The 144,179-nt window shown below is 47.2% G+C and overlaps 1 protein-coding gene and 1 long non-coding RNA gene across 2 annotated transcripts; both read left to right on the top strand.

Annotated features, from left to right (window-relative positions):
• Positions 1–77,647: 77,647 nt before the first annotated feature.
• Positions 77,648–141,129, top strand: LOC308578084 (inositol polyphosphate 5-phosphatase OCRL-like; the record flags this gene model as incomplete). The annotated part of the gene is given in 17 exon segments (XM_081178363.1): positions 77,648–77,767; positions 82,965–83,092; positions 83,175–83,212; positions 83,215–83,279; positions 88,370–88,468; positions 89,972–90,154; positions 90,882–90,977; positions 91,112–91,339; positions 92,770–92,823; positions 95,384–95,487; positions 96,924–97,059; positions 105,575–105,685; positions 106,083–106,276; positions 140,241–140,326; positions 140,458–140,495; positions 140,642–140,758; positions 140,992–141,129. Coding segments are annotated over 17 exon segments (1,935 nt in total).
• A 494-nt stretch (positions 141,130–141,623) lies between these two features.
• LOC308578295 lies at positions 141,624–142,282 on the top strand. Its single transcript, XR_014003865.1, has 3 exons — positions 141,624–141,669; positions 141,810–141,893; positions 142,207–142,282. It is a non-coding gene; the product is annotated as an uncharacterized lncRNA (long non-coding RNA).
• Positions 142,283–144,179: the final 1,897 nt, after the last annotated feature.

Below are 144,179 nucleotides of genomic sequence, written 5' to 3'. Positions count from 1 at the left end.
TGATTCTGTGAGAGGCGCCCAGCGCTTGGTCTTACTAGCTGCAGCTCAACTTTAACTATGTTTACAGCAGAGGAGCAAGTCCTGGAGGGCTGGCTTCCTATTCTGCCTATATGGGTGAGTTGGCATTGATGAGGAAAATTCCGGGGTGTGAGGCTACTATATTTTTTCAAAATATAGTCCGGCCCACCACATGCTCTTGTGGGATGTGAAACACAAGAGCAGTCAAGTACAACATTCCTAGAGTGCACATATTTACACATGGGGAGGAATGTTTGTCCAGCCAGCAGGTAAACTTCCTGTTTCCTTCTGAGCTGGGACAAACTTCCTCTACATGTGACTAAAGGTGGGTGTGGCCTCACCTGTGCAGGTAACGACAAAAGCACAGGGCAGGGCAGCCATCTCTCTCTCTTTCACCACATGCATCAAAGAAGCAACATCTGCTTAGCCAAAGATGCCCTCTTGGCCTCCAGCCAAGAGAGGAAAAAGGGACTGTGTTCTTATGGAATAGTTTTCAGGTGTATGTTACTTTTCTAAGCTAAGTCTGCCTTCTGGGATCCGATTGTGAACAGAATGTGAGTAAACTCTTTTTATACTTTTATAGAAGACTGTGTCATGTCTTATCTTTTATGATGGAATAAGGGGAAAATACCAGAACAGTTATTATAGAGGCTTTAGCGAGCCTGAGCAAACGCATCTGCTGCCAATTTTAGAAGAGGGGAATGTTACTCTGCTAAATTGTGGAACTTGTTAAGACAAGTTGGATAAGGATATAATCAGACAATATATCCTCTCCTGCATCCCTGAACATTCCCACAGGTCTGAGGGACGGTGGACAGGCCATAGGCAAACATGTCCAGGCACCTCTTAAGTAAAGCTAAAGGGAGCCCTGACCATTAGGTCCAGTCGTGACCGACTCTGGGGTTGCAGCGCTCATCTCACCTTATTGGCCAAGGGAGCCGGCGTGCAGCTTCTGGGTCATGTGGCCAGCATGACTAAGCCGCTTCTGGCGAACCAGAGCTGCGCACAGAATCATAGAATCATAGAATCATAGAATCATAGAATCATAGAATCATAGAATCATAGAATCATAGAATCATAGAATCATAGAATCATAGAATCATAGAATCATAGAATCATAGAGTTGGAAGAGACCACAAGGGCCATCGAGTCCAACCCCCTGCCAAGCAGGAAACACCATCAGAGCACTCCTGACATATGGTTGTCAAGCCTCTGCTTAAAGACCTCCAAAGTAGGAGACTCCACCACACTCCTTGGCAGCAAATTCCACTGTCGAACAGCTCTTACTGTCAGGAAGTTCTTCCTAATGTTTAGGTGGAATCTTCTTTCTTGTAGTTTGGATCCATTGCTCCGTGTCCGCTTCTCTGGAGCAGCAGAAAACAACCTTTCTCCCTCCTCTATGTGACATCCTTTTATATATTTGAACATGGCTATCATATCACCCCTTAACCTCCTCTTCTCCAGGCTAAACATGCCCAGCTCCCTTAGCCGTTCCTCATAAGGCATCGTTTCCAGGCCTTTGACCATTTTGGTTGCCCTCCTCTGGACACGTTCCAGTTTGTCAGTGTCCTTCTTGAATTGTGGTGCCCAGAACTGGACACAGTACTCCAGGTGTGGTCTGACCAGAGCAGAATACAGTGGCACTATTACTTCCCTTGATCTAGATGCTATACTCCTATTGATGCAGCCCAGAATTGCATTGGCTTTTTTAGCTGCCGCGTCACACTGTTGGCTCATGTCAAGTTTGTGGTCAACCAAGACTCCTAGATCCTTTTCACATGTACTGCTCTCAAGCCAGGTGTCACCCATCTTGTATTTGTGCCTCTCATTTTTTTTGCCCAAGTGCAATACTTTACATTTCTCCCTGTTAAAATTCATCTTGTTTATTTTTGCCCAGTTCTCTAATCTGTCAAGGTCATTTTGAAGTGTGATCCTGTCCTCTGGGGTGTTAGCCACCCCTCCCAGTTTGGTGTCATCTGCAAATTTGATCAGGATGCCCTTGAGTCCATCATCCAAGTCGTTGATAAAGATGTTGAATAAGACCGGGCCCAAGACAGAACCCTGTGGCACCCCACTAGTCACTCTTCTCCAGGATGAAGAGGAACCATTGATGAGCACCCTTTGGGTTCGGTCAGTCAGCCAGTTACAAATCCACTGAGTGGTAGCATAGTCAAGACCGCATTTTACCAGCTTCTTTACAAGAATATCATGGGGCACCTTGTCAAATGCCTTGCTGAAATCAAGGTAGGCTACATCCACTGCGTTCCCTTCATCTACCAGGCTTGTAATTCTGTCAAAAAACGAGATCAGGTTAGTCTGACATGACTTATTTTTCAGAAATCCATGCTGACTATTGGTGATCACAGCATTCCTTTCTAGGTGCTCACAGACTGTTTGCTTAATGATCTGCTCCAGAATCTTCCCTGCTATTGATGTCAGACTGACTGGGCGGTAATTATTTGGGTCCTCTCTTTTCCCCTTTTTGAAAATAGGGACAACATTTGCCCTCCTCCAGTCTGCCGGGACTTCGCCTGTTCTCCAGGAATTCTCAAAGATGACTGCCAGTGGTTCTGAGATCACATCTGCCAGTTCTTTTAATACTCTTGGATGCAGTTCATCTGGCCCCGGAGACTTGAATACATCTAAACTGGCCAAGTATTCTTGTACTATCTCCTTAGTTATTCTGGGCTGTGTTTCCTTTGCTGAATCATTTGCTCCAAATTCTTCAGGTCGGGTATTGTTTTCCTTATCGGAGAAGACTGAGGCAAAGAAGGCATTGAGGAGTTCAGCCCTTTCTGTGTCCCCTGTTTGCATTTCACCATCTTCTCCTCTGAGTGACCCCACTGTTTCTTTGTTCTTCCTTTTGCTACGAACATACCCGTAGAAGCCTTTTTTGTTGCTTTTAACCTCTCTAGCATTAAACACCGTTTACCTTCCCGCCGGAACGGCACCTATTGATCTACTTGCACTTGGACGTGCTTTCGAACTGCTAGGTTGGCAGGAGCAGGGACCGAGCAATGGGAGCTCAGCCCGTCGCGGGGATTCAAACTGCCGACCTTCTGATCGGCAAGCCCTAGGCTCTATGTTTTAGACCACAGCACCACCCGCGTCCCTCCTGCACAACCATAACCTGGGGCAAGTCTGGTGATGGGCTCTTGGTTTCTTTGGCCAACTACTGTAACTACTCAGTAATTGTCACCTTTGGACACTTCCCTGGGTGGGGTGGAGGGGCGGGGTGTACACATGTTCGCACGCTCGAGGGATTATGGAGATAAAGGGGGAAAGAGTCATTTCCTTAAGGGCAAGAATGGCGTTGGGATGGAGGAAATTGATGCAGGGGGTGGATTTTCTGAAGTGAGGGGCTTTTCCTAAGCCGGCAGTCCATCAGGGAAGTGGCTTGACAGATTTCTTGCAACAAAGGATCACTTTTGGCAATAGAAACCAGTTAATGGGCTTTTGATGGACTGAGTCCATTGTTCTCTCAGCAGGCGGCCACTCAGGAGCTCAGTCAAGCTGGCGAAGCTCGCTCCGCTGCTCTGCAGAACGGAAACAGGCAGCGGCACAAGAAAGATTCTGTCCACTAGAGGCCGCTAAGCGCTATTGGCTAGCTGTCCAAATCCGATGCTTTTGATTGGTCTATACGCAGTAGTATGTAAATACAGAGTTCATTCCCAAGTCCCCGTTCATATTGATACGCTTTCATACCAGAAAGAGGGAAGCAGGGTCTTTTATTCATAAAAAAAGATGTGGTGCTTGGTGCGACAGGGGAAGGAAAGGGCTTTCTCGAACTCATTGTCTCGCGCCCTAGGTATGTGGAGGGGTTTCTGGGGAAGGCGAGATCCCTAGTGAATTTCCCCCTCGGAAATTCCGTATTCTTAAAAAAGGGGGGGGGAAGGAGGGGGAGAGAAAAGACTGAAAGGGAAGAAAGGTTTCCTCTGTTCCCCTCCACTCTTCCAAAAGAATTCCGAGCTGAGGTGCAGAGCTCTTTCCTCCCTTGTGACCTCCCCACCCTCCTCCTCCTCCCTTCCACATAACTGGCTGTGTCACATTGCCTGCCAATCATACCTCCCTTTGAACTGAAGCAGAGTTCCATCCCTGTTTGTGCCAGTTCTGGAGTCTAAAAGCCGAGGACCTAAATCAGCCAAAGGAAAATGACACCCTTCCTACCCACGCAAAAATGCAACTTTCATTGGTCTGTTTGCTACTGGACGTGGTCGCCAAGCTTGGCAAAAGGGGTTTGTTTTTTTCTTTTGGTTTAAGAAGTGAAGCAATTGCTCATTTGCTTGCGAGTGTGGGAGTCTGCAATTCTTGGTGTTCCAGGGCTTTTTGCAAGTTGGAGTTGCCTCCAGTCCAGCCCGGATGTAAGGACAGTCCTTCTGGATTAGACCAATGGATGATCTCGTCCAGTACCTTGTTCCCCACAGGGTCTGGGTAAAAGGCGGATCTACACGGATCCTCATGGATCCTCCACTTTTTTAAAAAATAACTCCAACAAATGCAGTGTCAAATCACACCTAGAAGGCACGCCTACAAACTGGACTATAAAAAACGTGGATCCAACACTTTACCATGCTGCAGCACCACAAAAACATGGATCTGAGGCACGGATCCTCATGAATTCATATGATTTTTATATTGAAACAAAATAAAAACACCATGATACTGTAGACCACATCTTAGTCTGTAGGCAGAACCAAAAAAGTCACGCATCCACGGTTTCGTGGTGCCGCAGTGGTGCAAAAACATGGTTAAAAAAACGGATCCTCATGAATCCTCATGATTTTTGCACTAGATCAGCCCAAACTCACCGTCAAATTACATATCATAGCCAGGGGCACAGCCAACACCACAAAAAACTCGGATCCATGGCTTCCTGGCCATACCGTGGCCCAAAAACGTGGTTCCGAACCACGGATCCTCGCGGATCTTCACGCTTTTTGCATTGGGCCACCACAAACTCACTGTCAAATCACACACCATGTCCATGGGCACAGCCTGCACCACAAAAAACTCGGCTCTATGGCTTCCTGGCCATATCGTGTCCCAAAAATGTGGTTTCGAAGCACGGATCCTCATGGATCCTCACGCTTTTTGCATTAGGCCACACCTAAATCACTGTCAAATCACACATCATGGCCAGGGGCACAGCATCCACCACAAAAAACTGAGATCCACAACTTCCTGGCCACTCCATGGCCCAAAAACGTGGTTTTGAATCACAGATCCTCACGGATCCTCAAGGATCCTCACGCTTTTTGCATTGGGCCAACCCAAACTCACTGTCAAATCACACTTCATTTCCAGGGGCACAGCCTGCACCACAAAAAACTCAGATCCACGGCTTCCTGGCAACACCATGGACCAAAAACGTGGTTTTGAAGGTCGGATCCTCACGGATCCTAACGCTTTTTGCATTAGCCCAACCAAAACTCAACGGCAAATCACATATCATACCCAGGGGAACAGACTACACAACAAAAAACTCGGATCCACGGTTATCTGGCAATGCCATGGCCCAAAAACGTGGTTTCGAAGCACGGATCCTCATGGATTAAAGGGAAGTCTTCTTTCTGCACATAACTGTTAGTCTCTTTCTGCACAAAACTGCTCCATTTTGGGGAAGCCTTGCTCCTCTTTTCTCTTGCTTTCTGAGAAGTCTTGCTCGTAGGTTTTTCCCTGCTTTTGCACACACTGTACGAACCTGCTCTTCACGCCTAGCTGACCACAACTACAGAACCTGATTGTTACATTGTTACATGCTATGATCAATCATTAGTAACAGACATCCTAAGCTCATGGAAAACAAACTGTACCTGCTCTCCATGCCTAGCTGACCACATCTACAGAACCTGATTGTTATATTGTTTCGTGCCATATTAATCCCTAGTTACAATTTAATTAGGAGGCTTCATGCCTGTCTAGTTATAGCTCCGATTCTCAGCCTTTACTCCATCAACTTGAGAGCAGTACATGTGAAAAGGATCTAGGAGTCTTGGTTGACCACAAACTTGACATGAGCCAACAGTGTGACGCGGCAGCTAAAAAAGCCAATGCAATTCTGGGCTGCATCAATAGGAGTATAGCATCTAGATCAAGGGAAGTAATACTGCCACTGTATTCTGCTCTGGTCAGACCTCACCTGGAGTACTGTGTCCAGTTCTGGGCACCACAGTTCAAGAAGGACACTGACAAACTGGAACGTGTCCAGAGGAGGGCAACCAAAATGGTCAAAGGCCTGGAAACGATGCCTTATGAGGAACGGCTAAGGGAGCTGGGCATGTTTAGCCTGGAGAAGAGGAGGTTAAGGGGTGATATGATAGCCATGTTCAAATATATAAAAGGATGTCACATAGAGGAGGGAGAAAGGTTGTTTTCTGCTGCTCAAGAGAAGCGGACACGGAGCAATGGATTCAAACTACAAGAAAGAAGATTCCACCTAAACATTCGGAAGAACTTCCTGACAGTAAGAGCTGTTCGACAGTGGAATTTGCTGCCAAGGAGTGTGGTGGAGCCAGACTTCCGGGTTGGCGCGATCTGGAAATGGCGGATTCCCTCCGAGCTCCGGAGGGAATCGGCTCAGCGGTGGATGGGTCTTTGCCGTGCCGGCGACACGGGGACCCTTAAAAACCGCAGGCGCGGAAGCCTGCGGACTGAAGACTCGGCGGGTGCCTTAAGCGCCCCCCCTGATTCGCAATGAGCCTTTTTAAAGGCTACGGAGGGGATACGGGGGACGGCGCGGCACTGAGAGTCGACCGCTACCGCCGCTGAGCGAAGCCGCGAGCCATAACTGGAGAGCGCTGACTTCCTTCCTTGAAATTTGGAATGAAAAAGGAACCCGTGAGTAATTTGGAACCGATTTTTAAAAACTTTTACCCTTTGAATTTGAGACGACCGGGGGGTGTGCCAAAAGGAAGTCCCCATCCCCCCCCTTGCAGACGATCCAGAGCAAAGATATAAGAGCTAAGCTGGAGTGCCTACCCTGTAAAGGGTGAGTTTTAATAAAGACAGTAACTTCCAGGATTTGGAAAAGCAAATTTAAGCAGGAGAGTGGAGTGTTGGAAGAGTTTCTGTTTTGTGGCAAACAACCCTCCCTCCCGAGCCCGGGAGCGACCTGCTTTGGAGCCTGTATAGAGGAGCAGAATTTGACAGCTGTCAAAGCTGTCAAATGGACTGTTAATAGTAAAAAATTGCTACTTAAAACCTCTCCGGATAAAAAGGTGTTACAATTGAACTAAAATTCTGGGAAACAAAGAAACAATAACAGGACAGAGGATTGTTGGAGAAAAGACCATCCAGTAACCAGATTCCCTCTAGGGGGAATTCTGTGGAATTACAATGGCTGTGGGTGGAAAGATACTGAGAGAAATCGAAAGGATGTTTTCACTGGTGGGAACCTTACAGGAGCAGACTACAGCTATGAGTAAACAATTGACGGCCTTGGATTTGGAAACAAGTAGTTCTGCTGAATGTAATGAGGACCTGAATGAGAAAGAACCCACAGCTGAATTTGAAATAATAAACAAAGAAGAGGAGAAGACAAAACAAGAAAGAGAACAAGTTATGTGGGAAAATACAAACCAGAAGCCGACATCTGGAGAACACAAGCAAGGAGACTATTGGATGAAATTCATTTTAAGCCTACGAAAGATACAGAAGACGAAAGTGGAGGCCCTGGGAGTTTATGGAACTCAGGAACTAGAAATAAAGAAGTACAATTGGGGCCTCCACATAGACTTTGACTCTGACTATCACCAAGACTCAGGCCTTGTGGAAATTCTTCAGCAGTTGCTTCTAAATATGGGAAGAGACTATGGACTGATTGGATTGATTGCTAAGGAAATCTTTCGAGACTCAATGACAGACAAAGAGGACTACCAACAAAACCGGCGGAGAGGGACTGAAATAGATTTGAGAGCCTCGGATGTGCGGAATCCAGGCTAAAAACTGTTACTTTGGACATGTCTTGGGAAAGGACGCAAAGCGGGGATGGGAGGGAGGGAAGTAAATTTAAACAACACTCAAGACCAGGGGGTTTAGTAATAAGGAAATTATTCAAGAAAAAATGAGAAATCGAGGGAAGAGAATTGGGGTCCAACTTAGGGAAAATTTATTTTTGTTTTTATAAAAGGACTAATATTAAGACGGAAGAAATGCCAATTTGCTGACATAAACTTGGGAATAGGGATGCAAGGGAGGGGGTGGGGGGAAGTCAAGGACTAGGGTTAGAAAATAAGATTTTCTGGAACTATTCATGTTTGCTGTCTTTTATGTTTGTTTTGGTGTTATGTGTTTTGTTTTTGTCTATAAAAAATGTGAAAACCCAATAAAAATTATTAAAAAAAAAAAAAAGGAGTGTGGTGGAGTCTCCTACTTTGGAGGTCTTTAAGCAGAGGCTTGACAACCATATGTCAGGAGTGCTCTGATGGTGTTTCCTGCTTGGCAGGGGGTTGGACTCGATGGCCCTTGTGGTCTCTTCCAACTCTATGATTCTATGATTCTATGATTCTATGATTCTATGATAAATGATCACATGTAATCCCCACCTCTCACATGTAATTCCCGCCTTAGTACTTATGTTAACCAATCACAAGTTTCTGTGTGTATGTATCAACCAATCAGCCACAGGCCCACCTGTTAGCAATGCTTGTAATATTCAATAAAAGAGGCTCTCAGGGGTCCGCCCAGACAGACGCCTCATGTTACACCTGCCTCTCTCGTCTCCTGTGATTTTTCATTCCTACATCTGGTGACCCCGACGTGCCAGATCCCTTGCGCAGCCGAGCAGTCAGCCAGCCTCATACTTCACTCGACTGCAGAAGTCTTAGCCGGCTACACCGTGAGTATGGGGGGGGGGAGCTTACAAAGTCCCAGAAAGTGCATGCTACTGAACTGCTTCATTTAGTCAGACAGAGAGGTGCAGGTGCTCATGTTTCTTTAAAGGAAATTGAACGTTTGTTATGTGAGATTGCATTTCAATGTCCCTGGTACCCTGAGGCGGGCTCCTTGGGGGTAGAGGCTTGGCAAAAGATTGGAAAGACCCTTTTTGCAGAACCCAGGGCCCCTATTCATTGTCTTCTTACTTGGCAGAAATGTGCAGATGCCGTGGCAAACTTAGGGCCCCTGGCCTCTCAGGCGTCTCCCACGGCTCCTGCACTTCTAACTATTGCAGACAATCCCCCTCCCTACCCCAAGCTTTTGCCTCCTGCACAATCCTGCCAATCCCTCCCTCCTTTGCCTGCTTCCACCGCTTCCACCCCCCTTCCCCCCTTCCTGCATCTGCTCATACAGGAGCTATGCCTCAGCCCACACCCATTCCCCCTTCCCCCCTCCTGCATCTGCTCATACAGGAGCTATGCCTCAGCCCACCCCCATCCCCCCTTCCCTCCCTCCTGTGTTTCCTTTGCCTGCATCCGCTTCTTCAGAAGCTGTGTCTCAGCCAACATCCACTTCCCCCCTCTTTCTCCCCCCCCACTTTCTTCCCTCCCTCCTTCCACCCCTCCCTTGCCTGCCTCAGCTCCTGCCTGTTTCACGGGAGCTGTCCGTGTTGCACTTTCTCAAGCTAGGCAGAAAGGTCTCCTATCCTTAGAGGAAGAGTCTGAGTGGGCTGGGGTGTTGCCATCTGCTTTCCCTATTTCTTATGCAAACCCAGGCACAGCGCAACAACAGGTGCTATATGAAACCCTTTCTTATTCTGTAATGCGAGAATTAAGAAGGGCCATTGTTGATTCCTGTTTAAAATCCTCCTATGTAACAGGAATGCGTGCTGATATGATTAAAGCCTGTGCAGATGTTGGAAGCCAGAGTCATGCGATGTCCTTGCTTGCTGGCGCGATCCAAGCTTCCAATAGGCCTACAGGTAATTGCTCTAGCTGCAAGTGCCCTGGCCATTTTGCTAAACAATGCAGAGCCCCTGACGGGGGGGGGGGGCTAGCAAGGATGGCGCTGCCAACAAGGCTAGACCTTCCAAAAAATGCCCGAAATGTGGAATTGACTAATGATTGTGATGCTTTTGTCTCCTTTTTCAGTAGGTCTGAATATATCTCTTTAGTTGTTTCTCTCCTAGGAGTCCCTGGATTGGCTGTACAGAATCGTATGAACATTAATTCTTTAGCTTTTTCTGCAGAAGAAGCCCTGAATTTTACTTCACAAGCTTCTCACCTTTTGAATAAAGAACAGAGTGAATTTCACTATGGACTTTTACAATATCGTTCTGCTATCACTATTTGCTGATGCTTCATCATTATGGATGTGAATCATTATGGATTGCAAAATCTTACACACCACATTACACAAGACGTTGGATTCTCTGGCCTCTGGGATTCTTTCACCCAGTGGCTTACTGCTTGGCTACCTAATCTTACTTGGCTTCGTAATCTCTTTCAATATGCCCTTGTCATTATATGCATCTTAATTTTGTTATGTTGCTTCCTCCAATGCATTCCTGGCCTCATAAGTCTTTTCTCCCGGCTTCTCTCTCCCCCTCAACCACCTAATAAACTCCTTGCTGCCTACTTTGCGAAATGGCAACACCAACAGTAAACCTATGGTGAGATGTGGACGGATTTATTTTGGGCATGCGTTGGCAAACCACGTATCCCGAAATATTCTTGTCCCATCGATCCTGGACGAATTTATTTTGGGCATGCGTTGGCAAACCACGTATCCTGAAATATTTTTGTCCCATCGACCCTGGCGAACTTATTTTGGGCATTTGTTGGCACACCACTAATCCTGAAATATTTTTGCCTTATTTACCCAGAATGCCTCGCAAACAAGAAAAGAAAGGGGGAGATAAAGGGAAGTCTTCTTTCTGCACATAACTGTTAGTCTCTTTCTGCACAAAACTGCTCCATTTTGGGGAAGCCTTGCTCCTCTTTTCTCTTGCTTTCTGAGAAGTCTTGCTCGTAGGTTTTTCCCTGCTTTTGCACACACTGTACGAACCTGCTCTTCACGCCTAGCTGACCACAACTACAGAACCTGATTGTTACATTGTTACATGCTATGATCAATCATTAGTAACAGACATCCTAAGCTCATGGAAAACAAACTGTACCTGCTCTCCATGCCTAGCTGACCACATCTACAGAACCTGATTGTTATATTGTTTCGTGCCATATTAATCCCTAGTTACAATTTAATTAGGAGGCTTCATGCCTGTCTAGTTATAGCTCCGATTCTCAGCCTTTAATGTATCGGTGATAAATGATAATATGTAAATCCCACCTCTCACATGTAATTCCCACCTTATGCTTATGTATCAACCAATCAGCGACAAGCACACCTGTTAGCAATGCTTGTAATATTCAATAAAAGAGGCTCTCAGGGGTCCGCCCAGACAGACGCCTCATGTTACACCTGCCTCTCTCGTCTCCCGTGATTTTTCATTCCTACAATGGATCCTCATTATTTTTGCACTAGATCAGCCCAAAGTCACCATCAGATCGAACATCATGGCCATGGGCACAGCATCCACCACAAAAAACTAGGATCCACAGCTTTCTGGTCATAATATGGCCCAAAAACGTGGTTTTGAAGCACGGATCCTCATGGATCCTCACGCTTTTCGCATCGGGCCAACCCAAACTCACCGTCAGATCACACGTCATAGCCAGGGGCACAGTCTGCACCACAAAAATAACGAATCCACGGCTTCCCGGTCATACCGTGGCCCAAAAACGTGGTTTTGAAGCACGGATCCTCATGGATCATCACGCTTTTTGCATTGGGCCAACCCAAACTCACCGTCAAATCACATATCATGTGCAGGGGCACAGCCTGCACCACAAAAAACTAGGATCCACGGCTTCCTGGTCATACCACAGCTCAAAAACGTGGTTTTGAAGCACGGATCCTCATGGATCCTCACACTTTTCGCATTGGGCCAACCCAAACGCACCGTTAAATCACACATCATGTCCAGGAATACAACTTGCACCACAAAAAACTAGGATCCACAGCTTTCTGGTCATAACACGGCCCAAAAATGTGGTTTTGAAGCACGGATCCTCATGGATCATCACGCTTTTTGCATTGGGCCAATCCAAACTCACCATCAAATCACACATCATGTCCAGTGGCACATCCTGCAGCACAAAAAACTAGGATCCACGGCTTCCTGGCCACTCCATGGCCCCAAAACATGGTTTTGAAGCATGGATCCTCATGGATCATCACACTTTTTGCATTGGGGAACCCCGAATTCACCCTTTATTCAGATATCTTTTACATAACCCCAGATCTGACCACAAACATCATGGATCTACTGCTTCATGGCCCTGGCCAGATGCTACCCTGGATATATTGGCCAATTTTTAGGTGGGTGTGCTGGGATGGAGGAAATGGAGTCGGCTGAATCTCTATCCATTAAAGATGGGCGCCCAATGGCTGGGCCAGAATGATTTCAGTTCGGTTTGCCAGCTCCCAGCTCTTCATGGGGCGCAATAGTCACCTGTAGCTGCCATCAGGAGTCCCTTTGTGATCCTGGATGCTTCTGTCTCTATGGAGGCATTGGTCACAAATGTAGCCAAACTGGCATTTTTGAATCTATGTCAGCTTAGGCAATCGGTACTGTACCTGTCCCTTTCCAACCTAGCCATGGTGATCCATGCAGTAGTCACCTGCAGACTAGACTACTTTAACTTGCTGTACACCTGAGCCGGGGAGTGCAGGGTATAAATGTGATAGAGAGTGAGAGAGAGAGAGATGCAGGGCTACCCTTGAGACTGCTCCAGAAACTCCAAATGGTCTAAAATGCAGATGCATGAGTTCTTACTTGGACTTTGTGGAGAGCCCACATTCAGTTGGTTGTTCATCAGCTGGATTGGCTCCAGGTGGAGTATTGAATCAGGTTCAATGTTTTGGTGCTAATCTTTAAAGCCCTAAACAGGCTGTGACCTTTCTTATCTGTGGGAATTATCTTCCAATACACCCCCCATGAGTGTGACGCTCATCTAACAGCAACCTACTGGTGGTCCCTGGCCCAAAACCTATCCAGCTGTCCTCAACCAGAGCCAGAGCCTTTTTGGTGGAACGCTTTGTCTAATGAGACCAGGGCTCAGTGCAATCTATCTCAGTTCTCTCACATGTCATGGTGAGTAGGCTTTCACATTCCCATGACCCTTGTGAGCGAAGCCGTTGGGAATCTCGTACTCCCAGCAGGGTCACCCAAGGCGGTAAGGTCAAAGAAAATTAAATATGCTCAGAGTCCTGTAGTGATTTCATGCTTTTTATTGCAGCTTGTAAAACAGTGACTGAATTTTCCCCCAAACCTCAGGCTTTTATATACATTATTTACACAATGAGTCCCGTCTGACTGGCTGATTCTGCTTCCCTCCTGGAGCCTGATTGGTCTTCTCCTGCAAGCCAATCAGTTCTTGCATTCTAGGATCCTACTTGCCTATTCTTCTAGGATCCAAGCTTAGTACATAACAGGGAAGGAGCTAGACAAAGAATGATCCAAGAAGTCCTCAACAGCAGAACAGGCGGGTGATAACAAGCGGTATGTTACAACGCCTGTGAAGGCGGGTGAAGGCTGCAGCAGATAGGATCCACCAGTTTGTCGTGACTACTCATGCCATCAGAACAGAGCCCTACTGCGAAGACTGTGCGTTGGTCAGCGTGCACTGATCTACACACATAAAACAAATTCATGCACAGGCGTTGTCAGGGAACTGCCATCAGAGGCACGGGAGAAGGAGAGGGTCTCTGATTCTGCAGGGGAAGGTGCAAGCGCTAGAGGGAGACTTAGCCGGGAAGAAGGGGAAGAGAATGAGTGTAACACCAGGGATCCAGGAGAGCAACGGGACAGGGAGGTGCAGGGGCTCCAGGACTCTTCGTTGGAAGTTAGCGAGGAGAGCCCAAGCACCCCGCTGCCCACGCCCACCCTGCGCAGGAGACTCCCGCGCAGTGAGAGGCGGAAACGATTGGGCGTCAAACAACTCTTATGTTGGCAACGCTTTAAGAAACGCCCACAGACAGATTCTACAAGTGACTAAGGGCAGCCACGCTAATATGGGCTGCGTAGTCCGGAGGGTTTAACCAGGCAATCCGATGCTCAAACGGAGCAGGATTACGCACAAGTAACTCCCAACCACTACAGCAATCTGTCTGTCTCTGAAAGTTGCTCGTGCGCAACAAGCAGAAGGGGGCATCATGAGTAAGACCGGAGGAGCTGGAGCCACGGGAGGGGCGGCTGGAGGCCAATCGCTGGAGGAGAGAAACCGCGATTTGGAAGAGCACATAGCCATCCTGACGGCGAGGCTGGAAGAACGACGGTCGCTGGATGCTCAGGGGAAACCCACCCCCATAGCAAGGAAGGTACCAGGACTGGTGCACAAGTTTGGGGGAAAGCCCCAAGAGTATGGGGCGTTTAGGACAGAAATAGAATATGCCTTGAAGCTGCAGAAAGATGATTTTGAAAATGACACAGCCAAAGTTGCTTATATTGTGGGGCACTTGCAGGACGGGGCGAGAGAGTGGATTCGACCGCTCATGGCGACGCAGAATGACGCCATGAAGGATCTATCGAAATTCTTTCAGGCGATGGACCCTATGTTCAGTAGCGATGTGCAACAGAGTGTGACCAAACGGGAACTGCTGAACTGTAAGCAGGGAGAAGGGTCAGTTAGAGACTATTGGTCACGTTTTGCAATGATTGTTCATCGTCTGGGGTGGCAGCTGGACTCGGAACCCATACAAATGCTATTTGAGGAGGGGTTGTCACCAACGGTCAAAGATGAGCTTTCGCGCGCACCCCGCCCACAGTCTATGGACCATCTGACCAAGGCAGCCCTTGCGATTGGAGTAAGACAGGAAGCGCGGGCTCAGGAGAGGCGGGAAGGGAGAGAGCAGCGTTGTCATGACTACCGCATTCCTAGAATGCCTAGGCAGCCTTCCCCGCCGGCGGAGCCAATGGAAATAGGCGGTGCGCGCGCCCAGGAAGTTTCAAACGCCAGTGAGAGTCGCAAAAAGGAGGGAAAGGATGTAAAAACGACCAAGAAATGTTTCCTTTGCCAAAAGCCAGGACATTTTGCCAGAGTCTGCCCACAAAGAAAGGCCTGGCAAGGAATGGTGGGGGCAGTGGGGGGCGAGGAGGAGGAACCCCAAGCTCCAGAGCAGGGAAACGGAAACGCTTGGCTGCCAATCAGTGGGCACAGCAGCCGAGTGCACAACCAATAAATGTGCCCAAACCAGATTCTCCAAGAGCAGCAATTGCCATTGAGGTGGTGCTTGAACTCCCAAATGGGCACCCAGTGAAGGTTCAAGGTATGCTGGACTCAGGAAGCTCATGCAGTTTTTTTAGCAGGGACTTTGCCTTAGAGCACCAACTTCACCTGCTACCTCTGGATGCACCTCTGCAAGTCACCACCATTGATGGGAGGGAACTGATTGGGGGGGGGAAGTTACGCACCAGACCCCACCTATGAGAATGAGAGTGTCCAGGCACTCAGAGACAATCGCCTTCCACGTTGCCTCATTAGCGGGTCCCCCGATAATATTAGGGATGAGCTGGTTAGCGCAACATGATCCGGTGGTGGCGTGGCATCAGAGGACCATCAGCTTTGGGTCTGACTACTGCCTGCAGCACTGCCTAGGAGGGGAAACGCCAAGGATGAGCGTGGCCCGAGTGGCAAGCACTGCAGTGGAGGGTAAAGGGAAGGTGCCACCGCAATACGCTGATCTGAAGGAGGTTTTTAGTGAGAAGGAGGCAGATAGACTGCCACCCCACAGGCCGTTCGATTGCCAGATCAATTTGCTCCCTGGGGCGCAGCTGCCAGTGGGTAAGCTGTATGCCATGTCAGACAGAGAGATGAAGGAGTTACGGGACTTTATCGACAAGAACCTAAAGAGAGGGTTTATAAGAGAGTCAAAAGCAGTGGGGGGCAGTCCAGTATTTTTTGTGGACAAAAAGGACACTGATAAACCGAGGCTGGTCGTGGACTTCAGGGGGGTAAATTTGGTGTCAGAACCTGTGACTTTCCCGATGCCCAGAATCGATGACATTCTGACAAGAGTGAGGAAGGGAAAGATTTTCACCAAGCTAGATCTGAGGGGGGCTTACAACTTAATCCGGATGAGAGAGGGGGATGAATGGAAGACCACCATGTTCACACCCCTGGGGGCCTTTGAATATCTCGTTATGCCTTTCGGATTACAGTCAGGCTCCGCCTGTTTTCAAGCGTTCATGCACCACGTGTTGGGGTCTCTGCTTTACAAGAACTGTGTAGCATTCCTGGACGACGTCTTGATTTATTCAGAAAATGAGGAGCAACATGTGAGAGATGTCAGGGAAGTGCTACAATGTTTGCAGAAACACCAGTTGTGGGTCAAGCTAGAGAAATGTCAGTTTCATGCCCGAGAGGTGGAGTTCCTGGGGTACATGCTATCTGACAAAGGCTTAGCGATGGACCCAAGCAAGGTGCAAGCAGTATTGGAGTGGAAGACCACAAAGACACGAAAGGATGTGCAGAGGTTCCTAGGTTTTGGCAATTTCTACCGGAAGTTCATCAAGAACTTCGCACACTTGACGGCCCCAATCACGGACTGTTTCAGTAGTAAAAGAAAGTTTGTGTGGACGGAGGAAGCCCAGCAATCCTTTGAAAGATTGAAGAAGGCGACTTCCTGGTTTGGGATCGCAAGCAGCAGGGAGCGTGGAAAGGCTGCTGTGAGCTTTTCTGAGCTTCACGGGGGCTCGGGGGCAACGCAAAGGCACTGCAACCCCCCAAAATCTCAAGGGGGGGGGGCCTTGAGGGATAAGCTACCAAGCAGCGTTGGAGGAGTCCCAAAGTTTTTTCGAGGTTTTTTTTTTTTTAAGACTCGAAGACGACTGGACTGAGAAGCTCTGCGGACCCCGTGAAGCGATGCCTCTAGCTCCTACTGGGAAAGCGACAAACCTCCGTAAACTTAAGAGCTGAATCTCCAGCGTGTAAGGAGAAAAGTAATTATTTTAAAAACTTAAACTAACTCTAAGGGGGATTCAGGAAGCAAGAGAAGTTAAGTGAGGAACCCGACCTGCCTTTCAGAGCAAAATGGCGCAGGATACTTAGTCGCAAGAGCAAAGAGAGGAAATGATTAATTACCTGCTGTAGAGAAGAGAAAAGTGAAAGCCCTCGGTAAGTTTTTAAGTGAGGCAAAGGAAAGCCAAATAATAGAAAGTACTTTACAGACCTTTAGAAACTTTGCATCCTCTTTTGGGGGAAAAAGACTTTGAGAACAAGGAAATAATCGGGACTGAGTGGAGACAAGAAAAAACATTCTGAAGCTTTAAGTAACAACACTGGAACGCAAAGGGGGGAAGGAGAACAAGGGAAAAAGACGATATAAAAATAGAGACTTATATATCAGCAATAACTCTTAATTAACTGTCTCTTTTGGTTGAAAGTTTGAAAGGGGTAACCTTAGGAAGCTTAACATGGTGGGAGCGGTTTGATTATTTAGTAGATTGGAATGTGAGTCTCCCCCCCCCTCTTTGGGAAGTCTCTGGAGCTTCAGCCCCTCTCTCTCCCTCCTCCCCTGAACTAAGAGAGACTGAGCTATGGATTGAATCTACAAAGACAAGGACAAACCGGAAGTCTGCCTACATATCTACTTTTCCTTTCTGACTGTTTGGTTTAAGACTCAAGTATACCAGACCCTTAAAGACTTTATTAGACGGTCTGAACCTGACTTTTGGAGGTCGGGGCTTTTGGACTCTTTCTTCCTCCCTCCTTAACTGCAATTTAATATTGGATTGAGCCAGCAAGTGGCTGAAGAATAAAGAAATCAGAAGGTGAAGTAAATAAAGTTTTCTTAGTGTGGGGTGCCAGTGGAATTTAATAAACTGCATATTAGAGTTGGGACTTACTTACCTCCCACCCAACACGGATCACTTTGATAACCACACCCTCCTTTGGTTATTGAGAATTTGTCTATGGGTATTAACTTTTAAATTTTGGTCTACTCTCCTGGTGAAATTTTGAAATTGGACTAAGTTAACTAAGCTAATTACCTTGTCACCTGTTTGTTGCATTGTTTCTTATGATTTATTCTTTTATGTTTTGTGTTTTTTGTTAACATTGGAAGATTAGTGAGGTAACGTAGAATTTAGAATACAACTTGCAGCAGAAGTTGAGAAGGTGGGTTAAAATACTTTGGGCGAATTGAAAATTAGTAGGGCAAGGCCTAGATTGTGCGCCCCCTAGGGGAGAGAAAAAGTATAGCAAAAGACTTAACTTATCACCATAAAAAGACAAAATGTCGGGGGAAATGGGGGAAAAATAGGAGGAACACCATCGGAGAGGAAAGTATCCCGGCAAGAAGAGATTAAAGATTTAGATATTCTTTTGTTAAAAATAAAAGAAGAATTCAAACAAAGTGAGATACATATGGGGAAAAAACTAGGAGAGATAAATGAATCAATAGATAAAAAAATAGGAGTGGTAGGAGAACTGTCAAACAAAATCAAGGACCTGTCAATTCGGTCGAAAACTTTGGAAGAAACAAATAAAAGAATGCAGAAAGAAATGAAAGAACATAGAAAGGAGACAGAAAGGATAAAAGACGAGATAGGAGAACTGAACAGAAATCAAGACCAAGTCTTGGATAATCTAGCAATGATTGAAATGAATCAAAAACAGTTAAATTTGAAGTTTAGGGGAGTAGGAGAGGAAATAAATGAAAATATTAAAGAAAAAATGATAATGGAAATTGCGAGATGGCTAGGATTGAAGGAAGAAGAAGTCGCATACACGGTTGAAAATGCTTTTAGAATCAAAACAAAGACCAAACAATTCAGAATAAAGAAAGTGACAGGAGACTGTCTAGTCATCTTTAACTCGATAGAGATGAAAAACATGATATTAATAACAAGTTATCAAAAAAGATTAATTATTGATGGTAAACCAATTATCATCTTTAAAGAAATTCCTACCAGATTTCTGCGCAAAAGGGAAGGGTACAAACAGTTGGCAAGTGCCCTAAAAAAGAATAATATACAATACAGGTGGGAGTTCCCAGAAGGGATCTCCTTTTTTTTATAAAGATAAAAGATTTAGGATTGCAGAGATGCAAGAAATGAAGAAATTTTTGCGTAGATATGAAAAAGAACTAGGAAAAGTAGAAGAGAGGTACGAAGGTCCAGAAGAGAAAAGAAAGGAAAATGATCTAGGGGAAAAGAAAGAAGATAAAACTAGAGAAGGAGAGCTAGATGAAGAAGAAGAGGAGGAGTTAGTAGAGGAGGAGGACGAAGAAGAAGGGGAAGGGAACGGAGAAAACAAAACCACTCGAATCTAAAATATTAGTTGCTGATAAACGAAAAAGTAGTCAATATTATGAACCTGAAAGTTTTGTCGTGGAATGTGAATGGTCTGAATGAAAAAACCAAAAGGAATAAAATGGTAAATGAGTTGAAAAGAAAGAACTTAGATCTAATCTGTCTACAGGAGACACACGTAACTAAAAAACATAAACATATCCTGGCACAAAACAAATTAGGGGTTGAGTTTACGAACTGTATAACTGAAAAGAAAAGAGGGGTAGTGATATACGTGAAAGAAAAATGGGAACCTAAACTGATTTGCAAGTATGAGGAAGGAAGGATCCTGGGAGTACAAATTAACTTTCAGGGAGAAAAACTCAATGTGATAAATATATATGCTCCGAATTTGAATAAATTGGAATTTTTTAAAAAATTAGAACAAACCCTATTAGAGCTAGAATGTAACAAGATGATATTATTAGGAGATTTTAATGGGGTAATGAAACCAGAATTAGATAGACAACCAGAAAGTAAAAAAAAATAATCAAGGGAAACTGCCAAGATCATTTAATAAATTGGAAGAATGCTTAGATTTAATAGACATCTGGAGACACAAACATGCTTTAGAGAAACAATTCACCTTTTTCTCAGAGCCACATAAGAGCTGGGGCAGAATTGATCAAATCTGGGTTTCAAGGGAGCTCTCATTGAGAACTATAAAATGTGAAATTCAACCTAGAACATTCTCAGATCACAATGCGATGGTCTTGGTAATAAAAGGCAAGTCACAAGGTGAGTTTAGGTGGAGATTGAACGAATACCTGTTGGAAAATGATGAAGTGGTTGAAAAAGCTAAATCCACTTTAAAAGATTATTTTGATTTGAACCTTAACACAGAAACAGGTATAGATATAGTCTGGGATGCCAGTAAGGCGGTGTTAAGAGGGTTCTTTATCCAACAAAACAGTTATAGGAGGAAGGTAAGAGAACAAAAGAAAGAAGAAATTCTAACACAGATAGGAGAGTGCGAGAAAAAACTAATAAGAAACCCAAAAGATGAACAAAATATACAAATAATAAAAATGTTGCAATCCCAATACTCAATGTTGACAAACCAGGAAATCGAATGGAAAATTAAATTAATGAAACAGAAATATTTCGAATCAGCTAACAAAACGGGCAAACTATTAGCTTGGCAACTGCGTAAAAGACAAAAACAAAATGTGATAAATAAAATAAAAATAGAGGAGCAGTTAATAGAAGACCCAAAAGAAATAAAGGAAAATTTCCTTAAATTTTATGAGAAGCTGTACAAAAAAGAGAAGGAAGAAATAACCCAAATAGAAAAATATTTAGAAGACTACAGCGGGAGAAGCATAACAGAGGAGGAAAGAATTCAATTAAATAATCCTATAAGAATAGAGGAGATCCAAGGTGCAATAAGGAAGATGAAAATAGGAAAAGCCCCAGGACCGGATGGATTGTCAGCCAAATATTACAAAGTATTAGAAAACCAACTAACACCAGTGCTATGTGACATCATGAATAACATCCTAAGAGGAGGAAGGGTACCAGAGACATGGAAAGAGGCCCACATCACAATGATTCCTAAACCAGACACGGATAAATTGAACATTAAGAACTATAGACCTATATCACTCTTAAATAATGATTACAAAATCTTTGCGGAGGTGATGGCAAGCAGGCTTAAAAAATGTTTAATAAATATAATACATAAAGATCAGGCAGGATTTCTTCCAAACAGGTTTTTGAAAGATAATATAAGGCATACGGTAAACATTATTGAATATTTGGAGTGTAAGAATGAAATACCCGCAGTGCTAATTTTTATAGACGCCGAAAAGGCATTTGATAACGTGTCTTGGAGGTTTCTACTGAAGAGTATGGAGAAAGCAGGGTTAGTGGGTGAGTTCATGGATGGAATAAAAGCAATATACTCGAATCAATCCGCAAAATTGATTATAAATAATAACCTAACAAACTCCTTTAAGATTGAAAAAGGAACAAGACAGGGATGCCCCCTGTCACCGCTTTTATTTATCATGGCACTAGAGGTAATCATAAATAAAATAAGAGTAACACCAGAGATCCGAGGGATTAAAATAGGAACGAAAGAATTTAAAGTAAAAGCGTATGCGGATGACCTAATGCTATCCCTGGAAAACCCGCAAAGAAGTGTTGGTATAGCTTTGGAGATGCTAGAGGAATTTGGCAAATTATCCGGTTTTAAATTAAACAAATTAAAGACAAAAATGCTGACCAAGAATGGGGGAAAGGAGGAAAGTGAAAAATTGGAAAGGGAGTATGGAATTAAAGTGGCAAAAAAAGTAAGATATCTGGGAGTTTGGTTAACTACAAAAAATATAAATTTAATCCAGGACAATTATTTTACAACATGGAAGGAGATTAAGAAAGACCTAGAAATATGGAACAGAGTGAAGCTTTCGTGGAGAGGAAGAATGGCAGCGATAAAAATGAACTTACTTCCGAGAATGTTATTTTTGTTCCAAAACATCCCAGTAATTAGAGGTTCCAAAATATTCAAGGAGTGGCAAAGAACCCTTTCGAAATTTATATGGCAAGGTAAAAGGCCAAGAATTAGTTTTAAAATTCTTACAGATAGGAAAGAGAGAGGGGGTTTCTCGGTACCAAATTTGAAACTTTATTATGAAGCCGCCAGCCTCTGTTGCATCAAGGATTGGATTACCTTGGAAAATACTGACTTGCTGGACCTGGAGGGGTTCAATAATAGGTTTGGCTGGCACTCTTATCTATGGCAAAATAAAGAAAAGGTGCATAGAGGATTTTCAAATCATATCATCAGGGGGCACCTCTATGAAGTGTGGGAGAGGAATAAAAAACTTTTAGAATGGAAAACACCTTGGTGGTTATCCCCAATGGATAAACTAATAATAAAAAAGGTTAATATGGAGGGAGAAAGGTTAACATATGAAGACCTATTGACAAGATCAGAAACAGGATGGAAGATGAAAACGTATGAGGAGCTGAAAGATAAATTATCTGGCTGGCTACAATTCCATCAAATAAATGCGATATGGACAGCCGATAAAAAAATAGGGATGAATGAAAAAAAATCTAAGTTCCAGATAGAGATAATTGAAGGCAAATATAAACTACTATCTAAAATGTACAATATATTATTAGAGTGGGACACCAAGGATGAAGAAATAAAGGGGGTAATGACAAGATGGGCAATGGACCTGGGTTATAATATAGAGTACGATAAATGGCTGAAATTATGGACTAGTGGAATGAAGTTCACGGCACGTGTAACACTCAGGGAAAATTTAGAAAAGATGATGTATAGGTGGTACATCACTCCAGCAAAGTTGGGGAAAATGTACAAAACAGGAAATAAGAACTGCTGGAAGTGTAAGACCAAAGAGGGTAATTTTTTCCACATGTGGTGGACATGTGACAAAATGAAGAAATATTGGGAACTTATCTATAACGAGTTAAAAAATATATTTAAATATACATTCCCTAAAAGACCGGAAGCATTCCTACTAGGAATAGTCGGGGACGAAATTAAAAAAGAGGATAAAGTACTATTTCAGTATGCCATGGCCGCTGCCAGATTGTTAATTGCCCAAAACTGGAAGAATCAAAATACCCCATCAATTAGAGAATGGCAAACAAAATTATTTGAATTTGTTAATTTAGCAAAAATGACACAAAAAATTAGAAACCAAAAGAATGCAAAGTTTATGAATGACTGGAACAAATTTATGACCTACATTGAAGGGAAACATAGAAACTTAAAGACTATAGCAGGTTTGATATAAATCTTACGATGTGTAAATCAGTAACAAGTATAAGCTGCAGGAGAAATTAATTATGGATATTAAGAAGCCTGAAAGCGGGAGGGATGGAGGGCGGGAGGGGGAAGAAGAGGGATCTAAGTTTTTAAAGTTGTAAAGAAACAAATGTGAAGATTCATAATTGGAATGGAAATGGATAAGATTATTATGTTATATTTGGACATTTGCAACCTATTTATTCATTTATCCACTTTCTTTTACTTATATTTTCTTTATTTATTTCTATTTTTTGTAATGGTTGATTTGGTGTTTTTTTTATTTCTTTCTTTGGGTATATATATGAAACTTAATAAAAAGAAATTAAAAAAAAGAAAGATTGAAGAAGGCATTCGCGTCGGAGGAACAATTACTACATGTGGATTTGGAGAAACCAATGAGGGTGGAGACGGACGCGTCAGACAGAGCCATCGGGGCAGTTCTGTTGCAGCCAGGACGGAACCAGCAAGAATGGAAACCGTGCGCCTTCTTCTCGAGGAAGCTGAGCAAGTCGGAACAAAACTACACCGTGTACGACCGAGAACGGCTAGCAATTTACGCCGCCTTTCGTCGGTGGCGCCATTTGCTGATAGGGGCGCAGCATAAGATCCAGGTCTGCACAGATCACAAGAACTTGGAATATTGGCGGACAGCACGGGTGCTCAACCAGAGACAGATTCGCTGGGCGCAGGAGTTTTCCAAGTTTTCTTTCGAAATCCAGTATGTGCCCGGCGAGCAAAACGTGAGAGCAGACGCTCTTTCGCGGAAACCAGAGTACTTCGAAGGAGAAGGGCCGCCGGAGACCCGCCACGTCATACCTGAGGACCGATGGGTGTGTGGGGGTACTCTAGTGGGCATGAGAGAACTGGCAGGACTCACCAGGGACGATGAATTCGCCCGGACCAAAATCAGGGAACTCCAAGAGGGGAGGGGAGCACCAGAGGGGTTTGAAGAGAAGGACGGGGTGTTGTATTACAGGGGGGCGATGTATGTACCGGGGGAGGCTCTAAGAAGAAGGGTACTCAAACAACTACATGACACCCCCACAGCGGGACATTTTGGGCAACACAAAACCATGATGCTGGTGACCCGACAATTTTGGTGGCCACGGGTGAGGGAAGATGTACGTGAATATGTAAGAGGGTGTGACCGCTGCCAGAGGGCCAAAGGGAAACGCACGATGCCAGCAGGTTTGCTGGAACCCTTACCCACGCCAAACAAACCCTGGGAGGTGGTGTCAATTGATTTCATGACGGATTTGCCCAAATCGAGGGGAAAAACAGCAGTGATGGTAGTAGTAGACTTGCTAACCAAAATGTGCCACTTTATCGCCTGCTCCCATGCGGTGACGGCGGAAGAAACGGCACGGTTGTTTGTAGAACACATTTTTAGGCTGCATGGCGCCCCCTTGAGGGTTTTATCTGACCGCGGAAAACAATTTACTTCCCGGTTCTGGAGGAAGCTCATGAGCCTACTGCAAGTAGAGGTCAGCTTCTCGACAGCGAGACACCCAGAAACCAATGGGCAGGCAGAAAGGGCCAACAGTATACTCCAGCAATACCTACGCTGCTACGTTAGCGAAAGGCAGAATGATTGGGTAGAGAAACTAGCGCTAGCAGAATTTGCGTATGTCAGAGGCTGCCTCAGGTCTCAGCTCACAAAAGACCAACACCAAGCTCTTCTTATATACAAGGATGTTTATTGCAGTTCATTATTGGTTCCACAACCGAGGCGCGCAGCCCCGCGTCTCTAACGTCAGACATTTGAAGTCCCCTCTGAGTCGGTCCCGCCTCTACACCAACTTAAGAGGCTTGTGCTAGACCACCTCTTCCTGTCTTTCCTTTTCCACAGGGTCTTTCTGCCCCCCTGGGTTCCTTCCCTCCTGCTCTCTCCTGAAGCGGATTCCTCAGATGCCTGTTCCCCCCTCCTTCGTGCTTTGGGGCTAGGCTCCTCCTCCGAGCTTTCTCCATTTCCGCGCGCCTCCACATTTGAACTTGGCGCGCGTTCGCTACCCCTGACCTTCCTCTTGACACTTACACTACTCCCTGTACTACTCTCCGCCTCTTCCGGCAGGACGTCCTGCCCCGATCTCCTTCCCCTGTCTCTTTCCTGCTCCGCTCCGTGTGTCACACTGGGAACTCCCCTCTCTTCCCTCCGTTCCTGCTGGGAAGCCGGCCCCGATCTCCCACTCCCACTCGGGATTTCCCTGCTGCTTCCCTGCTCCTGGCAGGTCCCCCCTGTGACCCCCCTTGTCCTGACTAGGGGCGCCCCCTCCTGAGAATCCTCCGATTCACTTGAGAGACTCATGGAAGATCTCAAGTCATTGTCATCCTCTTCCTCACTGTCCTGGGATTCTTCCTCGTCGCTCTCCGTCTCCTCCCTCACCTGTGCCTCTGTCTCTGAACCCCTGACATCCATCCCCCCCTCGAAGCCCCCCTTCCCCCCTCCCGCTGCTCGGGCACAGGTTCCGGGGGCTCCGTCGTTGCGGAGGTCGCTGCCGGACACAGGTCGTCGACGTCGATCTCCTCTGCTTCCAGTTCATTGTTTGTGTACTCGAACCCATTGTCCTCTCCCAACATGTTCACGTCCTCCCCTCCCCCTGTTGCCTGGGTGGGGTCTGCTTGCCAAGGACCGATCCGCCACCTCGTGCGCCAGTCCTCTTCTGGTTGGTCGTCCCACCAGTAAGAAGGGTCGGTGTCCACCCCCGAACACGATCCCCTTGGAGGGCTTGACTCTGGCGTCGTCTCCTCTGCGGAGGAGAACCCTCGGAAGGTGCTGGCGGAAAGTGTGGGCGTAAAAAGCCAATCGTCGAAAAACTGTGCTGGCATGGGCCTGTGTGGGAAAAGGGCATGGAACTCGTCCTTGAGGAGGGGTTCGTCCAAAGCGTAGTCCGGCACCCAACTGTTGGCGCTGGCTGGGGCGCCCTCCCTGGCGAGAAAATATTCTACTCCCTCTTCCCCCCATCTTGAGTCCAGAATCTCTGTGACCTCGTTGACTGGTTCGTCCTTAGGTGACCTCCCCCTCTTGGGCGACTCCCTGCTTGGTTCTGGTGCCGTCCCTGACTCCTGAAATCTGTGTGGGGCCTTGTAGGGGGTGAGCACCGACCTATGAAAGACCGGGTGCATTCTGGAACCCTCAGGGAGGGCCAATCGAAACGCTACGGGATTGATCCTGGCCTCAACTTGGTACGGCCCTAGTTGCCTGTGTCCTAGCTTCTTTTTAGCTAACGACTTGGCCGGCACCGCTTGGGCCGCTAACCATACCCAGTCTCCCACCTGGATGTCTTCCCCCTCCCTCCTGTGTTTGTCCGCCTGCACCTTATAGGCTTGTTTAGCTAGCTCTAAATGTCTCCGTAGCTCGTCGTGCACTTCTTGCAATTCTGCTGCGAAATGGTCGGCTTCCTGTGGCGCCCCCTCCCCCGTCGTTACGAGCCCCGGGAAGGTTCTGGGATGCCTTCCATTGTTAGCGAAGAACGGCGTCACCCCCGTCGACGCGTGCTTCGTGTTGTTGTAGGCAAACTCAGCCATCGGCAGGTAATCCACCCAAGCCGCGGGTCGCTGATTGGCGTAACATCTCAGGTACTGCTGCATGATCGCGTTGACCCTCTCTGCTTGGCCGTTGGTCTGCGGATGTCTCGCCGACGACAGGTTGATTTTGACGTGCAGGATCCCTAGGAGCTTCTGCCAGAAGCTGGACACAAACTGGCGCCCCCTGTCGGACAGAATGGACCGTGGCAACCCATGCACCTTGAACATGTGGTCGATGAACAGTTTGGCTGTTTGCTCCGCTGTCGCCACCTTCGCGCAAGGAATGAAATGCGCCATCTTGGTGAACAGGTCTACAACCACAAGCACCGCCGTCTTGCCTCGCGAACTGGGCAGATCAGTGACAAAGTCCAGCGCCACCCTCTCCCACGGTTGCAGTGGCGTTTCCAGCGGTTCCAGCAGTCCCGCTGGCTTCTGGTGCACTGGCTTGGACCTTTGGCACGTGTCACACCTGGCAACGTACTCCGCGACCTCCCCTCGCATCTGGGGCCACCAAAAGTCTCTGGCCACTAATTCCGTCGTCTTTTCCTTGCCGAAGTGGCCAGCGCTGGGTGCGTCGTGCAACTGCTGCAGAACCTTCGCGCGGAGATCGTCTCCCGGAACGTAGAGAGCACCTTTACGGGTCAGCAGGCCGTCGCGTATCTGGAACTCGTCGTCCTTCGCTGTGCCCCTCCGCACCTCTTCCATCTTGGACTGTGCGAACGGATCCGCCTGCAACGCGCGACGCACCACCTCCAGGTCCACGGCAGCTGAAGCGCACGCCCACGCCTGCGGTGCAAAAATGTGCTTGGCTGCCACCGGTGCCGCTGCCTCGAGATACTGCGGTTTCCTGGAGAGCGCATCTGCTATGACATTGTTGTCGCCTGGGATGTACTCTATCCTGAAATCGAAATCCGCAAAGAACTCCGCCCAGCGTATATGCCTCTGGCTCTGTAGCTTCGCCGTGCGCCAGTACTCTAGGTTCTTGTGGTCCGTGCGGACCTGCACGGTGTGCTTGGCTCCGATGAGAAAGTGCCTCCACGCCTTGAAAGCTGCGTGGATGGCCAGCAACTCCGTGTCCCAGATGGTGTAGTTCTGCTCCGACTTGCTGAGCTTCCGGGAGTAGAAAGCACAGGGCCTCCAGTTCCCCTGCGGGTCTTCCTGTAAGAGGACGGCCCCCACCGCTCTGTCAGATGCGTCAGTCTCAACCCTCATGGGCCTGCCAGGATTCACGTGTAGCAGCTGTTCTTCGGACGCGAAGAGACTCTTAAGTCTCCTGAAGGACTGCTCCGCTTGGTCCGTCCAGGTGAACTTCTTCTTCTTGGAGCTGAGAGTGTCCGTGATAGCTGCCGTCTCCCTGGCGAAACCCCTGATGAACTTGCGGTAAAAGTTGGCGAAGCCGACGAACCTCTGGACCTCTTTCCGATTTCGCGGGCTCTTCCAGTCCAACACCGCGCGGACCTTGGCGCTGTCCATGGCTAGTCCCCTGTCGGACAGCCTATAGCCCAGAAAATCCACCTCCGTCACGTCGAATTGGCACTTCTCCAGCTTGGCGTAGAGCCTGTGCTCCCGTAGCCTCTGCAGGACCTCCTTCACGTCGCTCTCGTGAGCCTCCGGCGATTCTGAGAAGATCAGAATGTCGTCGAGGAAACATACGCACTTCTTGTAGAGGAGTCCCGCTAGCACGTGATGCATAAAAGCTTGGAAAAAGTGGGAGCCATTTTGGAGACCAAACGTCATAACTCTGTATTCGTAGGTGCCCAACGGCGTGAACATGGCCGTCTTCCACTCATCACCCTCTCGCACGCGTATGAGATTGTAAGCTCCGCGGAGATCCAACTTGGTGAAGATCTTCCCTTTCCGCACCGTCGCGAGCAGGTCGTCAATCTTGGGCATGGGAAAGGCCGCGGGCTTTGTCTTCGAGTTTATGAATCTGAAGTCTACGATCAGCCTCTTTTGGGGCGTGTCTTTCTTCTTCACAAAAAACACAGGACTGCCCCCTACAGCCTTCGATTCTCAGATGAATCCCCGCTGCAGGTTGTGATCTATGAACTCCCTGAGCTCCTGCAGCTCCTCCTCGGACATGGAATACAGCTTCACAGGCGGCAGCGTTGTCCCTGGCAAGAGGTCAATAGCGCAATCGTAGGGCCGGTGAGGTGGCAACTGGTCAGCCTCCTTTTCGCAGAAAACCTCCAAAAACCCCTTGTACTTGAGGGGTACTGCTTGCGCCATGCTGAGACGTAGCTGCTGCCCCTCCTCTTGGCCCTCCTCCTCCTGACCGGTCTGGATGCAATGCTGCGCGCAATAGGACGAGCCGAAGGTGAGCTGCCGCTGGTACCACGCCATGGTCGGGCTGTGCCTATCCAGCCAACTCATGCCTAACACTATAGGCGTGTCTGACAGGCGGGTTACGTTGAAACTGATGACTTCTCGGTGATTGCCAATCTGCATCACCATGGGCGGCGTCTGTTGTACCACTTGCCCCCCCAGCAGCTTCCTGCCATCCACTGTGACGACGTTCAATGGCAGCGTGGCTGGCAGAAGCTCTATGCGATGCTGCTTGACGAACTGCACCCCCACGAAGTCTGCGTTGCTCCCACTGTCAATTGTGATGGGGACCTCCAGGGTGCGTCCATTAGGTAGCTGGAGAGTTGCAGTGAGCTGCACTACAGGTTTGGGTGGCAGGGGGTCTGTAGGCTGCAAAAGCGCTGGGGACTGCTCTACTGACTCGCCTGGCTGTGCCCCAACATTGCTGATTCCAGCCAGGCATTGTCGTTTCCCTGAAACTGCTCTTCATGCTGTGCTGCTGCAGTTACTGTTGCCAAGGCTGCAGTGTGCTGCCGGAGCCTCTGGGGACACTCTTTCGCCATGTGCGTTGCACTGTCACAGATGTAACACTTCCTGTTCCCTCTAGGAGGCTTCTTCTTGACTGTTCCGGACGCTGGGGCTCCGGCCACTGACTGAGCCTTTGCACTCCCCAGTTCCATAGGCTCCTCCCCTGGCTGCAGCTGAGGGGAGAGACGCGGACGTCCTGGATCTCTGGGAAACAAAGGAGGCACTCTAGACGGTGCGTGAAGCTGGCTACCCCCCTCATTGCGCCAAGGGCGTTCTTCCTGGCGCACTCCAATGGCAAGCGCTCGCTGCACCACGTCTGCCAGGGTTTTAGGTCTGTCCCCCCTTGCCAGCTCGTCTTTCACAGGGCCAGAGAGCCCCTCCCAAAATAAGTCTCTGACAGCCAGAGAATCTTTCTCCCATCGCAGCACATTCAGCAAGGCGAAAAAGCGAGCATGGTACTGACGTACTGAAGCCTTGCCTTGCCTTAAACCATGGATCTGCTGGCGTGCTACATCCACATCCACGCTAGACTGAAAGCAAGCGTCCATGCATTTGATAAATTCATCAGAGTCCCTTCGAGCAGGGCAATCCTCGCGCCACAGATTGCGCAGCCAAGCCCTCGCTTCCCCATGCAAGTGGGACACAATGAAACCCACCTTCTCCTCCTCATCTTTAAAGTCGTCGCGAAGCAAATGCAACGCATATTCTACGTCTGCTTTAAAACTGGGGTATTGCTGCAGGTTCCCATCGAAGTGGGCTACCAAGTTGCCCCCTCTTCTGCCCAGTGCTACTCCAGCAGCTTTGGTCCCCGGGAACCCCACTTGGCATGCATGATCCCACCTGGCTTGCAGATCTTGGCACCGCTTTTCCGCCTCTTCCCCCTTCTTCTGGGAGACCACTACCTCAGTGGTAAGCCGGGAGACTGCGTTGCGTAGCTCAGCTATCTGCTGCTCCATACTCATGGCTGCCAAACTTCGTGAGCTTTGCAAAAAAAAAATTTGCGTATTTTTGGAGGGGACTTACTGTCAGAGGCTGCCTCAGGTCTCAGCTCACAAAAGACCAACGCCAAGCTCTTCTTATATACAAGGATGTTTATTGCAGTTCATTATTGGTTCCACAACCGAGGCGCGCAGCCCCGCGTCTCTAACGTCAGACATTTGAAGTCCCCTCTGAGTCGGTCCCGCCTCTACACCAACTTAAGAGGCTTGTGCTAGACCACCTCTTCCTGTCTTTCCTTTTCCGCAGGGTCTTTCTGCCCCCCTGGGTTCCTTCCCTCCTGCTCTCTCCTGAAGCGGATTCCTCAGATGCCTGTTCCCCCCTCCTTCGTGCTTTGGGGCTAGGCTCCTCCTCCGGGCTTTCTCCATTTCCGCGCGCCTCCACATTTGAACTTGGCGCGCGTTCGCTACCCCTGACCTTCCTCTTGACACTTACACTACTCCCTGTACTACTCTCCGCCTCTTCCGGCAGGACGTCCTGCCCCGATCTCCTTCCCCTGTCTCTTTCCTGCTCCACTCCGTGTGTCACACTGGGAACTCCCCTCTCTTCCCTCCGTTCCTGCTGGGAAGCCGGCCCCGATCTCCCACTCCCACTCGGGATTTCCCTGCTGCTTCCCTGCTCCTGGCAGGTCCCCCCTGTGACCCCCTTGTCCTGACTAGGGGCGCCCCCTCCTGAGAATCCTCCGATTCACTTGAGAGACTCATGGAAGATCTCAAGTCATTGTCATCCTCTTCCTCATTGTCCTGGGATTCTTCCTCGTCGCTCTCCGTCTCCTCCCTCACCTGTGCCTCTGTCTCTGAACCCCTGACAGTGTACAATAATGCTGAACATGTGTCCACCGGTATGAGCCCCTTCTTGGCCAATTATGGGTGTCATCCCAGGGCATTCCCGGGCAATGAGGAACAGAGCTGGAGTGTGCCTGCGGCAGAACAGTTTGTGGAAGAAATGGAAGCGTTACATCAACAGCTCAAGATGAACCTGGAAAGGGCTAAAGCCAGTTACAAGAAGCAAGCAGATAAACACCGGAGGGAAGGGGAAACCATTAGGGTGGGGGATCGCGTGTGGTTGTCCACTCAAGGGTTACCCTTTAAGGGAGGGTGCAAGAAGTTGCAGCCCAGAAGATTGGGCCCGTTTGAAGTTATACAACAGATAAACCCAGTGGCGTTCAAGCTCAGGTTGCCCAACAACATGAAAATACATCCCGTGTTCCACAGATCCTTGCTCTCACCACACAGAGAGGGGCGGGAATTCGAGGGGCGGGAGGTAGAAGTCTTGCCACAACCACAGGTAGAAGAGAGGGAACACCAGAGCTCGGCCGCAGAGATAGTGGATTCAAGGTGGCGAGGGCGGCAGGTGCAGTACTTGGTGGCGTGGGAAGGAGAGCCCTGGTCGGAAAACACGTGGGTGCCGGCAGAGGCAGTTGGCGACGAGCATATTGTGGAAGTGTTCCACCGACGGTTCCCAGATAAACCCAAGCCCTTAGAGCGATTCTGGGAAGAACAGTTTGGCACCACGGAGGAGGAAGAGAGTTTCGAAGGGTTTTCAGAATCCGAAGAAGAATCGGATTGGGAGAGTCATTCCTTGGGTGGGAACCTTAGCCGGTGGGAAGAGGTGTTCACACCCACAGATGAGGAGGAGAGCTCTTTCAGGGGTTTCCTTGGCTCGCCGACCAGAGAAGAGGCCGCAACAGAGCACCCGGGTCGGAGGGGGAGTGAAGGGGGCCCTGGGAGGGAGGTGGATGTCAGGGAACTTCCATCAGAGGCACGGGAGAAGGAGAGGGTCTCTGATTCTGCAGGGGAAGGTCCAAGCGCTAGAGGGAGACTTAGCCAGGATGAAGGGGAAGAGAATGAGTGTAACACCAGGGATCCAGGAGAGCAACGGGACAGGGAGGTGCAGGGGCTCCAGGACTCTTCATTGGAAGTCAGTGAGGAGAGCCCAAGCACCCCGCTGCCCACGCCCACCCTGCGCAGGAGACTCCCGCGCAGTGAGAGGCGGAAACGATTGGGCGTCAAACAACTCTTATGTTGGCAACGCTTTAAGAAACGCCCACAGACAGATTCTACAAGTGACTAAGGGCAGCCACGCTAATATGGGCTGCGTAGTCCGGAGGGTTTAACCAGGCAATCCGATGCTCAAACGGAGCAGGATTACGCACGAGTAACTCCCAACCACTACAGGCGTCTTCCAAAAACCCAACCCACCCACCCCAAACCCTCACCCCATGGCGATCACTAAATGGCTACGGGGGCAAGAATGTGAAGCCCCTAGTCATGAACCGACACATGGGCGGTCAGTCGTTCTGACTCAAGGAATGAGGCAGTTGAGCAGCTCAGCAGCTGTATCCATGACTGAGCAGCCCTTTTTAGGATCCACTATGCTCACCCCGAAAAGGGGAAGAGGCTGGAAACGGTGCCCTAAACATAGTATGCCTCCCTTTTTCCCTGACTGGATTACCGCGCCCAGGTGGAATCTATTTTCCCATAGTTTGAATCCATTATTCTGCATCCTAGTCTCTAGAACAGCAGAAAACAAGCTTGCTCCCTCTTCAACATGACATCCCTTCAAATATTTAAACATGGCTATCATGTCACTCCTTAATCTTCTCTTCTCTAGATTAAACAAATCCAGCTCCCTAAGTCTCTCCTCATAGGGCTTGGATTCCAGACCTTTTACATTTTGGTCACCCTCCTCTGGACATGCTCCAGCTTGACAATATCCTTCTTCAACTGTGGTGCCCAGAACTGGACACAATATTTCAGGTGTGGTATGACCAACCAGAATAGTGTGGTAGCATTCCTTCGCTTGATCTAGACACTATACTCCTATTGATGCAGCCCAGAATTGCATTGGCCTTCTTAGCTGTCACATCACACTGTTGACTCATATTCAGCTTGTGGTCGACTAAGACTCCCAGATCCCTTTCACAGGTACTGTTGTCAAGCCAAGTGTCCCCCACCTGTGCATTTCATTTTTTCTATCCAGGTGTAGTACCTTACATTTCTCCCTATTGAACTCCATATTGTTGGTTTTGGCCCAGCTCTCTAGGCTCTTCAGGTCATTTTGAATTCTGACCCTGCCCTCCGGTGTATTAGCAACCCCTCCCAGTTTGCAGTCATTTGCAAATTTGATTAACACACCCTCTATTCCATCATTCAAATCATTTATAAAAATATTGAATAGCACCAGGCCCAGGACAGAACCTTGTGGAACCCCAATAGTCATTTTTTTCCAGGATGAAGGTGAGACACTGATGAGCACTCTTTGGGTTCAGCCCGTCAACCAATTACAAATCCACCTAACAGTAGCTTTGTCTAGCCCACATTTTACTAGTTGTTTTGCAATAATATCATGGGGGACCTTTTCAAAGGCCTTCCTGAAGTCAAGGTAAGCTGGTACAAGGGAAAGCAGGATTGTAATTACCGTAAAAATTACTGATCACTTTGGATCAGCAGTCTCAACCTAACCCGCTATGTGGGGAGAGCCACGTGTTGCTTTGGAAGGCAGGTGGAATACAGTGTGATATACTGACAGCTATTTTAAAAGATATAACTGTAACTTAAAATTCAGTAGCAGGATAAAAGAAAAAAGATGGTCCCTGTGTGGATAGTCAAGTCTGCATGATGGGGCCACCTCCAGTGACCATGTGGCCTGATATAAGAGGGTTCTAAAATCAGTCCTGAAAGTAGACTGGTTGAGAATGACACACACATAGCTTTTGCTCTGCCATTAACAAGGTGAGCTGAAGCAAATTCTTGCCTCCCTTTGGGCTTAGCAATATTTCCTACAGCATTCTTGTTGAAGGGCATTGGAGAGTTAGGTGAGGGTCACTTTTCTGTTTTTCCATCAAGCCCCCAGACAAGAATGCTACAGCATCAGCCCCAAACACTCAGTCTCATAACAAAAAATACTCAACGGAGTTAGGGCTGAGGGTAGGGGAAGTACAATCATGATCTTTCCAGTCCTCTAGAAGCTGACCCTTTTGGTCATTTTGGTCATGGAGCCAAATATCTGTTTCCAAGTTTAAAGAGTCTAAACAAGTAAAGAACAAGCTTGCCCTTTACATGCAAAAGCCCTGAAATTCAGCCCATTGGGCAACTGATCATGGGGCTGGGAGGAGGGAGGTAAGGACTAGCACCTTCTCTGCCCTCCACCTCCAACAGCTACACCTGAAAGTTTCATGATGGGGTTCGATTTGAGAAGCTGAATGTTTATAAAGGCACTTAGACAATTTCTGCCACGGAAATTCTGAACAGAAACACTCTGCAGGTTCAGCCCCCAAAAGAAACTGTTCTGTGGTCTCTGTGTTGGGAAATGGGAACAGATCTTGCTCATCACCAACCTTCCCTCCGCAAATCAGTATCACTATGAGGCTGAACTGAACAGCTTGCTCCAGAGTTTTAAGAGATACGTTTCTGTGGTGTAGTGGTTAAGAGCGGTGGACTCTAATCTGGTGAGCTGGGTTCGCTTCCCCGCTCCTCCACATGCAAGCTGCTGGGTGACCTTGGGCCAGTCACACTTCTCTCTGAACTCTCTCAGCCCCACCTACCTCACAAGGTGTCTGTTGTGGGGGTGGAAGGGAAAGGAGATTTTTAGCCACTTTGAGACTCCTTCAAGTAGAGAAAAGCAGGATGTAAAAACTAACTACATAAATAATAATTCTATGGAAAAGGACCATCCCTGTCATGATGATGAAAACTATATGTTTTGATTTTGCTGTATTATACCAACCTGTGGAATATGACAGTTCACAGTTTCAAAATCTATTTGGCCACAGTGGATTGACAGTCTGGACACACGAAAACCTCTGGAATCAACCTCTTTTGAATCAATGCCTATGCGAAAGCAGTGGTACCAGTCCTTGCAGTTTCCTTCACAGTAAACCATAGTTAGGTCATCACTGGGCCTCCTGCACCCTTCCTTCAAGAAACATAGTGACCAGCAGCCTTCAAACAAGGAAGGTAAAATATCTGAGCAATAGGTTAGTGTATCCTTACATCCCTCTGGGCATGATTGAGACACAGTAATGTAACTCTCGTTCAAGATTTGTCTCTTCTTGGGAGGAACAGCATCAATTTCCACTTGAAAATATTTGTCTTGTCCTTCAGAATAGGTTTTACCACAGTGCTGTATTATTTCTTTTGCACGCCAGGGTCTAGTGGCAGCCATATCCTTTTGTATGAACTGTAAATGGGCAGCAGAAGCAATCAGATGTGCAATGGTACATGTGAAAGGACCGTAGTCACTGGAATTACCTTGCCTGGGTATATCAGTTGGTGCAAAAAATGACCAACCGCAAAACTGTAGGGATATTTTGAATCCATCTCATACAGACATGCTAAGAAGGATGTTATTGCATCAATCACAGGGTGGTTCAATCCATCTAGTTGGTTTGATAATTTACATTCACAGGTAAGATCATCACAATCTCTGCCTTGGATATTCTTGAGGTTTAGCAGCGTCAAAAATTTCCAGGTGCAGTTCTTCACAGTGGAAGCTATGAATATGAATGTCATTTTAATACAATGTTCTTGCTAACGCAGAACCATTTCAGATAGCGTTTGTATTTCGGTCATTCCATGGACATTGGTGTGATCTTACAATATAATTTGGTGGATTCCATTTAACAATCATGCCGATCCATGAGGATTAAAGTATTTAATATAGTGTTTGTTCCTTGGTTGTGCTCTGTGGTTTCTGTGGTTCATTCTGTGGTCATATACATCATGTGTGATTTGATAGTGATTTCAGGGTGACCAAACATAAAAAACCTAAGGATCCATGGGGATCTGTGCTTCATGAGAATCTTTTTACAGCATGGCAGTGCCCCAAAGTGATCTGGCCATGAGCAGCATAGGTGGTTGGGTAATGAATATGGGGCGACCCAGAAAACTGTGGAGCCGTAAATTTTAAAAATATATATATATTCAATTTTATAAGGATAGGGAAGTACAGAAAGGGAAGGAGATAGATAGATAGATAGATAGATAGATAGATAGATAGATAGATAGATAGATAGATAGAGATAGATAGATAGATAGATAGATAGATAGATAGATGATAGATAGATAGATTAGAAATTTAAAAGACCTATAAAGATTATCAAATCCTACAAAGTACTACTACTACTACTACTACTACTACTACTACTACTACTATATTTGTACCCTGCCCATCTGGCTAGGTTTCCCCAGCCACTCTGGGTGGCTTCCAAAAAAATGAAATAAAACTACATTAAAAAGTCACACATTAAAAACATCCCTAAACAGGGCTGCCGTCAGATGTCTTCTAAATGTCAGGGAGTTGTTTATCTCTTGTGACATCTAATGGGAGGACATTCCACAGGGCGGGCGCCACTACCAAGAAGGCCCTCTGCCTGGTTCCTTGTCGCTTTGCTTCTCGCAGTGCGGGAACCACCAGAAGGCCCTTGGTGCTGGACATCAGTGTCTGGGCAGAATGATGGGCGTGGAGATGCTCCTTTAGGTTTACTGGGCCAAGGCCATTTAGGGCTTTAAAGGTCAGCACCAAAACTTTGAATTGTGCTCAGAAATGTACTGGGAGCCAATGTAAGTCTTTCAGGACATGTGTTATATGGTCTTGGTGGCCACTCCCAGTCACCAGACTAGCTGCCGCGTTCTGGATTAGTTGTAGTTTCCGGCTCACCTTCAAAGGTAGCCCCACGTAGAGCACATTGCAGTAGTCCAAGCGGGAGATAACAAGAGCATGCACCACTCTAGTAAGACAGTCTCCGGGCAGGTAGGGTCTCAGCCTGCGTACCAGATGGAGCTGGTAGACAGCTGCCCTGGATACAGAATTGACCTGTGTGTCCATGGACAGCTGTGAGTCCAAAATGACTCCCAGGCTGCGCACCTGGTCCTTCAGGGGCACAGTTACCCCATTCAGGACCAGGGAGTCCTTCACACCAGCCCACCCCGTCCCACAAGAACAGAACTTCCATATTGTCAGGATTCAACCTCAATCCATTAGCTGCCATCCATCCTCCAACCGCCGCCAAGCACTCACACAGGACCTTCACCGCCTTCACTGGTTCTGAGTTGAAAGAGAGGTAGAGCTAGGTATCATCCGCATATTGATGGACACCAAGCCCAAACCCCCTGATGATCTCTCCCAGCAGCTTCATGTAGATATTAAAAAGCATGGAGGGGAGGACGGAACCCCGAGGCACCCCACAAGTAAGTCTGAACACTCATCCCCCACCACCACTTTCTGGACACAGTCCAGGAGGAAGGAGAGAAAGGAGAGAAACCACTGTATAACAGTGCCCTCAGCTCCCAGCTCCTCTAGATGGTCCAGAAGGATGTTATGATCGATTGTATCAAAAGCCGCTGAGAGATCCAGCAGAACTAGGAAACAGCTCTCACCTTTGTCCCTAGCCCACCGGAGATCATCAACCAGCGCGACCAAGGCAGTTTCAGTCCCATGATGAGACCTGAATCCCATTTGGAAGGGATCCAAATTGTCTGCATCCACCAGGCATGCCTGGAGTTGTTCAGCAACCACCCACTCAATCACCTTGCCCAAGAATGGAAGATTTGAGGCTGGGCGATAGTTGGCCATACTGGCCGGGTCTGAATATGTTTTTTTAAGAAGCGGTTTAATGACCGCCTCTTTCAGCAGGTCTGGGAATGCCCCCTCACAGAGGGAAGCATTCACCACCCTGCAGAGCCCATCACCCAGCCCTTCCCGGCTTGCTTTTATTAGCCAGGATGGGCAAGGATCAAGGAGACAGGTGGTTGGTTTCACGCGTCCAAGCAGCCTGTCCACATTCTCGGGGGTAATGGATTGAAATTGATTCCATGCAACTTGACCAGACAGGGCTCTAGCACTCTCCCGCCCCGGCCCTGCTCCCACGGTGGTGACTACTTCCTTCCAAATATTAGCAACTTTATCTGCATAAAAATTTGAAAAATCGTTGCAGGAGATCTTGGGGTCTTTACAAGGCCCAGTGGTAAATGTGGTTCCATTAAATTGCAAACCACCTGAAAGAGTCTCCTGCTACTATTTTCTGCAGATGCAATAGAGGCGGTGAAGAAAGTCTTCTTTGCCATTGCTATCGCCACTTGGTAGGCTCGACATAGAGCTCTAACCTATGTCCGGTCCAATTCAGAATGAGTTTTCTGCCACCGGCACTCTAGCCGTCTCAGCGTTTGTTTCCTCACCCTCAGCTCTAAAGAAAACCACGGTGCTGTCCGGGCTCCATGCAATCGGAAAGGGCACTTCGGAGCCAGACAGTCGATAGCCCTGGTTAACTCCGCATTCCAGCGAGCCACCAGGGAATCAGCTGAAAGGCCATCAACATGGGCTAAAGCATCCCCTACCACTCTCTGGAAACCATTTGGATCCATTAAGTGGCGGGGGCGGACCATCCGAATTGGTCCCACCTCCCTGCAGAGGGGAAGGGTTGCGGAGAAGTCCAGTTGCACCAGGAAGTGATCTGTCCAGTTGCACCACGATCAAGTCATGGATGGCAGTGGTCTTATGAATCATTGACCTAGCATTGCACAGCAACACCTTCAGGTCATGTGGGTTTCCTCTGTTGAGCGCAAATATAACATTGAATCACAATCGTACAAAATAACTCAGCAAGCTGACATTTATCAAGAGTTAAACAAAGGTTAGTGTACTAAATATTATTTCCAATTCTAGGTAGTTTGCTATTGGAGAAATACCATAAATGATTATAAAAATCTAAAGCAAGAATTATTTTAAAATATGATTTCATTTCTAGATCAGACAGACAAGATTTCTTCTACTATATATTTCTTTCTTTATCATATACACACAAAGCTTCTATTTTTAAACAGGAAATATTTTTGTAACTAAGGTCTATTATACAAATCCTTACAGATGTTCATTTTGTTACAGTTCTGTTAAGTTGTATACAAATTATAAAGATGAGTCAATTATTTACTAAATTCTCGAGTTTTGCCATTACTGCATATTCTGATAGTTTCTCTTTCCATGCATCTATTTCAGGACATATGTCAGATTTCCATATGTTGGCCAACACCACTCTGACTGCTGTGGTCATATAACTAAATAGTTCGTCTGATGATTTCACAATACAGGTGCATAGTTTTGGGGCCCAATGCAAATTTAGGTGTGTGTTTTTTTTACATTTTTTCATTTCGAAACTTTCCTCCAAAACTTTTTGGTCTTTTCACAGGTCCACCATAAATGGAAGAAGATTCCTTAAGGTCTATCACATTTCCAGCAATGTCCATTCATTGCATTATTCATCTTCTGTATATTTTTCAAAGTTATATACCATTGAAAGAACATTTTTGTACAGTCTTACCTCATGTTACGGCCGCTTCAGGTTACGTGATTTTGGGTTGCAGACCACGGGAATCATGGAAGTACCGGGACGGGTTACTTCCGGGTTTCGCCGCTTTCATATGTGCAGAAGCGCCAAATTGCACCGGTGCCTGTGCAGACGTGGCGCTTCAGGATGCGAACGCTGTGGATTGCGAATGTGCCTTAGTCATGGGTTATGTCTGCAACCCGAGGTTCCACTGTACCAATTTTGTTTTAGGGCTTAACTTGCAGTAAATTTGATTCCTTTATTCATAATTGTTCGCATTGTTCCACTGTGAACTGCTCTTAAATTTTTTGCATCCATTTTGCCATATAAGGTTTTGCTTGTTCGGGCTTGGTGTCATATTTGAGTAATAGTTTATAAATTTTACCCAAAAGGTAGAACTCTGTTATGATGGACTCAAATTCTGTCTTTTCACTGATTTAAATGTTTGCCATACAGTCTTTCTTGAATCTGGATATTAGTTGACAGTATGTAAGCAGTTTCATATTTTTTCTCCTCTTTAATACTTTGGCATGTATTTGATCTGTTCTTGAAGATGAACCATATCTTAGTACAATATATACCGTATTTTTCGCTCTATAGGATGCACCGGACCATAAGAGGGGGAGAACGGGGGGGGAATTCTCCCCCTCTCCGCTCAGCGCCCCTTCAGCGAAGCGGGATGAGAAACGGAGCCCCTTCCATATCTCCTCCAGCTTCACTGAAGGGGCGCTGCGCAGGGAGGAAAAACTGTGCAGCGCCTCTCCAGCGCAGCAAAGCCTGGAGAGCAAGAGGGATCGGTGCGCACCGACCCCTCTCGCTCTCCAGGCTTCAGCGAAGACAACGCGTAGCCTCTGGAGCGCGGAGGGAGCGCTCCCTCTGCGCTTCGGAGGCTTCGTGTTGCTATCGCTGAAGCCAAGGAGCCTGCATTCGCTCCATAGGATGCACACACATTTCCCCTTAATTTTTGAAGGGTAAAAAATGTGTCCTATAGAGCAAAAAATACGGTAGTCATATATTCTCCTATCGGCTCTAATAATAATATTGCAGTGGTGACATTAACAGTGCAGGTAAGGGCATTTTTGTGATTTTTGTAGTACAACTCATGATTTTTGTGGTGCAGGCTGTGCCCCTGGCTATGACGTGTGATCTGACGGTGAGTTTGGGTTGGCCCAATGCGAAAAGCGTGAGGATCCATGAGGATCCGTGATTCAAAACCACGTTTTTGGGCCACGGAGTGGCCAGGAAGCCATGGATCCGTGATTTTTGTGGTACAGGCTGTGCCCCTGGACATGATGTGTGATTTAACGGTGCGTTTGGGTTGGCCCAATGCGAAAAGTGTGAGGATCCATGAGGATCCGTGCTTCAAAACCACGTTTTTGGGCCGTGTTATGACCAGAAAGCTGTGGATCCTAGTTTTTTGTGGTGCAAGTTGTATCCCTGGACATGATGTGTGATTTGACAGTGAGTTTGGGTTGGCCCAATGCAAAAAGTGTGAGGATCCATGAGGATCCGTGGTTTGGAACCACGTTTTTGGGCTATGGAGTTGCCAGGAAGCCGTGAATCTGTTTTTTGTGGTGCAGGCTGTGCCCCTGGCCATGATGTGTGATTTGACGATGAGTTTGGGCTGATCTAGTGCGAAAAGCGTGAGGATACATGAGGATCCGTGCTTCAAAACCATGTTTTTGGGCCACGGCATGACCAGGATCTGTGGATCCGTGATTTTTGTGGTGCAGGCTATGCCCCTGACTACGACGTGTGATCTGACGGTGAGTTTGGGTTGGCCCAATGCGAAAAGCGTGAGGATCCATGAGGATCCGTGATTCAAAACCATGTTTTGGGCCACGGAATGGCCAGGAAGCCATGGATCCTAGTTTTTTGTGGTGTAAGTTGTATCCCTGGACATGATGTGTGATTTGACAGTGCGTTTGGGCTGGCCTAATGCGAAAAGCGTAAGGATCCATGTGGATCCATGCTTCAAAACCACGTTTTTGGGCCATGCCGTTGCCAGATAACCGTGGATCTGAGTTTTCTGTGGTGCAGGCTGTGCCCCTGGACATGATGTGTGATTTGACAATGAATTTGGTGTGGCCCAATGCAAAAAGCGTTAGGATCCATGTGGATCCGTGCTTCAAAACCACGTTTTTGGGCCACGGTATGGCCAGGCAGGCATGGATCCGAGTTTTTTGTGATGCAGGCTGTGCCCCTGGCTATGATATGTGATTTGACAGTGAGTTTGGGTTGGCCCAATGCAAAAAGCGTGAGGATCCGTGAGGATCTGTGATTCAAAACCACGTTTTTGGGCCACGGTATGGCCAGGAAGCCGTGGATCCGAGTTTTTTGTGGTGGATGTTGTGCCCCTCACCATGATGTTTGATCTGATGGTGACTTTGGGCTGGTCTTGTGCAAAAATCATGAGGATCCATGAGGATCCGGGTTTTTTAACCATGTTTTTGTGCCCCTGCGGCCCCACGAAATAGTGGATGCATGATTTTTTTGATGCTGTCTACAGAGTAAGACATGAATGAAAAAATCATATGAATTCATGAGGATCCGTGTAGATCCGCCTTTTACTTTTCCCCCCAGAAACTGTCAGTATCTCAGCTCGCAGTCAGAGGTAACTGGCCTCCCCCGGGCAACCGACTGAGATACTTGTTGACCTTCCGATCTGGGTCTCCCGGCAGGATACAGGCAAGGCCATAAATCGGCGATCCTCCTCAGACGTGAGAAGAACACACCATCCTCCCTCCTCCCTGCATTTCCCCCAGGGAGGGGAAAAGAGGCAGACAGGAGTCTATTTACATGTCTTTTATTCCTGTCATTCAGCAGTACAGAGAAACGTGGCTGCACTCTCCAGACTCCAGCAGTAGAGTCACAACTCCACCCCTGTACTTCCAGTACAGGTCAGATGACACTCTGAGCTAACATCCGGTGCTCAGTACAGAGAATGGACTGCCCCTTTTTCCCAACAGTACAGTTCCAGACAACAACATCCTGTTTTGCATTCCAGCCACCTGCAGCTGGCTTTTGCATTGCTGCTTTTTCCCAACTATTGCAGATGTATATATTTTGGCAGAAATGGTTTACAAATATGCACGATGGCAAGCAGGCAGACAGGAACAGTTACAAAGCAACCTTGGTCCTGCCTAGCCTGGAAGCTGTTTCTAACTAGTGAACTAGAAACCTTTCAGCAACCTTTACAACCATCTACAAACCCCGAAGTTTGTAGGATTCTCTTCTTTCAGCTGTGTCTTGGCTCTGTGCTCGCAAGTGTTCTAGTGACTTTCAGGTAACTTGGAAAGCATGGTAATGATGTCTTGGTTCTGAAGAATGATATTTCCCCAAGTCTGACTTCGTTATCCTGGTGATGATTCAGCTAGATGTTGTACATGCTGACCATATTCCAGAAGGGGTTTGTTGTCTTGGCCTTGCTTTGGCTTACTGAGATCTGTCTTCTCCCTATAGGTGCTCATTCTAAAATGGATAATTGTAACGTTTGACTTCATTGATCAGAAGGAAAATATGAATGCTCTCTATGGTTTCTTCTTCCGCTTCTTACAATATGAGAAATTGGTAAGATAAAAAGGAATGCGTTATTTTGAAGGAACTCGCTTTTATTCTGACATTAACCCAAATCAAACAATAAAGAGTAGTTTCCGACCACACAACAGGACACCATGTGAAAAGTGGGGCCTTAAAAAAACCTCTCCCATTTCCTTCCTTTTCCTGTCTTGTCCCTTCCCAATGGGCGCCGGTCGCAGCACCCCCCGGGTGCATGGCATGTTCAGGCAGGCAGGCAGGCAGGCAGCTATCCGATGTCGATCCCACCCGTTCCTCCCTCCACCCCCCTCAAAGACAGCCGCGCAGGCAGCTATCCGATGGAGGGAGGGGGGGATCCTGTTCTGCATAGCTATCAATTCGGGTGTGATAGTCTTATGTTTGCATACTTATGGGAAAATAGAACTAATTTATTTTAGAGCTTGTATTTGTGTGTATTCATGGTATTATTTGTAGACCCAGTAGATGGCAGTGTGGTGTGGAGAGTGTTTTTGGCAGCTCGTGAAAGGACAGAGGGTGGAACGTTGACCGTTCAAAGGCACTATAAGCAATATATATATCTCTCCACATTTTCCTAGCTACGTTTTCCCATAAAAGTATACACTCGAATACATTTGAATCAAATACATTTGGAACAAGTGATTGTTACATTTAAGGAACATTCTCTAGGCGATGAGATTGGGGGAAAATACAAAAAACCATTTGGATACATTTGGATACATTTAGAAAAGTACAGCATTTTGAGGTAAAATACATTTCAGTCGAAAAATACATTCAGATCCATTCTTAAAGTCAATGAGAAAGATACAGCAAAAAGGATACAATTCGATACAGCGAAAAAGGATCCATTCCCCAAGGCACCGTTGACCTTCTTGTAGGGTGTTAAGGCAGAATACGATCTATTTGATATTGGTAGGGTCCTTCTCCTTCATTCCCCTCTCTGACCCTGACTCTCTTACGACACAGGGACCATCCCAGAGTGTGGGCACAACTTCTGCCGGTCCGGCCTGATCCAGTGCAGCGGGGCAAAAAGGAGGCTGGCTTCCTGTCCTCAAGGCCGAGTTGGAGTCCAGAGAAGGAGCCTCGTCCGCAACTGGCAATTGGCTACCTTTGTCGAAGTAGCCAAGACTCTCAGTCTTCAAGAGGGAAAGGAGGAGTCTGTGAGAAGCACCAGGAGCCCCTGAAACTCTTTTGCAAGGAGGATGAAACCCCCGTCTGTGTGGTTTGGGGCAGATCCAAGAAGCACAAACAACACGAGGTAATTCCTCTGGAAGAGGCTGTTGAGGAATACAAGTTACAGATAGGTAGCCGTGTTGGTCTGCCATAGTCAAAATAAAAAAATTCCTTCCAGTAGCACCTTAAAGACCAACTAAGTTAGCACACGAAAGCTCATACCAAGAACTAACTTAGTTGGTCTTTAAGGTGCTACTGGAAGGAATTTTTTTTTATTTTGAGGAATACAAGGTATCTTGAGGGGGAGAAATAGCTGTGTGTTCTTCTTGGTAGGTTATTTTCTGAATTCTCAGTTCCAAAGTAGGCATGGTATTCATTGGTGGTTGTTTATTACCTTAGAAGCAGCCAAGGGGAAGCCTGAGGGCTGCTGGGATGGCTAGGAGGAGGGAGTCGAAGTCTTTCTCTCTGCCAGGTGGCCAAAGGATCTTCCCATGAAATACAGCAGCTTCAAAGATTTGGGTTGGGACCATGGCAGGGAGAGAAAGGGTTAACCTCATCCACATCCCCCAGCAAGGTTGCTTTGTACATATTTAGAACACTACAAATGTGAATTGCACATGTCTCCTTTGGCTAGCAGGATGCCTCCTCAATACCCTGAGCAAGGGGTCAGCTGCAAGGGGGTGGGGACTGGGGGCCAGTGTTATAAGGAAAAAATGGCTCCTTTTCCCTTCTGGGGTACCTCAGAGCCGATATAGAGTCCTTTTGTAGCTTCTCTATCGGTAGGAGAAAATAACAGAGGCTAACCAGAGAATATTGAGAAGCAAAGTAGCTAGTAAGCCAGATCTTTATTAACTTTTGCAACAGGGTGCTCACCCCACCCCCCACGCAGGAGGGAGGAGGAGACCCCAAACCAAGTCCTTATATAGACATTTGAAATTGCCCACCCTGGAGCCCAAGACCACCCCTCCATACATCATACATACATCACAGAAGGGGCGGTCTACAACAAACTCCTGTCTGGCAGGAAACCTGTTGATGGGTTTACCTGGCTGTTCATCGGTTTACCTGGATATTCTTTTGTGATGAGAACTACTTAGGATATTTATGTATGTGTTCTGTACTTTTTTTCCCTCCAGTCAATTACTTTGCTATTATAGCAAGGCCACTGGACCCAAGAAGCCAGTATAATATTCATCTTCTCTGTTTTTGTCTCAATCAAAGCTGAATTTTCCCTTTTCTTGTCAGGGAGAGATCTGACGCCGCCTGGAGATTCGGAGGAAAGAGAGGGGAAATTCTGGCCTATCAAGCAGACCTGGACAAGGAAAGCAAAGACCTCCTTGGAAGTGTCCCTATTGTTACTAGTGAGGGAACAAGCACTTCAAGAAGCAAGTCCGGACTGAGGAGGGATGGGGAAATCTGCCCATTTCAACTTCTCCCCATTTCTCCTTTCTCCATATCGGTTTGTTATTTATTTATTATTCTGAAAATGAATCAAATGCTAGGGTGGCTACCTTCTCGTATAAATATTTTGATACGTGCTTTACCCTCATAAATACATTTTTTGTGAACATTACCTGGCTGGGTCAACCTTGAGAAATTCAGAGGTGTGAATTTCAAAAGATTGCTGTTTTGGTCTCCAAATTTTTCCAAGAATTGCGACCTCCTCAGAACCGGAGAGGCTGAAGACTGTGGAGAAGTTGAGACAACTGTGCCAGTTCCTGGAAGAAGAAGAAGAAGAAAAGTGTCTGCTGAATCATGTGGAAGAGGTGGAGAAGGAGATTGCAGGGAGAAGGGATGAGCAGCTGGCCAGACTCTGCAGGAAACTTTCCTCTCTTGAGAGGATCATCCAGATGATGGAGGAAAAGGGTCAGCAGCCAGCGAGCGAACTGGTGCAGGTAAGACGGCTCCAGGAAAAGGCTGCCTCCCATCCTTTCTGTGGCCCTTTCATGTATGCAAGGAGTGTAGGGGCTCAGTTGACGGAGCCTCGAGTCAGCTTTGTAATGGACAGGAACACCCCAGAGACCTGGGATGCTGAACTCACCTGAAGGCCAACTAGAGATTCTTCAGTCTTCTTGAGGGAAGGGGAGGGGATTTTCTGCTCCTTGCTGATGATTTGCCTCCGAATGCCTTCCTGCTGGGCAATGCTGCCTTCCTGCCCTGCCCTGGGCTTCGCCAAGGATGCAGTCGGGCCTCCTTCTGACATGAGCCAGTCTCTTGACCAGGCTTCTCTTCCCGTTCCCTCCACAACTTCTGGGTGGATCCCCTTCCCCATAGATCCTGATCGGCCCAAAATGGTGCTCGGTCACAGTGACCAAAGAGCAAGACAGAGGGACTCATCCAGACTGCGCCACCTTCTCCACTCACAATCCCATATGGCCAGACGTACAAGTGCTTCTGAATGCCCTCTTTAAGGAGGCTGAGAAGGCTGACATACTGGCAAAGGCAGGAGATGTGAGGAGAACCTGAGCTTACAGGGTTAAACAGCTCAGAGTGTACGCCCTGCCTACTGTTGGGAGGGGGGAACTTCTGTGTTATATCTGAGAACCTCCAGCCTTTGTTTCTCTCTCTACTTTCGCTTTTGAGGAGAGAGGACGTGTTTTCACATGCTGTTCGCTGTGATAGATAATGGATAGTCTGCCGTAAATAAAAACTGCTTCTAGCTGCTAATATCCTGAGTGGACTTTATTTAAGCACACTGAAGAATGCAGTGGAGTTTTGCAGCTTTCTCTTACCGCTGCTGATCTCTGCTTTTGCTCAGAGCATCAGAATGTGGAGTTTGGAATGCAGAGGCCTGGCCGGTAGCTGCGCAGCGAAAGCGGGCTGGACGCCAGGCTTATCTGAGCAATAAATCTTCTTCAGAGGTTATGGACGACAGTTACTGCAATTAGAGAAAGCCTGCTTTGAACTGCTGTGTGCTTAAAAAGGCTGAGAAAGTTGACAAGCTGCTGTTTTTGCTGCCGGAAGAAAAAGTCCTGCTCTGAGGCTTTGCCTGGGAGAAAGCAGGGAGGCTGACTGCAAGCTGTGTGCTGCAAAGAGTCACTGGAGGCCTCTCCTTTGAAGCTGGCTGGTACGCGTGAGTACTTCAAAAGCCCCAATGGGAGCACGTGGGGAGGAGATGGCGGAGCTCCAGGACTTTTATGATGCCCCGTTTGAAAAGCTCACAACCCAGTCCTGGGATATCTGGGTTAGAAGAGTAAGGGGGTGGTTTTTGGCCACAGGGCTCTGGAGTATAGCCCAGAAGGAGCCAGCCCCACCCATGCCAGTCGCTGCTCAAGATGGCGCAGCAGACCTGGAGGCTGTTTTGCTGGAAGATAGAGAGCAGAGAATGCAAAGAGAGCTCTGCATGTTGAGAGCAAGCGTGGACGCTATGCTGTTGCCCCATCTGGAGGGCGTTGAGTCGGCTCAGGCCGCCTGGCAGGTGCTGAGGAGTCTGTGTGAAAGCTCAGCAGGAGCCCAGGGCCGGGAGAAAGCCGAGAGCAGGGAGGAAGCTGAGAGCCCAGAGGGGGCTGCTGGCCATGTTCCTGAAGTTACAGCTGGGAGTAGCTGCTTTGTCTCCGAGGGGCCGTGTGATGTTGAGGCCCGCAACCAGAGTGCTGGGGAGCGTGCAGGCCCAGGCTGTGCACCCAAAGGTGGGGGTGCTGGGAACAAAGAAATGGCTGAAGAGGGAGCTGTGAGAGCTGTTGCTACGCGTCACCGCTGTTATCGCTGTGGCTCCCCCTCCCATCTTGTGAGAGAATGTCCAGTGGAGGCACAGGAACAGCCGAAGGCCGTCTCCCGTAGCAACCAGATAAAGGGCTCTTCTTCAAAGCGTGGGAAAGGCAAGCCGAAGGCAGCTGGCAGAGACACTGAACATAAACATTTGGCAGCCTCTATGGCTGCAGTCAAGAGTTGTCAACAGGACGCTGTGCTGGCTTTTGTCATAGACTCAGGTGCTTCCCATCATCTCGTGCCATCTAGTGGATTCCTGGAGAACTGCACCTCTGTAACTTCAGGGAAGACTGTCTGTTTAGCAGATGGGACTCGACACCCACTCACGCAGACTGGCTCACTGTTTTGTTCTTTCTTACAGGATTCAATCCAGGCTTTTGTTGTTCCAGGACTGTCCTGCGCGTTGCTGTCTGTCAGCGCACTTCTTACTGAGAACTACAGAGTGTGTTTTGAAGACAATAAGTGCTCTATTTCTAAGAATGGACAGCACCTAGTCAGTGTTGAATGTAAAGACAGGTTGTTTGTGATAGATGCTTCTTTTGCAGGTCCAGATGACACGGAGGAGGCTCAAGCACAGTGTGCCAACGTTCCAGTTCATGATGCGTGTGCTCACTTATGGCACCGACGCATGGCACACGTGTCCTGGGGGTTAGTGAAGAAGATCCCAGAGTGTACGCAAGGGTGCAAAATGAAATCATATGCTAAGTTTCTAGATTGTAGGGCGTGCAAGTCCGCAAAAGTGAAAACGTGCACATACCGAAGGTCTGAGAGGGTGACCACTAGGGCTTTTCAGTTAATTCATGCAGATTTGTGTGGTCCGATTTCTGTGACCAGTATGGGCGGAGCCAAATATGCGCTGGTTCTGATTGATGACCATACGCGGAACTCCTGGCTCTTCACGCTCCGACACAAAAATGAAGCTGCGCCGCTAATCAAAGACTGGATTGCGGCTGTGGAACTGCAGTTTTCCACACGGGTGCAAAACTTTCAGAGCGATCGCGGTGGGGAGTTCACCAGGTCTGCACTGCAAAGTTTCTTCCGCAAAAAGGGGATTCAACACAGGTTGACTTCTCCACACAGTCCCCAACAGAATGAAATCGCGGAACACAGGAACAGGACTCTAGGGGAGATGTCTGCAGCTCTTTTGTTTGATGCCGGGCTCCCACAGCGCTTTTGGGGGGAGGCTTGGCGAACGGCCAACTTTATTCTGAACAGGTCATTCAATTCAGTGGTAGGTGACACACCCTACTTCTTGCTGCACGGAAAGAAGCCGAAAGTGCACTACTTCCGCGTTTTTGGCTGTGAGGCTTGGGTCCTCATACCAAAAGCCAAACGCAAGAAAGGTGAACCCAAGTCCCAAAAGATGATTTTTTTGTGGGTATGAGCCAGGGACCAAGGGGTGGAGGTTTGCTTATCCGTCAGGGAATCAGTCCAGGATTCTGCTCAGCAACAGTGCTGAATTCTGTGAGCAGAGTGGCTGGGCAAGGATACATGGGAACCCTGACATCCTGTCAGAGAGTCTGCTTGACTCTGTTGATGAAGGAGAGGAAGAAGTTGAACCTGCTACTGAGGCTCAGAGTCCAGACCCAGTGCAGGCAGAGGGGAGAACTTCTCCCAAGGCTGTGAAGATTGAGCAACGCAGTGCTCCATCTTTCCCCACAGGTTCGGCTGAGAAGTCCAGAAGGCGCAGTAAGTCAGAGGGGGAGCTCTCTGATGCCAAGGACGTTCTGGCTGGCGTCAGTGGGTCAGAGGGGGTTCCTGAAGTAGTGTTGCGTCGATCAGCTCAGATGACCAAGGGGAAACCTCCTGAAAGGTTTACCGTCACTAGCGTGTGGGTTGGAATGGCACAGTGTGAACCCGAGAGTTTTGAGGATGTTCAGAAACTCAGGAAGAAGCCAGAAAATGGCATGAGGCGATGCAGAAGGAGATGAACTCAATAGAGTCTCTAGGTGTGTTCTCCCTCACGAAGTTGTCGGTGGGCAAACAGGCAGTGGGTAGCCACTGGGTTTACCGTCTTAAGCCCACAGCGACAGGAGAACCGCAGTATAAGGCCAGATTAGTGGCGAGAGGATTCACGCAGCGCAGGGGGTTGCATTATACGGAAGTTTATGCTCCCACCTCTAGGAGTGAATCTCTACGCTTGGTCTTGGCCTTTGCTGCACAAAGAGGTTTGCTGGTGCATCATTTTGATGTGGATGTTGCTTACTTGAACTCAGACCTCCAGGAGGATCTGTACATGCTTCCTCCTCCAGGGTTTGAGGGCAATGAGCAAGGTACTGTGTGGAAACTTCACAAGTCAATTTACGGCCTGAAGCAATCGGCCAGGAATTGGAACTTGTGCCTGAATGAAGCTTTGGAGAAGCTAGGTTTCAGGAAGAGTCTTGCTGACAGTTGCCTGTTCCTTAGAGGATCAGGAGACTCACAGGAACTGGTGTTATTTTACGTTGATGGCATCATCCATGTTGGAAAGGCAGACAAACAGGTGCAGAAGTTTGCCAAAGAGCTTGGGAAACGGTTTCAGCTCAAGAACCTGGGTGCAGTAAAGATCTACCTGGGCGTGCAGATAGCGAGAACTGAGGATGGTAGCTTCTGTTGGGATACTGCCAGGGAGACAAAGTCCATCATGGCCCCAAGCCGTCTGCTGGACGATCCATCGATCTCCCGTAGGCATGCAGTATCAGCAATTAGCGACATGAGTTTCTAGAAAATAGCTTGCCACATTCCAGAGCTCATGCACACTCTATCAGCAGATAATTCACAGCAGAAGTTGCACGCAGGAGAGCATTATTTACAAGTTTTATTCAGCGTTGATCAGAACAAAGAAAAAGATGACTGCCTGCTTCAGTGTCTACGACACAGAGAGAGAAACGAAAGCAACAGGGAACATAAACATCCTGTGAACAGGAAATGCACAGACTCTGTGACTCACAAAGCCTACTCCCTTTTAAGGTGGAACGGAAATATCCTAACAGCTTCTTGCTCAGTCAGAAAGGCAAGATTGAGCAGTTGCTTGAGAAGTTCAGAATGTCTGATTGTGCAGGAGTTTGGACACCCATGGAGACGAACTTCGTGAAAGATAGCCAGCAAGCAGAAAGTGCTGAGTTTGAGAATGCTGAGCTCTTTCAGTCAGCTCTAGGTAGTCTGTTGTATCTGTCCCAATGGAGCAGACCAGACATTGCCTTTGCTACCAATCTGCTAAGTAGGGAAGCGTCAAAGCCCAGTGTGAGTGCTTGGCACGGTATCAAGCGGGTACTGTGCTACCTGCAGCATACCAAAGACTTCGGTCTTAAGCTGCCAGCTGAAGGTGAGGCGAAGCTCTCATGCTATGCAGACAGTGACTGGGCGAATTCGCAGGACCGCAAGTCTGTGTCTGGGTTGGTGGTAAAGTTTGGGAAGTCACTAGTTGGGTGGAAGTCCCGGAAGCAAAGTCTCATTGCGCTGTCTTCTACTGAGGCTGAATTCAGTGCACTGTCAGATTTGTGCCGGGAACTAGAGTTCTATAGATGCTTGGTGCAAAAGATCTATGGGGATTGTAGCTTGCCCATCACGGTTTGGGAAGACAATCAACCTTGTTTGAAATTGGCTGAATCTGCGCAATTTAAGGCCAGAACCAAGCATCTGGACATACGTTTTCAAAATGTGTGTCAGAGTGTTCAGTCAGGTTTGATTCAGCTGAAGTATTGTGCCAGTCACAGTAACTTGGCCGATGGATTTACCAAACCTTTAAGCTTCCAGCGCCATGGGGAGTTTTGTGGTGGTTTGGAGTTGGGGGTAAGTTCTGTATATACTTTCCCCACAGTAGCGCAGGGCGAGAGGGGGTGTGAGGAGAACCTGAGCTTACAGGGTTAAACAGCTCAGAGTGTACGCCCTGCCTACTGTTGGGAGGGGAGAACTTCTGCGTCATATCCGAGAGCCTCCAGGCTTTGTTTCTCTCTCTACTTTCGCTTTTGAGGAGAGAGGACGTGTTTTCACGATGCTGTTCGCTGTGATAGATAATGGATAGTCTGCTGTAAACAAAAACTGCTTCTAGCTGCTAATATCCTGAGTGGACTTTATTTAAGCACACTGAAGAATGCACTGGAGTTTTGCAGCTTTCTCTTACCGCTGCTGATCTCTGCTTTTGCTCAGCGCATCGGAATGTGGAGTTTGGAATGCAGAGGCCTGGCCGGTAGCTGCGCAGCGAAAGCGGGCTGGACGCCAGGCTTATCTGAGCAATAAATCTTCTTCAGAGGAGAAGCCATATTACGGAATGATTACCAGATGTCCCCGTCTCCTGGGGACAGTCCCCGGATTTACAAATCTGTCCCCAACAAAATCTGTCCCCGGAATGTCCCCGGATTCCATATAAGGCCCCCAGATTTATATTTTAAGTGTTGTAGATTTATTAGTAGGGAAGGAATGTTGCGTGATTAGTTCAACGGCACAAGACACATCATATGGGGACTTCCGGCAAGGCAAAATGGCGGGTGCCACGGCAATGAGCAGCTCCTGAAGCCAGCCAGAGCCAAGTGCACTACCAGGCTGGCTCCGGGCTGCTGAGACTGCCGCCTGCGCTGCCACTGCTGAGGGGGAACCAGGGATGCCCGGCGCGTTAACTGGGGGAACCAGGGATGCCTGGCGCATTAACTGGGGGAACCGCTGACACACACCCCCCAGGACCCAAATCGAGGCGGCAGCGAGATCGCCCGGCCACGTGGCTGACTGCCCAGCGGCGCTCCAGGGCCAGTAAAAACCCCGGAGCCAACCTAGGGAGAAGGAGGAAAGGAGAAGGAAGAGAGAGAAAGAGGAAGAAGAAAAAAAAGGGGAGCCCTGACCATGCTGCCGCTGAGGAAGAGAGGTAGGAGAGCACCAGGAGGGCAAGGACACGGGGCCGAGCCCAGGCCCGACCCGAGCCTACTCCAGGGCAGATAGCACTCCAAGAGATCAAGCCCAGAGGAAGGCCACGTGACAGAGGAAACCCAGAAGAGAAGATATTACTTCTTATTTAAAAAAAAAAAATGATTTCTAAAAAATAACATTTGTTTCTCTTTTGAAAAAAAAAGTATCCCCGGATTCTTTGAAAAAAATCTGGTAACCTTACCTTAAATCCTAACCTTCTAATTGAGCCGCTGGAGAATGACTGGGGCGGGCGGCAAGTGGGAGGGGGAAGTCATCAGGGGAATCATCAGAACCACCTGTGCTGCAGAGCGTCTGGCTGAAAGGCGACTCATGGAGATTTGTAATGACTGCTGCAATGCACCCCTAATGATTCAGATTCTATCATTATAGCCTTATTGTGTTTATTTGTTGTTGATATATTAAATTTGTATAATCTTAGAAGCGGTGTGGCTGTGAGTACCATGAAGGGAGCCTGCACTTTGTGATTTGCCAGGGCACTCCTGCAGGTTAGGAAGGAGGAAGAGGCAAAGATCCTTTCCCCAGTAAAACATGTTTGCACCCAGGGTGTTTCCAGACTGTCAGTATTTTGTGGGAGGGATTCAGGTCCATCCGAGAACTTCAGCTTTTCCAATGAGAATGGATTAAAGCACTCTGACCATTCCCTTAGTAGAGTCTAACCACTGTTGTAAGTTTTGTGTAAGCAAGACATGAACGCAAAACAAACAAGTGGTCGTCTCCTCCGTAGGAACCCCTGCACTGTAAATATAGTGACAGCACACTTACAGGTCTTTGGCATCGGCATCCCAGAACTGTGAAGGTTGCCTCAACTGTTGAGCAACACAGCCAAAGAAGAAGGAGTGGAGTGTCTCCGGGGGGAGCATAGCTCCCGTTCCCTTCCAAACACACAGACAGGACAGTGTGGTGGCACCCAGGGAATAGTTGCAGCAGTCGGATGGCTGGCTGAAACACACACCATTGCACTATATAAGGTGAGGCAATTGCACTATATAAGGTGACGTGGGAAGGTTTGGGGGTAAAACAAATTCCACCCTTCTCCCTTGGCTCTGTGGAAAGAAGGCATCTTTACATTTTGAGCGCATTTCACAGGCTAGGAGCCAAGCACCCCTTCCGGAGGGGGAGAAGAGGCCCAGAAAAGATGAGCCCTTCCCAGCCCAAAGGCGTTCCCCTGAGATTCAGCTTGGGGGCTATGGCTAACCAGGTTAGGAGCAGGAATATTGGGAGCGGGAAGGAACTGATGTCATCTGCCAGAGCAGCTGGGTAATTGAAGGGAATGAGGTGATAACAAGGCTTTCAAATCTGAACTCTTGTTTGCGGCTGATTAGGATAGAGGGAGGTGGAGAACAAGGGCAATCAGAAGCAGACTCTGGGTAGTTGGTTCCTTTTCTTTGTTCGGGTTCCTACGTCACACCAGCAGTTTAAATGGCAACACTCCTTTGCAGGATTGTCCGCCTTTTTAATTCTTTGTTATGGAAAATCAATAAAATGATAAGTTGCCCCTGCCAAAGGGTTGCATGACATCTGGCTGAAGACTTTTTGTGCTAAAAGTTGAAGCTATGCTAGGGTGTGTGGGTGTGTCCGTCCGTCCATGTGGCCACTGTGTATTCCACATTCCACCTCCTCCAAAGAATCCTTAGAACCTTAGTTTTCCTTTCACAGTGCTACGATTCCCAGCACCCTTATCAAACCATTGTTCCCAGGACTTTTTGTGTGTGGGTGGGAGGAGATGTGCTTTACGTGTGCGATGTGCAGGCATCTCCCAGCACATGTGTGTGGGGATTCAAGACTAACTCTTATGCTTTTCTTCCTTAGACCTGCTTGATGTTGAAAAAGAGGTTCTCTGGGTTGAGGAACACATGCCATTTCACAGCGAAGCAGAACACGGGCCGAATGGTCACTCTGCCATTGCATTTGGTGAAGTCAGACTGGCTTTGCAAAGGAGCTTGCCCCTGAAGCCAGTTGGTTGCCTGCCTCTGGCTGGCTGGCGGCTTGGCACCAGCAAAACACAAAGAGACAGCCCCATGCAACCTCACACCCAAAGATTTCTGCCCATGCTTCAGACATGCAGCCCTAAGAGCAGCTCTGACTCCCACTCTAGGCCCCTCTGCCCCAGACTTCCTCCTCATGTAGGCTACAGGATCTGGGAAGTCTGATCCAGCTTTGAGGTGTGGTTCCATATGGCCGTTAGTACTGTTGTGTTTTTGCCAGAGAGCCACGTGGTAAGGAAGATCTCCAAGTATGCTTCCTAGGGACTCCACTTTAATCCTCAGGTGTGCCCACAAAGGCATGAACCAGCACCCTCATGCCACAGCTGCCTCTGGAATGACCCTCCCTCCGGTAAGAGGCATGCCTCACAGCTGAGTGCCTGGTTGTTTGTGTAGGGCGGAGGCTGGGAATCTTGTGGGCTCCCAGATATTGCCAGATCCAATGGCCTTCTGCCTCAGCCAGCATGGCCGACGGTCAGGGGTGATTTAATCCAACAACATCTAGAGGGTCACCAAATTCCCCATCCCTGGTCTAGTGAATTTGAGGTTCTTGGTTTCTCTCCCTCTGCCCCCTTTTGCCTGGAAAAGCACTTTGGCAGATTCCTTTGGAGGATTTGGGTGTGACAAGCTGTAGCAGCGCACTGAATAAAACAAACTTGAGAAGCTGAAACACCGGGCTGTTTTCTTTTCTAATAAAAATATTCACTGTGCAGTTCACAGGCACAAAACACAATGTTGATATTGTCCAGGAAATGGGTTTTCAGTTGGAGGGCATAGGTTGCGTGAGAGCATGTTGTGTGGGATAACCAGTCTCATATAAGCAACATGCTTCAGTCTAATTAATGCATGAAGGGGTTAACATCATAGAGTAAGCTGTCCTGCCATCTTAGCTATGTCTCTTCCCCTTACCTTGGGAGTGAGTACTGATCTATTCTGGTATTCACTTCTTCAGCGTTTAATGTACTGTAGGTTTTTCCTGATTTTATGGTTTTATCTTTTTGTAAACGGCTTTGATGTTTCTTACCATCTGGTGTGTATAAATTTTATGAAACAAATAAATAATTTTGAATAAATAAATAAATAAATAGGGAAATGTAAAACCACAACCTCCGAAATGAAAGCTACTGTGCCTCCAGACGGATGTTTTTGCGTGGAGGGGGGCCGTATTCTGCAATGTACCATCAATGCAATAACAGTGGAGCTTTCTAATGGACTATCCATGCAAGCATCATTCTGCTTTCTCAGTTGCTCTACAATGCTTCGCCAGGGTTACCACATCATGGCCCCCTGGGGGTGCGCTCCTGTGTTGTAGCTCAGCAAAAGCAGGACAAAATTCCTCTAGTATGGCTCACAGTGAGGGCTGCTGAGAGTTGGGAGAGATCTCAGAGGCCAAAGCGTTTGCTTTTCTGCTCAGTACAGGGGATCTTGCCAGCTCTTCACCCCTGACTGGCCGAAGATGCCCATCTCTCATCCATGCAGCTCCACAGCGTGCCTGGATGATGACTCAGATGGAGCTGGACACACCATTCCTGAAGGATGCAATAATCTTGCAATTGTGGTGGACCAACTACATGTTATTTTGTTCTGTGATGCGTCCCCTGTGCTACTATATTATTATCAACCAGAGGGGCCCTCTTGAGCTATAAAGTGCAACCTAAGTGGGACAAATCCCACCCATAACATTTAGGTGGATTTAGGGGAGTGCAACTGGTTTGGTCACCCTGGCGTGAAGCATTGCGGAATTTGAGATGCCATGGTTCACCACTGAAGAACATTTGTGGTATGAAAAAGGTACCTGGTTTCAGCTGGAAGTTAGGGGGAACTGGTTGGAAGGGTCGGAGTATGTCTGTCCCGAAAGCTTTGCAGGCACGAACAGTACTGAATACAGTCTTGCATATAACTGCCCTCCTACTGATGATAGAAATGATAGAAACAATCATGAATCGACAAAAACGGGCATCTGGAAGGAACCACTATGCCAACAGGATGTCAGACTGAATGGGACTTGGCCTGACCCAGCAAGGCTCTTCAAATGCGCTTATGTTCCCCTGACTTTGGGGACGCCTTGCAGGAGTCTCACCCGTCTCATGGCTATTCTTCTAGTGTGGACCAGTTCTACAAGCTCTCCCCCGAAAGCAGGTGCACCATCCAGAACATGCTGGCGCTGTACCTGAAGAAGAAAGCAAACACGGACCAGGAGGCTGTTAGGATATTTCCGTTCCACCTTAAAGGGAGCAGGCTTTGTAAGCAACAGAGTCTGCGCATGTCCTGATCACAGGATGTTTTGGTTCAGATATTCCTTTCGTTTTTAGTCAGTCGGCTCAGACACGCTGACAGAATGGACGTGTTTTCTTTTGTTCTGTTAAACGCTAAATAAAGTCTGTAAATTATGCTCTTCTGTGATGCAAGCTTTCGGCTGTGCTTCTGCTGATAAAGAGGGTGCACCAAGCCCTGGAATGTGGCTAGGTATTTCCAAAGGCTTTGTGCCCCTAACTGTTGGATCTGCGTGACTACGGGAGGCCGATGGACACACAGAACTCCGGCTTGGGGGCTCATGATGGACACTATCTCCCTGGCAGTTTCCCAACAACAAGGTTATGGGCCCAGATTCACAGCACCTACAGGAGAGTAAAGCTGCAACAGACTGCGTTTGAGAGGTATGAAGGGGGAAAAGCAAAACGGACGCTTTTTCTGTTTTACCTAGGCAAAGAGCCTTCGATCTCCGGCAAGGCTAAATTGGCCTGGGAGCCTTCGTGATTAATGGCTGCCAAGATAACGAGTCTTTGAAGGCATAGGGCTCACGGCTCAAGTAAAAAGCTGAGATGGATCTCTTACAGACCTCAGAAACTGCTCCGTGTCCTAAGTTGGATGGGCAGAATTATGAACCCTGGGCAAAATGGTGTGAATCTTTGCTGCGTCAGTTTGGGGTCTGGCATGTTGTTTCTGAAGCCCCCCCAGTTCCTCTGACAGAGAAATGGATATCGCAAAATTCGAAAGCGATTGATGTAATTGTCCTATCCGTATCTCTTGAGGAAATTAAGACGCTGGCTGGCAATACCACTGCACGTGGAATGTGGTCTGCTTTGATGAAAGCTCACAAACAAATAATCCCAGCCCAGAGTTTGACTGCATCGGAGGTCCTAGCTGTTTCCCAGAATGCGAATGAATCCAGGGATGCTGAGGGCACCGGTTGCAAGCTGCAGGGGGAGCTGACCGTCACGTCATCCCAGGCAGCATTCCAGCCTCCAGGGGGAGCCAAGGAGTCGGCAGCTGAGAGCACTGGTTCTCATGGGAACCAAGGCCATCGCCTTTGCAGAGGCCGGAAAGGCAAAGGTAAACAGAGCCACAGGCAGACACCTGCAGATGGCCAGGAGCAGAGGGAGGGTGAAGAGCCCGCGCAAGGGAAAAACAAAGCGTTGTTTGCTGGCACAGCTTCACCAAAGGCTAAAGGCACGTCTGCTGACCAGAAGCAGGGGGTCAAGCTGCAAAAGCCCACGCCAGTGGAAAGCAAGGTTTTGCTTGCTGGCACAGCTTCACCAAAGGCTAAAGGCAAGTCTGCTGGCCAGGAGCAGCAGGGGGGCAAGCTGCAAAAGCCCACGCCGATGAAAAACAAGGGTTTGCTTGCTGTAAGGACTGCTCCAACAGCCAAAGGGAGCTTTGTTGTGGATTCAGGCTGTACGCGCCACATTTCCAAGGACAGGCACCTCTTTATCTCCTTCAAGCCTCAGGAAGGTGAGATCCACCTGGCTGATGGAAGGACGTTGAAAATTGCAGGAGAAGGGACTGTGAAACTTGCAAGTTTGCATACAACCATCAGCGGTGTACTTTATGTTCCAGTAGCGGCGAGCAACTTGTTGAGCGTCCCACAGCTTACTGGACGTGGTTTTCAGATTTCCTTCAAGAGGAGCGTCTGTGTCATCAGTAAAGGCAAAGAGGACTATTTGCATGCAAAGTTTATGGATGGTTTGTTCCATATAACGTATGATGACACTGCTGTTGTATCTAATGCTGATTCTTGTTGTGTTGCACAAACTAACAAAGTTCTTCATGCAGGTTGCATTCACGATGCGCATCGAAGGTTTTGTCACCTCTCTTGGAAGGCACTGGCCAAGATGCCAGAGGTGGTTGAGGGTTTGAACATCAAACCCTGTAAATTTCACATGAAATGTGTATCTTGTGCAGAGAACAAGGTGAAGGTTGCTCCAAAAGGCAAGGAGTCTAGCAGGCAGGCTTCCAAACCCTACCAGCTAGTGCATGCGGACCTGGTTGGGCCGCTTGCGCCCTCTTTAGGTGGAGCAAGGTACTTCATGATTCTGATTGATTCTTTTTCCAGGTTCATTCATGTGTATTTGCTCGAACAGAAATCGCAAGCGTTTCCGAAGTTTAGGGAATTCTGTGCTTGGTTGGAAAATGTGCACGGTAAACGTATTTCTTGCTTGTTTACTGATCGGGGCGGGGAGTTTACTTCTCAGCAGTTTGAAGCTTTCCTGACTGAGAAGGGAATTCAGCATGACATGTCAACGCCCAGATCGCCATGGATGAATGGTCTTGCGGAGAGAGCAAATCAAACATTGCTGCAAGGAATCAAAACCTTGTTGCATGATGCCAATCTCCCTGATAAGTTTTGGGGGGAGGCTTTGGGGAATTTGGTTTATTCTTTTAATCGCAGATTGCCATCACCCATTGGTTGTACCCCCTATGAGAAGATGTTTGGCAAGAAACCCAACACCAAACACATGAGAATTTTTGGTTCGGACATGTGGGTACGGACACAACAAACCAACAAGCTTGGGAAGCGTGGGGCACATGGTTTGTTCATGGGGTACGAAAAAGGTGCATACAGGGTATGGATGACTGACTCTAAGTCCATTAAGTTCACAAGGAGTATTGAGTACAATCCTAAGTGGGGGGAAAATGTGGGAATTTTCCAGAGTTACCCAGAGGAGGATGAAGGTGATGTCAAGCAAGCAGCTAAAGCTGAGGAAGCTGCTGATGATGAGGATGAGGATGAGGATGAGGATGATGATGATGATGATGATCAGAGTTCGGATTCCAGTTCAGTGGGCGGCGCTACTGCTGATGTCAGTGAAAGTGATGACACAGCAGACTACCAGAGCGCAAAGGCCTCAATCAGACCATCTGATGCATCTGACAATGAACTGGAAGAACCACTGTTCACCATTGGTCACTTTTCTCCTAAGAAAGAGGAGATGAGTCCAGAAGACTTGCGTCTAGTACGCAGATCTGAAAGGGCGACCAAGGGCAGACCTCCAAAGAGGTATGCTGATGAGTTTGCTAAGACAGCAACTGCTGTTCTTAGTAGCTCAGAGAAGGTATGGGAACCTTCAAGCTTCAAAGAGGTTCAGGAGTTAACCTCTAAAGATGCTGAGCCTTGGCTTAATGCCATGAAGGCTGAAGTTGATTCCTTGAACAGGAACCAAACTTGGGAACTGGTACCGGTAGTCCCAGGAATGAGACTGGTTGGCAGCAAATGGGTCTTCAAGGCCAAGACAGACCAGAATGGCAAGGTAGTCAGACACAAAGCCAGATTGGTTGCCAGAGGTTTTTCACAGGTACCAGGACAGGATTACCACGAGACCTACTCACCCACAGTCAAATATGAGAGCATTCGGCTGATGCTCAAGGTCGCTGCGGAGGAGAAACTGCATGTTTCCCACCATGACATTAATACAGCTTTTTTGTACGGGGTTTGGGGGGAGGAGCTGTTCATGCTTCCACCTGATGGGATGGAGATACAGAAGGGAATGGTCTGTAAACTGCGGAAATCCTTATATGGTCTTAAGCAGAGTGCCAGGTGTTGGAACACAAAACTCACTGAGACATTGCTTTCTCTAGGTTTTCACCAGGGCAAAGCTGATCCATGTGTGTTTGTCAAGGAGGAGGGGCAAAACAAACTGTATTGTTTATGTTTTGTTGATGATCTTCTGATGTTTTGGAAGAATCAGGCTTTTTACCAAAGCACCCTAGCTCAGCTGAAGGAGCACTTTGACATGAAGGATCTTGGTGAGGTATCCAACTATCTTTCTCTGCAGGTGGAGAAGGACCAAGCAGGTAATTTTCTGGTACACCAAACACAGAAAATTGCTGATGTGTTAACCAGGTTGAATTTGGTTGATGCAAACCCAGCAGACACACCGATGGTGACAGGCTACCAGGTAGACAGTACTGCTGAAGCGTTTTCTGACACAACGCTATACAGATGCATTCTAGGCAAGCTGAATTTCATTGCCAGATGTTCAAGACCTGACATAGCTGTAAGCTGTAATCTGCTTAGCAGACATGCCAACAATCCTACGGTTCAGGATTGGAAAGCTCTGAAGCGCATAGCCCGCTTTTTGAAAGGGACTATGCACTACATGCTGAGGTTCACCAGTCAGAAGACTGGAGGTCTTGAAATCTTTGCTGATGCAAGTTTTGGAAGTGACACCACGGATGGTACAAGCACTTCTGGAGTATGCTACATGTACAACCACTGCCTGTTTGACTGGTTGTGCAAGAAGCAGACAACAGTGAGCCTAAGGTCCTGTGAAGCAGAACTCAATGCTCTGTCATTTTCACTCATGGATTGTGAATGGTTGATGCAACTGTTTAAGGACATCAGGGTGTCTGTGAAATGTCCTATACAAGTGTATCAAGACAATAGATCGTGTTTGGCTTTGCTGAACTCCGAGAGTTGCAAGCAGAGAACCAAGTACTTGCAGATTAAGCTACATCGTGCAAGAGAGTGTATTCAGAAAGGACTGATTCAGGTGTCCTACATGGCAGGAAATGAAATTCCTGCTGATCTGTTGTCTAAGGTTGTTAACAAAGAACAACTTAAGGTTTATGTACAAAGGTTGCAATTGGGTGAACCACAGGTACAACAGGTTACATGGAAAGGGGGAGGATGTTAGGATATTTCCGTTCCACCTTAAAGGGAGCAGGCTTTGTAAGCAACAGAGTCTGCGCATGTCCTGATCACAGGATGTTTTGGTTCAGATATTCCTTTCGTTTTTAGTCAGTCGGCTCAGACACGCTGACAGAATGGACGTGTTTTCTTTTGTTCTGTTAAACGCTAAATAAAGTCTGTAAATTATGCTCTTCTGTGATGCAAGCTTTCGGCTGTGCTTCTGCTGATAAAGAGGGTGCACCAAGCCCTGGAATGTGGCTAGGTATTTCCAAAGGCTTTGTGCCCCTAACTGTTGGATCTGCGTGACTACGGGAGGCCGATGGACACACAGAACTCCGGCTTGGGGGCTCATGATGGACACTATCTCCCTGGCAGTTTCCCAACAGAGGCAGGGACTTCTAGGGGAAGCGAGGCCTTCATGCGGGAAGCCTTGACTCCTCACGTGCTCCCCGGGATCAGCTTCGACCCCACCACCCAGTCTTCTGCTGGTGTCACTCTTCCCCCTGGCCCAGAACAGGAGGCTCCTTCCCAACAGGCAGAATGCCTTGCACGTGATCCATGGGCCTGTGCTCACTGTGACATAGGCAGGGCCGGATTTATATATAGGCTAAGTAGGCTGAAGCCTAGGGCCTCTAGATCTAGGGGGCCTCGCCAGCCTGCCCGCTCCCCAGTGCCGCAGACAGTCTTCCCTCTCCCCAAATTGCAAACTCAAGACTTCATGCAGGGCATTTCTTGTAGATATGTTATCCTTATGTGCCAGTATAGTAAAACACTGGTTCTCTTTCCTCTTGGATTCTGGGACCTATTTCTAGCATCCTTCGCTTCTCAAAAGACTAAAAAGTCTGGCTTATAATCATACACGCTTCTCTCCTTCATGCACACATGGCGTAAGGCTGTTCCTGGCACACAAATCCCTACATTCCATTCTTTGCATACCACCCTTTTTTACTTAGTTCACGTTAAGTTCACAATGATCTGTTATTCCTCAATGTATAATTAATTATGTGATTTTATATTATGATCATAACATTAGTAATTGCTTTAGTCATATTATAATCAATCTTAGTCATAAGTGGATTAAGAGCTTATATACCTGTCTAAGTTCAGCTCTTCCATACCTTCTTTGATGTACCAAAGATTAATGAACCTATGTAAGCCCGCCTTACACATATGAGATCCAATAAGAAGTCAGTTTCTTTGTCTTGCTATTAACCAATCAGCCACTAGCACATCGGTGGCAATGCTTTGTAACTTTGAATAAAAGAGAGAAGCTGTGGGTCTAGAGACACTCATCTCATCTGACTCATCACACGCTAGCTCTGAAACAAACATCTCCTTTGTCTGTCTTTATTCATCAACGCAACATCTGGTGACCCCTTGACGTGATTCTGAAGAAAGGTAAGTTGCCAGATCCCTTCCAGAGCCAGCATTCCTCATACTAAACTCGACTAGGATAAAAGTCTTAAAGCGCGCTTATTTCGTTAGTATGGGAGGGGATTTAACTAAGGTGCAAATGGCTCATGCAAAAGAGCTTTTCTCGCTCGTAAAGCAAACAGTAGACAAAGTTCAAATTTCTCTAAAAGAGATTGAACAAATGTTACAGGAAATTAAATTTCAATGTCCTTTTTATCCAGACCAAGGATCTCTTCAAATTAACACATGGGAGAGGATTGGGAAAATTCTTTTTTCTGAGCCAAGGGCTTCAATTAACTGCCTACTTACATGGCAAAAATGCGCAAATGCGATTGCAAAACTAGAATTGTCTTCTCCCTCAGTTTCTCCACTGCTTGTTACTGCAGAAAAACCCCCACCACCATATCCTCAAATTCTACCTCCTTTGTCTCTTTCATCACCCAGCCAAAATCCCCCTCCCTCCTCCCCTCCTCTTGCTGTTGCTTCGTCTCAGTTTACAAATACCCCCCCACTCCCCTTCACCCCCCTTCTGTGTCTGTTTCTCCGCCTGCTCTTTTACAAGCTGTGACTCAGCCTGCTTCTCTCCCCTCCCCCCCCTTCTGAGCATGCTCCTCTGGTTGGAGCTGTCCGTGCTGGGCTTTTACAAGCTAAACAGAATGGCCTTCTTTCATCGGACGAAAAATTTGCGTGGGCTGGTGTCAGGGAACTGCCATCGGAGGGACAGGTGGTGGAAGGGCTCACGGAGGTTGGGAGAGACCCAGCAGCGGAAGCAGGAACCAGCAGGGGGAGAGGTGGGTCTCTGAGGGAAAGCGAGCAAGAGGGAGGGCTCAGGGACACGTCCAGCGAGAACAGTGGGGAGGTTTCTGGACCTCCCATAGGGAGACCCACTCCTCGCCGGAAACTGTCACGCCGTGAGTCCAGAAGACGTGTTTCCGTTAAGGAGCTTTTATGTTGGAAGCGATTCCGAAAGCAGCCACTGTCGGAATCTGCGAGTGACTAAGAGGAGCCATGTCTGAGGGGCTCCGTCACAGACAGAGGTTTGTGGACTTGGACAAACTCTGAGGGACTACGATTTTACGCACAAGCAGCTCATCATCCCATCACAGCATTCCGACAGTCTCTGAAAAGCAGCTTGTGCAGGAGAAGGCATCATGAGCAACCCAGCTGGAACCGGAGAAGTAGGAGCGGGAGCGAGTCCAAGCCTGGAAGAAAGGTACCGGGTGTTGGAAGTCCAGCTAGCGCTGCAGACGGCGAGGCTTGAGGAGAGGAAAGCTCAGGATGCAGACAAAAAGGGGAAAGCCCCCCAGCTCGCCAGAAAGGTACCAGGATTGGTGCAGAAGTTTGGGGGGGAGCCCAAGGACTATCATGCCTTCCGGACAGAGATGCAATATGCCCTCAATCTGCAGTTTGATGAATTCCCTGATGAGGAATCGCGAGTGGCTTTCGTGATTGGGCATCTTGAAAAGGGGGCGAGAGACTGGGTTAGACCCCTGATGGCAACGAAAAATGACGTCCTAAAGGACACGATGAAGTTTTTTCGCGCCTTGGATCTGATGTTTTCCAGCGATATTGAGCAGGGAGTGGTGCGCAGACAGTTAATGGCTTGCAAACAGGGGAGCCGATCTGTCCGTGAGTACTGGACTGAGTTCACCATGCTGGTTCACAGATTGGGGTGGGACTTATCGGCGGAACCCATTCAAATGCTATTTGAAGAAGGGCTTGCTTCGGCTGTGAAAGACGAACTTTCCCGGGGCCCCAGGGCGGATTCTATGGACCAGCTGACCAAATCTGCGCTGACCATAGGAGTGCGCCAGGAGGCGAGAGCATTGGAGAGGCGGGAAGGGAAGGGGGAACGTTGGAAGGAGTTCCGCATTCCAGACATTCCAGAGCCAACTTTCCCGCCGGCAGAGCCGATGGAAATCGGAACAGCGCGCGCGCGCAGTTTCAAAGCCCAGTGAGGGGGGGAAGAAGGAGGGAAAAGGCGCCCGGAAATGCTATCTCTGCCAACAGCCAGGTCACTTTGCCAGAGTCTGCCCCCAGAGGAAGGAATGGCAAGGGATGGTGGGAGCTGTTGAGGGAAGAGAGGAGGAAAAACCGGAGCAAGTAAAAGCCAACGCCTGGTTGCCACCGTCGGGGCACAGCAGCCAGGCCAAAGAGCAGTGAAAGTGCCCACGCCAGAACCTCCTAAACCCGCCCTAGTGATAGAGGTGTTACTAGAGCTGCCTAACGGACACCCACTAAAGATAAAGGCGCTATTGGACTCAGGCAGCTCCTGCAATTTCATGAGTAAGGAGTTTGCTGCTGAGCACCAGATACAGACTATCCCTTTAAGCAACCCCCTGCAGGTGACCACGATTGATGGCAGGGAGCTGTTGGGAGGAGAAGTCAGCTTGCAGACCGTCCCAATGATAATGAAGGTGGCAAGGCACACCGAACTGATAGCGTTTAATGTGGCCACCTTGGGAGGAGCTCCCATTATATTGGGGATGAGCTGGCTAGCGTTACATGATCCGCTGGTGGGCTGGCATCAGAGAGTGGTTTCCTTTGGTTCAGCACATTGCTTAGAACACTGCAAAGAGGGAAAGGGCTTGGCAGGGGCCCAAGCCACCCTAGCAGGGACTGAAGTAATGGAGAACGTGAAGGTACCACGACAATACGCAGATCTCCGCGACGTCTTCAGCGAAAGGGAAGCTGACCAACTACCCCCGCATAGACCCTTTGACTGTCAAATCAATTTACTCCCTGGGGCACAGCTCCCTGTAGGCAAGCTGTACGCCATGTCAGACAGAGAGATGCAGGCGCTAAGGGAGTTCATTGACAAGAACCTGAAGAGAGGCTTCATCCAAGAGTCCAGAGCGGTGGGAGGCAGCCCAGTGTTTTTTGTGGATAAAAAAAACACGGACAAGCCGAGGCTGGTGTGTGACTTCAGGGCATTGAACGCAGTGTCAGAACCAGTGGCCTTCCCTATGCCCAGGATTGACGACATTTTGACAAGGGTGCGGAAGGGAAAGATTTTCACAAAGCTGGACCTAAGGGGGGCGTACAACCTGATACGAATAAGGAAGGGGGATGAATGGAAAACCACCATGTTCACCCCTTTGGGGGCATTTGAATATTTAGTGATGCCCTTCGGCCTACAAGCAGGCTCCGCGTGCTTTCAATCGTTTATGAACCACGTACTGGGGCCTTTGCTTTACAAGAATTGTGTGGCCTTCTTAGATGATGTGTTGGTGTATTCTGAGAATGAGGAGCAGCATGTGAGAGACGTCAGAGAAGTGTTGAGCAGGCTGCAAGCCAACCAGCTGTGGGTGAAACTGGAGAAGTGTCAGTTTCATACCAAGGAGGTGGAATTCCTCGGGTATCGCCTGTCAGACAAGGGATTGGCCATGGATTGGCAAGGTCCAGGCGGTGCTGGAAAACACCCAAAACAAAGAAGGATGTGCAGAGGTTCCTAGGGTTTGGGAACTTCTATCGTAAGTTCATCCAAAACTTTGCCCACCTGACGGCGCCCATTACGGACTGTCTCAGCAGTAAGAAGAAATTCGTTTGGACTGAGGAGGCGGAGCGAGCATTTGAGGAGCTAAAAAGGGCCTTCGCCTCAGAAGAACAACTCCTGCATGTGGATTTACAAAAACCGATGAGAGTGGAAACTGACGCATCAGACAGAGCGATCGGGGCGGTGCTTCTGCAGCCAGAGAAGGAGGAGTCAGAGTGGAGACCGTGTGCCTTTTTTTCGCGAAAGCTGAACAAATCCGAGAGGAACTACACGGTGTATGACCGAGAACTACTCGCCATTCTTGAGGCGTTCCGGAGATGGAGGCACCTGCTAATTGGCGCACAACATAAGGTGCAAGTGTGCACTGACCACAAGAACCTAGAGTATTGGAGAACGGCACGAGTGCTCAACCAACGGCAAGTGAGATGGGCCCAGGAGTTCTCCAAATTTAACTTTGAGATTTGTTACGTGCCAGGCCCAGAGAACATTAGGGCGGACGCTCTCTCACGCAAACCTGAATATTTGGAGGGGGAGGGAGCACCCGAAGAGAGACATGTCATTCCAGAGGACCGCTGGGTGTGTGGGGCGGCATTGGGGGGGCAAAGAGAACTGGTAGAGGGAACGGAGAATGATGAATACGCCCAGGACAAACTCAGGGGTCTCAGGAGGGAGGGAGACAAACCCGGAGGTTTTGAGGAGAGAAACGGGGCGTTGTATTACAAGGGAGCGCTGTATATACCTGAAGGAGAGTTGAGGGGGAAGGTACTCAAGCAGCTGCACGATAGCCCCACAGCGGGGCATTTTGGGCAACACAAAACCATGTGGTTGGTTACCAGGGAATTTTGGTGGCCCAAGGTCAGGGAAGATGTACGGGAGTATGTGAGAGGTTGTGACCAATGCCAGCAAGCCAAAGGGGAGAGGCGGGCGCCGGCGGGGTTATTAGAACCGCTACCCACACCTGAAAGACCATGGGAAGCAGTGGCAATAGATTTCATGACTGATCTGCCAAAGTCCAGAGGGAAAACAGCCATCATGGTTGTGGTAGACCTGTTAACCAAAATGGGCCACTTTATAGCCTGCTCACATGCTGTCACGGCAGAAGAAACAGCTAAATTGTTTGTAGAACATGTTTTTAGGTTGCATGGCGCCCCCTTGAGGGTGGTTTCTGACCGAGGGAAACAATTTACTTCCAGGTTCTGGAGGAAGCTCATGAGCTTACTGCATGTAGAGGTCAATTTTTCAACTGCCCGGCATCCTGAAACCAACGGGCAGGCGGAAAGAGCCAATGGCATCCTCCAGCAATATCTGAGGTGTTATGTCAATGACAGAGAGAATGATTGGGTGGAGAAGCTGGCGTTGGCGGAATTTGCCTACAACAATGCGGAGAACGTGTCCACAGGGATGAGCCCCTTTTTGGCTAATTACGGGTGCCATCCCAGGGCTTTCCCAGGGGGGGAAGGGGAGAGATGGAGTGTCCCGGCTGCCAAACAATTCGTAGAAGAAATGGCGATCCATCGCCAGCTCCAACTCAACTTAGACAGGGCCAAGGAGGAGTATAAGAGGCAGGCAGACAAAAACAGAAAGGAAGGTGAAACCATTAGGGTGGGGGACCAGGTGTGGCTGTCAACCCAAGGGTTACCATTCAAAGGGGGTTGTAAGAAGTTAAGACCCAAAAGATTGGGCCCATTTGAAGTCACGCAACAGTTCAACCCAGTGGCTTTCAGACTCCGGTTACCGAACCACATGAAGCTGCACCCAGTTTTCCACAGGTCGTTGCTGTCACCGTGCAAAGGGGACAGAGAAGGGAGGTTCACCCGGGGACCAGCAATGGAGGAAAGGGAACACAGCAGCCATGTGGCGGAGATCCTCGATTCCAGGTGGAAGGGAGATCAAGTGGAGTATTTGGTAATGTGGGAAGGGGAACCAGAGTCGGAAAACACCTGGGTCATGGCAGAGGATGTCAATGACGAGGTCTTAATAGAAACTTTTCATCAGAGGTTCCCACGTAAACCTCAGCCTGTAGGGAGGTTCCGGAGGGAATACTTTGCAACCACAGATGAGGAAGAGGAGTTGGAGGGGTTCACAGATGCCGAGGAGGAGGAGGATTCAGCGACCCAGAACGGCAGCCGATGGAGGGAAATGTTCGAGACGTCTGAAGATGAAGAGGATTCTTTTCGGGGTTTTACCTCCTCACCGCCCAGAGGAGAGGGAACGGGAGGGGGTGACGGGGGCCCTGGAGGGGAGGTGGATGTCAGGGAACTGCCATCGGAGGGACAGGTGGTGGAAGGGCTCACGGAGGTTGGGAGAGACCCAGCAGCGGAAGCAGGAACCAGCAGGGGGAGAGGTGGGTCTCTGAGGGAAAGCGAGCAAGAGGGAGGGCTCAGGGACACGTCCAGCGAGAACAGTGGGGAGGTTTCTGGACCTCCCATAGGGAGACCCACTCCTCGCCGGAAACTGTCACGCCGTGAGTCCAGAAGACGTGTTTCCGTTAAGGAGCTTTTATGTTGGAAGCGATTCCGAAAGCAGCCACTGTCGGAATCTGCGAGTGACTAAGAGGAGCCATGTCTGAGGGGCTCCGTCACAGACAGAGGTTTGTGGACTTGGACAAACTCTGAGGGACTACGATTTTATGCACAAGCACAAGCATCATCCCATCACAGCTGGTGAAATGCCATTAATTTTCCCCCTCACTTATCAAAATGCCCCTGGGACCAATCAGTTGCAGGTTTACCACGAAAAGCTGCCTTATTCTGCAATGAAAGATTTAAGAAAAGCCATTTCTGATTCAGGTTTGAAGTCTTCTTATGTTATGGGAATGTTAGAGGGAATCGCTTCATCTTATACGATGGCTCCTTTGGACTGGAGAGATTTGATGCATATGATGCTATCTCCTGCGCAATTTGTTGTATTTGAAAGTGAATTCAAACATACTGCCATAGCTCTAGCTGATCCAATGCATACAGCCAGTCAACTTTTTGGTTCTGCCCCATTCGATACTTTGGCTGCCCAAGCTCTGTTATCAGCTTCACACTTTCAGCGCACTGCAACTTGTGTGCAGCGTGCATTCCGCAAAATTCCTGTTACAGGACAGCCTCTGAGTTCTTTTGTAAATGTTAAACAGCAACATTCAGAGCCATACCATCAATTTATAGATAGACTGAAAGAATCTATCTCTCGACAAATAGACGATGAAACAGCTCAGAATGAGTTGCTGAAAAAATTGGCTTTTGAAAATGCGAACACGGACTGTAAGAAAGCGTTACAATCCGTCACATGTCGTTCAAAATTTAGTCTTGCAGATATGATACAATCGTGTGCGGAAATAGGAAGTCAATCTCATGCTATGTCTTTGCTTGCTACTGCAATCCAAGCTACTAAAATTTCAACAGGTAATTGCTTCAATTGCAAGCGTCCTGGCCATTTTGCTAAGCAGTGCAGGGCCCCAGGTGGGGGTGCACAGAAGATTACTGGCAATAATACGGCCAGACCTTCCAAAAAATGCCCAAAGTGTGGGAAAGGCTATCATTGGGCAAATCAATGTAGGTCTCAGGGAAACTCCTTAGGGGCCAAACTCTCAGGCCCGGAAATTTAGAGAGTTCCCCGCCCTTAGTTTCTGCTGCTGCAAAAGTTTCTAAAAATAAGCCTTTTGAATTTGCTATTGATTTGATCAATCAAGAGACCAAAGACACTGCATTACCTGGTGAAATCATAATCATGGCCAGCCAAATGGCAGGTCCACTTCCTTCTAATCTCACAGGTTTAATTTTACCTAAATTTTCTGCTGCAAAACAAGGCATTCAGATCATCCCAGGTGTCCTACCTCCTGACTATGTGGGCACAATCATGGTTCAATTTTGGAGCCATATGCCCATGCAGTTAACAAAAGGCGAATCTTGGGCGCAATTGGTGATGCTGCCTTCTCCACCTGATGTTGTCTTTAATATTGATACTAATTTGCACAAGTCCTCTTCATCTTTTTCCCCACAGCTTCTAGCTGTGACCCAACGAATTGGAAGAGAAAAACTCCTTCGTAAGTATAAAATTAATGGAAAAGTATTAGAAGGTCTAATTGACACTGGCGCAGATGTTTCTGTCATTTCCAGTAATTTTTGGGACCCCACTTGGCCCCTTGAATCTTCTCCTGAAGTGTGGGGCGTGGGAGGTAACCAGACTTCTTGCAAAAGCGCACAGTGGCTGCCTGTTTCTCTGCCTGATAGCTCTGAAACTATTGCATATATTCAGCCCTGTGTGCTAAAAATCCATCTCAACTTGTGGGGAAGAGATTTATTACAACAATTAGAAGCTACCATTCAAATTAATGAGTAAGTTTGTGCTTCCACTTAGCTGGAAATCTACTGATCCTATTGTTGAATGGTTTCTTTAAATGTAAAGGTTCATCATTGTTCCACCCAATGTGTGTGTGTCTTTAAGGGGCCAGAGCAAGGGCCAGAGCAAACTAACGAGACCCAGCTTTACAGCTGTGAAACATAGCAGGTGCTGCTGAGTTGTACTGATTAAACTATGTCAGCAATTGGGTAGAGTATATAAGGAGCAGCACCTAGCTCTCCCATTACCCTGGGGGTTGGGTTGGTGGTTGGGTTTGGTTTGTTGATGTATTTAGTGTAAATTGAGTTTTTGTTTTTCTTATTAAAACCTTCTTTAAGTTATTTTTGAGTCCCTTTTTAATGCATGGTCTCCCCAGCAAGCTCTCTGCAGCGCTACCATACTGCAAATAGCCAACATCTTTGGTTATGGGCCCAGCTGCTGAGTGGATGACTGCATATTTTTGGACTCTGAGAAAGGTTTGAAAACTCCTTCTCCTGTTAGCGTAGTTTTTGTGGGTCTGGAAGAGTTCCAGAATGGTTGACCAGGTTCCAGAAGCTGAGAAGGCTCTGGTCTTCCCACAGCTTACAGATGAGAACTATAGTTTATGGTCTTTTCGGGTGGAGGCGCTTTTGACCTCTAGAGAAGTATGGACCTATGTAACTGATGACCCTCCTGACCCTGTAACTAATGCTTGGTCGAAAGGAGATGCAAAAGCCAGGGCGATAATTAATTTGGCAGTCAGCGACCAGCAAGTAGTCTATATAAGAAATAAGAAAACTGCCAAAGAAATGTGGGACAGTCTTGCAGCAGTGCATGTTTGAAAAGAGTCAGCGTCTGCATTGACGTTTTTCAAGCAGTTGTACCAGACAAAGTTGCAGCCTGGTGGTGATTTGGCAGCACACTTGAGACGTCTGGAGGCAATACACGGCGAATTAATTCGAAGGGACATGGAGATACCTGATATTCAGTATATTTTTATCATTCTATGTTCCCTTAATGAGGACTTTGATGGTATAGCTAGCCAGATATCTGCTGTTCCACCAGCACAGTTAACTGTGGAAGGGGTAACGGCAAGATTAATGGGCGAGTTGGATAGAAGGGAGGCTTGCGCCATAAGCACTCCTGTTTCCAGAAAGAATGAGGAACACCATATGCAAACCTGTGGTGATACAACTGCATTTAAAGCTGCAAAGCGTTGTTGGTTGTGCAATAAGCAAGGACATTTTGCAAAGGACTGCAGAGCCAAAAGAAAGCAAAGTACTCCCAAGCCTGTTTCTGTTCGTCAATCACGGTCGTCAGCCCAGCAGCCGGCATCGTATAGTAGAGACAGAAACGAGCCGCGAGCTTTTCACGCTCGGACTAAAGATCGTAAAAGAATTAAAGATGCCAAGTGGAAGTCTTTTGTTATCGACTCAGGAGCATCTCAGCACGTTTGCAATGATCGAAGCTTGTTTATTTCTTTCGAAGAGGAAATTGGTAATGTACATTTAGCCAATTCACAAGTCCTGCAGTCGCTTGGCAGGGGTACCGTTAAACTTGACTCTTTAAACATTACAATAGCGAACTGCATTTACTGCCCGTCAATGGACAATTTATTATCAGTAAGGTGTTTTGCTCGTCAAGGCATAACTGTGCGTTTCTTAAAGTCAATGTGTGAGTTTTTCGATGGGAACAAACATCTATTGTATGCCCGGGAATCTGATGGTTTATATAGACTGTATTTTCACACCTACTCCCAATCGCCTATAAACTGCACAGTAGCACAGTCAAGCCAGGGGTTGAGGAATGTAAGGCCACATTCTGGGTGTGTCCACGAGGCGCACAGAATTCTGGGACACCTGAATTTTGCTGATGTAATTAAGACAAAGAATATTGTCAATGGCCTCAACTTAAAACCATGCAAATTCTTTATGCAATGTCTATCTTGTTGCAAGAATAAGATTAAGGTTGCATGCAAGGGTAGGTGCTCAGATAGAAAAGTAACTGAGCCATTTGAGCGTGTACATTGTGATTTAGTTGGGCCACTCCCACCATCATTAGGAGGTTCTAAGTACTGGCTTACTCTCATAGACCAGTATAGTAGATATTGTTGGACTTATACAATAGCTGAGAAGTCCCAAGCATTTGAGAAGTACAAAGTTTTTTGCAACTGGGTAAAAACGCACTTTAACAAACCTATTAAGAACCTGTTTTCTGACCGGGGCGGGGAATTTGTTTCTGAGGATTTTGAGAAATTCCTGGAAGCGCAGGGGACTACTCATGAGTTATCTTGCCCCCGAAGTCCCTGGCAAAATGGGCTTGTTGAAGTTGTGCAGCGTGACTTGCAGGCTGGGGTTAAAACTTATCTGCACGATGCTAATCTGCCCAAAGTCTTTTGGGCTGAAGCACTCAATGCCTTTTGTTATGTTAGAAATTGCAGTTATCATTCTGGTTTAGATGTCACCCTCTATGAGATGTTGTTTAAAAAACGCCCTAATCTGAAATACCTACGTATTTGGGGTTCAGATGTAATTATGCATTATCCTGCTAAGCAGAAATTGGGTGAACGTAGTGTTCAGGGAAAATTAATGGGCTACCAGCAGGGGGCGTACAGAATTTACATACCAGCAACTGGCAAATTTCATATTACCAGAAGCATGATACAAACTGTAAATTGGAATGGAGTTGCTGTTTTCCAAGATACTGATGGTATAAATGATACTGAGGAAGAAGAGGAAGAAGCAGCAGCAGCAGCAGAAGAAGAAAATGGTGCTTCTGAATTAATGGAAGAAGACAAAAAGCCTGTTGGATCTGATAATTTGTTTGAGGATTTAAAGTCACAGGCACCCGAGGGGAGGTTAGATTCTCTTGAGTTTTCTGACCGTGAGCTTAGCCTACAGGCACCTCTTCAGTCTGACAATGATGATTTACAACCTGAAACTAGTAGTTCACTGAGTCCCATTAAGTCTGAGGAGTCTGACTCTCCTTCCGGACTGAGACGTTCAGATAGAAAGAGGCAGAAGCCACAACGTTTTGCAGATGAACATTTTAATACTGTGTATGCCAATAAGGCGGTTTTTGAGCCAAAAAGCTACAATGATGTTCAGAATTTACCTAAGCACCAAGCTGTAAATTGGTATAAAGCTATGAACTCTGAGATAGCTTCTTTAAAAGAGCATAACACTTGGTCTCTTGTACCACAAACCCCAGATATGAGACTTATTGATTCAAAATGGGTTTATAGAGTTAAAATGAATGACAAAAATGAAGTTGTAAGGTACAAGGCAAAAATAGTTGCTAGGGGTTTTCAACAAATTCCAGGTGAAGATTATGTTTTGTGTTATTCACTAAGTGTAAAATATGAAACAGTTAAGCTTTTGTTAAAAGATGCATCAATTTGTGGAAAAGCCCAGTACACAATGTTTCTCTGCTCTTAAGAGAGTGGTAATGTACCTTAAACATACCAAACATTATAGGTTGCAGTTTACATCAAGTATTGACAAAGGTTACACATGAAAGACATGTACAAAGTATGCTTTATGTTTTTGTTCCACAATGATGAACCGCAGGGGAAATGTTGAATGGTTTCTTTAAATGTAAAGGTTCATCATTGTTCCACCCAATGTGTGTGTCTTTAAGGGGCCAGAGCAAGGGCCAGAGCAAACTAACGAGACCCAGCTTTACAGCTGTGAAACATAGCAGGTGCTGCTGAGTTGTACTGATTAAACTATGTCAGCAATTGGGTAGAGTATATAAGGAGCAGCACCTAGCTCTCCCATTACCCTGGGGGTTGGGTTGGTGGTTGGGTCTGGTTTGTTGATGTATTTAGTGTAAATGGAGTTTTTGTTTTTCTTATTAAAACCTTCTTTAAGTTATTTTTGAGTCCCTTTTTAATGCATGGTCTCCCCAGCAAGCTCTCTGCAGCGCTACCATACTGCAAATAGCCAACACCTATATGGGTTGAGCAATGGCCTCTTGTTGCAGAGAAATTGATTGCTTTGAGACAATTGGTCAATGAGCAATTATTGGCTGACCATATAGAACCTTCAGTTAGCCCTTTTAATGCCCCAGTTTTTGTAATAAAGAAGAAAAATGGCAACTGGAGATTTCTTCATGATCTAAGGAAAATTAACCAAATAATTGAACCCATGGGGCCTTTGCAATGTGGTTTGCCTAATCCAAATGTGATTCCACATTCTTATCAATTGGCTATAATAGATCTGCAGGATTGCTTCTTCTCTATTCCCCTACAAGAAAAGGATCGCAAATTTTTTGCTTTTACTGTCCCCATCTTTAATAATTGTAAACCAGCAGAGAGATACCAGTGGAAGGTTTTACCTCAAGGAATGATAAATTCCCCCACTATGTGCCAAAATTTCGTGAATAAGGCGCTTCAATCTTTTCGTCTTAAGTATCCACATCTTATGATCTGTCATTATACGGATGATTTGCTTATTTCGGCTCCAATTCTCCCCCCTAATTGGAAACATGATTTGACAACTTGTTTGTCTTTGCATGGTTTAAAAATTGCTCCAGAGAAAGTCCAGGAATCTCCCCCCTTTCAGTATCTGGGACATAAAATGATAGCTAGTTATTCTATTCCAATAGTCCCTGAACTTCATATTTCAAAAACAATGAAATATGTACAACTGCAACAATTGCTGGGGAATATTAACTGGATAAGACCTTATTTTAAAATCCCTCTAGAAGTGTTAAGGCCACTTTTTTCAGCCTTAAAAGGCCACCAATCTCCTGGTGAGCAAATCACTTTGACCCCTTCTCAACTGAAAACTGTTACCCAGTTGAAAGAAATCATGCGTATTCACTGGGTTGATCGAGCAATTCTTAATGTTATGCCTGATGTAGTCATAATGACAGATTCTGTCCAACCTTTTGCTGCCATTATTCAGATAGGCCCATCTAAAGTTCATATACTTGAATGGCTTTATTTACATCATACACCAAGAAATACAGTAACCCCCTTAGTGGATCTCCTTGCCCAGCTCATCAGCAAAGCACGCCGTCGTTGTAAGCATCTTTTTGGCTTTGATTGTCATTAAATTATTGTGCCTATGCCTTTAGAACAATGGGAAACTGCTCTCTCCACTAGCATGGATTTGCAGTGTGCCTTAGCTGATTTTGTGGGACAAGTGGATTGTCATATCCCAGCTGATACTCGCCTGCAAATGAGCAAACAATTTTCCCTGTCTTTCTTTTCTATTTTGTCTCCTGTCCCTTTGGATGCCCTGACTGTCTTCACTGATGGAGCTCCCTCTAGGGGAGTTGTTGCTTGGCAACAGAACAAGGAGTGGCATAGCCTGTACACTCTCCCACAAAAGTCTGCTCAGCGTTCTGAGCTTGCAGCTGCTGTAAAAGCTCTGCATCATTTTTCTTCACAACCAATTAACTTGATTGTTGATAGCTTGTATGTTTCGAACGTCATAACCAGGATACAGGGCAGTTATGTAAGTCCTTTATTGGATGACAACTTGTTGAGCCTTTTCCTGTCTTTGCAACTGCTTCTTTCTAATCGTTCTCACCCACTCTTTGTAGTACACATTCGTTCTCATCAACCTTTTCCAGGTTTGATTTCAGATGGAAATGCAAAAGCAGATTCTTTGCTTAAGATTTTGCCTGTCTCTCCTATTGAAAGTCATGCCTTTCATCATCAGAATGCAAAAGCCCTTAGCCGCCAATTCCAAATTCCGTTGGAAGCGGCACGTGCAATTATTCAGCAATGCCCTCAATGCTCTAATCAGATTGGCCATCCCAGCCCTGGTGTTAATCCCCGTGGACTGGAAGCCAATCAATTGTGGCAAATGGATGTAACTCATTTTGCCCCTTTCTCACCCTGGAAGTTTCTGCATGTCTGTATTGACACATTCTCAGGCTTCATTTGGGCCACCCCTCAACGAGGTGAGCAAGTTAAGCATGTTTGCAATCATCTTGTTCGTACCATGTCAGTTATGGGCAAGCCTCATTCTATAAAAACTGACAATGCCCCAGCGTATTGTGCAAAAGGCTTTGCTCAATTTTGTGAAACATGGAATATTCACCATTTGTTTGGCATCCCTTATAATTCTCAAGGCAAAGCTATAATTGAACACTCTCATCAAACCCTGAAAACTGCTCTGAACAGGCAGGAAAAGAAGGCAGGAATTCCAACCTCACTTTCAGAAAAGGAAGGTTGGTTATCTAGTGTACTTTTTACTCTTAACCATTTGAATATTTCTATACAGGATCATCAATCTTACACTCGCCTTCAAAAGCATTTCCAGCAAAAGGAAATTCTTCCAGCCCCACTGGTCCGCTATAAAATTCTACCCTCCAATGAGTGGAGTGAACCAGTAAAATAGATTACCTGGGGTAAGGGTTACGCTGCAGTTTCTACTCCACAGGGTGCTCGCTGGGTTCCTGCACGCTGTATTTGGCTGTACCATGGCGTGGCGGCAGGCTCTTCCAGATCCACTGCCTCAGTTCAACCACCAACTCCAGATCACCCGCGATGTGACGTCCAGCCCCCCCAGGATTCATAAGCGTGGAAATCGCAATGCCCCGGTGACGTGGGGCCAAATTAAATCGCTCTCTCTTCAAGCTGAACAGTATAGGAGGGAACAGCAGCTGGAAGCAAGCCCTACTAATCTGCTTCTATCCCTCATTACTTGTCTTAATATGAATTCCATGATAATTCTCATTTTCAGTATTTTATTTTTGCCTCTCTCTGCTTCCGCTTTTCCTACCGGTAATTCCACAACACCAAATTTGTGGGAATCGTTTGCAAAAACGCTTAACGTCTCTTCTTTTTGCCTCACTCAGCAGGTATCCATTGGTGAAATCCTTGGCTCTTGTCTTATTCCTGTTTGCCATGATCCTTTTGACATACAAAATGATACTTGGTTTTTCTCATCCCTACCTCAAAATGATTCACTTCGCACCCTTGGATATACTGGCTACCATAATTGGGGCACTCAAGTACGTCGACGCCCACCTTTAGCTATTGACTTGACAACACCATATGTGGCCTCTTATAATGTTACCTGTGCTCGCATGGTGAATTGTACAAAATCCAACTGTGTGAAAATGGGCAAGGATAACTTTAATTGCTCTGATTATGTAAATATTTCTTATGTATATAAATACACAGAACTACCGGCTGGATGGTTTTGGTCCTGCCCTGGTTATACTTTTAATTACATTCCAGCAAACATTAGCCACGGTACACCTTGCTGTTTAAGCCCCTTGTCTATCACATTGCCTGAAAAGCATCATTTCTCTTACTCTCGATATCAGCGCAGTATTGAACTGTCTGATGACTGTGATGACCTTGTTTCTCTTCCCAGTAGGTCTGAATATATCTCTTTAGCTGTTTCTCTCCTAGGTGTTCCTGGCTTGGCTGTACGTAATAGCGCAAATATTAATTCTTTAGCTTGCTCTGCAGCAAAATCCCTGAATTTTACCTCTCAAGCGCTTCATCTTCTCAATACAGAGCAGGCCGAACTTCACAATGGTTTGTTCCGGACGAAAGCCGCGATTGACTATTTACTCATGATCCACCATTATGGTTGCGAACAGATCGAAGAAATGGGCTGTTTCAACATCACTGACAATTCTAAGGCCGTTCAAAGGCAAATTTCTCATTTGCAAAATCTTACTCACCACATTAAACGGGATATCGGGTTTTCCGGTTTCTGGGACTCCTTTTCCCTGTGGTCTACCGCATGGCTGCCTAATCTCAACTGGCTTCGTAGTTGTCAGGGCTGCCTCAGGTCTCAGCTCACAAAAGACCAACGCCAAGCTCTTCTTATATACAAGGATGTTTATTGCAGTTCATTATTGGTTCCACAACCGAGGCGTGCAGCCCCGCGTCTCTTTCTCCTAGACATTAGAAGTCCCCTCTGAATCGGTCCCTCCCCTACACCAGTTTAATAAGCTAACGCTGCCCCACCTCTTTCTCTCTTTCCTTTTCCGCAGGGTCTTTCTGCCCGTCGGGGTTCCTCCCCTCCTGCTTTCTCCTGAAGCGGAGTCTCCAGACTGCTCCTGCCCCCTCCTGCGGGCTTTGGGACCTGGCTCCTCCTCCTCCGGGCTCCCTGTTCTTCCGCGCGCCGCCTCATTTGAACTTGGCGGGCGTGCCCAACCTCTGACCTTCCTTTTGACAGTTATGCTACTCCCCTCACTGCTTTCCTCCCCTTCCGGGAGAACGGCTTGCTCTGATCCCTCCCCTTTCTCTGTCGCCGGAGCTGCTCCCTCTGACACACTGGAACCTCCCCCTCCCTCGCTGCGCTCTGGTGGGGAGGCTGGCCCTGATTCCCAGCTGCCACTTTGGGGTCCCCTGCTGGCCCCCCGCTCCTGACACTTTCCCCCCGGGGCTCCCCTTGCCCTTACCACAGGCGCCCCTTTCTGGGAATCCTCTGATTCGCTGGAGAGACTCATGGAATCCCCTGCGTCATTGCTATCCTCTTCCTCGCTCTCCTGGGATTCCTCTCCATCGCTCTCCATTTCCTGCCTTCCCTGTGCCTCTGTCCCTGTACCCCTGACATCCATCCCCCCCTCGAAGCCCCCCCTTCCCCCCTCCCGCTGCTCGGGTGCAGGTTCCGGAAGCTCCTCAGTCGCTGGGGTAGATCTTGGATACAGTTCGTCGACGTCAATCGTCTCTGCTTCCAGCTCATTGCATGTGTGCTCGAAACCAAGGTCCTCTCCTAACACGTCCATGTCCTCCCCTCCCCCTGTCTCTTCGGACGTTGCTGTTTGCCAGGGCCCCCTCAGCAATCTCCTGCGCCACTCATCCTCTGGTTGGTCGTCCCACCAGTAAGAGCGATGCGTGTCCACCCCCGAGCACGATCCCCTTGGAGGACTCGATTCTGGCGTGGTCTCCTCTGCTGAGGAGAACCCCCGGAAGGTGCTGCCTGAAAGTGTAGGCGTAAAAAGCCAGTCGTCGAAAAATTCCGCTGGCATGGGCCTGTGTGGGAAAAGTGCATGGAACTCGTCCTTAAGAAGGGGTTCCTCCAGAGCATAGCCCGGCACCCAACTGTTGACACTGGCCGGGGTACCCTCTCTGGCGAGGAGGTATTCTACTCCCTCCTCCCCCCATCTCGAGTCCAGAATTTCTGTGACGTCGTTGAGTGTCTCGGCCTTCCGTGACTTCCCCCCCCCCTTGGGGACTCCCTGCGTGGGTCCGGTGCCGTCCCTGGCTCCTGAAACCTGTGTGGGGCTTTGTAGGGCGTAAGCACCGACCTATGAAAGACCGGGTGCATTCGGGAACCTTCTGGGAGGGTCAACCGATAAGCTACGGGGTTGATCTTGGCCTCAACTTGGTATGGCCCCAGCTGTCTGTGTCCTAGCTTCTTCTTGGCTAACGACCTGGTAGGTGCCGCCTGGGCTGCCAACCATACCCAGTCCCCCACCTGTATGTCTTCCCCAGCCCTCCTGTGCCTGTCTGCCTGCACCTTGTAGGCGTGTTTAGCCAGCTCTAAGTGCCGTCGGAGCTCCTCGTGGACCTCCTGCAATTCTGCGGCGAAATGCTCCGCTCCCTGCGTCGCTCCCTGCACCGTCGTCTCCACTCCCGGAAAGGTTCTGGGATGCTGCCCATTGTTGGCGAAGAACGGTGTCACCCCCGTGGACGCGTGCTTCGTGTTGTTGTAGGCAAACTCGGCCATCGGTAGGTAGTCCACCCAAGTCGCAGGCTTCTGATTGGCGTAACAGCGCAGGTACTGCTGCATGATGGCGTTGACCCTTTCCGCTTGGCCGTTGGTCTGCGGGTGTCTCGCCGACGCTAAGTTGATCTTGACGTTCAGGATACCCAGGAGCTTCTGCCTCTGACACACTGGAACCTCCCCCTCCCTCGCTGCGCTCTGGTGGGGAGGCTGGCCCTGATTCCCAGCTGCCGCTTTGGGGTCCCCTGCTGGCCCCCTGCTCCTGACACTTCCCCCCCGGGGCTCCCCTTGCCCTTACCACAGGCGCCCCTTTCTGGGAATCCTCTGACTCGCTGGAGAGACTCATGGAATCCCCTGCGTCATTGCTATCCTCTTCCTCGCTCTCCTGGGATTCCTCTCCATCGCTCTCCATTTCCTGCCTTCCCTGTGCCTCTGTCCCTGTACCCCTGACAGTAGTCTTTTTTATTATGCCATTATTATTGTATGTATATTAATTTTGTTTTGTTGCTTTCTCCAATGCATTCCTAGCCTTACAAGTCTTTTTCCCCGCCTTTTCTCTCCCCCTCAGCCACCTAGTGCACTTCTTGCAGCCTATTATGCGAAATGGCAACGTCAACAGTAAAAAACAAAAACAAAAAGGGGAGATGTGGGTAGGATTATTTTGAGATTCGCTGGCACACCACTAATCTTGAAATACTTTTGCCCCATCAAGCCTAGCAGTATTATTTCCGGCATTTGATGGCAAACCACTAATCCGGAAGTATTGTTGCTTTATTCACCCAGTTGCCTTATCTCGCAAATAAGAAAAGAAAGGAGGAGATGTAGATATGTTATCCTTATGTGCCAGTATAGTAAAACACTGGTTCTCTTTCCTCTTGCATTCTGGGAACTATTTCTAGCATCCTTCGCTTCTCAAAAGACTAAAAAGTCTGGCTTATAATCATACACGCTTCTCTCCTTCATGCACACACGGCGTAAGGCTGTTCCTGGCACACAAATCCCTACATTCCATTCTTTGCATACCACTCTTTTTTACTTAGTTCACGTTAAGTTCACAATGATCTGTTATTCCTCAATGTATAATTAATTATGTGATTTTACATTATGATCATAACATTAGTAATTGCTTTAGTCATATTATAATCAATCTTAGTCATAAGTGGATTAAGAGCTTATATACCTGTCTAAGTTCAGCTCTTCCATACCTTCTTTGATGTACCAAAGATTAATGAACCTATGTAAGCCCGCCTTACACATATGAGATCCAATAAGAAGTCAGTTTCTTTGTCTTGCTATTAACCAATCAGCCACTAGCACATCGGTGGCAATGCTTTGTAACTTTGAATAAAAGAGAGAAGCTGTGGGTCTAGAGACACTCATCTCATCTGACTCATCACACGCTAGCTCTGAAACAAACATCTCCTTTGTCTGTCTTTATTCATCAACGCAACAATTTCTCCCCATTTCAAGGACATTTTGCTTCAAAAGGAAAGGTGGACTAGGAGAAGGCAAGCAAAATGCGAGGGTGATAGTGAAAGATACAGGAAATTGAATGCAGATTTCCAAAAAATAGCAAGAAGAGACAAGAGGGCCTTCTTAAACGAGCAATGCAAAGAAATGGAGGAAAACAACAGAATGGGAAGAACCAGAGATCTGTTCAAGAAAACTGGAGATATGAAAGGAACATTTCATACAAAGAGTACCATAATAAAGGACAAGAGGAATTTATACCCCAGGTAGTGTGGTTGCTGACCTTGAGCCTGACATCCTGGAGAACAAAGTCAAATGGGCCTTGGAAAGCACTGCTAATAACAAGGCCAGTAGATGATGCTGTTAAGGTGCTACACTCAATATGCCAGCAAGTTTAGAAAACTCATCAGTGGCCAGAGGATTGGAGAAGACCAGTCTACCTCCTTTAGAGGAAAAGGCCTTGAGGGGAGGACCTGTTGCCTCCACAATCCTTCCTAAACATGCATAAGCTGAGAGGCAATTGTGCGACAAATGTGGTGCTGTGGGGAGGCAGGAACATTTTCCTGCAGTTAAGTATTTTCTAAGTTCCTTTCCCGAAACGTCCCCAAACGGTTCTGAAGCCTCTCTAACCTCAGAAGTCTTTTCCTCTCTCCGGAATTATGGGATTCGAGGATAACTTCATGGAGAAGGAAAGAAACCTGCAGAATCAGCAAATGAGTGCCCGCCGGGAGCCTCCACCCCCAACGCTGCTACCAAGCAGGCTGTAAGTTGCCTTAGAGGTGTACTGTGCCCTCCCGCCTCCTTGGTTTTAAGGACTACTTGAGTTCTGTTCTCATCTCCCTGAGGCGTATCTGTGACAAGGAGAGCATGAGCAAGAAGCAACCCCAATGACCCACACTATGCGCCAGCTCTTTGTGCCTTCCACACATACACAGTCCGGACAGAGAGAATCATAGAATCATAGAATCATAGAATCATAGAGTTGGAAGAGACCACAAGGGCCATCGAGTCCAACCCCCTGCCAAGCAGGAAACACCATCAGAGCACTCCTGACATATGGTTGTCAAGCCTCTGCTTAAAGACCTCCAAAGAAGGAGACTCCACCACACTCCTTGGCAGCAAATTCCACTGTCAAACAGCTCTTACTGTCAGGAAGTTCTTCCTAATGTTTAGGTGGAATCTTCTTTCTTGTAGTTTGGTTCCATTGCTCCGTGTCCACTTCTCTGGAGCAGCAGAAAACAACCTTTCTCCCTCCTCTGTGTGACATCCTTTTATATATTTGAACATGGCTATCATATCACCCCTTAACCTCCTCTTCTCCAGGCTAAACATGCCCAGCTCCCTTAACCGTTCCTCATAAGACATCGTTTCCAGGCCTTTGACCATTTTGGTTGCCCTCCTCAGGACACGTTCCAGTTTGTCAGTGTCCTTCTTGAACTGTGGTGCCCAGAACTGGACACAGTACTCCAGGTGAGGTCTGACCAGAGCAGAATACAGTGGCACTATTACTTCCCTTGATCTAGATGCTATACTCCTATTGATGCAGCCCAGAATTGCATTGGCTTTTTTAGCTGCCGCGTCACACTGTTGGCTCATGTCAAGTTTGTGGTCAACCAAGACTCCTAGATCCTTGTCACATGTACTGCTCTCAAGCCAGGTGTCACCCATCTTGTATTTGTGCCTCTCAATTTTTTTGCCCAAGTGCAATACTTTACATTTCTCCCTGTTAAAATTCATCTTGTTTGTTTTTGCCCAGTTCTCTAATCTGTCAAGGTCGTTTTGAAGTGTGATCCTGTCCTCTGGGGTGTTAGCCACCCCTCCCAGTTTGGTGTCATCTGCAAATTTGATCAGGATGCCCTTGAGTCCATCATCCAAGTCGTTGATATAGATGTTGAATAAGACCGGGCCCAAGACAGAACCCTGTGGCACCCCACTAGTCACTCTTCTCCAGGATGAAGAGGAACCATTGATGAGCACTCTTTGGGTTCGGTCAGTCAACCAGTTACAAATCCACTGAGTGGTAGCATAGTCAAGACCGCATTTTACCAGCTTCTTTACAAGAATATCATGGGGCACCTTGTCAAATGCCTTGCTGAAATCAAGGTAGGCTACATCCACTGTGTTCCCTTCATCTACCAGGCTTGTAATTCTGTCAAAAAACGAGATCAGGTTAGTCTGACATGACTTATTTTTCAGAAATCCATGCTGACTATTGGTGATCACAGCATTCCTTTCTAGGTGCTCACAGACTGTTTGCTTAATGATCTGCTCCAGAATCTTCCCTGGTATTGATGTCAGACTGACTGGGCGGTAATTATTTGGGTCCTCTCTTTTCCCCTTTTTGAAAATAGGGACAACATTTGCCCTCCTCCAGTCTGCCGGGACTTCGCCTGTTCTCCAGGAATTCTCAAAGATGACTGCCAGTGGTTCTGAGATCACATCTGCCAGTTCTTTTAATACTCTTGGATGCAGTTCATCTGGCCCTGGAGACTTGAATACATCTAAACTAGCCAAGTATTCTTGTACTATCTCCTTAGTTATTCTGGGCTGTGTTTCCTTTGCTGAATCATTTGCTCCAAATTCTTCAGGTCGGGCATTGTTTTCCTTATCGGAGAAGACTGAGGCAAAGAAGGCATTGAGGAGTTCAGTCCTTTCTGTGTCCCCTGTTTGCATTTCACCATCTTCTCCTCTGAGTGACCCCACTGTTTCTTTGTTCTTCCTTTTGCTACGAACATACCCATAAAAGCCTTTTTTGTTGCTTTTAACCTCTCTAGCCAGCCTGAGTTCATTCTGTGCTTTAGCTTTTCTGAGTTTGTGTCTACACGTGCTGGCTATTTGTTTGAATTCCTCTTTGGTGGTTTCCCCCCTTTTCCATTTTTTGTACACATCCTTTTTTAATCTTAACTCAAAGTTCTTTAGATAGCCACCCTGGCTTCTTTAGGCACCTTCCATGTTTCCGTCTCATTGGTATTGCCTGACGTTGTGCTTTTACTATCTCCCTCTTAACAAACTCCCAGCCATCATGAACTCCCTTTCCTTTTAGTATTACTGTCCATGGGATCTCACCCAGCACTTCCCTAAGTTTTATGAAGTCGGCTTTCTTAAAGTCAAGAAATTGAGTCCTAGTATGCTTGGCTGCTCCTTTCCGCTGTATAGTAAACTTCAGAAGAGCATGATCACTTGCGCCTAATGATCCTTCCACTTTTACCCCACTAACCAGGTCATCAACATTGGTTAGGACCAGATCTAAAATGGCTGTTCCTCTTGTTGCTTCTCCCACTTTCTGGAGAATGAAGTTGTCTGCAAGGCCAGTGAGGAATCTGTTTGACCTTATGCTCTTGGCTGAGTTTGACATCCAACAAATATCCGGGTAATTGAAGTCCCCCATTACTACTATCTCCCTTCCTTTTGCATGCTTGGCCATCTGTTCCAGGAAGGCATCATCTATGTCCTCGGTTTGGCTTGGGGATCTATAGTAAACTCCCACAATGAGGTCACTGTTATTCTTCTCTCCCTTAATTTTGACCCAAATGCTCTCACTTTGGCTTTGAGGTTCTAAATCTTGGATCTCTTCACAGGTATACACATCCCTGACATATAACGCCACTCCTCCTCCTTTCTTGTCTGGTCTGTTTCTCTGAAATAGATTGTATCCCCCCATTATTACATTCCAATCGTGGGACTTATCCTGTAGCCTTACTGGAGTTCACCGATTGGGTCTGCGTTGCTCCGTGACGGGAGGAAGGAAGTCAAAATGACACCGAGTTGGTTCAAAGAAAGAGTTTATTCTGCTCTCCGGATAGCAAAAGGCACTTGCGTGGTGGGTCCACAGCAAAGTCCAAAGAAATTACAGGTTTCATGCAGTTTATATACTCTCCAGGCATCCTCTCCCCCTTCCCAGCCACGTCAAATTGTATACGAAGGTGGACATCACATATGTTCCTGCTCTGGTACTCTCAACCATAAAAGGGTTTTCCTTCTTGTACTTCTGACCATAAAAGGATCTTCCTCTTCCTACTCTTATCTGGGGGTACGTCATAATCTCCGGGAACACGCTTTTGGCGTTTCCCCCGGACATTGGTCTTTTGCGTATTTTGTGGTCGGCACATAAGATAAAGTTTTGACGTGTTTTCATTGTTCCCTGGGGAGCCAAGGCCATGCCTTGCCTGTCCTGATAAAGGACAGAACTGTTTATGCAGTTGTGTCCTTTATTGTGGTTTTTGCTCAACAGTTCAAGTTTTAAGAATTTAAAAGTGCTCTCTTTTGAAAGAACAAAAAGGGGGGGTTGAGTCAGTTTTTAAACTTACTACACAGAAACCCATTCATTCAATCCCACCAGGTTTCAGTGATGCCTATTATGTCATATTTAGTTTGCTGTACCAAGAGCTCAAGCTCATCTTGTTTATTTCCCATGCTTTGCGCATTAGTGTACAGACATTGAAGTCCATTAATCATTCCCCCGTGTCTCTTATTTAAGGATTTTTTCCTCCCACCACTAGGTCTGCGTGCTGTTTGCTCCATTTGGTCTATGACATTTGGATGATCATCTTCATCAATTGATAGACTCCTACCTTCAGGAGCACTGTCTCCCTCCCCCACATTAGTCAGTTTAAAGCCCTCCTGATGAGGTTTCTGAGATTTTTGGCAAAAACATTCCTCCCAACCGTTGTGAGGTGCAGCCCATCGCTTGCCAGAAGTCCATCTTCAAGAAACTGCAGTCCGTGATCTAAGAATCCAAACCATTCCTGTTTACACCATTTGCGAAGCCAGCTGTTCACTTCCACTATTTTCCCCTCTCTCCCTGGGCCACGTCGTTCAACTGGGAGGACAGATGAGATGACAATTTGTGCATTTAATTGCTTCAATTTCCTGCCGAGAGCCTCGTAGTCTCTTTTGATCTTCTGGAGGCTATTGCTTGCAGTGTCATTGGTTCCCACATGAACCAAGAGGAAGGGGTATTTGTCAGTGGGTTTTATGATTCCTTGCAGTCGTTCAGTTACATCTTGGATCTTAGCCCCGGGGAGACAGCACACTTCCCGAGACATCTTGTCAGGCCCACAGATCACTGCTTCTGTTCCCCTCAGTAGGGAATCCCCTATCACCACTACACGCCTCCTCTTAGGTTTGGTCGGGGTTCTTCCGTGAGCTGTCCGTTCCAAGGTCACCTGCACATTCCCTGAGGACTGACTTTGCTGCTCGTCTTCATATACCTGATCGACTGAAATGAGGGAGAGATCCTCAAATGGAGTCTGCTCTTCGTCTTCCATGCTAGGGGAGAGGACCTCAAAGCGATTGTGTATTTCTAAACGATCAGAGCGAACCCTGGGCCTCCTACTTCTTTGAGTCACGTTTCTCCATATATCTGGCTCCTGTGTTGGTGAACTAGCCTCCTTCTCAGGGGAGTCCCCTGCCTCCTCCTTGGTGGAGACGGTGTGCTCTGTTGCTTCCAAGAAGAGCTCCAGCGCTCTAATTCTTTGGAGCGTAGCTACACGTTCCTCCAGTTGCTGGGCTTTGTCCTTTAAGAGGGCAATCAACATGCAATTGCTGCAGGTAAAGCTGCCTGCAACCTTTGGCAAGATGGCAAACATTGCGCAGGAACCGCAGGCGACTGCAGCTGTTCCCTCCCCCTACATCTTGAGAACGTGTCATTGGGGGTGGCTACAGTGGTCCTCCATCATAAAAAAGTGTGAAGACAGGACAAATAACTCCCCCCACAAAAAAACCTAGGTCTCCCCCAACAAACGTTTGAGACGAGCTCCCCTAAATCTAAAAGATGGATCAAACAGCTAATCAGCCACAAAGAAAGAAACACACACACACACACACACACACACACACAAGAAAACCCTTTTTGCTCCTTCTTCAACTGCTGCCCTGCAAGCTCTGATAAGCTCCTCCCACAGCTAATCACCTGCTTCAACAGAAACCCTGCCCCCTCTGACCTTTGCACAGGGAGAGCAGCTAATCAGCCACAAAGAAACACACACACACACAAGAAAACCCTTTTTGCTCCTTCTTCAACTGCTGCCCTGCAAGAGAGGGACTCATCAAGCACGTCCTCGCCAAGAGAGAGAAGGCATATGTCAACACCCAGAATTTCAGGTCAGATCATGCAAAAGTGCAAAGACCAGTGGAACCTGTATCAGAGTTGGGGCTGGAGAAAGCGACATCTACATGCCAGCTTTATTGCTGGGTGCCAGGCAAAGTCTGTCCTGTTCACTCAGGCCACATGGGTGGGTAATTGAAAGTATTAGTTGTGGTGGGCAATTTTCCTTGGTGCCACATACTGAACCGTGGCTTCATATTATGAGCAGGATGGCAGCCTCTCCTCCAGGTTTGCACACCTCTCCCCCACCCCAAGCCTATTGGGAAGCTTCCACTTGGATTTTAAATTAACCACAGTTTGGTGTGTCCAGATCCTATGGTGGTTAATTTTACCAGCTTTGTAAACCCACGATTGGAAGTTGGCTTGTTTAAATGAGCCATGGTTCAAATGAAGCGGTTTGTGCAGCTTCAGACATTGTGACAAGATGCAGTTAATCCAAAACTGAAGCAAAACCTTTGGAACTCCTCCTAAAAGCTGTGCTGGAGGACAGGGAGGTGTGACCCCCCCCCAACACTTGGTGTGGGTCATCCTTATAATGCTAAGCTTACTACTTCAAACAAAGTTTTTGCTTTGGTTGTTTCCTCGTACTGTTAGTAGTAAGGTAAAGGTAAAGGGACCCCTGACCATTAGGTCCAGTCGTGGCTGACTCTGGGGTTGTGGCGCTCATCTCGCTTTATTGGCCGAGAGAGCCGGCGTGCAGCTTCCGGGTCATGTGGCCAGCAGGACTAAGCCGCTTCTGGCGAACCAGAGCAGCACACGGAAACGCCGTTTACCTTCTACTTGCACTTGGACGTGCTTTCGAACTGCTAGGTTGGCAGGAGCAGGGACCGAGCAACGGGAGCTCACCCCGTCGCGGGGATTCGAACCGCCGACCTTGTGATCTGCAAGTCCTAGGCTCTGTGGTTTAACCCACAGTGCCACCTGTGTCCCACTGTTAGTAGTACCCAGTGGCCATTTGTTTTTCATGTCTGCTTTTATGATATGTTTATCAGTATGTGAGCAGCTTCAGATCCTACTGTTTTACAGAGGCTGTTTAGCTTGCTCTTTTTACCCCTTTACTAGACAGGCTGTATTTCTGTGCTGTTTTCAGAGTGGGGAATGCCCATTCCTTCATGGCCAGCATGGAAACACAGAAGGCTAGCCATCTAGGAGGTTTGCAAAGAGGACAAGGGTGTTACGGGGTAATCTTCTAGCAAACAAGCTTGGCACAGCAGATCTAAGAGGTGGTTTTCTGCTCCCGGAAAGCCAGCCTGGAAACCAGGTTGCCAGGTGAAGGAAGAATGGAGAGATCAACCAACTCACTTGCCTTCAAAGAATTTCTGGTTGCCTGTGGCTACTGGGATAGTGCTTAGATATCAGGCTGGCTGACACATCTTAAAAAATAGAAGGAAAAAGCTTTTTTTCTTTCATTAGCAAAGCTCCTTTGGGGCCCCGAATAGCTAAGCTGAGGAAGAAGTGGCTGGTCTTACTTGTTTGTTCTTGGTCCTGATCTTGCCTGCCCTTGCACACTCCTGTTGTCTTTGCATATTTAACCAGCACCTCTGTTCCGATTGGAGTCCTATTCCTGCAGTTCCACATCCTTCTCTTTGGCACTTGGGCATTCGGTTCCAGGAGCTGGACCTGAGCACAGAGGCTTTCTTCTACTTGGACTCGACAAAGGAGCAAGAGTGGCTCACAGCTGTGGAAAAGGCTTTGCGTTCCAAATCCAAGTACAAGAAAGTAAGCCCAACCCCACCCATTTCTTCAGCAGCCAGACAGCTGTCAGGAGCTGGAGTGAGGAGGAGGAGGAGGAGGTCAGAAAGAAAAAAACACCTGGTGTCAGTGGTGTTTTATTCAAAAGAAGCCAACATTCTTTATTCAAAGAAACCCAAACCGTGCAGGCCTCGTGATCACAGAAACCTTTCCCAACAGCTCTTGCCCCAGTGAGGTAGTTGTGAAGGCTGAAGGTTGCTACCCTCCCACCACTCTCTGAAGTCTCCTCCTCCCCCTGGTCTTTCCCAAGCAACCTGAGACTCTGACACCTTGCCTGTCTTTGCTCCCTCCTCTTAATTTCTCTGTGTTCTGGGAGACCAGCAGGGAGGGGAGCTGATCGCAGCAGGATGGGGAGACCCCCTGGCTTCTTCAGCAGCCTGCCTGATCTCTGCCTCTTGACCCCCACCTCCAGCCTCCACTTCTGCCTCGGATTCTGGACTGCTGTTTGCCACAGAATCTTCCTGCCCTCCTGCCTCTTCAGTTTCCAACACCTCCTCTTGCTCACAGTCTGCTCCCTCTTCTCCCTCGGACGACTCAGCGTTGTCGTCCCCCCACCAATTCCCTGGCTCTGAGCCTTCTTCCCTTGGGGGATCCCCAGTTGGTGCCACCTGCCACTCCTATCTGCATCCAGCCGGCCCAGGACAGCAAGCAATGAACAGAGCTGGTAGACATCCCAGTACCTTGCATCTTCTAGGTGCAGCTGGTGCTCATCTTTGTCAGGAAGGACCAGCTCAGCCGCATCAAGGAAGTGATGAGGGAGACAGTGGGCACAGGCATCATAGGGAATATGGTGAGTAGACCCTGACAGTGGAATTCCCTATGTCTATCTTTCTGTCTGTCTATCTGTTTTTCTAATCTCTGCCAACCAGTTTCCCCCTCTTTCCTGCTTGCTCACTAACAGCCATCTTTGCTCCGCCCCTGCAGGGTAACAAGGGGTGTGTGGCCGTGAGGCTTGTCTGCAACAATACCAGCTTCTGCGTTGTCAATTCCCACCTTGCTGCCCACGTGGAAGACTTTGAGCGCCGAAACCAGGATTACAAGGATATCTGTGCCCAGATGAGCTTCCTGCCCCCTGACCAGGGTCTGCCGCAGCTGACAATCAGGAAACACGAGTGCGTTTCGAGGGCTTGGAAGGAGAGAGCCTTGGCTGATGTAACTTGTTGGTCTCCGCTATCTGGAGAAGCAAATTGAGTCATGTTTCTGTAACTTTCCTGCCTGTGTGTAGCTCAGGGTAGGCAGCATTTGTTGTTGTTTAGTTGTTTAGTCGTGTCCGCCTCTTCGTGACCCCCTGGACCAGAGCACACCAGGCACTTCTGTCTTCCACTGCCTCCCGCACTTTGCTCAAACTCATGCTGGTAGCTTCAAGAACACTGTCCCACCATCTCGTCCTCTGTCGTCCCCTTCTCCTTGTGCCCTCCATCTTTCCCAACATCAGAGTCTTTTCCAGGGAGTCTTCTCTTCTCATGAGGTGGCCAAAGTATTGGAGCCTCAGCTTCACAATCTGTCCTTCCAGTGAGCGCTCAGGGCTGATTTCCTTCAGAATGGAGAGGTTTGATCTTCTTGCAGTCTATGGGACTCTCAAGAGTCTCCTCCAGCACCAGAATTCAAAAGCATCAATTCTTCGGTGATCAGCCGCCTTTGTGGCAGGCAGCATAGTGCTCTCCAAAAGTTGATAGACCAAAATTCCCATAATTGCTAAGAACTGGCCTTGCTGACTGGGGCTCATGAGAGTTCCATTTCAGCAACACCAGGAGGGTGCAGTGTCGGCAATCCCTGCTGCTGCAGCTGTACCACTAAGGTTTCTACTAGAGCAGCCAGTAGAGAGCAAGATAAACCGAGTGGCAGAGATGTATTAGATTAGATTATGGCAAATGTGGGCAACTTCTCCAGTGATCGGGTGGGAGTTGCAGTTTGTTAAGGGCAGTAACGTGAAAGCAGAGCGGCCATTTTGCATGGAGAAGGTTCCAGGCTCAGTCACCAGTGTGTGCAGCTAGGGCTGGGCATGATCTCTGCCTGAAAGCTGCTGCCAGTCCATGTAGTCCGTCCTGAGCTTGATGGGTCAATGGTCTGCCTCAATATAAGGTAGCTTCCTATGTTCCTGTGTACTACAGCAGGGTTTGGAGGGCCACAAGCGCCCTGCCCATGAATTAAAGAACCAGGGGAAATTCTAAAAGTCTTTGCTGAAAGGACATCAAAGCAGGGGCCAGGTGAACCTCTTCGGGAGATTATTCTGAAAGGTAGGGTGCCATGACTGAAAAGGCCCTGCCATGCTTGAAAGAGCAGGAGTTCCCTGGGAAAGGGATTCTAGTCAGTGGAGAGGCAGTGCAAACATAAGTGGGCCTTCTTCTGGTACCCTTTTCCCAAACCTTGAAACACTTGAAAGGCCAAATGGGATGCTCTGAATTGGGCCTGGAAGCAGTTCAAGAGCCAGTCTAGTTCACAGAGCACTAGCCTAATATGATCATACTGCCCAATCCTAGTTATCAGTCTTACTACATATTGCAGGAAGTGGCAGCAGGCTGCCCCCCGCCCCCCGCCCCCGTGAGCTAGCCTGTAGCTGTGGTAGCTTTGCTTTTTTCCAGCATTGTCATCTGATCACTAAAAATGAGCTTCAGAGACTTCTGACCTACGACCAGGTGAGAGAGATCTTTGTGTTATATGTGGTGGTTTAGGACAGTGTTTCCCAACCGGTGTTCCGCGGCACACTAGTGTGCCGTGAGACGTCGGCTGGTGTGCCGTGGGAGGGAGGCGGGCGAGTCGGGCGGTGAGAGGCGGCGGCGGCGAGGATCCACGTCGAGCCGGGGGCGGCTCCGCGGTGGTGGTGCCGAGCGGCGGGGCAGCGCGTGCAAAAGGGAGGAGCGCGAGACAGCGGAGGAGGAGGAGGACGGCATGTCCGGGCAGCAGCAGCAACAACAGCAGCAGCAACTCCCACCGCCGCCCCCTCCTCCGCCCGCTATCGCCGCCACCACCACAACAGCCGCCGCCGCCTCAGCTGCCGCCGTCCCTCAGTCCCTCGCTCTGCTGCCTCCTCCTCCCCCCCCACCCCCAAAGCTTGGAGGTTCCCCGGCAAGGGGGAGGGAAAAAAATTAAAAACTTTCACTTTCGTGCGTCCCTCCCGGCGTGACGCTGCGCGCTGACGTCACGGGGCTGTAATGGTGGTGTGCCGCGAGATTTTTTTCATTAAACAGGTGTGCCGTTGCCCAAAAAAGGTTGGGAAACACTGGTTTAGGATATTGCCCTGTTTATTTCCTTTGTCTAGGATACCCCAGCCTAGGCTAGAGAAACCACTTTCAGACAGTTAGGAGCAAAGTGTAGCTATAACATAGGATGACTGCGACTTCTACAAATGCTTTTTAAGGTTGCAGGTTTGTGCAACCTGAATTAGAAGCAAGTCCCAATTAAGTTGGAGGGTTGCCTTGGAATAAGTAGGACTGCTCTGCAATTTCCCAGTTAGAGGGCTTTCCTAGCTCAGCACACGCTCCAGATGTTGTTGGACTCCCATCAGCCCCAGCATAGCTGCTCTCCAGCAATATCTAAAGGTCTAAGGTTTCCTGCTCTAGGTTTTGCATCTGTCTGGAAAATCTGCGTTGCTCACATGTTCTTATCAGCAGAGACTTCCATTAAGTCCAATTAAATTGCTCGTGCTTTTTGTTTTACATTTTTCTCTCCAAGGTTTGTGTGTTCATCATGTTGACGACCTTTCTCCCACTTGGCATAAGGATCATTGGTATTTTGTGTTGAAACAGAGGCCTGATTGCTGCACCTTATGGTGGATTTAAACTCTGTGAGCGTAGTCATGCCTTAGCCCTTTGAGAAGGATGCTGCAAGGAAGGAAGGGGGGCAGCCTCAGACTTCCAACATATGCAAAACCATCAGAAAACATTAAAAACTTCCCTAAAGGCTGTATAGTTACTTATCTCCTTGACATCTGACGGGAGGGTGTCCCACAGGGCAGGTGCCACTACTCAGAAGGCCCTCTGCCTGGTTCCCTGTGACTTCGCTTCTCACAGTGAGGAAACAGCCAGAAGGCCCTCGGTGCTGGACCCTGATGCCTAGGCTGAACAATGGGCATGGAGACACTCTTTCAGGGCTGAGGCCATTTAGGGCTTTAAATGTTGGCACCAACACTCAGAATTGTGCTCAGAAATGTCCTGGGAGCCAACGTAGGATGCAAAAGGATGGTTTTGCAGTTGCTCATAGTGTCGGGGTGTATTCTGGTGGTTGTTAACAGTTTGTATGGATTATTGGTACATATAACATTGCATATTGTAGGTATGGCTAACCTGTGTTCTGCCAGATGTTACTGAGCTGCAGTTCCTGTTGGCTCCAGCCATCATGGCCAGTAATCAGGGATGATGGGAATTGTAGTTCTGCAGCATTGTGAGGGCCACGTGTCTGCTGCTCCTGAGTTAGAGGATTTTCCTCTCGTGTGATGCAGCAAAGCAATTTAAGATGACATGGGGCAAAAATGCACAAGCATCCTGTACCTTTAATAAGTGTGTATAAGATAGGATTTCAGCAGGTATACCCCTTTTTCTGCACTTGGCTAACCTACTAGTAGGGACGCGGGTGGCGCTGTGGGTTAAACCACAGAGCCTAGGGCTTGACGATCAGAAGGTTGGCAGTTCGAATCCTTGCGATGGGGTGAGCTTCCCTTGCTTGGTCCCTGCTCCTGCCAACCTAGCAGTTTGAAAGCACGTCCAAGTGCAAGTAGATCAATAGGTACCGCTCCGGCAGGAAGGTAAACGCCGTTTCTGTGTGCTGCTCTGGTTTGCCAGAAGCGGCTTAGTCATGCTGGCCACATGACCCGGAAGCTGTACGCCGGCTCCCTTGGCCAATAAAGCGAGATGAGCGCCGCAACCCCAGAGTCGGTCACGACTGGACCTAATGGTCAGGGGTCCCTTTGTTGTTGTTGTTGTTTAGTCGTTTAGTCGTGTCCGCCTCTTTGTGACCCCATGGACCAGAGCGTGCCAGGCCCTCCTGTCTTCCACTGCCTCCCGCAGTTTGGTCAGACTCATGTTTGTAGCTTCGAGAACACTGTCCAACCAGGGGTCCCTTTACCTTTACCTTTACCTTTACCCTACTAGTACTTCACCTTGGTCTTCCAGCACAACAGTGGCTGTTAATAGACTCCATTGTCAGGCAACAGGTGGTCTTTTGCTTCTCTGCTGCTTAGCGATTTCTTTTTGGCTTTAGCTAAACATTCAGCGTACCCAAAAGACAGCTTTTGCTGATTTCACAGAGGGAGAGATCAAGTTCATCCCGACGTACAAATTTGACTCTAAAACAGATCCTGCTTGATAGTTGAGCCTTTGTAAGTAAGTCCTCTCAATCATTCTTCTGCAAGGCTTGTTTGTTTTTCCTAGTCTGCCGAGATGCTAGTACTGTCCTGCCTTTCCATCCTCCTGAGCAGGCTAGTAAAACATATATTTTAAACATGGCTTTCTGCTAAGCAAGCTGTTGGAGGAGGGCTAGAGTTGAGGGCTGGACGGACTTCCTTTCCTCTGCAGCCAGAATGGACACCAAGCCACAGAGGAAGAGAGAGATCCAGCTCTCCTTCACCTGCTCACTTTGCTTGCAAGGAATTCCGGGTTGCCAAAGGCTGCGAGGCGAGTTGTGAAATGCAAGGCTGTGATATGTTGCCTTCCTCAAGCCATCCCTGCTCTGGAAATGTTTTGGCTCCTTTCCCCCACATTTGTCCTGATAACCAGCATCCTCTGTTTCATGGCGTGTATAAGCGGTGTTCCTTGAAAGGTGCAGCAGGCTGAATGAGAATCCTCTTTGTGTCAAGGAAGTCTGGGAATTAGACTTGGTGCTCTCTCAAGATGAGTCTGCCAGGGCATAAGAGCATGAGAGCAGCCCTGCTGGATCAGGCCATTGGTCCATCTGGCCCAGCATCCTGTTCTCACATTGGCCAATGAGATGCCTCTCGGGGAGCCCACAAACAGGACCTGAGTGCAACAGCACGCTCCCCTCCTCCAAGCCATACTGCTTCTCTTGGGTGGAGTATGTTCTGTGGCCATTATGGCTAGTAGCCATTGAGCCTCACCATCCAGGATTTGGCATATTCTTGTGGTTCTTGACAACTGTCAGAAGCCACCGAGGCCTGCTAGTTTCATTGCTCTTGCTGTGGTAATGGGGAAATCAAAAGGACAGGCGGAACATGTAGTGACGAAGCCAGAAAACGGCAGGCTCCTTTGGGCAGCATTTCAGGTGCCAGAAAGGGTCTTTTGGATCACTGAAAAAATAGTGTCTGAACAAGAATAACGGGGGCCCTTGCTTTGGGGAAGGATCATCATTTGGTGGTGTGCCATATGCTTTGTATGCAGAGTCTCAAGTTGAAAGGCACCTCCACCTGAAAAAGGATTGGGCCACAGAGAGCTGCTGCCAGCCAGAGTAGACTTAAAAAATGAATTGTGGGGTTGGAAGGGATCACGAGGGTCATCTAGTCCAACCCCCTGCAATGTAGGAATCCAAACTGGGGGAGGTCAGAAATTCATTCTGACCTGATAGAAGGCAGCTTTTGATTTCCTAACAACTCTCTCCATGAGGCAAAATGACTGCACACCTGCAAGGTCCGCCCCTTCAGAAGTTGGACTCCCAAGCCCCATCATCTCCAGCTGTTGACCGTGGTCAAGATCACAGGCCGTGTGTGGAGCCAAAGTTTGACTGTGTGAGCCTTGTGTGTTGCCTCAGCCAGTCCAACAGTCCTGGTGTCTCTCCTGTCTCCTTGCAGTGGGAAGTGCCGTGTGCCAGCATGGTGTGAGCCAATCCTCTGGAGAGGAGGCAGCGTGAATCAGCTCAGCTACCGAAGCCACATGGAATTGAAAAGGAGCGACCACAAGCCCGTCAGCTCCATCTTCCTCACAGGGGTAACACCTGCCCTGGCCAGGGCTATCGTCTATTCAGGGTTTTTAGTTGCCTGCTATGTGGCACCTCCTTGAATCTGGGCAGGCCCTGACCAACAACCAGGCCCCTTTCCACAGAGCTCCTCCTTGGCCAATGACTTCCGGTGCAAGGAGTGGGCAGGTTTTGGCTCTGTTAAATCCCTAGGCTTCCATTCTCCACTGTTCTGAGTACACGCTGCTGCTGCAGGCATGGCAGACCACATGGGCTGAACTGTGTACCTTAACCATTGGCTTCATTCATGCAATGGAGCTTCTGTGGTACTTGGCTTGGAGCATTTGGCTTCAGCCCATTGGCTCTGGAAGTCACAGCCGCTGCCATCCTGGGGAAGCTCTCAGAGTTACAGTACTTGCCTCTTTCAGGGCTGGGAACAGGGGGGTGCATCAGGCCTTTCTGCTCTTTTTTTAATATATAATAATATTTATTACTTTTCCAACAATTTAAACACTACAAAACAAAAAAACACACAATACAATACAATACAAAAACACTACATAAACTAACGAAACAAAACAAAAAACCACATCAAACAACATCAAATCAACATCAGACAGTTTCAATATCTTATCTTTCATTCACTTATTTCAACGACCTCCTCACACCTCCCTTTTTGTGTTCCACTTCTATTAATTGTTTCAGCAATTCCTTTCCATCTTCCTCTGTTTTCTATCCTATAATTATCTTAACACATTCTAACCTTATTTTCCCCTTTAATACTCTATTAATCTATTTATACTTAATTCCTTATAACATTTCTACTAAAGCCATATAACTTCATTCCAACATTTTTCTAACATTCATTAATTTTACAGTATTTCTGTAAATAGTCTTTAAACTTTTTCCAGTCTTCTTCCACCGACTCTTCTCCCTGGTCTCAGATTCTGCCAGTCATTTCCGCCAGTTCCATATAGTCCATCACCTTCATCTGCCATTCTTCCCTGATGGGTAAATCTTGTGTCTTCCAATACTTCGCGATGAGTATTCTTGCTGCTGTTGTTGCATACATAAAGTAAATTCTGTCCTTCTTTGGCACCATTTGGCTGACCATGCCCGGGAGAAAGGCCTCTGGTTTCTTCAGGAAAGTATATTTAAATATCTTTTTCATTTTGTTATAAATCATGTCCCAGAATGTCTTAATCCTTGGGCATGTCCACCAAAGGTGAAAGAATGTGCCTTCAGTCTCGTTACATTTCCAACATTTATTGTCGGGCAAATGATAATTTTTTGCAAGCTTGACTGGTGTCATGTACCACCTATAAATCATTTTCATTAAATTTTCTCTTAGGGCATTACATGCCGTAAATTTCATACCTGTGGTCCATAACTGTTCCCAGTCAGCCATCATTATGTTATGTTCAACATCTTGTGCCCATTTAATCATAGCTGATTTCACCATTTCATCCTGAGTGTTCCATTTCAACAGCAAGTTATACATTCTTGACAAATTCTTGATTTTTGTTTTGTTTTTTAAAAAATATTTTTATTGCATTTTTCAGGTACAAAGTCAGATATATACACAGAATATAAGAAATATAAGACAGAAATAACAGAAAGGAAGAAAAAAGAAAAAAAGAAAAATCCAACTTTCCAAGACATTTTTGTTTTATAACCAACCGGACTTCCTCACATCTCCCTCACCCTGCATTCTTTACATTAAAGATATCGGCAAATTATTACCTTGTTTCATACCTTCCTTTATACTTTTCAGATATTATATTTCTGGGTTTAAAATACTTATTTTCCGTTACTTATGCCTTAAATTATATATAATATTACTTTGAGTTTTAACCCTTTCTTAATTGTAACTTAATTTCCTGTTTCACCAAATCTTGTTGCTGAAGCTAGATTTTCCAAATCGTGTAAGTTCTTAACATTCATATAACTTATAATATTTTTGTAAATAGTCCTTAAATTTTTTCCAGTCCTCTTCCATTGTTTCTTCTCCCACATCTCGAATTCTGCCAGTCATTTCAGCCAGTTCCATGTAGCCCATCAATTGCGTCTGCCACTCTTCCAGTGTGGGCAAATCTTGTGTCTTCCAATATTTTGCGATAAGTATTCTTGCTGCTGTGGTTGTGTACATAAAAAAAGTTCTATCCTTCTTTAACACTTTCTGACCAACAATGCCCAAGAGGAAGGCCTCTGGTTTCTTGGTAAAGGTATATTTAAATACCTTTTTTAACTCATTATAGATCATTTCCCAGAAGGCCCTCACTCTTGGACAAGTCCACCAGAGGTGAAAGAATGTCCCTTCAGCCTCCTTACATTTCCAACATTTGTTATCAGACAGGTGATATATTTTTGCGAGCTTGACTGGGGTCATGTACCACCTATATATCATTTTCATAATATTTTCCTTCAAGGCATTACGTGCCGTGAATTTCATTCCGGTGGTCCATAACCTTTCCCAGTCCTCAAACATGATGTTGTACCCAATATCCTGTGCCCATTTTATCATGGCTGATTTGACTGTCTCATCCTGAGTGTTCCATTTAAGCAGCAAGTTATACATTCTCGAAAGTACCTTGGTCTTTGGTTCAAGCAGTTCTGTCTCTAATTTCGATTTTTCCACCTGGAATCCTATTTTTTTATCCAATTTAAAAACCTCTTGAATTTGAGCATAATGTAGCCAATCTCGCACCTTATTCTTTAGTTTCTCCAAGCTCTGCAACCTCCAATTGTCTCCAATTTTTTCTATTATCTCCCAATATTTCGGCCAACATGCCTCCATATTGAGTCTTTTTCGGGCCTTAGCCTCCATTGGTGATAACCATCTCGGGGTCTTATTTTCTAATAAGTCTTTATATTTTGTCCAGACAATAAATATTGCTTTTCTGACAATATGGTTTTTAAACATTTTATGAACCTTTGCCTTGTCATACCACAAATATGCATGCCAACCAAAAGCATAATTAAACCCTTCCAGATCTAGGACATCAGTGTTCTCTAAGAGTAACCAATCCTTCATCCAACAGAAAGCTGCAGCTTCGTAATATAACCTTAAGTCCGGCAGGGCAAATCCCCCTCTTTCCTTTGCATCAGTTAGAATTTTAAATTTTATCCTGGGCTTTTTGCCCTGCCAGACGAACTTCGAAATATCTTTCTGCCATTTTCCAAAACATTCCACTCTGTCCACAATCTGTAGGGTTTGAAACAAAAACAACATCTTTGGCAATACATTCATTTTTATAGCTGCAATTCGACCCAACAAGGAAAGTTTCAATCTTGACCAAATTTCTAAATCCTTTTTGATTTCTGACCAACATTTTTCATAATTATCTTTAAATAAATTCAAGTTTTTAGCAGACAAATTAACCCCTAGGTATTTCACTTTTTTAACCACATTTAACTCTGTCTCTTTCTGAAACCCATCTGTTTCTAAAAGTGTCAAATTTTTTCCTAAAACCTTGGTTTTTTGCTTGTTCAACTTAAATCCCGCCACCCGACCAAACTCATAAATCAGTTCTAGAACTCTTTTTGTACTAGGTTCTGGCTCCTGTAATGTTAAAACCAAGTCATCTGCAAAAGCTTTCAGTTTATATTGTTTCACTCCGACCTGTATTCCTTGGACCAACCGGTCCTCTCTAATCATGTTCAGAAGGACGGTAGTTCTTAAGTTGGGTCTTTTCAGATTCCAATTTAGGTATCAATGTGATGAAAGCTTCTTTCCACGATTCCGGTGCCGCCTTCCCCTCCATAATCTGGTTACAAACCTCCATTAGTGGTTGTATCAAGTAGTCTTTCAATGTCTTATAATACTTGGAGGTAAGCCCGTCTGGACCTGGAGATTTGCCTAGTTGCATATTCTGAATGGCACCCTCAATTTCTTGCTGCGTTATTTTATAATTCAGGATTGTTCTCTTTTCCTGGGGTAGTTCTGATAGTCCATTAGTTTTTTAAAAATTGATCTATCTCAATCTCTTCCTGCGGCCCTTGTGTATAAAGTTTTCTGAAGTATCTCTGGAAACACTTTCTAATTTCCTCGGGTTTCTGGATATTTCTCCCTTCGATTTCTAGGCTAGTAACCATGTTCAATTTTTGTCTCTTTTTCAACTGCCATGCTAGCAGTTTCCCACATTTATTCGCTGATTCAAATGATCTTTGTTTCATCTGTTTAATTTTCCATTCCACTTCTTGATTTATCAATTTGGCATATTGTGCTTGGTAGAATTTAATTTCTCTCAGAAACTCCTGTGACTTGGGTTTTGATCTCAGTTTTTTCTCCCCATCTCTTATCTTCTCCAAGATCTTGTCCTTTTTTTCATTCCAAAGTCTTTTCTTTATCGTATTCTGTTGTATCAAAAACCCTCTCATGACTGCTTTACTTGCGTCCCAGATTGTTCTTTTTTCCACCGTGGTGTTCAAATTTATTTCAAAGTAGTCTTTTAAGGTTTTTTGGGCCTTCTTCACAATCTCCTGGTCTCTTAACAGGGTGTCATTCATTTTCCATCTGAAGGAACCGATTGGAGTAAGTCTCATTTCCACTTTCATGGCGTTATGGTCGGAGCAGGTTTTGGGGCAGATTTCCACTTTTCTAGTCTTAGGTGCCAGCCCTCTAGTTATCCATATTTGGTCGATTCTTGTCCATGACAGGTGGGCTTCAGAAAAGAATGTTCCTTCTTTACCTAAGGGGTTCTTTGTCCGCCAGATGTCAATCAAATCCATACTGTCAATTAATTCAAAAAAGGTTTTGGGTAGTCTGCCATCTTTTGTTAAATTTTGGTTTTGTGACTTGTCCATATGTGTAGAGACCACCCCATTCATGTCTCCCATCATAATGATGTTGGTATAGTCCAGATAGTCCAGCATTATCTCATGCAGCTTCTTGTAAAATTCTGATTTCCCCTCATTTGGTGCATAAATTCCTAATATCAAAAATTTTTCTCCTTGTGTCTGTATTTCAATTGCCAAAATTCTTCCTTGCTCGTCTTTAAATAAAAATTTCAGTGACAGGCTCTCCTTTGCATAAATCACCACGCCTCTTTTCTTGACTCTATCCGATGAAATAAATTCTTGGCCTAGTCTTTTGTTAATTAACACTTTCCTGTGGAGCCTAGTCACATGCGTTTCCTGCAAGCAAATAATGTCCAATTGTTCTTTTTTCAATATATGAAAGATTCTTCTTCTTTTTTCCGGGGAATTTCCGCTATTAATATTCCAACTAAGCAGCTGCAGAGACATCCTGAATCAATCTGTTAATCCTATAGTGGTGTCTCTTCCTTTTCTTCTAATCCCGAGGGTACTGGTACAGGCAGAGGTGGTGGCCAAGATGCTGCTGCTCCCTTTTGAAGGTCCTCTTCGTAGTCCTTCAAAAACTTTTGTTGGTCTTCTGCTGTTCTGATTTTAACTTTCTTTCCTTTGAAGTTAAAAGATAGTCCTTGAGGAAACTCCCACCTGTAAGGAATTGAATTACCTCTCAATAATCTTGCTAGTTCTGTATATGTAGCTCTGAGATCCAAAAGTTGTTTTGGTATGTCTCTGTAGATTTCTGCTCTGCTGCCTTGAATAACGAGTGATTTTCCAAAATGAAGGCCTAGTATTTTATCTCTTTCCTGCTTGGATCTCAAAATGATCAGTCTCTGGATCTGTCCTTCCTCACCAAACTTCCCAGTCTAAAAGCAGTTACAATTTTAAAGTCCTTATCCTCTTCTATACCCCAGAACTTTGAAAGTTCTGATGTCAAATAACCAATCAGGTCTCCTTGTTCAAGTTCTGGAATATCTCTCAATCTGAGATTGTTTTCCCGATTTCTCAGCTCCACCGTAGACAGGTAGGCCTGCTGTTCACTGATCTGTTTGTGCAGTGGCCTTACCTCCACTTTTATTGCCTCAGCCTTTTGGTTGGCTTGTTCTGCTTTTTGATTGGCTTCCTCAGCCAGTTTACGATTTTCTACAGTTGCTTCCTGGAGATTCCCAATTGCTTGTGTATGTTGAGCAACTTGATCAGTTAGTTTGCTAATAGAGGCTGTGGCTTGATCAATTTTAGTCGAATGTTCATCAGCCTTTTTGTTTAAAATTGCCAGCTGTTCCAAGATTTGTTTTAAGACTGTATCAGATCCTCCTGAGGCCATATCCTCTGGTGCTGTCTGCTCAGCTTCCCCTTCTTGTAATCCTAAAACGGTTGGGACAGATGATCTACGTGATTGAGAAGTCAAGGTTGTTTGTACCAATTGTACAGATTGCTTTGCTTTCGTTTTAGCCGATCTTGTTTTCCCTGAGCCACTCATTCCACACCTATCTATGTGTCAAGGTCACACTGTATGCAGTCCCATGGGAAAGACAGTTCCAGAGTATAAACAACAAGGCAGCAAAGAATCCAAATAAAATGCAGTTCCCAGACACTTATAAATCCAAAATCCTCTAGGGGGAGTACCACTGTAGTTCAGAAGAAAGAAAGAGCTTTTTCTGCCATTAAAATCCCTGCAGTCCCAAACAAGTTGCAAAGGAACCTTCAAAATCCTTTTTAGCGTGTAGAGCTTTTCCCAAGTTAAAACTAAGTCTCAAAAGGGTGCAAGAAACAGTTTCCTTATTTGTATCCAGTCAGTAACGCTCATATGTAACACTTTCAGTATTAAATACAGTTTCCGCAATTTGACAGTTCTCTTGTATCCTGGCAGTCCGAGACTTTGGTTTCTTAAACCTTTATAGTCCATAAAAGAGAGGAACGTTCCAATCAAAGTTAAGTAGATTTTAAACAAAGTTAATTCTTGCAGTTTCTTAGAAACAAATCCAGTTATTACACGATAATCCCAACTTTTTGTAATCCCTTTTAAAGCGCTTCCCGCTTGTCAGAGTCTTTGCTTTGATCTTAAGCACGATCGGAAGACGGACTTCCTGTTTGCGTCTCCCGTTTTCAGCCGAATTTAATAACTTTAGTCCCGAAAATTTTATAATCACTACTCACGGGTATGTAGTTTGTAGTCTGATGTTTCAGGAAGAAAGGTCAGCGCTCATCAGCAGCAGCCGCGCGGCTTCGCTTCCGCAGAAAGAGCGATGAACTCACAGCACCGCTCCCCCTTCCACGTTCCGGAGCCCCTTACGGGGTTCCTTCTTCGATTCTGGGGGGGCTTCTGGTGCCCGCCGAGTCCCACGGCCACAGGCTCGCTCTGCCTGTGGTTTTTCTTAGTGGGTCTCCGCTTTGCCGCAGCGGACGACCCTTTCCTGCGGGGAGCTCCTTTTCACAGCGCGAAGAGGACCGCCATTGCTGTTTCGCGCCGCCTCCAGAAGTGTCGACAAATTCTTGATTTTTGGATCTAGCAATTCTGTTTCCAATTTTGATTTTTCCACCTGGAAACCAACTTTTTTGTCCAATTTGTATGCCTCCATTATTTGGTAATAATGGAGCCAATCTCACACTTTGTTTTTCAATTTTTCAAAACTCTGCAATTTTATTCCGTCTCCATCTTGTTCCAGAATTTCCCAATATTTCGACCATTTGGCCTCCATATTGAGTTTTTTCTGTGCCTTCGCTTCCATTGGTGACAACCATCTTGGGGTTTTCTTTTCTAACAAATCCTTATATCTTATCCAAACATTAAACAATGCTTTTCTAACAATATGATTTTTAAACGCTTTATGTGCTTTTACCTTATCGTACCACAAATATGCATGCCAGCCAAATGCATTGTTGAAACCTTCTAAATCCAACATGTCAGTGTTTTCAAGAAGCAACCATTCTTTCAGCCAGCAAAAAGCAGCTGATTCATAATAAAGTTTAAGGTCTGGCAGGGCAAATCCACCTCTTTCTTTAGCATCAGTTAATATCTTAAATTTTATTCGAGGCTTCTTGCCCTGCCAAACAAATCTGGAAATATCTTTCTGCCACTTCTTGAAACAATCCATCTTATCCAAAATTTGCAATGTTTGAAACAAAAACAACATCCTTGGCAACACATTCAATGATAACTTCAAATTTGTCCATATTTCTAAGTCCTTTTTCACTTCAATCCAACATTTTTCATAATTATCCTTAAATAAATTCACATTTTTGGCGGTCATATTAACCCCTAAATATTTCACTTTCTTAACCAATGTTAGTCCTGTCTCCTCCTGAAACTTCTCTCTCTCATTCACAGTTAAGTTTTTCTCTAAAACCTTAGTTTTCATCTTGTTCAACTTAAAACCTGCTACCTGTCCAAAATTCTTGAATCAGTTCCAATACCCTTTTAGTACTAGATTCTGGCTCCTGTAAAGTCAATACTAAGTCATCAGCAAATGCTTTCAGTTTGTACTGTTTAGCTCCCACTTGTGTATACCTTTAACCTCTTGGTCCTTTCTAATCATATTTAACAAAACCTTGAGGACCGATATAAAAAGCAATGGAGAGCTTGGGCAACCTTGTTGTGTCCCTTTCTCAATCTTAAACACTTCTGTCACTACATTGTTCAGACTTCAGACTTGGAACAGGCCTTTCTGCTCTTAACCCATGCCCCCCCTTTAGTCCATAGCCCCAACAATGTGCTCTGTGCCCCCCCCCCGATAGGTGAAGGTTGTGGCTGACCGACGGTACCGGAAAGTGTTTGAGGATATTGTTCAGTTGATGGACAGGATGGAGAACGAATTCCTTCCCTCCCTGGAGGGAGGTAAAGATGAACAGGATCCTCTCCAACCCCTTAAAGAGTGTTTCCTGCAAAAAGACCAGGGGGAAAAGAAGCCCTTGGAGATGCTGGGGGTAGAACCTGGGACCTTTGCATGCAAGGCAGATGCCCTTCCACTGAGCGGCAGCCTCTTCCTCTTCCTCGCAGGCAAAGACTCCAGGGGTAGCCAGCGTGGTGCCCTCCAGATGCTGGACTACAACTCCCATCATCCCCAGCCAACATGGCCAGTGGCAAGTGCAGCAATATCTGGAGAGCCCCACGTGGACCTGTTGCATGTGCAGTCCCCTAAATGAGAGCCCGGGGCCAAGGACAAACTTCCCCCTGGAGCACGTTTCCTTGCCTCTGCTGAAGGCAAGCACTCTCTCTCCTCCCCCCCCCCCTTTTGCTCTGCAGTTTCCGTTTGAGAATGTGAAGTTCCGGCAGCTGCAGAAGGAGAAGTTCCAGATCACAAACAACGGGCAGGTCACCCTCCACTTCTCCTTTATCCCCAAGCTCAGTGACAGCCAGTATTGGAAGCCATGGCTTCGCGCTGAGCCCTGCGAGGGATACTTGGAGCCCAGCGCATCTCTCTCTGGAATCAGAGAACTGTAGAGTTGGAAAGGGACCCCAAGGCTCATCTAGGGAAGGCCTTGGTTTCCTTTTCACCCCCCCTTTTCTCCTCCTCTTCCCAACCCTCCTCCCTCAAACCTTGGGAGTTTGGTAGAGCAGGGGAGGCTTAACATTTGTGGGCTGCATTGCCCCATGCTCAAGCCTCCAAGGGCCACACGTCAAAGCAGCTGAGCTCAAAGTGTAAAAGTGTGTGTGACCAGCTTTAAACACACACACACAAATGAATTGAAGCCAAACAATGCTGGAGGGTCCCAAAACACCTTTTGGCATCGCAGGGAACCAGTGACAGCAGTCCGCCCAAAAATTACTTTTTTAAAAAAAAAATGCGTATTTTTATGTTGTGGAGGCACAAAAATATCTTGGGGATTATATAGAACTAGCCAAACTTTTAAAAACTCAATGAAATGTAAACTAAAAAAGAAAGTTACATTGGGGCGCAAAAATCCTTTAGGAGACAAATAAATGCTTTCCCTTTTTATATTCTTTTGTTAGGATCACTTTCTCTCACCCCCCCCCCCCCAGTATCCTGTCACCATCTTCTGTGCAGCTGCTGCTTTGGAGGACTAGAGAGGAAAGTGAGGTGGGGGTGGGAACTGGGTCGCTTCTTTTCCTAATTCTTAGAATAGAATCATAGAATCATAGAGTTGGAAGAGACCACAAGGGCCATCGAGTCCAACCCCCTGCCAAGCAGGAAACACCATCAGAGCACTCCTGACATATGGTTGTCAAGCCTCTGCTTAAAGACCTCCAAAAAAGGAGACTCCACCACACTCCTTGGCAGCAAATTCCACTGTCGAACAGCTCTTACTGTCAGGAAGTTCTTCCTAATGTTTAGGTTTAGGTGGAATCTTCTTTCTTGTAGTTTGGATCCATTGCTCCGTGTCCGCTTCTCTGGAGCAGCAGAAAACAACCTTTCTCCCTCCTTTATATGACATCCTTTTATATATTTGAATATGGCTATCATATCACCCCTTAACCTCCTCTTCTCCAGGCTAAACATGCCCAGCTCCCTTAGCCGTTCCTCATAAGGCATCGTTTCCAGGCCTTTGACCATTTTGGTTGCCCTCCTCAGGACACGTTCCAGTTTGTCAGTGTCCTTCTTGAACTGTGGTGCCCAGAACTGGACACAGTACTCCAGGTGAGGTCTGACCAGAGCAGAATATAGTGGCACTATTACTTCCCTTGATCTAGATGCTATACTCCTATTGATGCAGCCCAGAATTGCATTGGCTTTTTTAGCTGCCGCGTCACACTGTTGGCTCATGTCATGTTTGTGGTCAACCAAGACTCCTAGATCCTTTTCACATGTACTGCTCTCAAGCCAGGTGTCACCCATCTTGTATTTGTGCCTCTCATTTTTTTTTTGCCCAAGTGCAATACTTTACATTTCTCCCTGTTAAAGTTCATCTTGTTTGTTTTGGCCCAGTTCTCTAATCTGTCAAGGTCATTTTGAAGTGTGATCCTGTCCTCTGGGGTGTTAGCCACCCCTCCCAGTTTGGTGTCATCTGCAAATTTGATCAGGATGCCCTTGATTGCATCATCCAAGTCGTTGATAAAGATTTTGAATAAGACCGGGCCCAGGACAGAACCCTGTGGCACCCCACTAGTCACTCTTCTCCAGGATGAAGAGGAACCATTGATGAGCACCCTTTGGGTTCGGTCAGTCAACCAGTTACAAATCCACTGAGTGGTAGCATAGTCAAGACTGCATTTTACCAGCTTCTTTACAAGAATATCATGGGGCACCTTGTCGAATGCCTTGCTGAAATCAAGGTAGGCTACATCCACTGTGTTCCCTTCATCTACCAGGCTTGTAATTCTGTCAAAAAACGAGATCAGGTTAGTCTGACATGACTTATTTTTCAGAAATCCATGCTGACTATTGGTGATCACAGCATTCCTTTCTAGGTGCTCACAGACTGTTTGTGTCAGGGAACTGAGATCAGAGCAGAGGGGAGAGGCGAGGCTCCCAGATTCGGCAGGAGAGGGAACGAGTAAGGGAAGAGAGAGAACGTCATCTGGGGAAGAAAGTCCAGGTGACACCAGGAAGAAGGGAGAGGCAGAGAGCATCTCGGAGGTGAGGCTCCGAGACTCTTCCAGTGAAGTCAGTGAGGAGGGTGGAGAACCACCACTCGGCACGCCCACTCTGCGCAGAAGGCTTCCGCGCAGAGAGGCGAGGTGAAGGTTGTCCGTCAAGGAATTCTTATGCTGGAGGAAATTTAGGAGACGCCCACTCATGGATTCTGCTAGCGACTGAGCAGCGGCGCCAAGGGCGGCTCAGTCAGGGAAAGACACAACCACCCCTAAGCAGTTTGGAACAGCTGGAGGTTTACACGCAAGCAACCCCAATTCCCTTGACAGTTTGCTTAATGATCTGCTCCAGAATCTTCCCTGGTATTGATGTCAGACTGACTGGGCGGTAATTATTTGGGTCCTCTCTTTCCCCCTTTTTGAAAATAGGGACAACATTTGCCCTCCTCCAGTCTGCCGGGACTTCGCCTGTTCTCCAGGAATTCTCAAAGATGACTGTCAGTGGTTCTGAGATCACACCTGCCAGTTCTTTTAATACTCTGGTTCATCTGGCCCTGGAGACTTGAATACATCTAAACTAGCCAAGTATTCTTGTACTATCTCCTTAGTTATTCTGGGCTGTGTTTCCTCTGCTGAATCATTTGCTGCAAATTCTTCAGGTCGGGCATTGTTTTCTTTATCGGAGAAGACTGAGGCAAAGAAGGCATTGAGGAGTTCAGCCCTTTCTGTGTCCCCTGTTTGCATTTCACCATCTTCTCCTCTGAGTGACCCCACTGTTTCTTTGTTCTTCCTTTTGCTACGGACATACCCATAAAAGCCTTTTTTGTTGCTTTTAACCTCTCTAGCAAGCCTGAGTTCATTTTGTGCTTTAGCTTTTCTGACTTTGTGTCTACATGTGCTGGCTATTTGTTTGAATTCCTCTTTGGTGGTTTCCCCCCTTTTCCATTTTTTGTACACGTCCTTTTTTAATTTTAACTCAGTTAAAAGTTCTTTAGATAGCCACCCTGGCTTCTTTAAGCACCTTCCATGTTTCCGTCTCATTGGTATTGCCTGACGTTGTGCTTTTACTATCTCCCTCTTAACAAACTCCCAGCCATCATGAACTCCCTTTCCTTTTAGTATTACTGTCCATGGGATCTCACCCAGCACTTCCCTAAGTTTTATGAAGTCAGCTTTCTTAAAGTCAAGAAATTGAGTCCTAGTATGCTTGGCTGCTCCTTTCCGCTGTATAGTAAACTTCAGAAGAGCATGATCACTTGCGCCTAATGATCCTTCCACTTCTACCCCACTAACCAGGTCATCAACATTGGTTAGGACCAGATCTAAAATGGCTGTTCCTCTTGTTGCTTCTCCCACTTTCTGGAGAATGAAGTTGTCTGCAAGGCCAGTGAGGAATCTGTTTGACCTTATGCTCTTGGCTGAGTTTGACATCCAACAAATATCTGGGTAATTGAAGTCCCCCATTACTACTATCTCCCTTCCTTTTGCATGCTTGGCCATCTGTTCCAGGAAGGCATCATCTATGTCATGCCCTTTGTTTGCCTTGACTGAGTCATCCCAGGTTCTGGTCCTCCCACCTGCCCTTTCGCAGGGCCACTGAACCGTGTGCATTTCCCTGCCATCTGCCCAGATACTGTTCAGCCAACGGGCTGTTTCTTTCTCTTCTCAGGGCCTGTGCCATTAACACCCTTGGTTGTCTTTTGCTCTTGCCTTCCTCCTCTGATCTCAGGGAGAAGACAGCTTCCTAGAAAAAGTAACAGTTGGTTTGGTATCCTCTAGATCAGCGCCACCCAACCTTTTTATCACCGCAGACCGGTAAATGTTTGATAATTTTTCCGTGGCCCGCTTGTTTTGAGCTGAGTCCCCCCCCCCCCCTCCGTTCACTTACCTCACGGCAGCTTCTCTTCAGTCCCCGCGTCTCCGACCTCGAGTCCTCAGTCCTCCCGTGGCGCCTCCTCCTTTGCCAATGGCGTGAGGTTTGCCTTTCGGCCAATCAGGAAGCGGGAGGACCCGCTCCCTGATTGGCCAGGAGGAGCACCAGTGTAACAATAGTGAATTTTCATTCGCTATTGTCACACAATGGGCGGGCTTGAGAGGGCGCAATGCTCTGCGCCTCGGCCGCCCGCCACAGTGAAATGATTTGAAGTTCCTCGGGCGGCCCGGTGCCGATTGATCCACAGACTGGCACCGGTCCGCGGCCTGGGGGTTGGGGAACACTGCTCTAGATGTTCTTGTAGCGGGCTCAAATCAGGTACAGGCAACGCCCCATTTACATGGGGGTTGCGTTCCGAGGTACCGTGCGTTTAAATGAAATTGCGTATATTGGGGACAGCATTGGAAAAGCCTGCAAACACCCTCTAAACTTCCGGAAGCCCTTTTGAAAGGCCTTTTGAAAACCAGCAGCCTCCCTGCAAAACTCCTTGCTCCAACTCTCCACAGGCCTGAGAGGTCGGTGCCAAAGCTCCTGGGAGGGAGTCGAGATGCTGTTTCCATGCTGCTTTGCCGCTTTTGCGCTCTTGGGGGGGGACATTTTTGCCCCTTCAAGTGCCCCTTCCAGCTTTGCAGCAGTGTGCATGTGTCTCGAAGGGACGTAAATGGAGTTGCCCTTGTCAACGATCATGAAATATACTCCGAGTCGCAAAGTGATTTCATGCTCTTTATTCAGCTCATAGTGGTGAGGAGGAATGAATGAAAGTCCCCTCACAGTATCTGCTTTATATACATTATTTACACAATGGGCTGCACATGATTGGCTAATTCCGGAATTCTACTGTAAGCCAATCAGGTTGTGGATTCACTTCTATCTGGAGAAGGATTGGGTGGTTCCTGCCAACCAATCATACTGCTGCATTGTTCTAGGACCAGTCAGACTGCTGCATTCTGAATCCTATTGTTCTAGGACCAATCAGACTGCTGCAGTTTGGATCCTATTCAACTCAGTACATAACACCCCTACCCTCTAAGTTCCAGTCCTGCCCGGGAGGTCGCATTCATAGTCCTCAAGATACGCCGGCGGCCTACGTGTGCGTTGCGGCCTGTGGTGTTCCCTGGTCCGGGGTTCAGGTTCTGGCTCGTGTTCCAAGGATGCTGGCTGTGATGGGGCTGTTTGGTCTGGTGCAACCGGCTCGCTCAGTCGTGGTTCTGGTTCCGGTGTCCTTTCGGCCTCATGGGTCCTCTCTGTATTTACTGATTCTGCCTCTCCTGCTGGCCACTCCTGCTCTATGGGCCTCACTGCCCCGCTGTTCCCTTGGGACTCCTCTGACCTGTCCTCCTCCTGGGTTTCTCCCGGGATTCGTTGCCGTATCTGGTCGCAGTGGCGGCGCCAGCATTGCCCCCCATCCGTTAGCATCTCGTACGACACTGGGCCAGTGACCCTGGTGACTGTGGCAGGTACCCATGCTGGGCCTGCCCCAAAATTCTTTGCGAACACTGGGTCCTGGGCCTCGAAGGTCCGGAGGTTCCTGCCTTCCCCCACCACTACCTCATCCTGAGCTCTATCGGGGTGAAGGCGGTCCAATCTGATTGCAAGACGCCGACCCATTAGTAGTTCAGCGGGGCTCCGGCCAGTCATTGAGCTGGGGGTGCTGTGCTGTGCTAGAAGGAATGTGGCAAGGCGGTACTCCCAGTCCCCTTGCGTCATGCGGCGAAGGGTGTCCTTGGTGGTCCGCACCATGCGTTCTGCTTGGCCATTGGTGGCAGGGTGGAACGGCACCGAACGGATGTGGCGGATGGCGTTCTGCGCTGTGAAGGTTTGGAATTCTCCTGATGTAAATGCAGTCCCGTTGTCTGAGACGAGAGTGTCAGGGAGCCTGTGGGTTGCAAACAGCCTGCGTAGTACCCGGATGGCTGCGGACGTGGAAGTGGACGGTACCAGTGCGACTTCCAGCCATTTGGTGTAGGAGTCCACCACTATGAAGAATGTTTTCCCCTAAAAGGGGCCAGCGAAATCCACATGCAGGAGTGACCATGGTGCTCGGGCGGACTCCCAGGACTGGACTGGGGCCCTTGGGGGATCTGGGCGGGATTCTTGGCAGGCCTGGCAGTGTTTGACCCAGGCCTCTATCTCTCCATCGATCCCCGGCCACCACACATAACTCCTGGCAAGGGCCTTCATTCTCACTACCCCTGGATGTGTCTTGTGTAGGGCTGTGAGGACCCTTTTGCAGAGGGGCTGGGGAACGACGACTCTGCTTCCCCATAACAGGCACCCCTTGTGGGCCGACAGTTCATGTTTGCGGGTTGTGTAGCCGGCAAATTCTGGCCCAGGGCTGCTGCTGGGCCATCCCCTCCACACCCAGTCCAGGACCCGGGAGATGACCCTATCTTTCTTGGAATGGTGTGCAACTTCTTGTGCCTGAATGGGGCGGTCGGGAAGCAGCTCCAGGCTCATAACCTCTTGTGCAGGTGCTGGGTCAGGGCCTGTTTCCGATAGTGGTAGCCTGCTGAGGGCGTCCGCATGGCCCATCGCCTTCCCAGGTCAGTGAATGAGTGCATGCTGGTAGCTGGCAAGGAAAATTGACCACCTAAGGGTGCGAGGAGACAGCACTTGGGGGGTCTGCTTTTCGGGGGCAAACAAGCCAAGCAACGGCTTGTGGTCAGTCACCACGGTGAAGGGCCGCCCGTACAAGAAATCATGGAATTTTTTTACTCCCTTCACGATTGCCAGACCCTCCTTGTCGATTTGCAAGTAGTTCCGCTCGGTTGCATTGAGTGTCTGGGAAAAGTACGCCACCGGTACCTCTCTTCCATCCTGGAGTTGGTGCCCCAGGACAGCGCCAATGCCATAGGGTGAGGCGTCGCATGCTAGCACCACCGGCAGCCTCTCGTCGAAGTGTGCCAAGACCGAGTTTGAGACAAGCAAGTCCTTGACTGCCTGGAATGCAGCCTCCTGGCGCTGGCCCCACACCCAAGTGGCCCGCTTGTCCAGGAGTCTGTGTAGGGGCTCTGCTACCGCCGCCTTGTGGGGAAGGAAGGAATGGTAAAAGTTCAATAGTCCCAAGAAGGCCTGAAGTTCATTCTTGCTCTTGGGCGCTGGGGCATCACAAATGGCCCATACCTTGTCCCCAGTCGGATGGACCCCTTCTGCGTCCACCATGAATCCCAGAAAGTCCACCTGAGGCACTCCTAGTAGACATTTTTCCCGCTTCACCTTGAGACCCGCCGTCTGGAAACGGTGCAGAACGGTGCGGAGGCGGTCCTCAAACTCCTCTGGTGTGGGCCCGGCAATCAACACATCATCAAAGAAGGGGGTGACGCCAGGAATCCCTTTAAGGAGCGAGTCCATTAGATTCTGGAATATGCCTGGTGCCATGCTGACCCCGAATTGCAGCCGCTTTACCCTGAATGCTCCTCTGTGCGTCACAATCGTCTGTGCCTCTGCTGTGGCCTCATCTACTGGCTGTGATGGCCTGGGATTCCGAGTCTGAGAGTGAACCGGAGGAATCCCAGCCGGCACAGGAGTCCCCGCCTCCAGGGCCGGCTGAACTGGGGCAAGGCCTAGATGCTGAGGAGCCTGCACCTGTGCCAGATCCTCAGGGGCAGGCACCAGGTGAGACTATTCTGGCCCCAGAGGTGCTGGAAGACTCAGTGGCTACAGGTGAGCCTCCCCCGGGGCACAGTAACCTTTCGGCCTCTCCTGAACTGCAGAGGCTTAGGGCAGAGAGGCGAAGGGAACTGGTCTCTCCCAGGAGGAGTGCTCGCCTTAAGGCCAGGAGAGGCTGGGCTCCTGGGGACCGGGACCGCCCCCGGCCTTAGAAGAAGATAAAGGTCAGGCAGCCCGGTCCCAGGTTGCGGGAGCAACGTCGTTGTGGAGTACCTGCTTTACCCAGACCTAGATCTGTACTCCCGGTGTGCCTGTTCCTCACCCGGCTTCCTGCTCCTGACTCTCCGGTGTTCCTGTTCCTCGCCCGGCTGCCCGCTGCTGACCCACCAGTGTTCCTGTTCCCCGCCTGGCTCCCTGCTTCTGCTCTACCAGTGTTCCTGTTACCCGCCTGGCTTCCTGCTGCTGCCCTACCAGAGTTCCTGCTCCCCCGCCCGGCTCCCTGTTTCGGACCTCGCGTCTAATCTAGTGATCATCTACCCTGCTAGTGACTCTGGACTGAACTTCGGATACGGTATTAGTACCTTTCTCCCTCGGGACCAGCACACTGGCAGCTGTTGATATGCTTGGGCCAAGTCCAGCTTGCCAAAAATTTTCAACCCAGCCAGGGTGGCAAGGACATGGCTGACCACTGGCACTGGGTATGCCGTGAGGGCCTTGTTTATGGTACATTTGTAGTCTGCGCAGATGCGGACCGAACCATTAGGCTTGACGGGTGTGACGATTGGGGTTTCCCGGGGGCATTAGGCACCTGCTCCAGCACTCCTTGCTCCACGAGTCGGTCCAATTCCTCGTCTATACGGGGTTTCAAGGTGAACGGGACCCGGCGGGCCTTGAGCCTGACCGGTCGTACTGCGGGGTCAAGCTGTAGAGCAATGGGGGGGGGCATATACTGTCCCAATTTCCCATCAAAACCCCCTGGAAATTCCTTGCATATGGCGTCCACGTCCACTTGTAAGCTAGTGTGGTTCACCCCGGTGACAGCTAGCCCCAGTGGTCCAAACCATGCCAATCCCAGTAAGCTAATGTAGGGGCCCTTGACCACGAGCAAGTCCAGTTGCCGCGTCCGCCCTCGGTATTGCACCCTGAAGGTCCCCACCCCCATTGTGGGGACCTTACGTTTCTGGAAGTCCCGTAGGGTGAATGGGGCCGGCCTGAGTTTGGGACCCCCAGTAGGACACAGTTTCCTTAAGGTCCTTGCCGAGATTATGGATAGAGTTGAACCCATGTCAAGCTCCATGCGGCATGGGCCCCCCCTCTATCTGTACCTCTACATAAATTTTCTCTACGTTGGGGTGGGGCAACTGGTATACCTGGCAGTCCGTGAGCTCCGTCGAGTTGCCTTGGTGCGTTGGGCCCCGGGACCTGGGGCTCTTGGATTGGTCATCTGATGCCTGGTGTCGGGTGGGCCGAGCCCGACACACCCGGGCGATGTGTCCCGATTTTCTGCACTGCCTGCACTCTGCATTGCGGAAACGGCAGGCCCTCCTCTCGTGACTCTCCCCGCAGCTTGCGCAGTTTCCTCCTTCTCGTCGAGGCAGCTGTGGTCTGTGCGCTGCTTGAGTGCGCTGCTGTACTCGGTGCACCTCCTCCCTGTCGGATCCTGAGTTGTCGGTGAGGTCTTCGTGGTGGACCCTCGGTTGGGATGGCAGGCTCGGCCGTGCCTCTTGCGTCGACCTCTTTGTGGGAATGTTCTGGGGTGCAGGAGAGGATATATTGACTAATTGTATCCTTATCCAACTTGTGCTAACAAGCTCCCAAATATCAGCAGAGTTTATAAACATTCCCCTTCAAGTTCGCAACGGTAACGTGTGCACAGGTTCGCTAGAACCTCCATAATAATTACTCTGGTAATTTCCCCTTTGTTCCCTCTTAAAATTCAAGACACAACACAGTCTTTATAAAAGTATAAAAGAGTTTACTCACGTTCTGTTCACAACATGCTCCCAGAAGGTAGACAGGATTAAAAAGGTTACATATATTTAGAATCTATCTTATTGCAAGATAGACCTTATCTCCTCTCTTGGCTGGGAGCCAAGAGAGCATCTTTAGATGTTTCCTCATCGAAAGAAAATGGCAGAGAGAGAGAGATGGCTGCCCTGTGCTTTTGTCATTACCTGCACAGGTGAGGCCACACCCACTTCTGGTCACATGCGGAGGAAGTCCGTCCCCAGGAAGTTTAGCTGCTTGCTGGACAGACATCCCTCCCCATGTTCTAACATGTACACTCTAGGAATGTTGTCATTGACTGCTCCTGTGTTTACATCCCACATACCCCTTCTCAGGCAATACAACATACACAAAACATAAACAACTTTATTCAACCACCCAGAGTCCCAGCTTGACACGTAGATTCTGGAAACTCTCTCTTGGTAGGGGTTTCATCCGGATGTCAGCTGTCATCTCTTGGGTGCTGCAGTAGGATAGCTCCACAAGTCCATCCTGGATCATCTGGCGTATGTACTGGTATTTAACCCCAATGTGTTTTGTTCTGGCCAGGAACTTCTCACTCTGCGTCAGCTTCAGGCAACTTTTATTGTCCTCTAGCAAGCTGACAGGCCCTTTTCTCACCAACCCAAAGTCCTTCATGAGTTGATCAAGCCAGGCGATCTCTCTGCAGGCTTCTGTTGCTGCAACATATTCTGATTCTGTGGAAGGTAATGCTACACAGCTCTGTTTATAACTGCCCCATGCAACAGGTCCATCCCCAAACATAAAAACATGACCACTTGTTGATTTATAATCAGCATTATCCCCAGCCCAATCCGCATCAGTATACCCAACCAACTTAGGGTCTCTGACGGCTGGTAACCTTAATTTACAATTCATGGTACCCTTCAAATATCGCACCACCCTCTTTACACCTGCCCAATCATGCTCAGTGGGAGAATTCACCTTTCTGCTAAGAATCCCCACAGCATTAGCTAAGTCAGGTCTACATGTGGTAACTAAATACAAAAGTTTACCAATCGCGACCTGTAGTCATTGTTGTCTGGCAACTGCTTCGAATCCTGCTGATTCTTCAGGAATTCAGTAGCCATCGGTGTAGCAACTGGATGTGCGTCTTGCATCTGCATGTGCTCAATTAGCTCGTGGATCTTCTGTCTTTGGCTGAGAAGAAATGAGCCGTCCTCTTCTCTTTCCACCTGGATCCCGAGGTAGTACTGGACATCTCCTAGCTCCTAGCTCCTTGACCTCCACCTCCTTGCTAAGGTGTTTTACTATCTGTGTATAGTCTTTCTCCCTTGCTGTGGCAATAATCAGGTCATCAACAAATGCTAGGATATATGAGAATTGTCCATTATTTGACTTACTGTACAAGCACTTGTCAGCATCGCCTTGCTTGTACCCAAGTTGCGTCAGCATTTTATGCAACTTCTGGTTCCAGGCTCTGGCAGCCTGTTTAAGTCCATAAAGTCCTTTCTGCAGTTTGCACACTAGATGTGTCTCATGTGGTTTTACAAAAGCCTTGGGCTGTTTCATGTAAATTTCTTCTGAAATCTGCCCATGTAGAAAAGCGGTAGCAATGTCAATGTGTTTCACCCTCATTTTCTTGGAGGCTGCAATGCTTAAAAGCATTCTTACGCTGCTGTACCTCACAGTTGGTGCAAAAACTTCATCATAGTCTTCACCAAAACGCTGTGAAAATCCCTGTGCCACAAGTCTAGCTTTGTAGCGCTGCACTTCTCCTTCTGACCCCTTCTTAACCTTGAAAACCCATTTACTGCCAATGGCCTTCTTACCGGGAGGCAGCTCAGTGAGTGTCCAGGTCTTGTTCTGATGCAGTGCATCCATCTCCTCCTGCGCGGCCTTCCTCCAGAGACTGGCTTCTGCAGCTGGCATCTCCTGTATCTCTTCCCAAGTGGAAGGTTCCTGTGGAAATGCTGACCCTGCAAAGTAGGACAGCCGTAATGGTGGGACACCTTTGTTGGTTCTGGATGAGCGCCTGACCTCTGGTTCTGCGACCACATCAGCTTCTTCATCCTCCTCCAATGCAGGCATGTCCCCATCTGAGTCCTCATCTTCGTCTCTCGTGCCGCCAGGGTTCTGGTTCTCTGCGTCTTCTGGTGTGTCGCCTGTAGGGGGCGCTGTTACACTCGAAGGCAGATAATTACTTTGTGGGGTCTCAAAAGGGAAATATACAAACTCTTGAGTCCTTTCTGACTCATCTGAAGACTCCACAACAGTGTTCTTAGTGTCTACTTTTCCATATTCATCAAAATAAACCGCATGGTATGCATTTGTCTTACCAGTTTGTAAGTCCATAATTCTGTATCCTTTGCCTCCAGAAGCATATCCCACAAGGATACCTGCTTTTGCCCTGGAGTCAAGCTTGTGCCTGTGTTCCTTGGGCACGTGGAAGTAACACGGACTTCCAAACACACGTATGTGCGACAGATTGGGAGCTTTCCCATGTCAAAGTTAAAATGGTGTGCGCTCTGCACCTTTAGTTGGCAGTCTATTCTGCAAATAGACCGACGTGTATACTCCTTCGGCCCACAGCTTCTGTGGCAAACATGCATCCTTTAGCATGCACCTTGTCATGTCCATAATGGACCTAAACTTTCTCTCAGCTGTGGCATTCTGCTGTGGTGTGTAAGGAATTGTGGTTACGTGTGCAATCCCTTCCTTGGCCAGGAGAGCCTGCATTTCATTTGAGCAGTACTCACCTCCATTGTCGCTCATTAACACAGCTGGAGCTCTCTGGAATTTGTTCTTGACCATGGCAATGTATTCCTGGAGCTTGTCCACTGTCTCACTCTTCTCTTTGAGGAAATAGACAACACAAAATCTTGAAAAGTCATCCAGAAATATTAAAATATATCTATTCTTTCCCAGTGAGGGAACATTCATGGGTCCACATATGTCAGTGTGCACTATGTCAAGCACTTTGTTGCTTCTTTGTTCTGCACAACGTGGAAATGAAGGTTTTACAGCCTTCTCAGTAATACAGCTTATGTACTTTGCTGGAGCTTTTTTGCTCTGCTTTACCTGCAAACCTCTTACAAGATCTCTTTTCTGTAGATCCAGAATGACGTTGGTGTCTCTATGTCCAAGCCTTCTGTGCCATAGGTCCAGATCTGCTTCATCCTTCTGGCTGGAATGTGCCACCTTTGCAGACTGGTTCTCTGAAAGATCAAGCTCATATACACCATTTATTAGCTTTGCTTGAGCAAACACTTTGCCGTTTTTAGTCACTTTACATTCTTTATTTCCAAATGTGATCTGGAAACCTTCCTTTTTTTTTTTTATAAAATTTTTATTGGTTTTACAAAATTTTAGAAAACAAACAAACACTTAAAAGGACAAACATACATGTATAGTTTCATCACCTATTTTCATAAACCTCTTTTCTCGGACTTCCCCATACCCCCCCTTTCTGCATCCCAATGTCCATAATTTTGTAGCAACTCCCAATTGTTACTTTCCAACCTCTGTCATCTTAGTCCTCTCTATATTCCGACCTTGTATCACTGTATCCCTTTGTTTCTAAAAACCACAACACTTTAACATTCATTAAGTTTATAATAGTCCTTGAGATAACTTTTAAATTTTCTCCATTCTTCTTCCACCGTCTCTATTCGTTGATCGCGGATCCTGCCTGTCATCTCAGCCAATGTCATATAGTCCATCACTTTCATCTGCCATTCTTCCAGAGTGGGTAGATCCTGTGTCTTCCAATACTTCGCGATAAGTATTCTTGCTGCTGTTGTAGCGTACATAAAAAAAGTTCTATCCCTCTTTGACACCAATTGGCCGACAATGCCCAGAAGAAAGGCCTCTGGTTTTTTAGGAAAAGTACATTTAAGTACCTTTTTCATTTCATTATAGATCATTTCCCAGAAAGCCTTAATCTTCGGGCATGTCCACCAAAGGTGGTAGAAGGTACCTTCAGTCTCTTTGCATTTCCAGCATTTGTTATCGGGCGAGTGATAAATTTTTGCCAGCTTGACTGGGGTCATGTACCACCTGTAGACCATTTTCATAATATTTTCCTTTAAGGCATTACATGCCGTAAATTTGATACCGGTGTTCCATAACCATTCCCAGTCAGCTGACATAATGTTATGACCAACATCCTGTGCCCACTTAATCATAGCCGATTTGACAGTTTCGTCCTGTGTATTCCATTTCAGCAACAAGTTATACATTCTAGATAAATTCTTAGTACTGGGCTCTAACAATTCAGTTTCTAGCTTTGATTTTTCCACCTGGAAGCCAATTTTCCTGTCCTGTTTGAAAAATTCCATTATTTGATGATATTGAAACCAATTTTGTATTTTATGTTTCAATTTCTCCTGACTTTGTAATTTGAACTTATCTCCATCCTGTTCCAAAATTTCCCAATACTTCGGCCATCCGACCTCCATATTGAGTTTCTTAACTGCCTTGGCCTCCACTGGTGACACCCATCTAGGGGTTTTGTTTTCCAACAGATCTTTATATCTTATCCAAACATTGAATAATGCTTTCCTAACAATGTGATTTTTAAAGGCACTATTCAGCTTGATTTTGTCGTACCATAGATATGCATGCCAACCAAAAGCATTATTGAAACCTTCCAGATCTAAAATGTCTGTGTTCTCGAGGAGCATCCATTCTTTCAGCCAGCAAAATGCTGCTGCCTCATAGTACAATTTCAAGTCCAGCAGGGCAAAACCCCCTCTTTCTTTAGCATCTGTTAATATTTTAAATTTAATTCTGGGCTTTTTGCCCTGCCAGACAAACTTCGAAATATCTTTCTGCCACCTCTTGAAACATTCCATCTTATCCAGAATCTGCAAGGTCTGGAACAAAAATAACATTCTAGGCAATACATTCATTTTAATCACTGCAATTCGGCCTAACATTGACAATTTCAAATTTGACCATATTTCTAGATCTTTTTTAATCTCTGACCAACATTTTTCATAGTTGTCCTTGTACAAATTCACATTTTTGGATGTCAAATAAACCCCTAGGTATTTAACCTTCTTGACCACCGTCAACCCTGTCTCCTCTTGGAATTCCTCTTTTTCCATATCTGTTAAGTTTTTTCCTAAAACTTTGGTTTTTTGTTTATTCAACTTAAATCCAGCTACCTGGCCAAACAGTTGGATAATTTCTAAAACCCTTTTCGTACTAGTGTTTGGCTCTTGCAAAGTCAATACTAGGTCATCTGCAAATGCTCTTAACTTATACTGTTTAGCTCCGACCTGCACTCCTTTAACCTGCTGGTCATTCCTAATCATATTTAGCAACACCTCCAGAACTGAAATGAAGAGTAATGGGGAAATTGGGCACCCCTGTCGTGTTCCTTTTTCTATCTTAAGTTCCTCAGTTATTACGTTATTTACAATCAATTTAGCTTTTTGTTCAGAATATATTGCAGCCATACCATTCTCAAAACCTTGGCCTACCCCCATCCCATGAAGATTCTTTTTCATAAAGCTCCAAGAGATATTGTCAAAGGCTTTCTCCGCGTCCACGAAAATCAGTACTGCTTTAGTATTTATATTCACCTCTAGCTTTTCCAAAATGTTTATTATATTCCTTACATTATCAGCTAGGTGTCTTTTTGGGAGAAAGCCTGCTTGATTCTTATGAATCTTTTCCATCAACACTTTTTTAAATCTTTTTGCCAAAATGTCTGCAAAAATGTTGTAATCCACATTAAGTAGTGATATTGGGCGGTAGTTCTTCAGTTGAGTCTTTTCAGTCTCTGACTTTGGTATGAGTGAAATATATGCTTCTTTCCACGATTCAGGTGCCTTTTTTCCCCCAAGGATCTCATTGCAAACTTCTTTTAGTGGTTGAATCAACCATTCCTTCAGCGATTTGTAATATCTGGAAGTCAGTCCATCTGGTCCTGGAGATTTGCCTAGTTGCATATTCTGAATGGCAGCCTCTATCTCTTGTTCTGATATTCTCTGGTTCAGATCCATCTTACTTTGATGAGAGATTTTTTGTAATCCATATTTATCAAGGAATTTGTCTATATCTTCTTCGTTTTGCGGGCCTTGAGTATAAAGTTTTTTAAAATAACTCAAAAAGCAATTTCTGATTTCATTGGGTTTAGATATATTTTTTCCATCTACTTCTAGGCTTGTAACTGTATTTAATTTCTGCCTTTTCTTCAGTTGCCATGCCAGAAGTTTGCCACATTTATTTGCTGATTCAAAAGCCTTTTGTTTCATTTGCTTTATCTTCCATTCAATCTCTTGGTTCATCAATTCCATATATTGTGTTTGATATAACTTAATCTCTCTTAAAATCTCCTGGGACTTTGGTTTTGTTCTTAATTTTTTCTCTCCTTCCTTTATCTTTTCCAAAATCTTTTCTTTTTTCTCATTTTGTTTTTTCCTCTTTATTGAGTTTTGTTGAATCAAGAAGCCTCTCATCACCGCTTTACTTGCGTCCCAGATCACTCTTTTCTCCACGTCGGCCCTCAAATTTATTTCAAAATAGTCTTTTAAGGTTTTTTGGGCCTTCATAAGGATCTCCTTATCTCGAAAGAGGGTGTCATTCATTCTCCATCTAAATTGACCAGTTGTTGTAAGTTTCATCTCCATCCTCACGGCGTTATGGTCGGAGCAAGTTTTTGGGCAGATTTCCACCTTCTTAATCTTTGGAGCCATGCCACTAGTAATCCAAATTTGGTCGATTCTGGTCCAGGTCATCATTGCTTGGGAGAAAAAAGTTCCCTCTCTCTCCAGAGGGTTCCTTGTTCTCCATATATCTATCAAGTCCATGTTTTCCGTCATTTCAAAAAAAGTCCTAGGAAGTCTCCCTTCCTTGGTAACTGTTAGTCTTTGTGCCTTGTCCATGTTAGTGGAGACCACACCATTCATGTCTCCCATGATTATCATATTGTAATCCAAATAGTCCATCAGGGTTTCATGAAGTCTCTTGAAGAAGTCAGATTTACCTTCATTTGGTGCGTAGATTCCAACAACTAAAAGTTTTTCTCCTTGTACTTGTATCTCCACTGCCAGATATCTCCCTTGTTCATCTTTAAACATCATTTTTGGGGCCCATTTCTCTTTCACATATATTACAACTCCTCTTTTCTTAACTTTATCTGATGAAATAAATTCTTGTCCTAGTCTTTTGTTTGTAAGTAGTCTCCTGTGGGCTCTAGTTATATGAGTTTCTTGTAGACATATCAAGTCCAGTTGTTCTCTGTTCAAAATATGAAATACTTGTCTTCTCTTCAAAGGCCCATTGAGCCCATTACAATTCCAGCTAAGGAATTGCAGCGCCATCTTGTTATTTTTCTGGCACTCCTCCAACAGCTCCAAGTTGTTGCTCTTCTTCTGATGGTGGTGGTTTTTGTCCAAACGAGAGATTCAGGATGTCTAATGCTCTCCTTTGTTCTGCAATTGGGTCCACAGTCCCCTTCTGCAGGTCCTCCTGATTTCTTCCCAAAAATTTGTCTTTGTCTTGAATTGTCTTTATTTTCACCTTCTTTCCGTTGTAATCAAAAGACAGCCCTTGTGGGAATTCCCACCTGAAGCGGATGGAGTTTTTCTTTAACAGAAGAGCTAAATCCTTGTAGAAGTTTCTTAAGTCCAAGATGTATTTTGGGATGTCTTTGAAGATCTGTACAGCTGAGTTTCCAATTTGCAAGGCCTTTTCAAAATGTAGTCCTAGTATTTTGTCTCTTTCCTCCTTGGATCTAAATGTAATCAGGCAGTCTCTCGGGGTCTTTCTGTCCTGCTTTTTGCCCAGTCTAAAAGCTGTTGTAATTTTAAATTCGTCTTCCTCGAGATCCCAACAGTCAACAAACTCCCGTGTCAGGTATTCCGCAAGGTTGTCTCTTTCATTCTCTGGAATCAATCTTAATTTCAAATTTCTCTCTTTTCTCTGTAATTCCCACAAGGCCAAAGTTGCGTCGTGCTCATAAACCTTCTTAGCAATCGGCTCTAAATTCTCTTGTGTCTCTCCAGCAATAGCTTTGGCATCTTCGGCAATTTTACGCGTGGTAGCGTTTTCCTCCACCAATTTATTTATAGATTCTGTATTCTGGTTTAGTCTTACTGATATTTCTGTTAATTTTTGTGTATTTTCTGAAGTCTGTTTTGTCAGAGACTCCAAAGATTGATTTATTTTAAGCAGGGCTTCTGTCACGGCTTCCATAGAAACAGCTGTCCCTTTTTCTTGTCCTGTTGTTCCTGCAGATCCGGCAGTTACGCCTGAGATTGAGCCTCTTTTCTTTGTCTGTTGCTGCTGCAGCTGTTGTTGTTGTTGTTGCTTGGTCTTGGCTCTTGTGACTATCTCTTCTTGTGAGCCACTCATGTCAAGGTCGTTTCCCACGGGAGCTATTCCCCGTTGGAAAATTCCACTGTCTTAGGCCGTGCCAAACTTTACTTTACCCTCTAGGGGGAGCAAATCAAAATGGCCAAAAATAAGATGTCCAAGTACAAAGACAAAGGAGAATATCCAAAGATGTAGAGAAATTAACACAGTTAAAGCAAGTATAGCTGAAGGCTTGTAGCTGCAAATTGCCACAGTTTCCCAATAGATACTGTTTCGTCTTCTGATGTACTGTAGCCAAACACTATATAAACTTTGTATCACAGTGTCACTTTTACAGGAAAAAGTCAGTTCAGTGTCCTATTGTCCTAAAAGGCAGACCGTTTCATGCTCTTAAATGACTGAGGCAGCGGAGGATTTTTATTTTAGGTAAATCATGCAGTTGCCAAAGTCTCTTTCACCTCCCCTCTGCCCTGCTAGCTAGAGGGGAGATCTAGGGTCCAAATGTCCGGTTTAGTTAAATAAAGACCAAGTTTTAACGGATGCAGATTTAAAGTTCCGTTGCTTTCGCTTTCATGCAGTCGGGGGGAGGCAGACTTCCTTGATTTTAACCTCCCCGCTTTCAGCCCGATTTTCAAATTTTAAAGGGTCCCAATTCTTTTTCAGCTCTTACTCACGGGAATTCAGTCCAGATTTTCTTTTCAGGAAGGAATCGGCGCTCTCCGCTTATGGCGACGCGGCTTCACTCCGCAGGCTGGGTAGCGACTCTCAGCACCGCGCTCACTCCCGATACCGCTCTGGAGCCTTTAAAAAGGCTCTTTCACAGTACCGGGGGGCGCAAGGGTGCCCACCGAATCTCCTTGTTCTCAGGCTTCAGCGCCTGAGATTTTAGGGGTCCCCCGCTCGCCGTAGCGGGTAAGACCCGAACTTGCGGAGCAGTCCTTCTCCGGAGCTCGGAGGTAGGACCGCCATTAAGCGCTGGCGCCGACCGGAAGTCGATCTGGAAACCTTTCTTGTCCAAAGTGGACACGCTGATTAAATTGCAGCTCAGCTCTGGAACGTACAAAACTCTAGAGATTGTGTTCTCAATGCATTCATTGTTTATATTGCATTTCAGGCTCATGGAACCTGCACCTTTTGCTTTAACAATGTTGCCATCTGCAATCTCAATTTCAGGTCCTTCTACATCATTTATTTCATTAATCTCATTAAAATAGTCCCTTTTATATGAAAAATGCGAACTGGCACCTGAATCTAAAATCCATTTATTACGTTTATTTTCACGATTCTGGACAGCTAAATTCCTTTCTTGCAGTAACCATGTGCATTCACATTTCCCCTTCTTTTCCCCTTTTGGCTGAAAGGGGTGGGGTTTCTTCGCTTTGGGAGCTCTGCAGTTCTTTGCAATGTGTCCTTCTTTGTTACAATTGAAGCAAATCACTTTCTTAGGCATCTCTTTGGACTTTGTACATTGCCTAGATGCATAACTGCTGTCCTTGCTTCTAGCATTTCTCACTGGAGATTCAGCTCTATCTCTGCATTCTTCTTTTAAATAACCAATCAAGTCTTTAAAAGTCAAACCTTGTCTATGAGCCATCAAACTTACAAATGCGCTAAAGCGTGGTCCAAGTGATGATAACAAAAATGCTATCTTTGTATCCTCATCAAAAGCTTTGGGAGTCAGATTAATTGTTTGAATAATCTCAGTAAACTTGTTGATGTGCTCTGTGAATTCCTCTTTTGAATTAATCCTCAATCTGGTTAATTTACACACCAAGTTTCTGAAGCTGTTTATGCTACATTCTCCATACACGCACTCAATATCTCTTAGGATTTGAGATGCATCATCTGTACTATTTATTAATGATAGCTGCTCATCACGAAGTCCACTCAAAATTATGTGTCTAGCTTCGCTGTTCATGCGTTTCCAAGCACTTATCTTGGCTAAATCTTCCTCAGTCGATCCTGTGGGCTGAGGCTTTAAAGCTTCCAAAATATGCTTATAATCTAAACACGCTATCAAGCGCTGCTTCCAGCGCATGAAATTGTACTCATTCAGCACAGGCATTCCTAGCTTTGCATCACTATCAAAAGCTGCTCCAGCTATCTTAAAATCCAAAATTTGAAAATTCTTCAAAATTTCAAAATTTCTCAAAATTTTAAAATCAAAATCTCAAAAATCTCAAAATGCAAAACAATTCTTCACTGCCTTGGGTCACTGTGAACTCTGAGGGAATCCCCACTGCACAATGGAACAAAGGACCATGTGCTTACCAGGAAGTTAACTCAGAAAAATACTACTCAACTCAAAATCACAATCCAATGCAATCCTTCAAAAAATACGCAGAAATATTCAATACTGGGGCCACTAACCCTTTGTGGGAATGGTCTGGGGTGCAGGAGAGGATATATTGACTAATTATATCCTTATCCAACTTGTGCTAACAAGTTCCCAAAATATCAGCAGAGTTTATAAACATTCCCCTTCAAGTTGGCAATGGTAACGTGTGCACAGGTTCGATAGAACCTCTATAATAATTGCTCTGGTAATTTCCCCTTTTGTTCCCTCTTAAAATACAAGACACGACACAGTCTTTATAAAACTATAAAAGAGTTTACTCACGTTCTGTTCACAACATGATCCCAGAAGGTAGACAGGCTTTAAAAGGTTACATATATTTAGAATCTATCTTGTTGCAAGATAGACCTTATCCCCTCTCTTGGCTGAGAGCCAAGAGATCATCTTTAGATGTTTCCTCATCGAAAGAAAATGGCAGAGAGAGAGAGATGGCTGCCCTGTGCTTTTGTCATTACCTGCACAGGTGAGGCCACACCCACCTCTGGTCACATGTGGAGGAAGTCCGTCCCCAGGAAGTTTACCTGCTTGCTGGACAGACATCCCTCCCCATGTTGTAACATGTACACTCTAGGAATGTTGTCATTGACTGCTCCTGTGTTTATATCCCACACTCTCGGCAGCTTCCGTTGCCAGGGCCTCCTCCAGAGCGACCTGGAACATTAGGCCCTTCTTAGCGTAGAGGCATCATTGCAAATTCTCATCCTTCAGGCCACCGACGAGGCGGTCACGAAGCATGTTCTCCAGCTCTGAGAAGTTGCAGAACTGGGCAGCTTGGCGGAGAGAGGTCACAAACCCATTTATGGTTTCCCCAGGGGCTTGCCGCTTTGCGTAGAAGGCATTTCGACGAGCCACCACTGAGGGCTGCGGCGAAAAGTGCCCCTTCAGCTGTTCCATTATTGTTTTGTATGGAACAGTAGTGACGTCTTCAGGCGCAAGGAGAGCCCGGGCGATTTCAAACGTCTCCTCTCCTCTCCGCAGACGCTGAAGAATATCGCCCTCTTCTTGGCGTCTTCTTCATCGGTGACCCCTTTGGCTTCTAGGAGGAAGGTGAAACGGGAGGCGTACGCTTCCCAGTCTCCAGATGCTGGGTTGAATGGCGAGAAGCTGCTGTTGGCTGCCATTCTGAGTTCCTTGTGTGCCGGAGCTGAAGCCTGGATACACGGTGCGAGGCAGCGGTGCGGCAGGTGGCGGTGCTGCGGTGCTGTGTGTGGCAGTCAGCTCAGCGGGATCCCATCCTCGTCGCTAGTGAAATATACTCCGAGTCGCAAAGTGATTTCATGCTCTTTATTCAGCTCATAGTGGTGAGGAGGAATGAATGAAAGTCCCCTCACAGTATCTGCTTTATATACATTACTTACACAATGGGCTGCACATGATTGGCTAATTCCGGAATTCTACTGTAAGCCAATGAGGTTGTGGATTCACTTCTATCTGGAGCAGGATTGGGCGGTTCCTGCCAACCAATCATACTGCTGCATTGTTCTAGGACCAATCAGACTGCTGCAGTTTGGATCCTATTCAACTCAGTACATAACAGATCAGCAGCTGCTCCATGCAGTGGCAGCTGGTCCCTTAGGGCAAACCAGGCACTACCCCACCAACCTGACTTTCCTCTCAGGCAACCCGCACCTGCCTGCCTTCTGACTCAAATCCAGTCCAGGTGGTGGCTCTAGCTCTCTGCTTTGGTCTCTTCCCTAGTCTCAACGTGGCCCTTGTAGAACTCGGCAGAGGAGAACGGAGACGAAACCAGAATTTGCCAGCACTGCTTGTCACTGATTTTGCGCTGCTTGACTCTGGGTCCGCTTGCGATTGGCAGCACGGGAGGCAGAAAGCCCAGTCTCATGATGCAGGCGCCAGCCCCCTCTGGCCCCAAGAGCCAGTTTTCTCCTTGTCTCTGTGCGCAGCAACTGCTGCACAGGCTATGCCACTCTGGCTTACTCTTACCACCTGAGCACTGGCATTTGGGAAGCGGTAGTGGCTGCTTTGGGGTGGCTCAGGGAAATGTCACTCCTCTCAAAATCAGATCTACTTGGGTGTATTATCCTAGCCACAAGGAGACAGTGGTCACTGTCAATTTGGACAGCTGTAGACATTTAGAACCATGGAGGATATGTGCCGTGAGTTTGTGGGGAGGACCGCTCCCCCTTGAAGCCCTTTTTCCACCTTGGGCCTGGGGGCGGGCCCCATACTCACCTCCGCAGCTTATGGGGCTCCAGGGAGGCCTCGGGTGTGTGGGGTGGGGTGGGTATTCAGTTGGGTGGGGGAATTTGTTTAATTTAATTATGTTGTGTTTGTAACTTTGTGTTTTGCTTTTATAGTTTTATTGTTCTGTTAGTTTGTTTTTTGTATAGGCTTTAATTTGATTTTAAGGGGAGGGGTCAGGGCTGCCTGGGAGTGGGTCCCAGCAAACAAAATGGCTGGGGCAGGTTCCACAGGGGGGGATGCACTCGGACAACCGATCTCAGTGATCATGGGTAGGAGGAGGAGTTACGCTAAGACCAGACCATGTCATTACCGAGGAAGCAGGCTTAGTCGTTGCCTGAGGACTATCCCTGACCGGAAGGATACTGGAATCAACAAGGCAAACCCACATGACCTGAAAGTGTTGCTGTGCAATGCCAGGTCAATGATGAATAAAACCACTGCAATCCACGACCTGATTGTGGGTGGAGGATTTGACCGGGCATGTGTGACAGAGACCTGGTTGGATGAAGCAGATGGGCCTGTCCTTGCCGCTGCATGTCCACCAGGTTTCTCTTACGCACAGCAACCCAGGCCTTGTGGGCGGGGAGGGGAGGTTGCAGTGATTTTTAGGAAGTCATTAGTTTGCACAAGGCGTCCTTTTGGAAAGACCCAGTTCTCTGAGTGCATGTTCTGGAAGTTGGGCAATACAGTTGGGCAGTACAGGATTCCTATTGGTGTACCGACCTCCCCGCTGCACCAAGGATTCCCTGCCCGAGCTGCTTCAGGTCGTGGCGGATGTCCTCCTGGAGACACCTAGTTTGGTTGTCCTAGGGGATTTTAACATCCATGCCGACACGACCTTACAAGGGGCCGCTCGGGACTTCGTGGAAAGCATGGCCTCCATGGGGCTGTCCCTGAATAAGTCTGGCCCAACCCATAGCCGCGGACATGCCTTAGACCTGGTTTCACCTCTATGGATGTTGGTGATCTGACACTAAGTAAAAGCGAAACCAAAGAAGTGCCATGGTCAGATCACTTCCTGGTGCAACTGGACTTCCCCACGACCCTTCCCCTCTGCAGGGAGGCGGGACCGATTCAGATGGTCCGCCCCCGCCACTTAATGGATCCAAATGGTTTCCAGAGAGTGGTAGGGGATGTTTTATCCCACGTTGATGGCCTCTCAGCTGATTCCCTGGTGGCCCGCTGGAATGCGGAGTTAACCAGGGCTATTGACTGTTTGGCTCCAAAGCGCCCTCTCCGATTGCATGGAGCCCGGACAGCCCCGTGGTTTTCCACGGATCTGAGGGCAATGAAACAATCGTTGAGACGGCTAGAGCGCCGGTGGCGGATAACTCATTCCGAATCTGACCAGACACAGGTTAGAGCTCAACGTCGAGCCTACCAAGTGGCGATAGCGACGGCGAAGAAGACTATCTTCACCGCCTCTATTGCATCTGCAGAAAACAGCAGCAGGAGACTCTTTCAGGTGGTTCGCAATTTAGCGGAACCACCTGCTCCATCAGGGCCCAGTAGGGGCAACATGATCTCCTGCAATGACTTTGCAAAGTTTTTTGCAGATAAAGTCGCTCAGATTCGAGAAGAGGTAGACTCCACCATGGGAGCAGGGCCGGGGCGGGAAAGTGCTAGAGTCCTGTCTAGTCAAGTTGTGTGGGATCAATTCCAATCTGTTACCCCCGAGGATGTGGACAGGCTGCTGGGACGAGTGAAACCAACCACTTGTCTCCTTGATCCTTGCCCATCCTGGCTTATAAAAGCTAGCCGGGAAGGACTGGGCGATGGGCTTCATGGGGTGGTGAATGCTTCCCTCCGTGAGGGAGCCTTCCCAGACTCGCTGAAAGAGGCAGTTATTAAACCGCTTCTTAAAAAAACATCTTTAGATGCGGCCACGATAGCCAACTATCGCCCAGTCTCAAATCTTCCATTCTTGGGTCAAGGTGATTGAGCGAGTGGTTGCTGAACAACTCCAGGCACGCCTGGAAGAAGCGGACCATTTGGATCCCTTCCAGTCGGGATTCAGGCCTCATCATGGGACTGAAACTGCCTTGGTGGCACTGGTTGATGATCTCCGGCGGGCTAGGGACAAAGGTGAGAGCTGTTTGCTAGTTCTGCTGGATCTCTCAGCGGCGTTTGATACCATCGACCATAACATCCTTCTGGACCGTCTTGAGGGGCTGGGAGCTGGGGGCACTGTTATACAGTGGTTCCGCTCCTTCCTCCTGGGCCGTGTTCAGAAAGTGGTGGTGGGGGATGAGTGTTCAGACTCCTGCGCCCTCACTTGTGGGGTGCCTCAGGGTTCTGTCCTCTCCCCCATGCTTTTCAACATCTACATGAAGCCGCTGGGAGAGATCATCAGGGGATTTGGGCTGGGTGTTCATCAGTATGCGGATGATACCCAGCTCTACCTCTCTTTCAAATCAGAACCAGTGAAGGCAGTGAAGGATCTGTGTGAGTGCCTGGAGGCGGTTGGAGGTTGGATGGCGGCTAACAGATTGAGGTTGAATCCTGACAAGACAGAAGTACTGTTTTTGGGGGACAGGAGGCGGGCAGGTGTGGAGGATTCCCTGGTCCTGAATGGGGTAACTGTGCCCCTGAAGGACCAGGTGCGCAGCCTGGGAGTCATTTTGGACTCACAGCTGTCCATGGAGGCACAGGTCAAATCTGTATCCAGGGCAGCTGTTTACCAGCTCCATCTGGTACGCAGGCTGAGACCCTATCTGCCTGTGGACTGTCTCGCCAGAGTGGTGCATGCTCTGGTTATCTCCCGCTTGGATTACTGCAATGCGCTCTATGTGGGGCTACCTTTGAAGGTGACCCGGAAACTACAACTAATCCAGAACGCGGCAGCTAGACTGGTGACTGGGAGCGGCCGCAGAGACCACATAACACCGGTCTTGAAAGACCTACATTGGCTCCCAGTACGTTTCCGAGCACAATTCAAAGTGTTGGTGCTGACCTTTAAAGCCCTAAACGGCCTTGGTCCAGTATATCTGAAGGAGCGTCTCCACCCCCATCATTCTACCCGGGCACTGAGGTCCAGCACCAAGGGCCTTCTGGCAGTTCCCTCACTGCGAGAAGCCAAGTTACAGGGAACCAGGCAGAGGGCCTTCTCGGTAGTGGCGCCTTCCCTGTGGAACAGCCTCCCACCAGATGTCAAAGAGAACAACAACTACCAGGCTTTTAGAAGACATCTGAAGGCAGCCCTGTTTCGGGAAGCTTTAAATGTTTGATGTATTATAGTATTTTAATATTCTTTTGGAAGCTGCCCAGAGTGGCTGGGGAAGCCCAGCCAGATGGGCGGGGTATAAATAATAAATTGTTGTTGTTGTTGTTGTTGTTGTTGTTGTTGTTGTTGTTGTTGTTATGTTTATCAGTGGCTATTTCTTGCCACTATTATCACAAACCACATGCTTTTGATTACCAGTTTCTGGGGAACATGATGGACAGAGTGCTCTTGTCCCCGTGTCCCTATGGACTCCCAAGGGCATGTGGTTGGCCATTGTAGGAACAAAATGCTGATCTAACCCAGCAAGGCTCCTGTGTTCTTTAGCAGGCACCAGCTACTCTTGCACTAAGACTCTGATACAGCATGTGTCATTCCCCACACCAATACTCACTCTCTCTCTCTCTCTCCAGGGGCGGGGAGTATTGGCGGGGGGGGAGGGGGGGATGAACCGGGTCCTAATCAACAGCTGCCCTGGGGATGAGGGGATCAAATTCTCCATCCTTGCCAACTCCTTTTAGTGACGGGCTGCTTGCCACTGCTGTGCTCCTAAAGCTCTCTTGCTCCCCCCTCCCCTCTTTCTCTTTCTCTTGAATGTGGTAGCTTGAGATAGAACTAACCACCCTGAACATTTCTGGAGAGGAAGATGGGAAGGAGGCCGGAGGCATGGATCACCAGCTGCTGTGTGCTGCATTGCCCAGACTAAGTCGTGGGCTGGGGCTCCAGCTGTTCTTCAGTTTCTACCACTGCCTCTGCAATGTGCTCTAGACAAGGGGTGGTGAACATGTGACCCCATCATCTCATCATGCTGGCTGGGGCTGCAGCCCATCAACCTATGAAGGCCCATCCATGTTCTGTTGCTGTTTTTCTTACTTATTTCCTGCCCTTCACCCTAAGGTCCCAGGGCAGGTTCCAGCAATTTAAATAAAATGTTAGCCAAACCTCATCTCCACAGCTGCATATTTAGTAAGCTTTTGGGTGAACTGCACATCCGGAGTGGGAGGATTACGAGCTGCATATTAATAGGGGAGGGGGAGCTTGGATTTGGGGTGCGAGCAATTTGTTTTTTGTTTTCCCCCTTGAGATGCTTGCTGTGGCTAGGGCCGGGCGATACGTCAATAAAGATATATTTTCAAATCAGCTTGAAGTCTAGATAGTGAGACTGGTTTCATAATTTCTGACCTGGCAATATATTGCGAATCATGATGTGTGTGTGTACTATGCAAAAAAAAAAAAACATGTGGGGGGAAACTGTGAAGCCAGACAATGCCTCTACATGGCTCCATCTTATTTCAGACATCGTGCTATATTGGTGTATTGCAATGTTTAGCTAGTGATATATCACCGTGTTGAAAGCCAGCTATCGCCCAGCCCTAGTTGTGGCCTCAGAGGGCAAGACTTGTCCACCCAGCTGGAGCAAGGAAAGAATGCATACAGGCACACATTCTGTCAGGCTCTCATGCCAGTCCCCCTTGTCATTGGACCTCCAGGAGAAGCAGTTTCTGGATATCGTACCCCAGGATGGTGATGACTCCACTGAGCGGCCAAGGAGATCTGGCTTTTGGTGGACCACCTCTTCAAGAATGCCTGCCACCAGGTGAGCTGAGGGGGACTGCACCATTGAAAGGATGGGTGTGGGCTGGAATCCAGTACCAGTTTTGGGGTGTGCAGGTTCCAAACGTCCCAATTGATTTATATCTTAGCTACCGACTCGCTCTTACAAGCTCCTGCTGTGAGTATAGTGGCACCTTGGTGGAGCGGCAGCGGGTGGGACATCCAGCATATGGTCTTCCTTAGAGCAGCTCAGAAGAACCCAAGTGTTCCCAACCATTGTCTGTCTCTCCCTAGCAAAGCGTCTCTCTGAGACCCGCCACTAGAAGAAGCGGGGAACGATTTCACTCTCCCATTGCCCCAAATCAGGAGAAGGGGAGTAGGAATGCTACTGTGGAAAGCAGACGGGATACAATTCTCAGTCCTTGTGCCAGCTCTCTTGGTGATGGGCTTCTCTCCATTGTGGCATTCCTCGACCTTACATTATGCACCCCAGGGCTGGATTGTTCTGCATGCTATCCAGGATGAAGTTGGCTGGAGTGGACCTCACTTTTATATACCTGTTGGCTTAGGTTCCTAGGCCACCCCATACTTAAGGCTCTGGGACACAGCACAATGAAATGCCCACAGTCAAGTCCAGTCATGCATCCAAACAGCTTCACAGCTTTAACCCCCATTTGAAAACATCAGCCTGGCTAGATAGAGCAGAGGTGGGGAATCTTGACAGGCCCGCAGGCCCCACATCTAGCATCATACGTGGTGTCAGGTGTGGAGACATGGCTGCAAAGGAGCTTCAAGGGTGCGTTCAATTGTTCTTTGGCAAGCAGGGTTTCTTGACCGCACTTTTGGAGTTGACCACTAGTATTTGCTGTTTGGATTGAAACCATGCCTGCAGAAGGACATTTCCTCGGCAGATCAGCTTTGCAGGCAGCTTCGTCAAGAGGGGAGGTGTGGGATCATTACAGTGGGGTGGCTCAGTTGGTAGAGCGTGACACTCTTAATTTCAGGGCTGCGGGTTCAAAATGTGGGGTAATAAGCAAAGGATTTTAGGTATACTAAAAACAAGACCGCCCATAAAATGCATGCTATTGCCATGCCAAAATGAGAGGCAATTAGTTGGAGGGAGGCAAGGACCCCTGATTGGGAATAAGGGAACTAGATGGTCCTCGGTGTCCCTTCCAACTCCACAATTCTATGATCCTGTGTCTTAAAGACAAATCTTGAGGCAGAGTGTGTGTGTGTTTCTGTTTGAACTTTCCCAGCCTTTGCTTTATTCTGATTTGTGCTTGCGTCCCTACTCCCCACGTGTAGAATTGCTATACCTTTGGATTTTCCTGGACATTCAAGCGTTTCCCGCATGGACACTTGTTTCCAACGGCCAAATCCCGGCGGATGGCAACCCTACCCACTTGTGCCAGATTGCCTGGCATACATTACAAGCATCTAGTCACATAGATTCTCCAGAATCCCGGGGCTAGCCGACCTGACGGGAAGAGTCCGCAACCAGAAGGAGGAGGAGTACCAGGAAGAATGGACAAAATTCAAAGATTATTTATCTAAATATGTCAAGATAACCTAACTGGAAAAGCTTGCAAAGATGAGATAGGCTTAGGATTTAAATATGTAAGGATAGGAATTAAGATGTTTCAAGCTAGATTAGAAAGAATGAAAGATGTGAAGTGATCAAGTTAATTATTATTATTTTTTTAGAAGATTGATTTTGGAAAACTGTTAAAATGAAATACAATGAAATTCAACCAGGGGGATTTGAGGATGTCACTTAACAATGTTATCAAGATTGGTTTAATTACAATTAGGATGTTTGTTTGTTTGTTTGTTTGTTTGTCTCAAATATTTTTTGGAGAATTAATTAAAAAAACTGGAAAAAACCCCATAGATTATCCAGAATCCCCAGCAGCGACACTGTGAAACTTTCATAGGAATAAAAGGTAGGGGGGAAGGAGGCACAATGTCAAGCAGGCAACAGAATAAACCCGAGCACTGTGGGTCTGAAACCGGCCCCTGAATCTCTTGCTCCCCACTCTGCCCTTCTAACAAGAACATTTTTTTGCTTGCTGGATGGCTGTGTGCAATGAGAGCTCAGTCACTGGGGAAGGGTGCTGGCCCAGTGGGAGAAGTATGTGCTTGGCATGCAGGCGATCCAAAAATCCATTCAAGAGCAAAATTCCAGTTGTCATGTTTTCTGTCGAAATGGCTAATTTAAAGGGGAATAGCATGGTGCCTTCCACAGAGTCAGACCATTGAGCCGCCTAACTCCTTAAGGGAGGACCAGAGCTCGCTGGTGATGCAGGTCCCAGAACAGTCTCCAGCATCTCCAGGTGAAACTGAAAACATCACCTGCCTGGAACCTTGTAGAGCCACTGCCAATCAGTACAGACAGTGCTGAGTTAGGTAGCTAGGATCCATCCACCATCACCCTTTGCCCGAAGCAAAGGCAAATCGGGAATAGCATGGTGGGAATAGCATGGTGCCTTCCACAGTGTCAGACCAAGGAGAAATTCTGTAAGCAAAGGTAGCAGGCTTTGAAAAGCTTATGCAGATACACAAGGACACATTGCTAAAAGAAACAAAGGGATTTGGAGGGACCATGAGTGAACAGGTAGTACCAGAATGTACAGAATTGTACCTAGAAAACGGTTACAACTGGATTACCTTTTTGTAAACAACAACAACAACAACCCCCAAAATAAAACTTGGAAGCAGCAGGACTCCTTAGGAACTCTTCAAAAAACAAAACACAAAACTGCATATCCCTACCTAGTCACCAAATGTGAGGGGAAACGTAAACCAGCGTCTTACACTGCTTTAAATGATAGCCAGATTCTGCAATTTTTTACCACACCAGAAGTAAAAGCACGGGGCATTAATAAGTTTTTGAAAAATCATGCACTTCATTTGTAGGCAAGGGAAAGCTTTCTGAAATGTACAAAATCTTACTAAGACACACAATCTGTTGAAATGACCAAGCAGCAGACGAGATTCGGGGACAGTGGTGTGCCGCCTGGGGAAATGTTCCTTTCCATTCACCTTAAGCAAAGATGTGGTGACCTTGTGCATCCATAAATAACTTCCAGAAATGTATTTCATTACTTCCCAAAGCTTCTCAATGGGCTACCAAATGGCATTTCTTTCTATTTGGGATGAAACTGGGGAAGCAGCTTTAGAAGAAGGGGTTGCTGACATTCACTGGCCTGGAAAACACCTGATGCCAATATGATGGCATAGCGGTGTCTGCAAATTGTGGGTGGTGAATTGCTGGGTTTGAAAAGAAATTGCTCTTGAGAAACCTTGCCAGAAAATGTATGAACCTGTTTGTGATAAAAAGTGATTCATAAAGCTGCAAACAGCAGGTGTCCCAAGGTCAGGGAGAAAACATGGCAACAAAAGAGCGGGGAGATTAGTTCAGGGTCAAGCTGGGTGGGTTGTCAAGGAAACAGTGTCCTGCCCATGTTTGTGACATCTCGTGCTGCTTGTAGAAAAGACAGCAGCTACACATCCCCGCCGTGGAATAGTTGGGAGGAGTTGGCTGAGACAGAACTGGGACGGAGAAGCAAGCAAGCAAGCGAGGGACCAACAGGGGAGATAGGTGTAGACTTTGCTTTGCTTTCACTTTATCATTTCATTTTCATCTGTATATTTTGTGCACATATTTTCCTGTATATTTTAGACAGAGAGGAGTAGCAATAGGGTTAGAGGCAAGGTTCAGAGTTAGTGTTGTGTGAGCATTTTAAAGCAGTTGAGTTTAAACTGGAGCGGATTTCAGCTGAAGAGATGGCCATCATCGTGAATCTGTAAGTAGGATTTCGTCTGCTTCTTTTTTTAATCTTCTGGGGCGAGGGCTTGGGGTCCCCCACACGGCCAGCATCCCCATGGAATTCAACCCCTTCCTGAACAGCTTAACTTCTCTTCCCACCCGCCTTCCCATTCTCCCTCAAATCTCATTGCAGCTCAGCTGGTTAGAGGGAGCTGCAGATAGCACCAAGGTTGCAGGCCCGATTCCCATAAGGTACAGCTGCATATTTCTGCATTGCAGGGGGTTGGACTAGATGACCCCCGGGGTACCTTCCATGATCATTATTTTGGGATGCTTTTTATTACATTCATAGCCCACTTTTCATCCAAGCAGTTCAAGGTGGCATTTATGGCTTGCCTTTCCCCCCGTTTCCCCCCCCACAACAAACCTGTTAGGCAGGCTAGGATGAGAGTGACAGGACCCAACATCAAACAGTGCACTTCATGACTGAGTGGGTCACTCTGGCTCTAAGAGAGTTTTCATTGCATTCTTTGGCTCATCTATGCATTGATGCTAAGACGACCTTCCTAGCAGCCCCCTTCGCTCTCCAGACAGGGCTGCTGTCCTAACAGCATTATGCCGAGGGCTCTTCTAAATGCTGGAAATGCTTCCCTTATCTTTCCTTTGCTTGGGGTGGGGGGAGTGTTGGAATCCCCCCCATACATGAGATGCACCACTGTGTTCCTGTGGAGAGCCGTTTGGGGTCTGTGGGTGCATAAAAAAAACAAAAAGAGCCCTATTGCATGGCAAGTTCCTGCCCCCCCCCAAAGTGGAAATAAAGACACATGACACAATTATTTCAGGTTAGTGGGCTAAGTATGGCCACAACTTTATTGGTTACAGGTGATGAGTGGTATTGGCTTAGGCATTGGTCCTAACTGACTATCCGGCTTCAGCCCGTCCGCTTGAAGTCCGGGAAGGGTTGACCACCAGTAGGGGGAGTCCTGCTGATGCACATCAACTCGGAACCGCCCCCCCTACCCTTCAATATGCGGGGCAGGTGATGGCGCTTTCCCCCCTCTTCCATCTACAGAACAATACCAATACCAATGCCTAACCGCCAATACCCAGAAAGTTGTGATGATTTGCTACAAGGTAGACGGCGATAAATAGGGCTGGTCATGCTCCCTGAGCCAGCGACTGGCTGTCCAGGGGCTGACGCGGCCGGGGATTCCCTCAGTCGCCCGCAACTCCACCTCCTTTGTAGGCGGAAGTGGCTTTGTTGGATCAGAGGAAAAGCCCGTCTAGTCCAAACTCACAAGCAGTAGCCCACTCCTGCTGCTTCTCCTCTAGCTGTGGGCTTCAGAGGTAGAGTGCCTCTGTTCCTGGAAGCTCTATATTGCTATGTTGAGTGATAGTAAGAGATGCTGTTGTTCTCCTCCAACAATTGGTGTAATCTGCTTCCCAGCCCTGCAGACTACTTGTCCTTGTAGCATCGGCTGCCTGCAAATTTCAGCAACGGAGTAAACATGATGTGAAGAAGGTCCCACCAGCATTCTCAAATGAGTTGATTCAAAGCTCTCCCTATATCTGCTTTCTCTCCTAGGCCACGATCATCTTGGATAACTCCTTCCTGCTCCTTTCCTTGTTGGTGTTTTAAATAATAAATAAATAAACAAACAAATGATTGAAGATTTCTTAGTTTACAAAAAAACGGTGCATTGTCTCTTTTTTCCAGTTGTGTTTTCTACAGATCAGTTTTATTTGTTGTGAGGCATTAGAGTTGCATGCAGTGTTGGGTTAGGAAGAACAGAGGGGGGAAGAGGGGGAGGGTGGGGTTGGTTGGCAATGCTTCTCTTCTACAGGGGAAACTTGGGAAATTAGAATATCGTGGAAAAGTTCATTTATTCAAGTAATTCAACTTAAAAGGTGAAACTAATATATGAGATAGACTCATGACATGCAAAGCGAGATATGTCAAGCCTTTATTTGATATGATTGTGATATTATGGCGTACAGCTGATGAAAACCCCAAATTAACAATCTCAGAAAATTAGAATATGAAATGAAATCAGCAAAACAAGGATTGCAAATAGAGAATAGAGATTGACCTCTGAGAAGTAGACCTTTTAAGTTGAATTACTGAAATAAATGAACTTTTCCACGATATTCTAATTTCCTGAGTTTCCCCTGTATGTGTGGGGTTTTGTGTCAGCATCACTTGTGTGGGTTCACTTACTATTCCCTTGTTGCATTTCCTTGGTGGTGAGAGCGGTTGGGGGGCGACCTAGGGTGTGGTTGGTGGTCTTTGGTTGGCTGCAGGGAGATTTGTTTTTGTGTGTGAGTGGGCACCTAGGGTACAAATAACCAGAAACCTCATCAAACTATACCTCCACAACTACAACCCCTCGTGGCGACAAATCAACAAATACCCGAGGAGATGCAACAACACCATAAGCTCCTTTCCTTGTTGATATGATGTCCCGCAGCCGAAGTAGTGTGTGAAATGACACGGCTCTGCCTGCAACTGTTAGGCCACCCGTATTTGTGTTATGGCTATGCTGCAAAGACTCCCTGCCTTCTCTTACATACACACACCCCATTTTGGTTGTAGGCTTCTGTCTCAGGTTTTGAAATGTGTTGGGGAGGGGGCTTTACTGGGTTGTTTTTCACTTTTATTATGCATTTTGTGTTTTTATATTGCGATTTTTATGTTGTAACAAGTGCTTTTTTCTATTTAAAAAAATGTTTGGGGTACTCTCATTTTGACTCAAGAAAATCACCATTTTATAGTTCAAATCGGGGAAAATAAATGCAGTACAGTAAATGGAGAAAAGTGCAAAGATTCACAAAATGTTTTGGGGTGTGTGTACCCCTGCATCCCCCCAGAAAAAAGCACTGGTTGTAACTGAGACCTGTGGGTATAGGGCGCTATAACAACAACAGCAGCAACAACAACAAGGTCTGCCCCTCTCCTTCTCTCCTAGGTTCAGCCGACTGAGGGACATGGCAGCCCGCAAGAAGAAGGGGACCCGCAAAGTCCCCCAGAAGTCCAGGGTTGCTGTGGGCCCACGTGAGCAAATGCTTCCTTTTCATTTTGGAGCCTAAGGAGGGGTGGCCTTAATGCTCTAATCCTCAACTGTGGAAAATAAGTAGAAATGAACTAACCTGCCCCCATGTCCTTTCCTTCTTCTCTTGTTGCAGATGGTATAGAGACTGGCAGGGTCTGGGCATCGCCTGTGGTTAGTATTTGAGAAAACAGCACAGTACATACTAAATCCCTCACCCACCCCCATCCACCAGTGCTGTTTATACCCCCATTTGGGCGGTCTCAGATGCAGAGAAGCCCTCCTGCCATGAACTGACAGCCTGACTCTTGCCATTTCAGCAACTGGAGAAGGATGAGATGTTCCTCTGCTGCGTGCTGGCCACTTGCTCGGAGGCCCGCCAGAGAGAAAAGGACAGGTTGAGGTACTCCAAAAAGATGGCCGTCAAGGCAATTGCGGTGAGTGAGAGGTTGCATGAGGTATCCGGGGGTGAGGGGGGCAGGAGAGCTGGGGATGGGATTGGGGGGATGCTGGGCAGAAGGAAGGCCTGGCGCGGTCTGGCCAAGAGAAGGGTTGTGCAGGCATTTGGCATTACATTGCCAATTCCTGCACTGAGTTTGGGGTTGGAGGAATCCACCTGATGTCCGTAGGGAACTGACGTTTTCCCCCTCCGCCCTCTGTTCTCTATCAGGATCTCATGGGACGGATTGTGTGCTTTACGCAGTCTGAATTGGCCCTTGCTATGGCACTGGAAGCCCTTTACCAACTGAGGTATACCGGGTTTTTTGAGCTTGACGAGGAGCTGGCGGGGGGGAGGGGAGCAGAATGACCTTGCCACTTCAATGAATTCGATTGGAAGATTTGCTTACAATTTCGTGGGTCTCTTGCGTTCAAAAAGCTTTATTCATGCAGCAACTATTTACAGGATGAGTGGAGATGTGAGAGAGAAAATAGAAGCTATATTGTCTAGAGATGACTGCGAAATTGCTCAGCTTTTAGGGGTGGGATTAACTAAGACCTAGAGGCTTGCAGCCAAGTGCCAGGTAGACTGCCGCATAAACAGTGCCCTCGTGTGTTTATTTTAATTTTACCTTTATTCATTTTTACCCTGTAAAATCTATACGCTGCTTGATTGTCAAAAGTGGTTTAAGCTAACACATGCATTCAGTTCAAGAGAATGACATGTATTTGATGCTCCCCCCGCCCGCCCCCCCAATATGTGGAAGACTCCAAGGAGACAGAGTCTAAAAAGGTTTCCCTCCTTCTCTCCAGCCTCATGAAGCCCAAATTACCACCGAAGCTCCACAGCCTGATTGCGCATGCAGCCTTTGCGGCGGTCATTGAGGTCAAAACTGAGCCCGACAAGCAGGTAAGTTGTTAGCCTTGAAATTTGACTTCTCTAGTTGTTGTTTCTTCTTCACACGCTTTAAGCACTGCTCCCATTGCTCAACATCTGATCTCTCTTTCCCCTGCTTGGCGCATCCTCTCCCTCATTGCCATTGCCTGCAGGAGTTAGAGGAACGTTATACTCTGATGCTGGGAGGCCTCCTCTGGGAGGCCCCAAGCACTAAGACCCTGAACTTGCTGATGAATGTAAGTATCTTGATGGCCTCAGTGGCTGTTTGACCTAGAAAGCTTTCATGGAGAAGCCGCCACCTAGCAGTGCACCTCTTGGGCCCTTCCCCTCTTGTAAGGCAAGCTGGCCACATGGACCAGCCAACAAAGGCCCACTTGCCCAGACAGCCAATGGAGGGCCTTGGATGCAGAGCTACAATTTGGGGCTGGAGGACATTGCCATTTTAGAACAGAAACGGATCTCTCTTTGAGAGTGTAAAGGGCTTCACAGTGGTCTGCCTCTTTCCCCCAGACCAGCCTCCTGATTCTGAGGTCCCCTTTCCTCCCACAGGAACTGAGAGGTTACACAACAAGTGCGATTGCAGCGGAGAGGCAACTGGCAGCCAGTGGCATTAGCTGGCTGATGTCCTATGCAAGAAGGCTCAGCTGCCTGAAGGTAAGTCTCTCACCTTTGGCACCTTCTTTTTTATATATAAATATTTATTGAATTTTCACAAATTATAAAAACACACTGTCAGGGAACTGCCATCGGAAAGACAGGTGGTGGAAGGGCTCACGGAGGTTGGGAGAGACTCAGCAGCGGAAGAGGGAACCAGCAGGGGGAGAGGAGGGTCTCTGAGGGAAAGTGAGAAGGAGGGATGGCTCAGAGACACTTCCAGCGAGAACAGTGGGGAGGTTTCTGGACCTCCCATAGGGAGACCCACTCCTCGCCGGAAACTGTCACGCCGTGAGTCCAGAAGACGTGTTTCCGTTAAGGAGCTTTTATGTTGGAAGCGATTCCGAAAGCAACCACTGTCGGAATCTGCCAGTGACTGAAGGAGCCATGTTTGAGGCGCTCCGTCATAGACAGAGGTTTGTGGACTTGAGCAAACTCTGAGGGACTAGGATTTTACGCACAAGCAGCTCATCATCCCATCACACACACATATTACACAATACAAACATACACACACAAAAACAAACAAACATGTATAATTTCAAATCCTTTTTTTTCAAAACCTTGCTTCACCGACTTCCCCATACCTCCCCTTTCTGCATTCCAATTTCCAAATTTGTTTCAGCAAATCCTCCCCCTTAATTTTATCCAATTGTTTCCTTTTCTTTTACTTAATCTTTTTCAGCTGTAATCCCTTACTTTCTATAACCACAACATTTTAACACTCATTAATTTTACAATATTTCTTAAGATAAATTTTACATTTCTTCCAATCTTCTTCCGCCGTCTCTTTCCCCTGGTCTCGGATTCTGCCAGTCATTTCAGCCAGTCCCATGTAGTCTATCACCTTCATCTGCCATTCTTCCAGAGTGGGTAGATCTTGTGTCTTCCAATACTTTGCGATGAGTATTCTTGCTGCTGTTGTTGCATACATAAAAAAAGTTCTATCTTTCTTTGACACCAATTGGCCGACAATGCCCAAGAGGAAGGCCTCTGGTTTCTTAGGAAAAGTACATTTAAGTACCTTTTTCATTTCATTATATATCATTTCCCAGAAAGCCTTAATCTTCGGGCACGTCCACCAAAGGTGAAAAAAAGTACCTTCAGTTTCTTTACATTTCCAACATTTATTATCAGGCAAGTGGTAAATTTTTGCAAGTTTGACTGGGGTCATGTACCACCTGTAAATCATTTTCATAATATTCTCTCTTAAGGCATTACATGCCGTAAATTTTATGCCGGTGGTCCACAACTGTTCCCAGTCAGCAAACATAATGTTATGACCAATGTCTTGTGCCCACTTTATCATAGCTGATTTCACTGTTTCATCTTGTGTATTCCATTTCAGCAACAAGTTATACATTCTTGACAAATTATTAGTATTGGGTTCTAACAGTTCTGTTTCTAATTTCGATTTCTCCACCTGGAAGCCAATTTTCCTGTCCTGTTTGTAAACCTCCATTATTTGGTAATAGTGGAGCCAATCTCGTACCTTAACCTTCAATTTCTCATAACTCTGTAATTTCAGTTTATCTCCCTCCTGTTCCAAAATTTCCCAATATTTTGGCCATTTGGCCTCCATATTGAGCTTTTTCACAGCTTTAGCCTCCATTGGCGACAACCACCTTGGGGTTTTATTTTCCAACAAGTCTTTACATCTAATCCAAACATTATATAATGCTTTCCTAACAATATGATTTTTAAACGCTTTATGAGCTTTAACCTTGTCATACCATATATATGCATGCCATCCGAATACATTATTAAAACCTTCCAAATCCAAGATATCTGTGTTCTCAAGAAGTAGCCAGTCTTTCATCCAGCAGAAAGCTGCTGATTCATAATACAGTTTAAAATCCGGCAGGGCA

Source organism: Podarcis bocagei, assembly GCF_964188305.1.
Source record: "Podarcis bocagei genome assembly, chromosome: W".
NCBI lineage: Eukaryota > Metazoa > Chordata > Lepidosauria > Squamata > Lacertidae > Podarcis > Podarcis bocagei.
The sequence above is the reverse complement of the archived record's forward strand: the minus strand, read 5'-3'. Positions and strand labels throughout refer to the sequence as shown.